This window comes from Scyliorhinus torazame, unplaced genomic scaffold, assembly GCF_047496885.1.
Source record: "Scyliorhinus torazame isolate Kashiwa2021f unplaced genomic scaffold, sScyTor2.1 scaffold_248, whole genome shotgun sequence".
Taxonomy (NCBI): domain Eukaryota; kingdom Metazoa; phylum Chordata; class Chondrichthyes; order Carcharhiniformes; family Scyliorhinidae; genus Scyliorhinus; species Scyliorhinus torazame.
The window spans coordinates 121,070-265,248 of NW_027307975.1; positions in this window are offsets into that span (position 1 = coordinate 121,070).

Below are 144,179 nucleotides of genomic sequence, written 5' to 3' on the forward strand. Positions count from 1 at the left end.
ACATCCTCACTGTAATATACCCCACATCCTCACTCTGATATACCCCACACCCTCCCTGTAATATACCCCACACCCTCCCTGTAATATACCCCACATCCTCACTGTAATATACCCCACACCCTCACTCTAATATACCCCACACCCTCACTGTAATATTCCCCACATCCTCACTGTAATATACCCCACATCCTCACTGTAATATACCTCACACTCTCACTGTAATATACCCCACACCCTCACTGTAATATTCCCCACATCCTCACTGTAATATACCCAACATCCTCACTGTAATATACCCCACACTCTCACTGTAATATACCCCACATCCTCACTGTAATATACCCCACACCCTCACTGTAATATACCTCACATCCTCACTGTGATATACCCCACACTCTCACTGTAATATACCCCACACCCTCACTGTAATATTCCCCACATCCTCACTGTAATATACCCCACATCCTCACTGTAATATACCCAACATCCTCACTGTAATATACCCCACACTCTCACTGTAATATACCCCACATCCTCACTGTAATATACCCCACACCCTCACTGTAATATACCTCACATCCTCACTGTGATATACCCCACACTCTCACTGTAATATACCCCACACCCTCACTGTAATATACCCCATATTCTCACTGTAATATACCCCACACTCTCACTGTAATATACCCCACATCCTCCCTGTAATATACCCCACACCCTCCCTGTAATATACCTCACATCCTCCCTGTAATATACCTGTGGTAGTATGTATTGGGGGTCATGTGGGACTGGAAGCCCTAATGTCATTGGCTGACAGATCCCGGGTCCTGGTTGGCCGTTGACCTCATACTCCGCCCTGAAGGCGAAGTATAAGAAGCCGGTGCCTTCCGCCGCATGCCAGTTTACTATCGGGCTGCTGGGGAACAGACACGCTTAATAAAGCCTCATCGACTTCACTCTGTTTGTCTCACGGAGTCTTTGTGCGCCACAATACCCCACACCCTCCCTGTAATATACCCCACATCCTCACTAATATACCCCACACCCTCACTCTAATATACCCCACACCCTCCCTGTAATATACCCCACACCTTCCCTGTAATATACCTCACATCCTCACTAATATACCCCACATCCTCACTAATATACCCCACACCCTCCCTGTAATATACATCACATACTCACTAATATACCCCACACCCTCCCTGTAATATACCCCACATCCTCACTAATATACCCCACACCCTCCCTGTAATATACCCCACACCCTCCCTGTAATATACCCCACACCCTCACTGTAATATACCTCACATCCTCACTAATATACCCCACACCCTCCCTGTAATATACCCCACATCCTCACTGTAATATACCCCACACCCTCACTGTAATATACCCCACATCCTCACTGTAATATACCAACATCCTCACTGTAATATACCACACACTCTCACTGTAATATACCCCACACCCTCTCCGTAATATACCCCACATCCTCACTGTAATATACCCCACATTCTCACTGTAATATACCCCACACCCTCACTGTAATATACCTCACATCCTCACTGTAATATACCCCACACCCTCACTGTAATATACCTCACATCCTCACTGTAATATACCCCACACCCTCACTGTAATATACCTCACATCCTCACTGTAATATATCCGACATCCTCACTGTAATATACCCCACATCCTCACTGTAATATACCTCACATCCTCACTGTAATATACCCCACACCCTCACTGTGATATACCCCACATCCTCACTGTAATATACCTCACATCCTCACTGTAATATACCTCACATCCTCCCTGTAATATACCCCACCCCCTCACTATGATATACCCCACACGCTCACTGTAATATACCCCACACCCTCACTGTAATATACCCCACACCCTCACTGTGATATACCCCACATTCTCACTGCAATATACCCCACACCCTCACTGTAATATACCCAACATCCTCATGGTAATATACCCCACACCCTCACCGTAATATACCTCTCATCCTCTCTGTAATATACCTCACATCCTCACTGTAATATACCCCACACACTCACTGTAATATACCCCACATCCTCACTGTCATATACCCCACACCATCACCGTAATAAACCTCTCATCCTCTCTGTAATATACCTCACATCCTCACTGTAATATACCCCACACCCTCACTGTAATATACCTCACATCCTCACTGTAATATACCCCACACCCTCACCGTAATATACCTCTCATCCTCTCTGTAATATACCTCACATCCTCACTGTAATATACCCCACATCCGCACTGTAATATAGCCCATACCCTCACTGTAATATACCCCACTCCCTCACTGTAATATACCTCACACCCTCACTGTAATATCCCTCATATCCTCACTGTAATATACCTCACATCCTCATTGTAATATACCTCACATCCTCACTGTAATATACCCCACCACCTCACTGTAGTATACCCCATACCCTCACTGTAATAGACCCCACTCCCTCACTGTAATAATCCACACACCATCACTGTAATAGACCCCACACCCTCACTGTAATTTACCCCACACCCTCACTGTAGTATACCCCATACCCTCACTCTAAGATACTCACATCCTCACTGTAATATACCCCACACCCTCACTGTAATATACCCCACATCCTCACTGTAGTATACCCCATACCCTCACTCTAATGTACCCCACATCCTCACTGTAATGTACCCCACACCCTCACTGTAATATACCCCACACCCTCACTGTAATATACCCCACACCCTCGCTGTAATATACCCCACACCCTCACTGTAATATACCCCACATCCTCACTGTAATATACCCCACACCCTCACTGTAATATACCTCACATCCTCACTGTAATATACCTCACATCCTCACTGTAATATACCTCACATCCTCCCTGTTATATACCCCACCCCCTCACTGTGATATACCCCACACCCTCACTGTAATATACCCCACACCCTCACTGTAATATACCCCACACCCTCACTGTGATATACCCCACATTCTCACTGCAATATACCCCACACCCTCACTGTAATATACCCCACATCCTCACTGTAATATACCCCACATCCTCACTGTAATATACCCCACTCCCTCACTGTAATATACCCCACACCCTCACTGTAATATACCCCACACCCTCACTAATATACCCCACTCCCTGACTAAAATACCCCACACCCTCACTGTAATATACCTCACATCCTCCCTGTGATATACCCCACATCCTCAGTGTAATATACCCCACACCCTCACTGTAATATACCTCACATCCTCACTGTAATATACCCAACATCCTCACGGTAATATACCCCACACCCTCACCGTAATATACCTCTCATCCTCTCTGTAATATACCTCACATCCTCACAGTAATATACCCCACACACTCACTGTAATATACCCCACATCCTCACTGTAATGTACCCCACATCCTCACTGTAATGTACCCCACACCCTCACTGTAATATACCCCACACCCTCACTGTAATATACCCCACACCCTCACTGTAATATACCCCACACCCTCACTGTAATATACCCCACATTCTCACAGTAATATACCCCACACCCTCACTGTAATATACCCCACACCCTCACTGTAATATACCTCACATCCTCACTGTAATATACCCCACACCCTCACTGTAATATACCCCACATCCTCACTGTAATATACCCAACATCCTCACTGTAATATACCCCACACTCTCACTGTAATATACCCCACACCCTCACTGTAATATACCCCACACCCTCTCCGTAATATACCCCACATCCTCACTGTAATATACCCCACATTCTCACTGTAATATACCCCACACCCTCACTGTAATATACCTCACATCCTCACTGTAATATACCCCACACCCTCACTGTAATATACCTCACATCCTCACTGTAATATACCCCACACCCTCACTGTAATATACCTCACATCCTCACTGTAATATATCCGACATCCTCACTGTAATATACCCCACATCCTCACTGTAATATACCTCACATCCTCACTGTAATATACCCCACACCCTCACTGTGATATACCCCACATCCTCACTGTAATATACCTCACATCCTCACTGTAATATACCTCACATCCTCCCTGTAATATACCCCACCCCCTCACTGTGATATACCCCACACCCTCACTGTAATATACCCCACACCCTCACTGTGATATACCCCACATCCTCACTGCAGTATAACCCACACCCTCACTGTAATATATCCGACATCCTCACTGTAATATACCCCACATCCTCACTGTAATATACCCCACATCCTCAGTGTAATATACCCCACACCCTCACTGTAATATACCCCACACCCTCTCTGTATTATACCCCACACCCTCCCTGTAATATACCTCACACCCTCACTGTAATATACCCCACACCCTCACCGTACTAAACCTCTCATCCTCTCTGTAATATACCTCACATCCTCACTGTAATATACCCAACATCCTCACGGTAATATACCCCACACCCTCACCGTAATATACCGCTCATCCTCTCTGTAATATACATCACATCCTCACTGTAATATACCCCACACACTCACTGTAATATACCCCACATCCTCACTGTCATATACCCCACACCATCACCGTAATAAACCTCTCATCCTCTCTGTAATATACCTGACATCCTCACTGTAATAGACCCCACACCCTCACTGTAATATACCCCATATCCTCACTGTAATATACCCCATACCCTCACTCTAAGATACTCACATCCTCACTGTAATATACCCCACACCCTCACTGTAATATACCCCACATCCTCACTGTAGTATACCCCATACCCTCACTGTAATATACCCCACATCCTCACCATAATATACCCCACACCCTCACTCTAATATACCCCACACCCTCACTGTAATATACCCCATATCCTCACTGTAATATACCCCACACCCTTACTGTAATATACCCCACATCCTCACTGTAATATACCCCACACCCTCACTGTAATATACCTCACATTCTCACTGTAATATTCCCCACTCCCTCACTGTAATATACCCCACACCCTCACCATAATATACCCCACACCATCACTGTAATATACCCCACACCCTCACTCTAATATACCCCACATCCTCACTGTAATATACCCCACATCCTCCCTGTAATACACCCCACACCCTCACTCTAATATACCCCACATCCTCACTGTAATATATCTCACATCCTCACTGTAATATACCCCACATCCTGACTGTAATATACCTCACATCCTCACTGTAATATACCCCACATCCTCACTGTAATATACCCCACATCCTCCCTGTAATATACCCCACACCCTCACTAATATACCCCACACCCTCACTGTAATATACCCCACACCCTTACTGTAATATACCCAACATCCTCACTGTAATATACCCCACACCCTCACTGTAATATACCCCACATCCTCACTGTAATATACCCCACACCCTCACTAATATACCCCACACCCTCACTAATATACCCCACACCCTCACTGTAATATACCCCACACCCTCATTGTAATATACCCCACACCCTCACTGTAATATACCCCATACCCTCAGTCTAAGATACTCACATCCTCACTGTAATATACCCCACACCCTCACTGTAATATACCCCACATCCTCACTGTAGTATACCTCATACCCTCACTGTAATATACCCCACATCCTCACCATAATATACCCCACACCCTCACTCTAATATACCCCACACCCTCACTGTAATATTCCCCACATCCTCACTGTAATATACCCCACATCCTCACTGTAATATACCTCACACTCTCACTGTAATATACCCCACACCCTCACTGTAATATTCCCCACATCCTCACTGTAATATACCCAACATCCTCACTGTAATATACCCCACACTCTCACTGTAATATACCCCACATCCTCACTGTAATATACCCCACACCCTCACTGTAATATACCTCACATCCTCACTGTGATATACCCCACACTCTCACTGTAATATACCCCACACCCTCACTGTAATATTCCCCACATCCTCACTGTAATATACCCCACATCCTCACTGTAATATACCCAACATCCTCACTGTAATATACCCCACACTCTCACTGTAATATACCCCACATCCTCACTGTAATATACCCCACACCCTCACTGTAATATACCTCACATCCTCACTGTGATATACCCCACACTCTCACTGTAATATACCCCACACCCTCACTGTAATATACCCCATATTCTCACTGTAATATACCCCACACTCTCACTGTAATATACCCCACATCCTCACTGTAATATACGCCACACCCTCACTGTAATATACCTCACATCCTCCCTGTAATATACCCCACACCCTCCCTGTAATATACCTCACATCCTCCCTGTAATATACCTGTGGTAGTATGTATTGGGGGTCATGTGGGACTGGAAGCCCTAATGTCATTGGCTGACAGATCCCGGGTCCTGGTTGGCCGTTGACCTCATACTCCGCCCTGAAGGCGAAGTATAAGAAGCCGGTGCCTTCCGCCGCATGCCAGTTTACTATCGGGCTGCTGGGGAACAGACACGCTTAATAAAGCCTCATCGACTTCACTCTGTTTGTCTCACGGAGTCTTTGTGCGCCACAATACCCCACACCCTCCCTGTAATATACCCCACATCCTCACTAATATACCCCACACCCTCACTCTAATATACCCCACACCCTCCCTGTAATATACCCCACACCTTCCCTGTAATATACCTCACATCCTCACTAATATACCCCACATCCTCACTAATATACCCCACACCCTCCCTGTAATATACATCACATACTCACTAATATACCCCACACCCTCCCTGTAATATACCCCACATCCTCACTAATATACCCCACACCCTCCCTGTAATATACCCCACACCCTCCCTGTAATATACCCCACACCCTCACTGTAATATACCTCACATCCTCACTAATATACCCCACACCCTCCCTGTAATATACCCCACATCCTCACTGTAATATACCCCACACCCTCACTGTAATATACCCCACATCCTCACTGTAATATACCAACATCCTCACTGTAATATACCACACACTCTCACTGTAATATACCCCACACCCTCTCCGTAATATACCCCACATCCTCACTGTAATATACCCCACATTCTCACTGTAATATACCCCACACCCTCACTGTAATATACCTCACATCCTCACTGTAATATACCCCACACCCTCACTGTAATATACCTCACATCCTCACTGTAATATACCCCACACCCTCACTGTAATATACCTCACATCCTCACTGTAATATATCCGACATCCTCACTGTAATATACCCCACATCCTCACTGTAATATACCTCACATCCTCACTGTAATATACCCCACACCCTCACTGTGATATACCCCACATCCTCACTGTAATATACCTCACATCCTCACTGTAATATACCTCACATCCTCCCTGTAATATACCCCACCCCCTCACTATGATATACCCCACACGCTCACTGTAATATACCCCACACCCTCACTGTAATATACCCCACACCCTCACTGTGATATACCCCACATTCTCACTGCAATATACCCCACACCCTCACTGTAATATACCCAACATCCTCATGGTAATATACCCCACACCCTCACCGTAATATACCTCTCATCCTCTCTGTAATATACCTCACATCCTCACTGTAATATACCCCACACACTCACTGTAATATACCCCACATCCTCACTGTCATATACCCCACACCATCACCGTAATAAACCTCTCATCCTCTCTGTAATATACCTCACATCCTCACTGTAATATACCCCACACCCTCACTGTAATATACCTCACATCCTCACTGTAATATACCCCACACCCTCACCGTAATATACCTCTCATCCTCTCTGTAATATACCTCACATCCTCACTGTAATATACCCCACATCCGCACTGTAATATAGCCCATACCCTCACTGTAATATACCCCACTCCCTCACTGTAATATACCTCACACCCTCACTGTAATATCCCTCATATCCTCACTGTAATATACCTCACATCCTCATTGTAATATACCTCACATCCTCACTGTAATATACCCCACCACCTCACTGTAGTATACCCCATACCCTCACTGTAATAGACCCCACTCCCTCACTGTAATAATCCACACACCATCACTGTAATAGACCCCACACCCTCACTGTAATTTACCCCACACCCTCACTGTAGTATACCCCATACCCTCACTCTAAGATACTCACATCCTCACTGTAATATACCCCACACCCTCACTGTAATATACCCCACATCCTCACTGTAGTATACCCCATACCCTCACTCTAATGTACCCCACATCCTCACTGTAATGTACCCCACACCCTCACTGTAATATACCCCACACCCTCACTGTAATATACCCCACACCCTCGCTGTAATATACCCCACACCCTCACTGTAATATACCCCACATCCTCACTGTAATATACCCCACACCCTCACTGTAATATACCTCACATCCTCACTGTAATATACCTCACATCCTCACTGTAATATACCTCACATCCTCCCTGTTATATACCCCACCCCCTCACTGTGATATACCCCACACCCTCACTGTAATATACCCCACACCCTCACTGTAATATACCCCACACCCTCACTGTGATATACCCCACATTCTCACTGCAATATACCCCACACCCTCACTGTAATATACCCCACATCCTCACTGTAATATACCCCACATCCTCACTGTAATATACCCCACTCCCTCACTGTAATATACCCCACACCCTCACTGTAATATACCCCACACCCTCACTAATATACCCCACTCCCTGACTAAAATACCCCACACCCTCACTGTAATATACCTCACATCCTCCCTGTGATATACCCCACATCCTCAGTGTAATATACCCCACACCCTCACTGTAATATACCTCACATCCTCACTGTAATATACCCAACATCCTCACGGTAATATACCCCACACCCTCACCGTAATATACCTCTCATCCTCTCTGTAATATACCTCACATCCTCACAGTAATATACCCCACACACTCACTGTAATATACCCCACATCCTCACTGTAATGTACCCCACATCCTCACTGTAATGTACCCCACACCCTCACTGTAATATACCCCACACCCTCACTGTAATATACCCCACACCCTCACTGTAATATACCCCACACCCTCACTGTAATATACCCCACATTCTCACAGTAATATACCCCACACCCTCACTGTAATATACCCCACACCCTCACTGTAATATACCTCACATCCTCACTGTAATATACCCCACACCCTCACTGTAATATACCCCACATCCTCACTGTAATATACCCAACATCCTCACTGTAATATACCCCACACTCTCACTGTAATATACCCCACACCCTCACTGTAATATACCCCACACCCTCTCCGTAATATACCCCACATCCTCACTGTAATATACCCCACATTCTCACTGTAATATACCCCACACCCTCACTGTAATATACCTCACATCCTCACTGTAATATACCCCACACCCTCACTGTAATATACCTCACATCCTCACTGTAATATACCCCACACCCTCACTGTAATATACCTCACATCCTCACTGTAATATATCCGACATCCTCACTGTAATATACCCCACATCCTCACTGTAATATACCTCACATCCTCACTGTAATATACCCCACACCCTCACTGTGATATACCCCACATCCTCACTGTAATATACCTCACATCCTCACTGTAATATACCTCACATCCTCCCTGTAATATACCCCACCCCCTCACTGTGATATACCCCACACCCTCACTGTAATATACCCCACACCCTCACTGTGATATACCCCACATCCTCACTGCAGTATAACCCACACCCTCACTGTAATATATCCGACATCCTCACTGTAATATACCCCACATCCTCACTGTAATATACCCCACATCCTCAGTGTAATATACCCCACACCCTCACTGTAATATACCCCACACCCTCTCTGTATTATACCCCACACCCTCCCTGTAATATACCTCACACCCTCACTGTAATATACCCCACACCCTCACCGTACTAAACCTCTCATCCTCTCTGTAATATACCTCACATCCTCACTGTAATATACCCAACATCCTCACGGTAATATACCCCACACCCTCACCGTAATATACCGCTCATCCTCTCTGTAATATACATCACATCCTCACTGTAATATACCCCACACACTCACTGTAATATACCCCACATCCTCACTGTCATATACCCCACACCATCACCGTAATAAACCTCTCATCCTCTCTGTAATATACCTCACATCCTCACTGTAATAGACCCCACACCCTCACTGTAATATACCCCATATCCTCACTGTAATATACCCCATACCCTCACTCTAAGATACTCACATCCTCACTGTAATATACCCCACACCCTCACTGTAATATACCCCACATCCTCACTGTAGTATACCCCATACCCTCACTGTAATATACCCCACATCCTCACCATAATATACCCCACACCCTCACTCTAATATACCCCACACCCTCACTGTAATATACCCCATATCCTCACTGTAATATACCCCACACCCTTACTGTAATATACCCCACATCCTCACTGTAATATACCCCACACCCTCACTGTAATATACCTCACATTCTCACTGTAATATTCCCCACTCCCTCACTGTAATATACCCCACACCCTCACCATAATATACCCCACACCATCACTGTAATATACCCCACACCCTCACTCTAATATACCCCACATCCTCACTGTAATATACCCCACATCCTCCCTGTAATACACCCCACACCCTCACTCTAATATACCCCACATCCTCACTGTAATATATCTCACATCCTCACTGTAATATACCCCACATCCTGACTGTAATATACCTCACATCCTCACTGTAATATACCCCACATCCTCACTGTAATATACCCCACATCCTCCCTGTAATATACCCCACACCCTCACTAATATACCCCACACCCTCACTGTAATATACCCCACACCCTTACTGTAATATACCCAACATCCTCACTGTAATATACCCCACACCCTCACTGTAATATACCCCACATCCTCACTGTAATATACCCCACACCCTCACTAATATACCCCACACCCTCACTAATATACCCCACACCCTCACTGTAATATACCCCACACCCTCATTGTAATATACCCCACACCCTCACTGTAATATACCCCATACCCTCAGTCTAAGATACTCACATCCTCACTGTAATATACCCCACACCCTCACTGTAATATACCCCACATCCTCACTGTAGTATACCCCATACCCTCACTGTAATATACCCCACATCCTCACCATAATATACCCCACACCCTCACTCTAATATACCCCACACCCTCACTGTAATATACCCCACATCCTCACTGTAATATACCCCACACCCTTACTGTAATATACCCCACATCCTCACTGTAATATACCCCACACCCTCACTGTAATATACCTCACATTCGCACTGTAATATTCCCCACTCCCTCACTGTAATATACCCCACACCCTCACCATAATATACCCCACACCATCACTGTAATATACCCCACACCCTCACTCTAATATACCCCACATCCTCACTGTAATATACCCCACATCCTCCCTGTAATACACCCCACACCCTCACTCTAATATACCCCACATCCTCACTGTAATATACCCCACACCCTCACTGTAATATACCTCACATTCGCACTGTAATATTCCCCACTCCCTCACTGTAATATACCCCACACCCTCACCATAATATACCCCACACCATCACTGTAATATACCCCACACCCTCACTCTAATATACCCCACATCCTCACTGTAATATACCCCACACCCTCACTGTAATATACCCCACATCCTCATTGTAATATACCCCACACCCTCACTAATATACCCCACATCCTCACTAATATACCCCACACCCTCACTGTAATATACCCCACATCCTCACTGTAATATACCCCACACACTCACTGTAATATACCCCACATCCTCACTGTTATATACCCCACACCCTCACTGTAATATACCCCACATCCTCACTGTAATATACCCCACACCCTCACTGTAATATACTCCACATCCTCACTGTAATATACCCCACACACTCACTGTAATATACCCCACATCCTCACTGTAATATACCCCACACCCTTACTGTAATATACCCCACATCCTCACTGTAATATACCCCACACCCTCACTGTAATATACCCCACATCCTCACTGTAATATACCCCACACCCTCACTGTAATATACCCCACATCCTCACTGTAATATACCCTACACCCTTACTGTAATATACCCCACATCCTCACTGTAATATACCCCACACCCTCACTGCAATATACCCCATATCCTCACTGTAATATACCCCCACACACTCACTGTAATATACCCCACATCCTCACTGTAATATACCCCACACCCTCACTCTAATATTCCCCACATCCTCACTGTAATATACCCCACATCCTCACTGTAATATACCCCACACCCTCACTGTAATATACCCCACACCCCCACTAATATACCCCACACCCTCACTGTAATATACTCCACACCCTCACTGTAATATACCCCACATCCTCACTGTAATATACCCCACATCCTCACTGTAATATACCCCACATCCTCACTGTAATATACCCCACATCCTCACTGTAATATACCCCACATCCTCACTGTAATATATCCCACATCCTCACTGTAATATACCCCACACCCTCACTGTAATATACCCCACAACCTCACTGTAATATAGCCCACACCCTCACTGTGATATACCCCACATTCTCACTGCAATATACCCCACACCCTCACTGTAATATACCCCACATCCTCACTCTAATATACCCCACATCCTCACTGTAATATAGCCCACTCCCTCACTGTAATATACCCCACACCCTCACTGTAATATACCCCACACCCTCACTAATATACCCCACTCCCTCACTAATATACCCCACACCCTCACTGTAATATACCTCACATCCTCCCTGTGATATACCCCACATCCTCAGTGTAATATACCCCACACCCTCACTGTAATATACCTCACATCCTCACTATAATATACCTCACACCCTCACTGTAATATACCCCACACCCTCACCGTAATAAACCTCTCATCCTCTCTGTAACATACCTCACATCCTCACTGTAATATATCCCACATCCTCACTGTAATATACCCCACACCCTCACTGTAATATACCCCACACCCTTACTGTAATATACCCCACATCCTCACTGTAATATACCCCACACCCTCACTGTAATATACCCCACATCCTCACTGTAATATACCCCACACCCTCACTAATATACCCCACACCCTCACTAATATACCCCACACCCTCACTGTAATATACCCCACACCCTCATTGTAATATACCCCACACCCTCACTGTAATATACCCCATACCCTCAGTCTAAGATACTCACATCCTCACTGTAATATACCCCACACCCTCACTGTAATATACCCCACATCCTCACTGTAGTATACCCCATACCCTCACTGTAATATACCCCACATCCTCACCATAATATACCCGACACCCTCACTCTAATATACCCCACACCCTCACTGTAATATACCCCACATCCTCACTGTAATATACCCCACACCCTTACTGTAATATACCCCACACCCTCACTGTAATATACCCCACATCCTCACTGTAGTATACCCCATACCCTCACTGTAATATACCCCACACCCTCACTCTAATATACCCCACACCCTCACTGTAATATACCCCACATCCTCACTGTAATATACCCCACACCCTTACTGTAATATACCCCACATCCTCACTGTAATATACCCCACACCCTCACTGTAATATACCTCACATTCGCACTGTAATATTCCCCACTCCCTCACTGTAATATACCCCACACCCTCACCATAATATACCCCACACCATCACTGTAATATACCCCACACCCTCACTCTAATATACCCCACATCCTCACTGTAATATACCCCACATCCTCCCTGTAATACACCCCACACCCTCACTCTAATATACCCCACATCCTCACTGTAATATACCCCACACCCTCACTGTAATATACCTCACATTCGCACTGTAATATTCCCCACTCCCTCACTGTAATATACCCCACACCCTCACCATAATATACCCCACACCATCACTGTAATATACCCCACACCCTCACTCTAATATACCCCACATCCTCACTGTAATATACCCCACACCCTCACTGTAATATACCCCACATCCTCATTGTAATATACCCCACACCCTCACTAATATACCCCACATCCTCACTAATATACCCCACACCCTCACTGTAATATACCCCACATCCTCACTGTAATATACCCCACACACTCACTGTAATATACCCCACATCCTCACTGTTATATACCCCACACCCTCACTGTAATATACCCCACATCCTCACTGTAATATACCCCACACCCTCACTGTAATATACTCCACATCCTCACTGTAATATACCCCACACACTCACTGTAATATACCCCACATCCTCACTGTAATATACCCCACACCCTTACTGTAATATACCCCACATCCTCACTGTAATATACCCCACACCCTCACTGTAATATACCCCACATCCTCACTGTAATATACCCCACACCCTCACTGTAATATACCCCACATCCTCACTGTAATATACCCTACACCCTTACTGTAATATACCCCACATCCTCACTGTAATATACCCCACACCCTCACTGCAATATACCCCATATCCTCACTGTAATATACCCCCACACCCTCACTGTAATATACCCCACATCCTCACTGTAATATACCCCACACCCTCACTCTAATATTCCCCACATCCTCACTGTAATATACCCCACATCCTCACTGTAATATACCCCACACCCTCACTGTAATATACTCCACACCCCCACTAATATACCCCACACCCTCACTGTAATATACTCCACACCCTCACTGTAATATACCCCACATCCTCACTGTAATATACCCCACATCCTCACTGTAATATACCCCACATCCTCACTGTAATATACCCCACATCCTCACTGTAATATACCCCACATCCTCACTGTAATATATCCCACATCCTCACTGTAATATACCCCACACCCTCACTGTAATATACCCCACAACCTCACTGTAATATAGCCCACACCCTCACTGTGATATACCCCACATTCTCACTGCAATATACCCCACACCCTCACTGTAATATACCCCACATCCTCACTGTAATATACCCCACATCCTCACTGTAATATAGCCCACTCCCTCACTGTAATATACCCCACACCCTCACTGTAATATACCCCACACCCTCACTAATATACCCCACTCCCTCACTAATATACCCCACACCCTCACTGTAATATACCTCACATCCTCCCTGTGATATACCCCACATCCTCAGTGTAATATACCCCACACCCTCACTGTAATATACCTCACATCCTCACTATAATATACCTCACACCCTCACTGTAATATACCCCACACCCTCACCGTAATAAACCTCTCATCCTCTCTGTAATATACCTCACATCCTCACTGTAATATATCCCACATCCTCACTGTAATATACCCCACACCCTCACTGTAATATACCCCACACCCTTACTGTAATATACCCCACATCCTCACTGTAATATACCCCACACCCTCACTGTAATATACCCCACATCCTCACTGTAATATACCCCACACCCTCACTAATATACCCCACACCCTCACTAATATACCCCACACCCTCACTGTAATATACCCCACACCCTCATTGTAATATACCCCACACCCTCACTGTAATATACCCCATACCCTCAGTCTAAGATACTCACATCCTCACTGTAATATACCCCACACCCTCACTGTAATATACCCCACATCCTCACTGTAGTATACCCCATACCCTCACTGTAATATACCCCACATCCTCACCATAATATACCCCACACCCTCACTCTAATATACCCCACACCCTCACTGTAATATACCCCACATCCTCACTGTAATATACCCCACACCCTTACTGTAATATACCCCACATCCTCACTGTAATATACCCCACACCCTCACTGTAATATACCTCACATTTGCACTGTAATATTCCCCACTCCCTCACTGTAATATACCCCACACCCTCACCATAATATACCCCACACCATCACTGTAATATACCCCACACCCTCACTCTAATATACCCCACATCCTCACTGTAATATACCCCACATCCTCCCTGTAATACACCCCACACCCTCACTCTAATATACCCCACATCCTCACTGTAATATACCCCACACCCTCACTGTAATATACCTCACATTCGCACTGTAATATTCCCCACTCCCTCACTGTAATATACCCCACACCCTCACCATAATATACCCCACACCATCACTGTAATATACCCCACACCCTCACTCTAATATACCCCACATCCTCACTGTAATATACCCCACACCCTCACTGTAATATACCCCACATCCTCATTGTAATATACCCCACACCCTCACTAATATACCCCACATCCTCACTAATATACCCCACACCCTCACTGTAATATACCCCACATCCTCACTGTAATATACCCCACACACTCACTGTAATATACCCCACATCCTCACTGTTATATACCCCACACCCTCACTGTAATATACCCCACATCCTCACTGTAATATACCCCACACCCTCACTGTAATATACTCCACATCCTCACTGTAATCTACCCCACACACTCACTGTAATATACCCCACATCCTCACTGTAATATACCCCACACCCTTACTGTAATATACCCCACATCCTCACTGTAATATACCCCACACCCTCACTGTAATATACCCCACATCCTCACTGTAATATACCCCACACCCTCACTGTAATATACCCCACATCCTCACTGTAATATACCCTACACCCTTACTGTAATATACCCCACATCCTCACTGTAATATACCCCACACCCTCACTGCAATATACCCCATATCCTCACTGTAATATACCCCCACACCCTCACTGTAATATACCCCACATCCTCACTGTAATATACCCCACACCCTCACTCTAATATTCCCCACATCCTCACTGTAATATACCCCACATCCTCACTGTAATATACCCCACACCCTCACTGTAATATACCCCACACCCCCACTAATATACCCCACACCCTCACTGTAATATACCCCATACCCTCACTGTAATATACCCCACATCCTCACTGTAATATACCCCACATCCTCACTGTAATATACCCCACATCCTCACTGTAATATACCCCACATCCTCACTGTAATATACCCCACATCCTCACTGTAACATACCCCACAACCTCACTGTAATATAGCCCACACCCTCACTGTGATATACCCCACATTCTCACTGCAATATACCCCACACCCTCACTGTAATATACCCCACATCCTCACTGTAATATACCCCACATCCTCACTGTAATATAGCCCACTCCCTCACTGTAATATACCCCACACCCTCACTGTAATATACCCCACACCCTCACTAATATACCCCACTCCCTCACTAATATACCCCACACCCTCACTGTAATATACCTCACATCCTCCCTGTGATATACCCCACATCCTCAGTGTAATATACCCCACACCCTCACTGTAATATACCTCACATCCTCACTATAATATACCTCACACCCTCACTGTAATATACCCCACACCCTCACCGTAATAAACCTCTCATCCTCTCTGTAATATACCTCACATCCTCACTGTAATATACCCAACATCCTCACGGTAATATACCCCACACCCTCACCGTAATATACCTCTCATCCTCTCTGTAATATACCTCACATCCTCACAGTAATATACCCCACACACTCACTGTAATATACCCCACATCCTCACTGTAATATACCCCACACCCTCACTGTAATATACCCCACACCCTCACTGTAATATACCTCACATCCTCACTGTAATATACCCCACACCCTCACTGTAATATACCCCACATCCTCACTGTAATATACCCAACATCCTCACTGTAATATACCCCACACTCTCACTGTAATATACCCCACACCCTCACTGTAATATACCCCACACCCTCTCCGTAATATACCCCACATCCTCACTGTAATATACCTCACATCCTCACTGTAATATACCCCCCACCCTCACTGTAATATACCTCACATCCTCACTGTAATATACCCCACACCCTCACTGTAATATACCTCACATCCTCACTGTAATATATCCGACATCCTCACTGTAATATACCCCACATCCTCACTGTAATATACCTCACATCCTCACTGTAATATACCCCACACCCTCACTGTGATATACCCCACATCCTCACTGTAATATACCTCACATCCTCACTGTAATATACCTCACATCCTCCCTGTAATATACCCCACCCCTCACTGTGATATACCCCACACCCTCACTGTAATATACCCCACACCCTCACGGTAATATACCCCACACCCTCACTGTGATATACCCCACATTCTCACTGCAATATACCCCACACCCTCACTGTAATATATCCGACATCCTCACTGTAATATACCCCACATCCTCACTGTAATATACCTCACATCCTCACTGTAATATACCTCACATCCTCCCTGTGATATACCCCACATCCTCAGTGTAATATACCCCACACCCTCACTGTAATATACCCCACACCCTCTCTGTATTATACCCCACACCCTCCCTGTAATATAGCTCACACCCTCACTGTAATATACCCCACACCCTCACCGTACTAAACCTCTCATCCTCTCTGTAATATACCTCACGTCCTCACTGTCATATACCCCACACCATCACCGTAATAAACCTCTCATCCTCTCTGTAATATACCTCACATCCTCACTGTAATAGACCCCACACGCTCACTGTAATATACCCCATATCCTCATTGTAATATACCCCATACCCTCACTCTAAGATACTCACATCCTCACTGTAATATACCCCACACCCTCACTGTAATATACCCCACATCCTCACTGTAGTATACCCCATACCCTCACTGTAATATACCCCACATCCTCACCATAATATACCCCACACCCTCACTCTAATATACCCCACACCCTCACTGTAATATACCCCATATCCTCACTGTAATATACCCCACACCTTTACTGTAATATACCCCACATCCTCACTGTAATATACCCCACACCCTCACTGTAATATACCTCACATTCTCACTGTAATATTCCCCACTCCCTCATTGTAATATACCCCACACCCTCACCATAATATACCCCACACCATCACTGTAATATACCCCACAACCTCACTCTAATATACCCCACATCCTCACTGTAATATACCCCACATCCTCCCTGTAATACACCCCACACCCTCACTCTAATATACCCCACATCCTCACTGTAATATACCTCACATCCTCACTGTAATATACCCCACATCCTCACTGTAATATACCTCACATCCTCACTGTAATATACCCCACATCCTCACTGTAATATACCCCACATCCTCCCTGTAATATACCCCACACCCTCACTAATATACCCCACACCCTCACTGTAATATACCCCACACCCTTACTGTAATATACCCCACATCCTCACTGTAATATACCCCACACCCTCACTGTAATATACCCCACATCCTCACTGTAATATACCCCACACCCTCACTAATATACCCCACACCCTCACTAATATACCCCACACCCTCACTGTAATATACCCCACACCCTCACTGTAATATACCCCACACCCTCACTGTAATATACCTCACATCCGCCCTGTTATATACCCCACCCCCTCACTGTGATATACCCCACACCCTCACTGTAATATACCCCACACCCTCACTGTAATATACCCCACACCCTCACTGTGATATACCCCACATTCTCACTGCAATATACCCCACACCCTCACTGTAATATACCCCACATCCTCACTGTAATATAGCCCACTCCCTCACTGTAATATACCCCACACCCTCACTGTAATATACCCCACACCCTCACTAATATACCCCACTCCCTCACTAATATACCCCACACCCTCACTGTAATATACCTCACATCCTCCCTGTGATATACCCCACATCCTCAGTGTAATATACCCCACACCCTCACTGTAATCTACCTCACATCCTCACTATAATATACCTCACACCCTCACTGTAATATACCCCACACCCTCACCGTAATAAACCTCTCATCCTCTCTGTAATATACCTCACATCCTCACTGTAATATACCCAACATCCTCACGGTAATATACCCCACACCCTCACCGTAATATACCTCTCATCCTCTCTGTAATATACCTCACATCCTCACAGTAATATACCCCACACACTCACTGTAATATACCCCACATCCTCACTGTAATGTACCCCACATCCTCACTATAATGTACCCCACACCCTCACTGTAATATACCCCACACCCTCACTGTAATATACCCCACACCCTCACTGTAATATACCCCACACCCTCACTGTAATATACCCCACATCCTCACTGTAATATATCCCACACCCTCACTGTAATATACCCCACACCCTCACTGTAATATACCTCACATCCTCACTGTAATATACCCCACACCCTCACTGTAATATACCCCACATCCTCACTGTAATATACCCAACATCCTCACTGTAATATACCCCACACTCTCACTGTAATATACCCCACACCCTCACTGTAATATACCCCACACCCTCTCCGTAATATACCCCACATCCTCACTGTAATATACCTCACATCCTCACTGTAATATACCCCCCACCCTCACTGTAATATACCTCACATCCTCACTGTAATATACCCCACACCCTCACTGTAATATACCTCACATCCTCACTGTAATATATCCGACATCCTCACTGTAATATACCCCACATCCTCACTGTAATATACGTCACATCCTCAATGTAATATACCCCACACCCTCACTGTGATATACCCCACATCCTCACTGTAATATACCTCACATCCTCACTGTAATATACCTCACATCCTCCCTGTAATATACCCCACCCCTCACTGTGATATACCCCACACCCTCACTGTAATATACCCCACACCCTCACGGTAATATACCCCACACCCTCACTGAGATATACCCCACATTCTCACTGCAATATACCCCACACCCTCACTGTAATATATCCGACATCCTCACTGTAATATACCCCACATCCTCACTGTAATATACCTCACATCCTCACTGTAATATACCTCACATCCTCCCTGTGATATACCCCACATCCTCAGTGTAATATACCCCACACCCTCACTGTAATATACCCCACACCCTCTCTGTATTATACCCCACACCCTCCCTGTAATATTGCTCACACCCTCACTGTAATATACCCCACACCCTCACCGTACTAAACCTCTCATCCTCTCTGTAATATACCTCACATCCTCACTGTAATATACCCAACATCCTCACGGTAATATACCCCACACCCTCACCGTAATATACCGCTCATCCTCTCTGTAATATACATCACATCCTCACTGTAATATACCCCACACACTCACTGTAATATACCCCATATCCTCATTGTAATATACCCCATACCCTCACTCTAAGATACTCACATCCTCACTGTAATATACCCCACACCCTCACTGTAATATACCCCACATCCTCACTGTAGTTTACCCCATACCCTCACTGTAATATACCCCATATCCTCACAGTAATATACCCCACACCCTTACTGTAATATACCCCACATCCTCACTGTAATATACCCCACACCCTCACTGTAATATACCTCACATTCTCACTGTAATATTCCCCACTCCCTCATTGTAATATACCCCACACCCTCACCATAATATACCCCACACCATCACTGTAATATACCCCACAACCTCACTCTAATATACCCCACATCCTCACTGTAATATACCCCACATCCTCCCTGTAATACACCCCACACCCTCACTCTTATATACCCCACATCCTCACTGTAATATACCTCACATCCTCACTGTAATATACCCCACATCCTCACTGTAATATACCTCACATCCTCACTGTAATATACCCCACATCCTCACTGTAATATACCCCACATCCTCACTGTAATATACCCCACACCCTCACTAATATACCCCACACCCTCACTGTAATATACCCCACACCCTTACTGTAATATACCCCACATCATCACTGTAATATACCCCACACCCTCACTGTAATATACCCCACATCCTCACTGTAATATACCCCACACCCTCACTAATATACCCCACACCCTCACTAATATACCCCACAGCCTCACTGTAATATACCCCACACCCTCACTGTAATATACCCCACACCCTCACTGTAATATACCCCATACCCTCACTCTAAGATACTCACATCCTCACTGTAACATACCCCACACCCTCACTGTAATATACCCCACATCCTCACTGTAGTATACCCCATACCCTCACTGTAATATACCCCACATCCTCACCATAATATACCCCACACCCTCACTCTAATATACCCCACACCCTCACTGTAATATACCCCACATCCTCACTGTAATATACCCCACAGCCTTACTGTAATATACCCCACATCCTCACTGTAATATACCCCACACCCTCACTGTAATATACCTCACATTCTCACTGTAATATTCCCCACTCCCTCACAGTAATATACCCCACACCCTCACCATAATATACCCCACACCATCACTGTAATATACCCCACACCCTCACTCTAATATACCCCACATCCTCACTGTAATAGACCCCACATCCTCCCTGTAATACACCCCACACCCTCACTCTAATATACCCCACATCCTCACTGTAATATACCTCACATCCTCACTGTAATATACCCCACATCCTCACTGTAATATACCTCACATCCTCACTGTAATATACCCCACATCCTCACTGTAATATACCCCACATCCTCCCTGTAATATACCCCACACCCTCACTAATATACCCCACACCCTCACTGTAATATACCCCACACCCTTACTGTAATATACCCCACATCCTCACTGCAATATACCCCACACCATCACTGTAATATACCCCACATCCTCATTGTAATATACCCCACACCCTCACTAATATACCCCACATCCTCACTAATATACCCCACACCCTCCCTGTAATATACCCCACATCCTCACTGTAATATACCCCACACACTCACTGTAATATACCCCACATCCTCACTGTTATATACCCCACACCCTCACTGTAATATACCCCACATCCTCACTGTAATATACCCCACACACTCACTGTAATATACCCCACATCCTCACTGTAATATACCCCACACCCTTACTGTAATATACCCCACATCCTCACTGTAATATACCCCACACCCTCACTGTAATATACCCCACATCCTCACTGTAATATACCCCACTCCCTGACTGTAATATACCCCACACCCTCACCATAATATACCCCACACCATCACTGTAATATACCCCACACCCTCACTCTAATATACCCCACATCCTCACTGTAATATACCCCACATCCTCCCTGTAATACACCCCACACCCTCACTCTAATATACCCCACATCCTCACTGTAATATACCTCACATCCTCACTGTAATATACCCCACATCCTCACTGTAATATACCTCACATCCTCACTGTAATATACCCCACATCCTCACTGTAATATACCCCACATCCTCCCTGTAATATACCCCACACCCTCACTAATATACCCCACACCCTCACTGTAATACACCCCACACCCTTACTGTAATATACCCCACATCCTCACTGTAATATACCCCACACCCTCACTGTAATATACCCCACATCCTCATTGTAATATACCCCACACCCTCACTAATATACCCCACATCCTCACTAATATACCCCACACCCTCACTGTAATGTACCCCACATCCTCACTGTAATATACCCCACACACTCACTGTAATATACCCCACATCCTCACTGTTATATACCCCACACCCTCACTGTAATATACCCCACATCCTCACTGTAATATACCCCACACCCTCACTGTAATATACTCCACATCCTCACTGTAATATTCCCCACACACTCACTGTAATATACCCCACATCCTCACTGTAATATACCCCACACCCTTACTGTAATATACCCCACATCCTCACTGTAATATACCACACACCCTCACTGTAATATACCCCACATCCTCACTGTAATATACCCCACACCCTCACTGTAATATACCCCACACCCTCACTCTAATATTCCCCACATCCTCACTGTAATATACCCCACATCCTCACTGTAATATACCCCACACCTCACTGTAATATACCCCACACCCCCACTAATATACCCCACACCCTCACTGTAATATACCCCACACCCTCACTGTAATATACCCCACATCCTCACTGTAATATACCCCACATCCTCACTGTAATATACCCCACATCCTCACTGTAATATATCCCACATCCTCACTGTAATATACCCCACACCCTCACTGTAATATACCCCACACCCTCACTGTAATATACCCCACACCCTCACTGTAATATACCCCACATCCTCACTGTAATATACCCCACACCCTCACTGTAATATACCCCACATCCTCACTGTAATATACCCCACACCCTCACTGTAATATACCTCACATCCTCACTGTGATATACCTCACATCCTCACTGTAATATACCCCACACCCTCACTGTAATATACCCCACACCCTCACTGTAATATACCCCACATCCTCACTGTAATATACGCCACACCCTCTCTGTAATATACCCCACACCCTCACTGTAATATACCCCACATCCTCAGTGTAATATACCCCACACCCTCACTGTAATATACCCCACACCCTCTCTGTATTATACCCCACACCCTCCCTGTAATATACCTCACACCCTCACTGTAATATACCCCACACCCTCACCGTACTAAACCTCTCATCCTCTCTGTAATATACCTCACATCCTCACTGTAATATACCCAACATCCTCACGGTAATATACCCCACACCCTCACCGTAATATACCGCTCATCCTCTCTGTAATATACATCACATCCTCACTGTAATATACCCCACACACTCACTGTAATATACCCCACATCCTCACTGTCATATACCCCACACCATCACCGTAATAAACCTCTCATCCTCTCTGTAATATACCTCACATCCTCACTGTAATAGACCCCACACCCTCACTGTAATATACCCCATATCCTCAATGTAATATACCCCATACCCTCACTCTAAGATACTCACATCCTCACTGTAATATACCCCACACCCTCACTGTAATATACCCCACATCCTCACTGTAGTATACCCCATACCCTCACTGTAATATACCCCACATCCTCACCATAATATACCCCACACCCTCACTCTAATATACCCCACACCCTCACTGTAATATACCCCATATCCTCACTGTAATATACCCCACACCCTTACTGTAATATACCCCACATCCTCACTGTAATATACCCCACACCCTCACTGTAATATACCTCACATTCTCACTGTAATATTCCCCACTCCCTCATTGTAATATACCCCACACCCTCACCATAATATACCCCACACCATCACTGTAATATACCCCACATCCTCACTGTAATATACGCCACACCCTCGCTGTAATATACCCCACACCCTCACTGTAATATACCCCACATCCTCAGTGTAATATACCCCACACCCTCACTGTAATATATGCCACACCCTCTCTGTATTATACCCCACACCCTCCCTGTAATATACCTCACACCCTCACTGTAATATACCCCACACCCTCACCGTACTAAACCTCTCATCCTCTCTGTAATATACCTCACATCCTCACTGTAATATACCCAACATGCTCACGGTAATATACCCCACACCCTCACCGTAATATACCGCTCATCCTCTCTGTAATATACATCACATCCTCACTGTAATATACCCCACACACTCACTGTAATATACCCCACATCCTCACTGTCATATACCCCACACCATCACCGTAATAAACCTCTCATCCTCTCTGTAATATACCTCACATCCTCACTGTAATAGACCCCACACCCTCACTGTAATATACCCCATATCCTCATTGTAATATACCCCATACCCTCACTCTAAGATACTCACATCCTCACTGTAATATACCCCACACCCTCACTGTAATATACCCCACATCCTCACTGTAGTATACCCCATACCCTCACTGTAATATACCCCACATCCTCACCATAATATACCCCACACCCTCACTCTAATATACCCCACACCCTCACTGTAATATACCCCATATCCTCACTGTAATATACCCCACACCCTTACTGTAATATACCCCACATCCTCACTGTAATATACCCCACACCCTCACTGTAATATACCTCACATTCTCACTGTAATATTCCCCACTCCCTCATTGTAATATACCCCACACCCTCACCATAATATACCCCACACCATCACTGTAATATACCCCACAACCTCACTCTAATATACCCCACATCCTCACTGTAATATACCCCACATCCTCCCTGTAATACACCCCACACCCTCACTCTAATATACCCCACATCCTCACTGTAATATACCCCACATCCTCACTGTAATATACCCCACACACTCACTGTAATATACCTCACATCCTCACTGTAATATACCCCACATCCTCACTGTAATATACCCCACATCCTCCCTGTAATATACCCCACACCCTCACTAATATACCCCACACCCTCACTAATATACCCCACACCCTCACTAATATACCCCACACCCTCACTGTAATATACCCCACACCCTCACTGTAATATACCCCACACCCTCACTGTAATATACCCCATACCCTCACTCTAAGATACTCACATCCTCACTGTAATATACCCCACACCCTCACTGTAATATACCCCACATCCTCACTGTAGTATACCCCATACCCTCACTGTAATATACCCCACATCCTCACCATAATATACACCACACCCTAACTCTAATATACCTCACATCCTCACTGTAATATACCCCACATCCTCACTGTAATATACCTCACATCCTCACTGTAATATACCCCACATCCTCACTGTAATATACCCCACATCCTCCCTGTAATATACCCCACACCCTCACTAATATACCCCATACCCTCACTGTAATATACCCCACACCCTTACTGTAATATACCCCACATCCTCACTGTAATATACCCCACACCCTCACTGTAATATACCCCACATCCTCATTGTAATATACCCCACACCCTCACTAATATACCCCACATCCTCACTAATATACCCCACACCCTCACTGTAATATACCCCACATCCTCACTGTAATATACCCCACACACTCACTGTAATATACCCCACATCCTCACTGTTATATACCCCACACCCTCACTGTAATATACCCCACATCCTCACTGTAATATATCCCACACCCTCACTGTAATATACTCCACATCCTCACTGTAATATTCCCCACACACTCACTGTAATATACCCCACATCCTCACTGTAATATACCCCACACCCTTACTGTAATATACCCCACATCCTCACTGTAATATACCCTACACCCTTACTGTGATATACCCCACATCCTCACTGTAATATACCCCACACCCTTACTGTAATATACCCCACATCCTCACTGTAATATACCCCACACCCTCACTGTAATATACCTCACATCCTCACTGTAATATATCCGACATCCTCACTGTAATATACCCCACATCCTCACTGTAATATACGTCACATCCTCACTGTAATATACCCCACACCCTCACTGTGATATACCCCACATCCTCACTGTAATATACCTCACATCCTCACTGTAATATACCTCACATCCTCCCTGTAATATACCCCACCCCTCACTGTGATATACCCCACACCCTCACTGTAATATACCCCACACCCTCACGGTAATATACCCCACACCCTCACGGTAATATACCCCACACCCTCACTGAGATATACCCCACATTCTCACTGCAATATACCCCACACCCTCACTGTAATATATCCGACATCCTCACTGTAATATACCCCACATCCTCACTGTAATATACCTCACATCCTCACTGTAATATACCTCACATCCTCCCTGTGATATACCCCACATCCTCAGTGTAATATACCCCACACCCTCACTGTAATATACCCCACACCCTCTCTGTATTATACCCCACACCCTCCCTGTAATATAGCTCACACCCTCACTGTAATATACCCCACACCCTCACCGTACTAAACCTCTCATCCTCTCTGTAATATACCTCACATCCTCACTGTAATATACCCAACATCCTCACGGTAATATACCCCACACCCTCACCGTAATATACCGCTCATCCTCTCTGTAATATACATCACATCCTCACTGTAATATACCCCACACACTCACTGTAATATACCCCATATCCTCATTGTAATATACCCCATACCCTCACTCTAAGATACTCACATCCTCACTGTAATATACCCCACACCCTCACTGTAATATACCCCACATCCTCACTGTAGTTTACCCCATACCCTCACTGTAATATACCCCACATCCTCACCATAATATACCCCACACTCTCACTCTAATATACCCCACACCCTCACTGTAATATACCCCATATCCTCACAGTAATATACCCCACACCCTTACTGTAATATACCCCACATCCTCACTGTAATATACCCCACACCCTCACTGTAGTATACCTCACATTCTCACTGTAATATTCCCCACTCCCTCATTGTAATATACCCCACACCCTCACCATAATATACCCCACACCATCACTGTAATATACCCCACAACCTCACTCTAATATACCCCACATCCTCACTGTAATATACCCCACATCCTCCCTGTAATACACCCCACACCCTCACTCTTATATACCCCACATCCTCACTGTAATATACCTCACATCCTCACTGTAATATACCCCACATCCTCACTGTAATGTACCTCACATCCTCACTGTAATATACCCCACATCCTCACTGTAATATACCCCACATCCTCCCTGTAATATACCCCACACCCTCACTAATATACCCCACACCCTCACTGTAATATACCCCACACCCTTACTGTAATATACCCCACATCATCACTGTAATATACCCCACACCCTCACTGTAATATACCCCACATCCTCACTGTAATATACCCCACACCCTCACTAATATACCCCACACCCTCACTAATATACCCCACACCCTCACTGTAATATACCCCACACCCTCACTGTAATATACCCCACACCCTCACTGTAATATACCCCATACCCTCACTCTAAGATACTCACATCCTCACTGTAACATACCCCACACCCTCACTGTAATATACCCCACATCCTCACTGTAGTATACCCCATACCCTCACTGTAATATACCCCACATCCTCACCATAATATACCCCACACCCTCACTCTAATATACCCCACACCCTCACTGTAATATACCCCACATCCTCACTGTAATATACCCCACAGCCTTACTGTAATATACCCCACATCCTCACTGTAATATACCCCACACCCTCACTGTAATATACCTCACATTCTCACTGTAATATTCCCCACTCCCTCACAGTAATATACCCCACACCCTCACCATAATATACCCCACACCATCACTGTAATATACCCCACACCCTCACTCTAATATACCCCACATCCTCACTGTAATAGACCCCACATCCTCCCTGTAATACACTCAACACCCTCACTCTAATATACCCCACATCCTCACTGTAATATACCTCACATCCTCACTGTAATATACCCCACATCCTCACTGTAATATACCTCACATCCTCACTGTAATATACCCCACATCCTCACTGTAATATACCCCACATCCTCCCTGTAATATACCCCACACCCTCACTAATATACCCCACACCCTCACTGTAATATACCCCACACCCTTACTGTAATATACCCCACATCCTCACTGCAATATACCCCACACCATCACTGTAATATACCCCACATCCTCATTGAAATATACCCCACACCCTCACTAATATACCCCACATCCTCACTAATATACCCCACACCCTCCCTGTAATATACCCCACATCCTCACTGTAATATACCCCACACACTCACTGTAATATACCCCACATCCTCACTGTTATATACCCCACACCCTCAATGTAATATACCCCACATCCTCACTGTAATATACCCCACACCCTCACTGTAATATACTCCACACCCTCACTGTAATATTCCCCACACACTCACTGTAATATACCCCACATCCTCACTGTAATATACCCCACACCCTTACTGTAATATACCCCACATCCTCACTGTAATATACCCCACACCCTCACTGTAATATACCCCACATCCTCACTGTAATATACCCCACACCCTCACTGTAATATACCCCACATCCTCACTGTAATATACCCTACACCCTTACTGTAATATACCCCACATCCTCACTGTAATATACCCCACACCCTTACTGTAATATACCCCATATCCTCACTGTAATATACCCCACACCCTCACTGTAATATACCTCACATTCTCACTGTAATATTCCCCACTCCCTCACTGTAATATACCCCACACCCTCACCATAATATACCCCACACCATCACTGTAATATACCCCACACCCTCACTCTAATATACCCCACATCCTCACTGTAATATACCCCACATCCTCCCTGAAATACACCCCACACCCTCACTCTAATATACCCCACATCCTCACTGTAATATACCTCACATCCTCACTGTAATATACCTCACATCCTCACTGTAATATACCCCACATCCTCACTGTAATATACCCCACATCCTCCCTGTAATATACCCCACACCCTCACTAATATACCCCACACCCTCACTGTAATACACCCCACACCCTTACTGTAATATACCCCACATCCTCACTGTAATATACCCCACACCCTCACTGTAATATACCCCACATCCTCATTGTAATATACCCCACACCCTCACTAATATACCCCACATCCTCACTAATATACCCCACACCCTCACTGTAATATACCCCACACCCTCACTGTAATATACCCCACACCCTCACTGTAATATACCCCACACACTCACTGTAATATACCCCACATCCTCACTGTTATATACCCCACACCCTCACTGTAATATACCCCACATCCTCACTGTAATATACCCCACACCCTCACTGTAATATACTCCACATCCTCACTGTAATATTCCCCACACACTCACTGTAATATACCCCACATCCTCACTGTAATATACCCCACACCCTTACTGTAATATACCCCACATCCTCACTGTAATATACCCCACACCCTCACTGTAATATACCCCACATCCTCACTGTAATATACCCCACACCCTCACTGTAATATACCCCACACCCTCACTCTAATATTCCCCACATCCTCACTGTAATATACCCCACATCCTCACTGTAATATACCCCACACCTCACTGTAATATACCCCACACCCCCACTAATATACCCCACACCCTCACTGTAATATACCCCACACCCTCACTGTAATATACCCCACATCCTCACTGTAATATACCCCACACCCTCACTGTAATATACCCCACATCCTCACTGTAATATACCCCACACCCTCACTGTAATATACCTCACATCCTCACTGTGATATACCTCACATCCTCACTGTAATATACCCCACACCCTCACTGTAATATACCCCACACCCTCACTGTAATATACCCCACATCCTCACTGTAATATACCCCATATCCTCACTGTAATATACCCCACACCCTCACTGTAATATACCTCACATTCTCACTGTAATATTCCCCACTCCCTCATTGTAATATACCCCACACCCTCACCATAATATACCCCACACCATCACTGTAATATACCCCACATCCTCACTGTAATATACACCACACCCTCGCTGTAATATACCCCACACCCTCACTGTAATATACCCCACATCCTCAGTGTAATATACCCCACACCCTCACTGTAATATACCCCACACCCTCTCTGTATTATACCCCACACCCTCCCTGTAATATACCTCACACCCTCACTGTAATATACCCCACACCCTCACCGTACTAAACCTCTCATCCTCTCTGTAATATACCTCACATCCTCACTGTAATATACCCAACATGCTCACGGTAATATACCCCACACCCTCACCGTAATATACCGCTCATCCTCTCTGTAATATACATCACATCCTCACTGTAATATACCCCACACACTCACTGTAATATACCCCACATCCTCACTGTCATATACCCCACACCATCACCGTAATAAACCTCTCATCCTCTCTGTAATATACCTCACATCCTCACTGTAATAGACCCCACACCCTCACTGTAATATACCCCATATCCTCATTGTAATATACCCCATACCCTCACTCTAAGATACTCACATCCTCACTGTAATATACCCCACACCCTCACTGTAATATACCCCACATCCTCACTGTAGTATACCCCATACCCTCACTGTAATATACCCCACATCCTCACCATAATATACCCCACACCCTCACTCTAATATACCCCACACCCTCACTGTAATATACCCCATATCCTCACTGTAATATACCCCACACCCTTACTGTAATATACCCCACATCCTCACTGTAATATACCCCACACCCTCACTGTAATATACCTCACATTCTCACTGTAATATTCCCCACTCCCTCATTGTAATATACCCCACACCCTCACCATAATATACCCCACACCATCACTGTAATATACCCCACAACCTCACTCTAATATACCCCACATCCTCACTGTAATATACCCCACATCCTCCCTGTAATACACCCCACACCCTCACTCTAATATACCCCACATCCTCACTGTAATATACCCCACATCCTCACTGTAATATACCCCACACACTCACTGTAATATACCTCACATCCTCACTGTAATATACCCCACATCCTCACTGTAATATACCCCACATCCTCCCTGTAATATACCCCACACCCTCACTAATATACCCCACACCCTCACTGTAATATACCCCACACCCTTACTGTAATATACCCCACATCCTCACTGTAATATACCCCACACCCTCACTGTAATATACCCCACATCCTCACTGTAATATACCCCACACCCTCACTAATATACCCCACACCCTCACTAATATACCCCACACCCTCACTGTAATATACCCCACACCCTCACTGTAATATACCCCACACCCTCACTGTAATATACCCCATACCCTCACTCTAAGATACTCACATCCTCACTGTAATATACCCCACACCCTCACTGTAATATACCCCACATCCTCACTGTAGTATACCCCATACCCTCACTGTAATATACCCCACATCCTCACCATAATATACACCACACCCTCACTCTAATATACCTCACATCCTCACTGTAATATACCCCACATCCTCACTGTAATATACCTCACATCCTCACTGTAATATACCCCACATCCTCACTGTAATATACCCCACATCCTCCCTGTAATATACCCCACACCCTCACTAATATACCCCACACCCTCACTGTAATATACCCCACACCCTTACTGTAATATACCCCACATCCTCACTGTAATATACCCCACACCCTCACTGTAATATACCCCACATCCTCATTGTAATATACCCCACACCCTCACTAATATACCCCACATCCTCACTAATATACCCCACACCCTCACTGTAATATACCCCACATCCTCACTGTAATATACCCCACACACTCACTGTAATATACCCCACATCCTCACTGTTATATACCCCACACCCTCACTGTAATATACCCCACATCCTCACTGTAATATATCCCACACCCTCACTGTAATATACTCCACATCCTCACTGTAATATTCCCCACACACTCACTGTAATATACCCCACATCCTCACTGTAATATACCCCACACCCTTACTGTAATATACCCCACATCCTCACTGTAATATACCCCACACCCTCACTGTAATATACCCCACATCCTCACTGTAATATACCCCACACCCTCACTGTAATATACCCCACATCCTCACTGTAATATACCCTACACCCTTACTGTAATATACCCCACATCCTCACTGTAATATACCCCACACCCTTACTGTAATATACCCCACATCCTCACTGTAATATACCCCACACCCTCACTGTAATATACCTCACATTCTCACTGTAATATTCCCCACTCCCTCACTGTAATATACCCCACACCCTCACCATAATATACCCCACACCATCACTGTAATATACCCCACACCCTCACTCTAATATACCCCACATCCTCACTGTAATATACCCCACATCCTCCCTGTAATACACCCCACACCCTCACTCTAATATACCCCACATCCTCACTGTAATATACCTCACATCCTCACTGTAATATACCCCACATCCTCACTGTAATATACCTCACATCCTCACTGTAATATACCCCACATCCTCACTGTAATATACCCCACATCCTCCCTGTAATATACCCCACACCCTCACTAATATACCCCACACCCTCACTGTAATATACCCCACACCCTTACTGTAATATACCCCACATCCTCACTGTAATATACCCCACACCCTCACTGTAATATACCCCACATCCTCATTGTAATATACCCCACACCCTCACTAATATACCCCACATCCTCACTAATATACCCCACACCCTCACTGTAATATACCCCACATCCTCACTGTAATATACCCCACACCCTCACTGTAATATACCCCACACCCTCACTGTAATATACCCCACATCCTCACTGTAATATACCCCACACCCTCACTGTCATATACCCCACATCCTCACTGTAATATACCCCACACCCTCACTGTAATATACCTCACATCCTCACTGTGATATACCTCACATCCTCACTGTAATATACCCCACACCCTCACTGTAATATACCCCACACCCTCACTGTAATATACCCCACATCCTCACTGTAATATACGCCACACCCTCGCTGTAATATACCCCACACCCTCACTGTAATATACCCCACATCCTCACTGTAATATACCCCACATCCTCACTGTAATATACCCCACATCCTCACTCTTCTATACCCCACACCCTCACTGTAATGTACCCCACATTCTCACTGTAATATACCCCACACCCTCACTGTAATATACCGCACTCCCTCACTGTAATATACCCCACACCATCACTGTAATATACCTCACATCCTCACTGTAATATACCCCACACCCTCACTGTTATATACCTCCCATCCTCACTGTAATATACCCGACACCCTCACTGTAATATACCTCACATCCTAACTGTAATATATCCGACATCCTCACTGTAATATACCCCACATCCTCACTGTAATATACCTCACATCCTCACTGTAATATACCTCACATCCTCCCTGTGATATACCCCACATCCTCAGTGTAATATACCCCACACCCTCACTGTAATATACCCCACACACTCTCTGTATTATACCCCACACCCTCCCTGTAATATACCTCACACCCTCACTGTAATATACCCCACACCCTCACCGTACTAAACCTCTCATCCTCTCTGTAATATACCTCACATCCTCACTGTAATATACCCAACATCCTCACGGTAATATACCCCACACCCTCACCGTAATATACCGCTCATCCTCTCTGTAATATACCTCACATCCTCACTGTAATATACCCCACACACTCACTGTAATATACCCCACATCCTCACTGTCATATACCGCACACCATCACCGTAATAAACCTCTCATCCTCTCTGTAATATACCTCACATCCTCACTGTAATAGCCCCCACACCCTCACTGTAATATACCCCATATCCTCACTGTAATATACCCCATACCCTCACTCTAAGATACTCACATCCTCACTGTAATATACCCCACACCCTCACTGTAATATACCCCACATCCTCACTGTAGTATACCCCATACCCTCACTGTAATATACCCCACATCCTCACCATAATATACCCCACATCCTCACTCTAATATACCCCACACCCTCACTGTAATATACCCCATATCCTCACTGTAATATACCCCACACACTTACTGTAATATACCCCACATCCTCACTGTAATATACCCCACACCCTCACTGTAATACACCTCACATTCTCACTGTAATATTCCCCACTCCCTCACTGTAATATACCCCACACCCTAACCATAATATACCCCACACCATCACTGTAATATACCCCACACCCTCACTCTAATATACCCCACATCCTCACTGTAATATACCCCACATCCTCCCTGTAATACACCCCACACCCTCACTCTAATATACCCCACATCCTCACTGTAATATACCTCACATCCTCACTGTAATATACCCCACATCCTCACTGTAATATACCTCACATCCTCACTGTAATATACCCCACATCCTCACTGTAATATACCCCACATCCTCCCTGTAATATACCCCACACCCTCACTAATATACCCCACACCCTCACTGTAATATACCCCACACCCTCCCTGTAATATACCCCACATCCTCACTGTAATATACCCCACACCCTCACTGTAATATACCCCACATCCTCACTGTAATATACCCCACACCCTCACTAATATACCCCACACCCTCACTAATATACCCCACACCCTCACTGTAATATACCCCACACCCTCACTGTAATATACCCCACACCCTCACTGTAATATACCCCATACCCTCACTCTAAGATACTCACATCCTCACTGTAATATACCCCACACCCTCACTGTAATATACCCCACATCCTCACTGTAGTATACCCCATACCCTCACTGTAATATACCCCACATCCTCACCATAATATACACCACACCCTCACTCTAATATACCCCACACCCTCACTGTAATATACCCCACATCCTCACTGTAATATACCCCACATCCTCACTGTAATATACCCCACATCCTCACTGTAATATACCCCACACCCTCACTGTAATATACCTCACATTCTCACTGTAATATTCCCCACTCCCTCACTGTAATATACCCCACACCCTCACCATAATATACCCCACACCATCACTGTAATATACCCCACACCCTCACTCTAATATACCCCACATCCTCACTGTAATATACCCCACATCCTCCCTGTAATACACCCCACACCCTCACTCTAATATACCCCACATCCTCACTGTAATATACCTCACATCCTCACTGTAATATACCCCACATCCTCACTGTAATATACCTCACATCCTCACTGTAATATACCCCACATCCTCACTGTAATATACCCCACATCCTCCCTGTAATATACCCCACACCCTCACTAATATACCCCACACCCTCACTAATATACCCCACACCCTCACTGTAATATACCCCACACCCTCACTGTAATATACGCCACACCCTCACTGTAATATACCCCATACCCTCACTCTAAGATACTCACATCCTCACTGTAATATACCCCACACCCTCACTGTAATATACCCCACATCCTCACTGTAGTATACCCCATACCCTCACTGTAATATACCCCACATCCTCACCATAATATACCCCACACGCTCACTCTAATATACCCCACACCCTCACTGTAATATACCCCACATCCTCACTGTAATATACCCCACACCCTTACTGTAATATACCCCACATCCTCACTGTAATATACCCCACACCCTCACTCTAATATTCCCCACATCCTCACTGTAATATACCCCACATCCTCACTGTAATATACCCCACACCCTCACTGTAATATACCCCACACCCCCACTAATATACCCCACACCCTCACTGTAATATACCCCACACCCTCACTGTAATATACCCCACATCCTCACTGTAATATACCCCACATCCTCACTGTAATATATCCCACATCCTCACTGTAATATACCCCACATCCTCACTGTAATATATCCCACATCCTCACTGTAATATACCCCACACCCTCACTGTAATATACCCCACACCCTCACTGTAATATACCCCACACCCTCACTGTAATATACCCCACATCCTCACTGTAATATACCCCACACCCTCACTGTCATATACCCCACATCCTCACTGTAATATACCCCACACCCTCACTGTAATATACCTCACATCCTCACTGTGATATACCTCACATCCTCACTGTAATATACCCCACACCCTCACTGTAATATACCCCACACCCTCACTGTAATATACCCCACATCCTCACTGTAATATACGCCACACCCTCGCTGTAATATACCCCACACCCTCACTGTAATATACCCCACATCCTCACTGTAATATACCCCACATCCTCACTGTAATATACCCCACATCCTCACTCTTCTATACCCCACACCCTCACTGTAATGTACCCCACATTCTCACTGTAATATACCCCACACCCTCACTGTAATATACCGCACTCCCTCACTGTAATATACCCCACACCATCACTGTAATATACCTCACATCCTCACTGTAATATACCCCACACCCTCAATGTTATATACCTCCCATCCTCACTGTAATATACCCGACACCCTCACTGTAATATACCTCACATCCTAACTGTAATATATCCGACATCCTCACTGTAATATACCCCACATCCTCACTGTAATATACCTCACATCCTCACTGTAATATACCTGACATCCTCCCTGTGATATACCCCACATCCTCAGTGTAATATACCCCACACCCTCACTGTAATATACCCCACACCCTCTCTGTATTATACCCCACACCCTCCCTGTAATATACCTCACACCCTCACTGTAATATACCCCACACCCTCACCGTACTAAACCTCTCATCCTCTCTGTAATATACCTCACATCCTCACTGTAATATACCCCACACACTCACTGTAATATACCCCACATCCTCACTGTCATATACCGCACACCATCACCGTAATAAACCTCTCATCCTCTCTGTAATATACCTCACATCCTCACTGTAATAGCCCCCACACCCTCACTGTAATATACCCCATATCCTCACTGTAATATACCCCATACCCTCACTCTAAGATACTCACATCCTCACTGTAATATACCCCACACCCTCACTGTAATATACCCCACATCCTCACTGTAGTATACCCCATACCCTCACTGTAATATACCCCACATCCTCACCATAATATACCCCACACCCTCACTCTAATATACCCCACACCCTCACTGTAATATACCCCATATCCTCACTGTAATATACCCCACACACTTACTGTAATATACCCCACATCCTCACTGTAATATACCCCACACCCTCACTGAAATACACCTCACATTCTCACTGTAATATTCCCCACTCCCTCACTGTAATATACCCCACACCCTAACCATAATATACCCCACACCATCACTGTAATATACCCCACACCCTCACTCTAATATACCCCACATCCTCACTGTAATATACCCCACATCCTCCCTGTAATACACCCCACACCCTCACTCTAATATACCCCACATCCTCACTGTAATATACCTCACATCCTCACTGTAATATACCCCACATCCTCACTGTAATATACCTCACATCCTCACTGTAATATACCCCACATCCTCACTGTAATATACCCCACATCCTCCCTGTAATATACCCCACACCCTCACTAATATACCCCACACCCTCACTGTAATATACCCCACACCCTTACTGTAATATACCCCACATCCTCACTGTAATATACCCCACACCCTCACTGTAATATACCCCACATCCTCACTGTAATATACCCCACACCCTCACTAATATACCCCACACCCTCACTAATATACCCCACACCCTCACTGTAATATACCCCACACCCTCACTGTAATATACCCCACACCCTCACTGTAATATACCCCATACCCTCACTCTAAGATACTCACATCCTCACTGTAATATACCCCACACCCTCACTGTAATATACCCCACATCCTCACTGTAGTATACCCCATACCCTCACTGTAATATACCCCACATCCTCACCATAATATACACCACACCCTCACTCTAATATACCCCACACCCTCACTGTAATATACCCCACATCCTCACTGTAATATACCCCACACCCTTACTGTAATATACCCCACATCCTCACTGTAATATACCCCACACCCTCACTGTAATATACCTCACATTCTCACTGTAATATTCCCCACTCCCTCACTGTAATATACCCCACACCCTCACCTTAATATACCCCACACCATCACTGTAATATACCCCACACCCTCACTCTAATATACCCCACATCCTCACTGTAATATACCCCACATCCTCCCTGTAATACACCCCACACCCTCACTCTAATATACCCCACATCCTCACTGTAATATACCTCACATCCTCACTGTAATATACCCCACATCCTCACTGTAATATACCTCACATCCTCACTGTAATATACCCCACATCCTCACTGTAATATACCCCACATCCTCCCTGTAATATACCCCACACCCTCACTAATATACCCCACACCCTCACTAATATACCCCACACCCTCACTGTAATATACCCCACACCCTCACTGTAATATACCCCACACCCTCACTGTAATATACCCCATACCCTCACTCTAAGATACTCACATCCTCACTGTAATATACCCCACACCCTCACTGTAATATACCCCACATCCTCACTGTAGTATACCCCATACCCTCACTGTAATATACCCCACATCCTCACCATAATATACCCCACACGCTCACTCTAATATACCCCACACCCTCACTGTAATATACCCCACATCCTCACTGTAATATACCCCACACCCTTACTGTAATATACCCCACATCCTCACTGTAATATACCCCACACCCTCACTGTAATATACCTCACATTCTCACTGTAATATTCCCCACTCCCTCACTGTAATATACCCCACACCCTCACCATAATATACCCCACACCATCACTGTAATATACCCCACACCCTCACTCTAATATACCCCACATCCTCACTGTAATATACCCCACATCCTCCCTGTAATACACCCCACACCCTCACTCTAATATACCCCACATCCTCACTGTAATATACCTCACATCCTCACTGTAATATACCCCACATCCTCACTGTAATATACCTCACATCCTCACTGTAATATACCCCACATCCTCACTGTAATATACCCCACATCCTCCCTGTAATATACCCCACACCCTCACTAATATATCCCACACCCTCACTGTAATATACCCCACACCCTTACTGTAATATACCCCAGATCCTCACTGTAATAAACCCCACACCCTCACTGCAATATACCCCACATCCTCACTGTAATATACCCCACACACTCACTGTAATATACCCCACATCCTCACTGTAATATTCCCCACACCCTCACTCTAATATTGCCCACATCCTCACTGTAATGTACCCCACATCCTCACTGTAATATACCCCACACCCTCACTGTAATATACCCCACACCCCCACTAATATACCCCACACCCTCACTGTAAATTACCCCACACCCTCACTGCTATACCCCACATCCTCACTGTAATATACCCCACATCCTCACTGTAATATACCCCACATCCTCACTGTAATATATCCCACATCCTCACTGTAATATACCCCACACCCTCACTGTAATATACCCCACATCCTCACTGTAATATACCCCACACCCTCACTGTAATATACCCCACATCCTCACTGTAATATACCCCACACCCTCACTGTAATATACCCCACATCCTCACTGTAATATACCCCACACCCTCACTGTAATATACCCCACACCCTCCCTGTAATATACCCCACACCCTCACGGTAATATACCCCACATCCTGACTGTAATATACCCCACACCCTCACTGTAATATACCCCACATCCTCACTGTAATACACCCCACATCCTCAGTGTAATATACCCCACACCCTCACTGTAATATACCTCACATCCTCACTGTGATATACCTCACATCCTCACTGTAATATACCCCACACCCTCACTGTAATATACCCCACACCCTCACTGTAAGATACCCCACATCCTCACTGTAATATACCCCACATCCTCACTGTTCTATACCCCACATCCTCAGTGTAATATACCCCACACCCTCACTGTAATATACCCCACATCCTCACTGTAATATACCCCACACCCTCACTGTTATATACCCCACACCCTCCCTGTAATATACCCCACACCCTCACTGTAATATACCCCACATCCTCACTGTAATATACCCCACACCCTCACTGTAATATACCCCACATCCTCACTGTAATATACCACACACCCTCACTGTAATATACCTCACATCCTCACTGTGATATACCTCACATCCTCACTGTAATATACCCCACACCCTCACTGTAATATACCCCACACCCTCACTGTAATATACCCCACATCCTCACTGTAATATACGCCACACCCTCGCTGTCATATACCCCACACCCTCACTGTAATATACCCCACATCCTCACTGTAATATACCCCACATCCTCACTGTAATATACCCCACATCCTCACTCTTCTATACCCCACACCCTCACTGTAATGTACCCCACATCCTCACTGTAATATACCCCACATCCTCACTGTAATATACCTCACATCCTCACTGTAATATACCCCACATTCTCACTGTAATATACCCCACACCCTCACTGTAATATACCGCACTCCATCACTGTAATATACCCCACACCATCACTGTACTATACCCCACACCCTCACCGTGATATACCCCACACCCTCACTGTAATATACCCCACACCCTCACTGTAATATACCCCACATCCTCACTGTAATATACCCCACACCCTCACTGTAATATACCCCACACCCTCACTGTAATATACCTCACATCCTCACTGTAATATACCCCACACCCTCACTGTAATATACCCCACATCCTCACTGTAATATACCCAACATCCTCACTGTAATATACCCCACACTCTCACTGTAATATACCCCACACCCTCTCCGTAATATACCCCACATCCTCACTGTAATATACCCCACATTCTCACTGTAATATACCCCACACCCTCTCTGTAATATACCTCACATCCTCACTGTAATATACCCAACATCCTCACGGTAATATACCCCACACCCTCACCGTAATATACCGCTCATCCTCTCTGTAATATACCTCACATCCTCACTGTAATATACCCCACACACTCACTGTAATATACCCCACATCCTCACTGTCATATACCCCACACCATCACCGTAATAAACCTCTCATCCTCTCTGTAATATACCTCACATCCTCACTGTAATAGACCCCACACCCTCACTGTAATATACCCCATATCCTCACTGTAATATACCCCATACCCTCACTCTAAGATACTCACATCCTCACTGTAATATACCCCACACCCTCACTGTAATATACCCCACATCCTCACTGTAGTATACCCCATACCCTCATTGTAATATACCCCACATCCTCACCATAATATACCCCACACCCTCACTCTAATATACCCCACACCCTCACTGTAATATACCCCATATCCTCACTGTAATATACCCCACACCCTGACTGTAATATACCCCACATCCTCACTGTAATATACCCCACACCCTCACTGTAATATACCTCACATTCTCACTGTAATATTCCCCACTCCCTCACTGTAATATACCCCACACCCTCACCATAATATACCCCACACCATCACTGTAATATACCCCACACCCTCACTCTAATATACCCCACACCCTCACTAATATACCCCACACCGTCACTGTAATATACCCCACACCCTCACTGTAATATACCCCACACCCTCACTGTAATATACCCCATACCCTCACTCTAAGATACTCACATCCTCACTGTAATATACCCCACACCCTCACTGTAATATACCCCACATCCTCACTGTAGTATACCCCATACCCTCACTGTAATATACCCCACATCCTCACCATAATATACCCCACACGCTCACTCTAATATACCCCACACCCTCACTGTAATATACCCCACATCCTCACTGTAATATACCCCACACTCTTACTGTAATATACCCCACATCCTCACTGTAATATACCCCACACCCTCACTGTAATATACCTCACATTCTCACTGTAATATTCCCCACTCCCTCACTGTAATATACCCCACACCCTCACCATAATATACCCCACACCATCACTGTAATATACCCCACACCCTCACTCTAATATACCCCACATCCTCACTGTAATATACCCCACATCCTGCCTGTAATACACCCCACACCCTCACTCTAATATACCCCACATCCTCACTGTAATATACCTCACATCCTCACTGTAATATACCCCACATCCTCACTGTAATATACCTCACATCCTCACTGTAATATACCCCACATCCTCACTGTAATATACCCCACATCCTCCCTGTAATATACCCCACAACCTCACTAATATACCCCACACCCTCACTGTAATATACCCCACACCCTTACTGTAATATACCCCACATCCTCACTGTAATATACCCCACACCCTCACTGTAATATACCCCACATCCTCACTGTAATATACCCCACACCCTCACTAATATACCCCACACCCTCACTAATATACCCCACACCCTCACTGTAATATATCCCACATCCTCACTGTAATATACCCCACACCCTCACTGTAATATACCCCACATCCTCACTGTAATATACCCCACATCCTCACTGTAATATACCCCACATCCTCACTGTAATATACCCCACACCCTTACTGTAATATACCCCAGATCCTCACTGTAATAAACCCCACACCCTCACTGCAATATACCCCACATCCTCACTGTAATATACCCCACACCCTCACTGTAATATACCCCACATCCTCACTGTAATATACCCCACACCCTCACTCTAATATTGCCCACATCCTCACTGTAATGTACCCCACATCCTCACTGTAATATACCCCACACCCTCACTGTAATATACCCCACACCCCCACTAATATACCCCACACCCTCACTGTAAATTACCCCACACCCTCACTGCTATACCCCACATCCTCACTGTAATATACCCCACATCCTCACTGTAATATACCCCACATTCTCACTGTAATATATCCCACATCCTCACTGTAATATACCCCACACCCTCACTGTAATATACCCCACATCCTCACTGTAATATACCCCACACCCTCACTGTAATATACCCCACATCCTCACTGTAATATACCCCACACCCTCACTGTAATATACCCCACATCCTGACTGTAATATACCCCACACCCTCACTGTAATATACCCCACATCCTCACTGTAATACACCCCACATCCTCACTGTAATATACCCCACACCCTCACTGTAATATACCTCACATCCTCACTGTGATATACCTCACATCCTCACTGTAATATACCCCACACCCTCACTGTAATATACCCCACACCCTCACTGTAATATACCCCACATCCTCACTGTAATATACGCCACACCCTCGCTGTAATATACCCCACACCCTCACAGTAATATACCCCACATCCTCACTGTAATATACCCCACATCCTCACTGTAATATACCCCACATCCTCACTGTTCTATACCCCACATTCTCAGTGTAATATACCCCACACCCTCACTGTAATATACCCCACACCCTCTCTGTATTATACCCCACACCCTCCCTGTAATATACCTCACACCCTCACTGTAATATACCCCACACCCTCACCGTAATAAACCTCTCATGTTCTCTGTAATATACCTCACATCCTCACTGTAATATACCCAACATCCTCACGGTAATATACCCCACACCCTCACCGTAATATACCTCTCATCCTCTCTGTAATATACCTCACATCCTCACTGTAATATACCCCACACACTCACTGTAATATACCCCACATCCTCACTGTCATATACCCTACACCATCACCGTAATAAACCTCTCATCCTCTCTGTAATATACCTGACATCCTCACTGTAATATACCCCACACCCTGACTGTAATATACCTCACATCCTCACTGTAATAGACCCCACACCCTCACCGTAATATACCTCTCATCCTCTCTGTAATATACCTCACATCCTCACTGTAATATACCCCACATCCTCACTGTAATATACCCCATACCCTCACTGTAATATACCCCACTCCCTCACTGTAATATACCTCACACCCTCACTGTAATATCCCTCACATCCTCACTGTAATATACCTCACATCCTCACTGTAATATACCCCACACCCTCACCGTAATATACCTCTCATCCTCTCTGTAATATACCTCACATCCTCACTGTAATATACCCCACATCCTCACTGTAATATACCTCACATCCTCACTGTAATATACCCCACTCCCTCACTGTAATATACCCCACTCCCTCACTGTAATATACCTCACACCCTCACTGTAATATCCCTCACATCCTCATTGTAATATACCTCACATCCTCACTGTAATATACCCCACATCCTCACTGTAATATACCCCATACCCTCACTGTAATAGACCCCACTCCCTCACTGTAATAATCCCCACACCATCACTGTAATAGACCCCACACCCTCACTGTAATATACCCCACACCCTCACTGTAATATACCCCACATCCTCACTGTAATATACCCCATACCCTCACTGTAATATACCTCACATCCTCACTGTAGTATACCCCATACCCTCACTGTAATATACCCCATACCCTCACTCTAAGATACTCACATCCTCACTGTAATATACCCCACACCCTCACTGTAATATACCCCACATCCTCACTGTAGTATACCACATACCCTCACTGTAATATACCCCACATCCTCACCATAATATACCCCACACCCTCACTCTAATATACCCCACACCCTCACTGTAATATACCCCACATCCTCACTGTAATATACCCCACACCCTTACTGTAATATACCCCACATCCTCACTGTAATGTACCCCGCACCCTCACTGAAATATACCTCACATTCTCACTGTAATATTCCCCACTCCCTCACTGTAATATACCCCACACCCTCACCGTAATATAGCCCACACCATCACTGTAATATACCCCACACCCTCACTCTAATATACCCCACATCCTCACTGTAATATACCCCACATCCTCCCTGTAATACACCCCACACCCTCACTCTAATATACCCCACATCCTCACTGTAATATACCTCACATCCTCACTGTAATATACCCCACATCCTCACTGTAATATACCTCACATCCTCACTGTAATATACCACACATCCTCACTGTAATATACCCCACACCCTCACTAATATACCCCACACCCTCACTGTAATATACCCCACACCCTCACTGTAATATACCTCACATCCTCACTGTGATATACCTCACATCCTCACTGTAATATACCCCACACCCTCACTGTAATATACCCCACACCCTCACTGTAATATACCCCACATCCTCACTGTACTTTACGCCACACCCTCGCTGTAATATACCCCACACCCTCACTGTAATTTACCCCACATCCTCACTGTAATATACCCCACATCCTCACTGTAATATACCCCACATCCTCACTGTTCTATACCCCACATCCTCAGTGTAATATACCCCACACCCTCACTGTAATATACCCCACACCCTCTCTGTATTATACCCCACACCCTCCCTGTAATATACCTCACACCCTCACTGAAATATACCCCACACCCTCACCGTAATAAACCTCTCATCCTCTCTGTAATATACCTCACATCCTCACTGTAATATACCCCACACCCTCACTGTAATATACCCCAATCCCTCACTGTACTATACCCCACATCCTCACTGTAATATACCTCACACCCTCACTGTAATATACCCAACATCCTCACGGTAATATACCCCACATCCTCACTGTTCTATACCCCACATCCTCAGTGTAATATACCCCACACCCTCACTGTAATATACCCCACACCCTCTCTGTATTATACCCCACACCCTCCCTGTAATATACCTCACACCCTCACTGTAATATACCCCACACCCTCACCGTAATAAACCTCTCATCCTCTCTGTAATATACCTCACATCCTCACTGTAATATACCCCACACCCTCACTGTAATATACCCCAATCCCTCACTGTACGATACCCCACATCCTCACTGTAATATACCTCTCATCCTCACTGTAATATACCCCACACCCTCACTGTAATATACCCAACATCCTCACGGTAATATACCCCACACCCTCACCGTAATATACCTCTCATCCTCTCTGTAATATACCTCACATCCTCACTGTAATATACCCCACACACTCACTGTAATATACCCCACATCCTCACTGTCATATACCCCACACCATCACCGTAAGAAACCTCTCATCCTCTCTGTAATATACCTCACATCCTCACGGTAATATACCCCACACCCTCACTGTAATATACCTCACATCCTCACTGTAATATACCCCACACCCTCACCGTAATATACCTCTCATCCTCTCTGTAATATACCTCACATCCTCACTGTAATATACCCCACGTCCTCACTGAGATATACCCCACATCCTCCCTGTAATATACCTCTCATCCTCTCTGTAATATACCTCACATACTCACTGTAATATACCCCACATCCTCACTGTAATATACCCCATACCCTCACTGTAATATACCCCACTCCCTCACTGTAATATACCTCACACCCTCACTGTAATATCCCTCACATCCTCACGGTAATATACCCCACATCCTCACTGTAATATACCTCACATCCTCACTGTAATATACCCCACATCCTCACTGTAATATACCCCACATCCTCACTGTAATATACCCCACATCCTCACTGTAATATACCCCACACCCTTACTGTAATATACCCCAGATCCTCACTGTAATAAACCCCACACCCTCACTGCAATATACCCCACATCCTCACTGTAATATACCCCACACACTCACTGTAATATACCCCACATCCTCACTGTAATATTCCCCACACCCTCACTCTAATATTGCCCACATCCTCACTGTAATGTACCCCACATCCTCACTGTAATATACCCCACACCCTCACTGTAATATACCCCACACCCCCACTAATATACCCCACACCCTCACTGTAAATTACCCCACACCCTAACGATAATATACCCCACACCATCACTGTAATATACCCCACACCCTCACTCTAATATACCCCACATCCTCACTGTAATATACCCCACATCCTCCCTGTAATACACCCCACACCCTCACTCTAATATACCCCACATCCTCACTGTAATATACCTCACATCCTCACTGTAATATACCCCACATCCTCACTGTAATATACCTCACATCCTCACTGTAATATACCCCACATCCTCACTGTAATATACCCCACATCCTCCCTGTAATATACCCCACACCCTCACTAATATACCCCACACCCTCACTGTAATATACCCCACACCCTCCCTGTAATATACCCCACATCCTCACTGTAATATACCCCACACCCTCACTGTAATATACCCCACATCCTCACTGTAATATACCCCACACCCTCACTAATATACCCCACACCCTCACTAATATACCCCACACCCTCACTGTAATATACCCCACACCCTCACTGTAATATACCCCACACCCTCACTGTAATATACCCCATACCCTCACTCTAAGATACTCACATCCTCACTGTAATATACCCCACACCCTCACTGTAATATACCCCACATCCTCACTGTAGTATACCCCATACCCTCACTGTAATATACCCCACATCCTCACCATAATATACACCACACCCTCACTCTAATATACCCCACACCCTCACTGTAATATACCCCACATCCTCACTGTAATATACCCCACACCCTTACTGTAATATACCCCACATCCTCACTGTAATATACCCCACACCCTCACTGTAATATACCTCACATTCTCACTGTAATATTCCCCACTCCCTCACTGTAATATACCCCACACCCTCACCATAATATACCCCACACCATCACTGTAATATACCCCACACCCTCACTCTAATATACCCCACATCCTCACTGTAATATACCCCACATCCTCCCTGTAATACACCCCACACCCTCACTCTAATATACCCCACATCCTCACTGTAATATACCTCACATCCTCACTGTAATATACCCCACATCCTCACTGTAATATACCCCACACCCTCACTAATATACCCCACACCCTCACTGTAATATACCCCACACCCTCCCTGTAATATACCCCACATCCTCACTGTAATATACCCCACACCCTCACTGTAATATACCCCACATCCTCACTGTAATATACCCCACACCCTCACTAATATACCCCACACCCTCACTAATATACCCCACACCCTCACTGTAATATACCCCACACCCTCACTGTAATATACCCCACACCCTCACTGTAATATACCCCATACCCTCACTCTAAGATACTCACATCCTCACTGTAATATACCCCACACCCTCACTGTAATATACCCCACATCCTCACTGTAGTATACCCCATACCCTCACTGTAATATACCCCACATCCTCACCATAATATACACCACACCCTCACTCTAATATACCCCACACCCTCACTGTAATATACCCCACATCCTCACTGTAATATACCCCACACCCTTACTGTAATATACCCCACATCCTCACTGTAATATACCCCACACCCTCACTGTAATATACCTCACATTCTCACTGTAATATTCCCCACTCCCTCACTGTAATATACCCCACACCCTCACCATAATATACCCCACACCATCACTGTAATATACCCCACACCCTCACTCTAATATACCCCACATCCTCACTGTAATATACCCCACATCCTCCCTGTAATACACCCCACACCCTCACTCTAATATACCCCACATCCTCACTGTAATATACCTCACATCCTCACTGTAATATACCCCACATCCTCACTGTAATATACCTCACATCCTCACTGTAATATACCCCACATCCTCACTGTAATATACCCCACATCCTCCCTGTAATATACCCCACACCCTCACTAATATACCCCACACCCTCACTAATATACCCCACACCCTCACTGTAATATACCCCACACCCTCACTGTAATATACGCCACACCCTCACTGTAATATACCCCATACCCTCACTCTAAGATACTCACATCCTCACTGTAATATACCCCACACCCTCACTGTAATATACCCCACATCCTCACTGTAGTATACCCCATACCCTCACTGTAATATACCCCACATCCTCACCATAATATACCCCACACGCTCACTCTAATATACCCCACACCCTCACTGTAATATACCCCACATCCTCACTGTAATATACCCCACACCCTTACTGTAATATACCCCACATCCTCACTGTAATATACCCCACACCCTCACTCTAATATTCCCCACATCCTCACTGTAATATACCCCACATCCTCACTGTAATATACCCCACACCCTCACTGTAATATACCCCACACCCCCACTAATATACCCCACACCCTCACTGTAATATACCCCACACCCTCACTGTAATATACCCCACATCCTCACTGTAATATACCCCACATCCTCACTGTAATATATCCCACATCCTCACTGTAATATACCCCACATCCTCACTGTAATATATCCCACATCCTCACTGTAATATACCCCACACCCTCACTGTAATATACCCCACACCCTCACTGTAATATACCCCACACCCTCACTGTAATATACCCCACATCCTCACTGTAATATACCCCACACCCTCACTGTCATATACCCCACATCCTCACTGTAATATACCCCACACCCTCACTGTAATATACCTCACATCCTCACTGTGATATACCTCACATCCTCACTGTAATATACCCCACACCCTCACTGTAATATACCCCACACCCTCACTGTAATATACCCCACATCCTCACTGTAATATACGCCACACCCTCGCTGTAATATACCCCACACCCTCACTGTAATATACCCCACATCCTCACTGTAATATACCCCACATCCTCACTGTAATATACCCCACATCCTTACTCTTCTATACCCCACACCCTCACTGTAATGTACCCCACATTCTCACTGTAATATACCCCACACCCTCACTGTAATATACCGCACTCCCTCACTGTAATATACCCCACACCATCACTGTAATATACCTCACATCCTCACTGTAATATACCCCACACCCTCACTGTTATATACCTCCCATCCTCACTGTAATATACCCGACACCCTCACTGTAATATACCTCACATCCTAACTGTAATATATCCGACATCCTCACTGTAATATACCCCACATCCTCACTGTAATATACCTCACATCCTCACTGTAATATACCTCACATCCTCCCTGTGATATACCCCACATCCTCAGTGTAATATACCCCACACCCTCACTGTAATATACCCCACACCCTCTCTGTATTATACCCCACACCCTCCCTGTAATATACCTCACACCCTCACTGTAATATACCCCACACCCTCACCGTACTAAACCTCTCATCCTCTCTGTAATATACCTCACATCCTCACTGTAATATACCCCACACACTCACTGTAATATACCCCACATCCTCACTGTCATATACCGCACACCATCACCGTAATAAACCTCTCATCCTCTCTGTAATATACCTCACATCCTCACTGTAATAGCCCCCACACCCTCACTGTAATATACCCCATACCCTCACTGTAATATACCCCACATCCTCACCATAATATACCCCACACCCTCACTCTAATATACCCCACACCCTCACTGTAATATACCCCACATCCTCACTGTAATATACCCCACACAGTTACTGTAATATACCCCACATCCTCACTGTAATATACCCCACACCCTCACTGTAATACACCTCACATTCTCACTGTAATATTCCCCACTCCCTCACTGTAATATACCCCACACCCTAACCATAATATACCCCACACCATCACTGTAATATACCCCACACCCTCACTCTAATATACCCCACATCCTCACTGTAATATACCCCACATCCTCCCTGTAATACACCCCACACCCTCACTCTAATATACCCCACATCCTCACTGTAATATACCTCACATCCTCACTGTAATATACCCCACATCCTCACTGTAATATACCTCACATCCTCACTGTAATATACCCCACATCCTCACTGTAATATACCCCACATCCTCCCTGTAATATACCCCACACCCTCACTAATATACCCCACACCCTCACTGTAATATACCCCACACCCTTACTGTAATATACCCCACATCCTCACTGTAATATACCCCACACCCTCACTGTAATATACCCCACATCCTCACTGTAATATACCCCACACCCTCACTAATATACCCCACACCCTCACTGTAATATACCCCACACCCTCACTGTAATATACCCCACACCCTCACTGTAATATACCCCATACCCTCACTCTAAGATACTCACATCCTCACTGTAATATACCCCACACCCTCACTGTAATATACCCCACATCCTCACTGTAGTATACCCCATACCCTTACTGTAATATACCCCACATCCTCACCATAATATACACCACACCCTCACTCTAATATACCCCACACCCTCACTGTAATATACCCCACATCCTCACTGTAATATACCCCACACCCTTACTGTAATATACCCCACATCCTCACTGTAATATACCCCACACCCTCACTGTAATATACCTCACATTCTCACTGTAATATTCCCCACTCCCTCACTGTAATATACCCCACACCCTCACCATAATATACCCCACACCATCACTGTAATATACCCCACACCCTCACTCTAATATACCCCACATCCTCACTGTAATATACCCCACATCCTCCCTGTAATACACCCCACACCCTCACTCTAATATACCCCACATCCTCACTGTAATATACCTCACATCCTCACTGTAATATACCCCACATCCTCACTGTAATATACCTCACATCCTCACTGTAATATACCCCACATCCTCACTGTAATATACCCCACATCCTCCCTGTAATATACCCCACACCCTCACTAATATACCCCACACCCTCACTAATATACCCCACACCCTCACTGTAATATACCCCACACCCTCACTGTAATATACCCCACACCCTCACTGTAATATACCCCATACCCTCACTCTAAGATACTCACATCCTCACTGTAATATACCCCACACCCTCACTGTAATATACCCCACATCCTCACTGTAGTATACCCCATACCCTCACTGTAATATACCCCACATCCTCACCATAATATACCCCACACGCTCACTCTAATATACCCCACACCCTCACTGTAATATACCCCACATCCTCACTGTAATATACCCCACACCCTGACTGTAATATACCCCACATCCTCACTGTAATATACCCCACACCCTCACTGTAATATACCTCACATTCTCACTGTAATATTCCCCACTCCCTCACTGTAATATACCCCACACCCTCACCATAATATACCCCACACCATCACTGTAATATACCCCACACCCTCACTCTAATATACCCCACATCCTCACTGTAATATACCCCACATCCTCCCTGTAATACACCCCACACCCTCACTCTAATATACCCCACATCCTCACTGTAATATACCTCACATCCTCACTGTAATATACCCCACATCCTCACTGTAATATACCTCACATCCTCACTGTAATATACCCCACATCCTCACTGTAATATACCCCACATCCTCCCTGTAATATACCCCACACCCTCACTAATATACCCCACACCCTCACTGTAATATACCCCACACCCTTACTGTAATATACCCCAGATCCTCACTGTAATAAACCCCACACCCTCACTGCAATATACCCCACATCCTCACTGTAATATACCCCACACACTCACTGTAATATACCCCACATCCTCACTGTAATATTCCCCACACCCTCACTCTAATATTGCCCACATCCTCACTGTAATGTACCCCACATCCTCACTGTAATATACCCCACACCCTCACTGTAATATACCCCACACCCCCACTAATATACCCCACACCCTCACTGTAAATTACCCCACACCCTCACTGCTATACCCCACATCCTCACTGTAATATACCCCACATCCTCACTGTAATATACCCCACATCCTCACTGTAATATATCCCACATCCTCACTGTAATATACCCCACACCCTCACTGTAATATACCCCACATCCTCACTGTAATATACCCCACACCCTCACTGTAATATACCCCACATCCTCACTGTAATATACCCCACACCCTCACTGTAATATACCCCACATCCTCACTGTAATATACCCCACACCCTCACTGTAATATACCCCACACCCTCCCTGTAATATACCCCACACCCTCACGGTAATATACCCCACATCCTGACTGTAATATACCCCACACCCTCACTGTAATATACCCCACATCCTCACTGTAATACACCCCACATCCTCAGTGTAATATACCCCACACCCTCACTGTAATATACCTCACATCCTCACTGTGATATACCTCACATCCTCACTGTAATATACCCCACACCCTCACTGTAATATACCCCACACCCTCACTGTAAGATACCCCACATCCTCACTGTAATATACCCCACATCCTCACTGTTCTATACCCCACATCCTCAGTGTAATATACCCCACACCCTCACTGTAATATACCCCACATCCTCACTGTAATATACCCCACACCCTCACTGTTATATACCCCACACCCTCCCTGTAATATACCCCACACCCTCACTGTAATATACCCCACACCCTCACTGTAATATACCCCACATCCTCACTGTAATATACCCCACACCCTCACTGTAATATACCCCACATCCTCACTGTAATATACCACACACCCTCACTGTAATATACCTCACATCCTCACTGTGATATACCTCACATCCTCACTGTAATATACCCCACACCCTCACTGTAATATACCCCACACCCTCACTGTAATATACCCCACATCCTCACTGTAATATACGCCACACCCTCGCTGTCATATACCCCACACCCTCACTGTAATATACCCCACATCCTCACTGTAATATACCCCACATCCTCACTGTAATATACCCCACATCCTCACTCTTCTATACCCCACACCCTCACTGTAATGTACCCCACATCCTCACTGTAATATACCCCACATCCTCACTGTAATATACCTCACATCCTCACTGTAATATACCCCACATTCTCACTGTAATATACCCCACACCCTCACTGTAATATACCGCACTCCATCACTGTAATATACCCCACACCATCACTGTACTATACCCCACACCCTCACCGTGATATACCCCACACCCTCACTGTAATATACCCCACACCCTCACTGTAATATACCCCACACCCTCACTGTAATATACCCCACACCCTCACTGTAATATACCTCACATCCTCACTGTAATATACCCCACACCCTCACTGTAATATACCCCACATCCTCACTGTAATATACCCAACATCCTCACTGTAATATACCCCACACTCTCACTGTAATATACCCCACACCCTCACTGTAATATACCCCACACCCTCTCCGTAATATACCCCACATCCTCACTGTAATATACCCCACATTCTCACTGTAATATACCCCACACCCTCTCTGTAATATACCTCACATCCTCACTGTAATATACCCAACATCCTCACGGTAATATACCCCACACCCTCACCGTAATATACCGCTCATCCTCTCTGTAATATACCTCACATCCTCACTGTAATATACCCCACACACTCACTGTAATATACCCCACATCCTCACTGTCATATACCCCACACCATCACCGTAATAAACCTCTCATCCTCTCTGTAATATACCTCACATCCTCACTGTAATAGACCCCACACCCTCACTGTAATATACCCCATATCCTCACTGTAATATACCCCATACCCTCACTCTAAGATACTCACATCCTCACTGTAATATACCCCACACCCTCACTGTAATATACCCCACATCCTCACTGTAGTATACCCCATACCCTCATTGTAATATACCCCACATCCTCACCATAATATACCCCACACCCTCACTCTAATATACCCCACACCCTCACTGTAATATACCCCATATCCTCACTGTAATATACCCCACACCCTGACTGTAATATACCCCACATCCTCACTGTAATATACCCCACACCCTCACTGTAATATACCTCACATTCTCACTGTAATATTCCCCACTCCCTCACTGTAATATACCCCACACCCTCACCATAATATACCCCACACCATCACTGTAATATACCCCACACCCTCACTCTAATATACCCCACACCCTCACTAATATACCCCACACCGTCACTGTAATATACCCCACACCCTCACTGTAATATACCCCACACCCTCACTGTAATATACCCCATACCCTCACTCTAAGATACTCACATCCTCACTGTAATATACCCCACACCCTCACTGTAATATACCCCACATCCTCACTGTAGTATACCCCATACCCTCACTGTAATATACCCCACATCCTCACCATAATATACCCCACACGCTCACTCTAATATACCCCACACCCTCACTGTAATATACCCCACATCCTCACTGTAATATACCCCACACTCTTACTGTAATATACCCCACATCCTCACTGTAATATACCCCACACCCTCACTGTAATATACCTCACATTCTCACTGTAATATTCCCCACTCCCTCACTGTAATATACCCCACACCCTCACCATAATATACCCCACACCATCACTGTAATATACCCCACACCCTCACTCTAATATACCCCACATCCTCACTGTAATATACCCCACATCCTGCCTGTAATACACCCCACACCCTCACTCTAATATACCCCACATCCTCACTGTAATATACCTCACATCCTCACTGTAATATACCCCACATCCTCACTGTAATATACCTCACATCCTCACTGTAATATACCCCACATCCTCACTGTAATATACCCCACATCCTCCCTGTAATATACCCCACAACCTCACTAATATACCCCACACCCTCACTGTAATATACCCCACACCCTTACTGTAATATACCCCACATCCTCACTGTAATATACCCCACACCCTCACTGTAATATACCCCACATCCTCACTGTAATATACCCCACACCCTCACTAATATACCCCACACCCTCACTAATATACCCCACACCCTCACTGTAATATATCCCACATCCTCACTGTAATATACCCCACACCCTCACTGTAATATACCCCACATCCTCACTGTAATATACCCCACATCCTCACTGTAATATACCCCACATCCTCACTGTAATATACCCCACACCCTTACTGTAATATACCCCAGATCCTCACTGTAATAAACCCCACACCCTCACTGCAATATACCCCACATCCTCACTGTAATATACCCCACACCCTCACTGTAATATACCCCACATCCTCACTGTAATATACCCCACACCCTCACTCTAATATTGCCCACATTCTCACTGTAATGTACCCCACATCCTCACTGTAATATACCCCACACCCTCACTGTAATATACCCCACACCCCCACTAATATACCCCACACCCTCACTGTAAATTACCCCACACCCTCACTGCTATACCCCACATCCTCACTGTAATATACCCCACATCCTCACTGTAATATACCCCACATCCTCACTGTAATATATCCCACATCCTCACTGTAATATACCCCACACCCTCACTGTAATATACCCCACATCCTCACTGTAATATACCCCACACCCTCACTGTAATATACCCCACATCCTCACTGTAATATACCCCACACCCTCACTGTAATATACCCCACATCCTGACTGTAATATACCCCACACCCTCACTGTAATATACCCCACATCCTCACTGTAATACACCCCACATCCTCACTGTAATATACCCCACACCCTCACTGTAATATACCTCACATCCTCACTGTGATATACCTCACATCCTCACTGTAATATACCCCACACCCTCACTGTAATATACCCCACACCCTCACTGTAATATACCCCACATCCTCACTGTAATATACGCCACACCCTCGCTGTAATATACCCCACACCCTCACAGTAATATACCCCACATCCTCACTGTAATATACCCCACATCCTCACTGTAATATACCCCACATCCTCACTGTTCTATACCCCACATTCTCAGTGTAATATACCCCACACCCTCACTGTAATATACCCCACACCCTCTCTGTATTATACCCCACACCCTCCCTGTAATATACCTCACACCCTCACTGTAATATACCCCACACCCTCACCGTAATAAACCTCTCATGTTCTCTGTAATATACCTCACATCCTCACTGTAATATACCCAACATCCTCACGGTAATATACCCCACACCCTCACCGTAATATACCTCTCATCCTCTCTGTAATATACCTCACATCCTCACTGTAATATACCCCACACACTCACTGTAATATACCCCACATCCTCACTGTCATATACCCTACACCATCACCGTAATAAACCTCTCATCCTCTCTGTAATATACCTGACATCCTCACTGTAATATACCCCACACCCTGACTGTAATATACCTCACATCCTCACTGTAATAGACCCCACACCCTCACCGCAATATACCTCTCATCCTCTCTGTGATATACCTCACATCCTCACTGTAATATACCCCACATCCTCACTGTAATATACCCCATACCCTCACTGTAATATACCCCACTCCCTCACTGTAATATACCTCACACCCTCACTGTAATATCCCTCACATCCTCACTGTAATATACCTCACATCCTCACTGTAATATACCCCACACCCTCACCGTAATATACCTCTCATCCTCTCTGTAATATACCTCACATCCTCACTGTAATATACCCCACATCCTCACTGTAATATACCTCACATCCTCACTGTAATATACCCCACTCCCTCACTGTAATATACCCCACTCCCTCACTGTAATATACCTCACACCCTCACTGTAATATCCCTCACATCCTCATTGTAATATACCTCACATCCTCACTGTAATATACCCCACATCCTCACTGTAATATACCCCATACCCTCACTGTAATAGACCCCACTCCCTCACTGTAATAATCCCCACACCATCACTGTAATAGACCCCACACCCTCACTGTAATATACCCCACACCCTCACTGTAATATACCCCACATCCTCACTGTAATATACCCCATACCCTCACTGTAATATACCTCACATCCTCACTGTAGTATACCCCATACCCTCACTGTAATATACCCCATACCCTCACTCTAAGATACTCACATCCTCACTGTAATATACCCCACACCCTCACTGTAATATACCCCACATCCTCACTGTAGTATACCACATACCCTCACTGTAATATACCCCACATCCTCACCATAATATACCCCACACCCTCACTCTAATATACCCCACACCCTCACTGTAATATACCCCACATCCTCACTGTAATATACCCCACACCCTTACTGTAATATACCCCACATCCTCACTGTAATGTACCCCGCACCCTCACTGAAATATACCTCACATTCTCACTGTAATATTCCCCACTCCCTCACTGTAATATACCCCACACCCTCACCGTAATATACCCCACACCATCACTGTAATATACCCCACACCCTCACTCTAATATACCCCACATCCTCACTGTAATATACCCCACATCCTCCCTGTAATACACCCCACACCCTCACTCTAATATACCCCACATCCTCACTGTAATATACCTCACATCCTCACTGTAATATACCCCACATCCTCACTGTAATATACCTCACATCCTCACTGTAATATACCCCACATCCTCACTGTAATATACCCCACACCCTCACTAATATACCACACACCCTCACTGTAATATACCCCACACCCTCACTGTAATATACCTCACATCCTCACTGTGATATACCTCACATCCTCACTGTAATATACCCCACACCCTCACTGTAATATACCCCACACCCTCACTGTAATATACCCCACATCCTCACTGTACTTTACGCCACACCCTCGCTGTAATATACCCCACACCCTCACTGTAATATACCCCACATCCTCACTGTAATATACCCCACATCCTCACTGTAATATACCCCACATCCTCACTGTTCTATACCCCACATCCTCAGTGTAATATACCCCACACCCTCACTGTAATATACCCCACACCCTCTCTGTATTATACCCCACACCCTCTCTGTATTATACCCCACACCCTCCCTGTAATATACCTCACACCCTCACTGAAATATACCCCACACCCTCACCGTAATAAACCTCTCATCCTCTCTGTAATATACCTCACATCCTCACTGTAATATACCCCACACCCTCACTGTAATATACCCCAATCCCTCACTGTACTATACCCCACATCCTCACTGTAATATACCTCACACCCTCACTGTAATATACCCAACATCCTCACGGTAATATACCCCACATCCTCACTGTTCTATACCCCACATCCTCAGTGTAATATACCCCACACCCTCACTGTAATATACCCCACACCCTCTCTGTATTATACCCCACACCCTCCCTGTAATATACCTCACATCCTCACTGTAATATACCCCACACCCTCACTGTAATATACCCCAATCCCTCACTGTACGATACCCCACATCCTCACTGTAATATACCTCTCATCCTCACTGTAATATACCCCACACCCTCACTGTAATATACCCAACATCCTCACGGTAATATACCCCACACCCTCACCGTAATATACCTCTCATCCTCTCTGTAATATACCTCACATCCTCACTGTAATATACCCCACACACTCACTGTAATATACCCCACATCCTCACTGTCATATACCCCACACCATCACCGTAAGAAACCTCTCATCCTCTCTGTAATATACCTCACATCCTCACGGTAATATACCCCACACCTTCACTGTAATATACCTCACATCCTCACTGTAATATACCCCACACCCTCACCGTAATATACCTCTCATCCTCTCTGTAATATACCTCACATCCTCACTGTAATATACCCCACGTCCTCACTGAGATATACCCCACATCCTCCCTGTAATATACCTCTCATCCTCTCTGTAATATACCTCACATACTCACTGTAATATACCCCACATCCTCACTGTAATATACCCCATACCCTCACTGTAATATACCCCACTCCCTCACTGTAATATACCTCACACCCTCACTGTAATATCCCTCACATCCTCACGGTAATATACCCCACATCCTCACTGTAATATACCTCACATCCTCACTGTAATATACCCCACATCCTCACTGTAATATACCCCACATCCTCACTGTAATATACCCCACATCCTCACTGTAATATACCCCACACCCTTACTGTAATATACCCCAGATCCTCACTGTAATAAACCCCACACCCTCACTGCAATATACCCCACATCCTCACTGTAATATACCCCACACACTCACTGTAATATACCCCACATCCTCACTGTAATATTCCCCACACCCTCACTCTAATATTGCCCACATCCTCACTGTAATGTACCCCACATCCTCACTGTAATATACCCCACACCCTCACTGTAATATACCCCACACCCCCACTAATATACCCCACACCCTCACTGTAAATTACCCCACACCCTCACTGCTATACCCCACATCCTCACTGTAATATACCCCACATCCTCACTGTAATATACCCCACATCCTCACTGTAATATATCCCACATCCTCACTGTAATATACCCCACACCCTCACTGTAATATACCCCACATCCTCACTGTAATATACCCCACACCCTCACTGTAATATACCCCACATCCTCACTGTAATATACCCCACACCCTCACTGTAATATACCCCACATCCTCACTGTAATATACCCCACACCCTCACTGTAATATACCCCACACCCTCCCTGTAATATACCCCACACCCTCACGGTAATATACCCCACATCCTGACTGTAATATACCCCACACCCTCACTGTAATATACCCCACATCCTCACTGTAATACACCCCACATCCTCAGTGTAATATACCCCACACCCTCACTGTAATATACCTCACATCCTCACTGTGATATACCTCACATCCTCACTGTAATATACCCCACACCCTCACTGTAATATACCCCACACCCTCACTGTAAGATACCCCACATCCTCACTGTAATATACCCCACATCCTCACTGTTCTATTCCCCACATCCTCAGTGTAATATACCCCACACCCTCACTGTAATATACCCCACATCCTCACTGTAATATACCCCACACCCTCACTGTTATATACCCCACACCCTCCCTGTAATATACCCCACACCCTCACTGTAATATACCCCACACCCTCACTGTAATATACCCCACATCCTCACTGTAATATACCCCACACCCTCACTGTAATATACCCCACATCCTCACTGTAATATACCACACACCCTCACTGTAATATACCTCACATCCTCACTGTGATATACCTCACATCCTCACTGTAATATACCCCACACCCTCACTGTAATATACCCCACACCCTCACTGTAATATACCCCACATCCTCACTGTAATATACGCCACACCCTCGCTGTCATATACCCCACACCCTCACTGTAATATACCCCACATCCTCACTGTAATATACCCCACATCCTCACTGTAATATACCCCACATCCTCACTCTTCTATACCCCACACCCTCACTGTAATGTACCCCACATCCTCACTGTAATATACCCCACATCCTCACTGTAATATACCTCACATCCTCACTGTAATATACCCCACATTCTCACTGTAATATACCCCACACCCTCACCGTAATATACCGCACTCCATCACTGTAATATACCCCACACCATCACTGTAATATACCCCACATCCTCACTGTAATATACCCCACACCCTCACTGTAATATACCCCACACCCTCACTGTAATATACCTCACATCCTCACTGTAATATACCCCACACCCTCACTGTAATATACCCCACATCCTCACTGTAATATACCCAACATCCTCACTGTAATATACCCCACACTCTCACTGTAATATACCCCACACCCTCACTGTAATATACCCCACACCCTCTCCGTAATATACCCCACATCCTCACTGTAATATACCCCACATTCTCACTGTAATATACCCCACACCCTCTCTGTAATATACCTCACATCCTCACTGTAATATACCCAACATCCTCACGGTAATATACCCCACACCCTCACCGTAATATACCGCTCATCCTCTCTGTAATATACCTCACATCCTCACTGTAATATAGCCCACACACTCACTGTAATATACCCCACATCCTCACTGTCATATACCCCACACCATCACCGTAATAAACCTCTCATCCTCTCTGTAATATACCTCACATCCTCACTGTAATAGACCCCACACCCTCACTGTAATATACCCCATATCCTCACTGTAATATACCCCATACCCTCACTCTAAGATACTCACATCCTCACTGTAATATACCCCACACCCTCACTGTAATATACCCCACATCCTCACTGTAGTATACCCCATACCCTCATTGTAATATACCCCACATCCTCACCATAATATACCCCACACCCTCACTCTAATATACCCCACACCCTCACTGTAATATACCCCATATCCTCACTGTAATATACCCCACACCCTGACTGTAATATACCCCACATCCTCACTGTAATATACCCCACACCCTCACTGTAATATACCTCACATTCTCACTGTAATATTCCCCACTCCCTCACTGTAATATACCCCACACCCTCACCATAATATACCCCACACCATCACTGTAATATACCCCACACCCTCACTCTAATATACCCCACACCCTCACTAATATACCCCACACCGTCACTGTAATATACCCCACACCCTCACTGTAATATACCCCACACCCTCACTGTAATATACCCCATACCCTCACTCTAAGATACTCACATCCTCACTGTAATATACCCCACACCCTCACTGTAATATACCCCACATCCTCACTGTAGTATACCCCATACCCTCACTGTAATATACCCCACATCCTCACCATAATATACCCCACACGCTCACTCTAATATACCCCACACCCTCACTGTAATATACCCCACATCCTCACTGTAATATACCCCACACTCTTACTGTAATATACCCCACATCCTCACTGTAATATACCCCACACCCTCACTGTAATATACCTCACATTCTCACTGTAATATTCCCCACTACCTCACTGTAATATACCCCACACCCTCACCATAATATACCCCACACCATCACTGTAATATACCCCACACACTCACTCTAATATACCCCACATCCTCACTGTAATATACCCCACATCCTGCCTGTAATACACCCCACACCCTCACTCTAATATACCCCACATCCTCACTGTAATATACCTCACATCCTCACTGTAATATACCCCACATCCTCACTGTAATATACCTCACATCCTCACTGTAATATACCCCACATCCTCACTGTAATATACCCCACATCCTCCCTGTAATATACCCCACACCCTCACTAATATACCCCACACCCTCACTGTAATATACCCCACACCCTTACTGTAATATACCCCACATCCTCACTGTAATATACCCCACATCCTCACTGTAATATACCCCACATCCTCACTGTAATATACCCCACACCCTTACTGTAATATACCCCAGATCCTCACTGTAATAAACCCCACACCCTCACTGCAATATACCCCACATCCTCACTGTAATATACCCCACACCCTCACTGTAATATACCCCACATCCTCACTGTAATATACCCCACACCCTCACTCTAATATTGCCCACATCCTCACTGTAATGTACCCCACATCCTCACTGTAATATACCCCACACCCTCACTGTAATATACCCCACACCCCCACTAATATACCCCACACCCTCACTGTAAATTACCCCACACCCTCACTGCTATACCCCACATCCTCACTGTAATATACCCCACATCCTCACTGTAATATACCCCACATCCTCACTGTAATATATCCCACATCCTCACTGTAATATACCCCACACCCTCACTGTAATATACCCCACATCCTCACTGTAATATACCCCACACCCTCACTGTAATATACCCCACATCCTCACTGTAATATACCCCACACCCTCACTGTAATATACCCCACATCCTGACTGTAATATACCCCACACCCTCACTGTAATATACCCCACATCCTCACTGTAATACACCCCACATCCTCACTGTAATATACCCCACACCCTCACTGTAATATACCTCACATCCTCACTGTGATATACCTCACATCCTCACTGTAATATACCCCACACCCTCACTGTAATATACCCCACACCCTCACTGTAATATACCCCACATCCTCACTGTAATATACGCCACACCCTCGCTGTAATATACCCCACACCCTCACAGTAACATACCCCACATCCTCACTGTAATATACCCCACATCCTCACTGTAATATACCCCACATCCTCACTGTTCTATACCCCACATTCTCAGTGTAATATACCCCACACCCTCACTGTAATATACCCCACACCCTCTCTGTATTATACCCCACACCCTCCCTGTAATATACCTCACACCCTCACTGTAATATACCCCACACCCTCACCGTAATAAACCTCTCATGTTCTCTGTAATATACCTCACATCCTCACTGTAATATACCCAACATCCTCACGGTAATATACCCCACACCCTCACCGTAATATACCTCTCATCCTCTCTGTAATATACCTCACATCCTCACTGTAATATACCCCACACACTCACTGTAATATACCCCACATCCTCACTGTCATATACCCTACACCATCACCGTAATAAACCTCTCATCCTCTCTGTAATATACCTGACATCCTCACTGTAATATACCCCACACCCTGACTGTAATATACCTCACATCCTCACTGTAATAGACCCCACACCCTCACCGTAATATACCTCTCATCCTCTCTGTAATATACCTCACATCCTCACTGTAATATACCCCACATCCTCACTGTAATATACCCCATACCCTCCCTGTAATATACCCCACTCCCTCACTGTAATATACCTCACACCCTCACTGTAATATCCCTCACATCCTCACTGTAATATACCTCACATCCTCACTGTAATATACCCCACACCCTCACCGTAATATACCTCTCATCCTCTCTGTAATATACCTCAGATCCTCACTGTAATATACCCCACATCCTCACTGTAATATACCCCACATCCTCACTGTAATATACCTCACATCCTCACTGTAATATACCCCACTCCCTCACTGTAATATACCCCACTCCCTCACTGTAATATACCTCACACCCTCACTGTAATATCCCTCACATCCTCATTGTAATATACCTCACATCCTCACTGTAATATACCCCACATCCTCACTGTAATATACCCCATACCCTCACTGTAATAGACCCCACTCCCTCACTGTAATAATCCCCACACCATCACTGTAATAGACCCCACACCCTCACTGTAATATACCCCACACCCTCACTGTAATATACCCCACATCCTCACTGTAATATACCCCATACCCTCACTGTAATATACCTCACATCCTCACTGTAGTATACCCCATACCCTCACTGTAATATACCCCATACCCTCACTCTAAGATACTCACATCCTCACTGTAATATACCCCACACCCTCACTGTAATATACCCCACATCCTCACTGTAGTATACCACATACCCTCACTGTAATATACCCCACATCCTCACCATAATATACCCCACACCCTCACTCTAATATACCCCACACCCTCACTCTAATATACCCCACATCCTCACTGTAATATACCTCACATCCTCACTGTAATATACCCCACATCCTCACTGTAATATACCTCACATCCTCACTGTAATATACCCCACATCCTCACTGTAATATACCCCACACCCTCACTAATATACCCCACACCCTCACTGTAATATACCCCACACCCTCACTGTAATATACCTCACATCCTCACTGTGATATACCTCACATCCTCACTGTAATATACCCCACACCCTCACTGTAATATACCCCACACCCTCACTGTAATATACCCCACATCCTCACTGTACTTTACGCCACACCCTCGCTGTAATATATCCCACACCCTCACTGTAATATACCCCACATCCTCACTGTAATATACCCCACATCCTCACTGTAATATACCCCACATCCTCACTGTTCTATACCCCACATCCTCAGTGTAATATACCCCACACCCTCACTGTAATATACCCCACACCCTCTCTGTATTATACCCCACACCCTCCCTGTAATATACCTCACACCCTCACTGAAATATACCCCACACCCTCACCGTAATAAACCTCTCATCCTCTCTGTAATATACCTCACATCCTCACTGTAATATACCCCACACCCTCACTGTAATATACCCCAATCCCTCACTGTACTATACCCCACATCCTCACTGTAATATACCTCACACCCTCACTGTAATATACCCAACATCCTCACGGTAATATACCCCACATCCTCACTGTTCTATACCCCACATCCTCAGTGTAATATACCCCACACCCTCACTGTAATATACCCCACACCCTCTCTGTATTATACCCCACACCCTCCCTGTAATATACCTCACACCCTCACTGTAATATACCCCACACCCTCACCGTAATAAACCTCTCATCCTCTCTGTAATATACCTCACATCCTCACTGTAATATACCCCACACCCTCACTGTAATATACCCCAATCCCTCACTGTACGATACCCCACATCCTCACTGTAATATACCTCTCATCCTCACTGTAATATACCCCACACCCTCACTGTAATATACCCAACATCCTCACGGTAATATACCCCACACCCTCACCGTAATATACCTCTCATCCTCTCTGTAATATACCTCACATCCTCACTGTAATATACCCCACACACTCACTGTAATATACCCCACATCCTCACTGTCATATACCCCACACCATCACCGTAAGAAACCTCTCATCCTCTCTGTAATATACCTCACATCCTCACGGTAATATACCCCACACCCTCACTGTAATATACCTCACATCCTCACTGTAATATACCCCACACCCTCACCGTAATATACCTCTCATCCTCTCTGTAATATACCTCACATCCTCACTGTAATATACCCCACGTCCTCACTGAGATATACCCCACATCCTCCCTGTAATATACCTCTCATCCTCTCTGTAATATACCTCACATACTCACTGTAATATACCCCACATCCTCACTGTAATATACCCCATACCCTCACTGTAATATACCCCACTCCCTCACTGTAATATACCTCACACCCTCACTGTAATATCCCTCACATCCTCACGGTAATATACCCCACATCCTCACTGTAATATACCTCACATCCTCACTGTAATATACCCCACATCCTCACTGTAATATACCCCACATCCTCACTGTAATATACCCCACATCCTCACTGTAATATACCCCACATCCTCACTGTAATATACCCCATACCCTCACTGTAATATACCCCACTCCCTCACTGTAATATACCTCACACCCTCACTGTAATATCCCTCACATCCTCACTGTAATATACCTCACATCCTCATTGTAATATACCTCACATCCTCACTGTAATATACCCCACATCCTCACTGTAATATACCCCATACCCTCACTGTAATAGACCCCACTCCCTCACTGTAATAATCCCCACACCATCACTGTAATAGACCCCACACCCTCACTGTAATATACCCCACACCCTCACTGTAATATACCCCATACCCTCACTCTAAGATACTCACACCCTCACTGTAATATACCCCACACCCTCACTGTAATATACCCCACATCCTCACTGTAGTATACCCCATACCCTCACTGTAATATACCCCACATCCTCACCATAATATACCCCACACCCTCACTCTAATATACCCCACACCCTCACTGTAATATACCCCACATCCTCACTGTAATATACCCCACACCCTTACTGTAATATACCCCACATCCTCACTGTAATGTACCCCACACCCTCACTGTAATATACCTCACATTCTCACTGTAATATTCCCCACTCCCTCACTGTAATATACCCCACACCCTCACCGTAATATACTCCACACCATCACTGTAATATACCCCACACCCTCAATCAAATATACCCCACATCCTCACTGTAATATACCCCACATCCTCCCTGTAATACACCCCACACCCTCACTCTAATATACCCCACATCCTCACTGTAATATACCCCACATCCTCACTGTAATATACCTCACATCCTCACTGTAATATACCCCACATCCTCACTGTAATATACCCCACACCCTCACTAATATACCCCACACCCTCACTGTAATATACCCCACACCCTTACTGTAATATACCCCACATCCTCACTGTAATATACCCCACACCCTCACTGTAATATACCCCACATCCTCACTGTAATATACCCCACACCCTCACTAATATACCCCACACCCTCACTAATATACCCCACACCCTCACTGTAATATACTCCACATCCTCACTGTAATATACCCCACACACTCACTGTAATATACCCCACATCCTCACTGTAATATACCCCACACCCTTACTGTAATATACCCCACATCCTCACTGTAATATACCCCACACCCTCACTGTAATATACCCCACATCCTCACTGTAATATATCCCACACCCTCACTGTAATATACCCCACATCCTCACTGTAATATACCCTACACCCTTACTGTAATATACCCCACATGCTCACTGTAATATACCCCACACCCTCACTGCAATATACCCCATATCCTCACTGTAATATACCCCCACAACCTCACTGTAATATACCCCACATCCTCACTGTAATATACCCCACACCCTCACTCTAATATTCCCCACATCCTCACTGTAATATACCCCACATCCTCACTGTAATATACCCCACACCCTCACTGTAATATACCCCACACCCCCACTAATATACCCCACACCCTCACTGTAATATACCCCACACCCTCACTGTAATATACCCCACATCCTCACTGTAATATACCCCACATCCTCACTGTAATATACCCCACATCCTCACTGTAATATACCCCACATCCTCACTGTAATATACCCCACATCCTCACTGTAATATATCCCACATCCTCACTGTAATATACCCCACACCCTCACTGTAATATACCCCACACCCTCACTGTAATATACCCCACACCCTCACTGTAATATACCCCACATCCTCACTGTAATATACCCCACACCCTCACTGTAATATACCCCACACCCTCACTGTAATGTACCCCACACCCTCCCTGTAATATACCCCACACCCTCCCTGTAATATACCCCACACCCTCACTGTAATATACCCCACACCCTCACTGTAATATACCCCACACCCTCACTGTAATATACCCCAAATCCTCACTGTAATATACCCCACACCCTCACTGTAATATACCCCACATCCTCACTGTAATATACCCCACACCCTCACTGTAATATACCTCACATCCTCACTGTGATATACCTCACATCCTCACTGTAATATACCCCACACCCTCACTGTAATATACCCCACACCCTCACTGTAATATACCCCACATCCTCACTGTAATATACGCCACACCCTCGCTGTAATATACCCCGCACCCTCACTGTAATATACCCCACATCCTCACTGTAATATACCCCACATCCTCACTGTAAAATACCCCACATCCTCACTCTTCTATACCCCACACCCTCACTGTAATGTACCCCACATCCTCACTGTAATATACCCCACATCCTCACTGTAATATACCTCACATCCTCACTGTAATATACCCCACATTCTCACTGTAATATACCCCACACCCTCACTGTAATATACCGCACTCCCTCACTGTAATATACCCCACACCATCACTGTACTATACCCCACACCCTCACCGTAATATACCCCACACCCTCACTGTAATATACCCCACACCCTCACTGTAATATACCCCACATCCTCACTGTAATATACCCCACACCCTCACTGTAATATACCCCACACCCTCACTGTAATATACCTCACATCCTCACTGTAATATACCCCACACCCTCACTGTAATATACCCCACAACCTCACTGTAATATACCCAACATCCTCACTGTAATATACCCCACACTCTCACTGTAATATACCCCACCCCCTCACTGTAATATACCCCACACCCTCTCCGTAATATACCCCACATCCTCACTGTAATATACCCCACATTCTCACTGTAATATACCCCACACCCTCACTGTAATATACCTCACATCCTCACTGTAATATACCCCACACCCTCACTGTAATATACCTGACATCCTCACTGTAATATACCCCACACCCTCACTGTAATATACCTCACATCCTCACTGTAATATACCCCACACCCTCATTGTATATACCCAACACCCTCACTGTAATATACCTCACACCCTCACTGTAATATACCCCACACCCTCACTGTAATATACCCCATATCCTCACTGTAATATACCCCACATCCTCACTGTAATATACCGAAAACCCTCACTCTAATATACCCCACACCATCACCGTAAGATACCTCACATCCTCACTGTAATATACCCAAAACCCTCACTCTAATATACCCCACATCCTCACTGTAATATACCTCACATCCTCACTGTTATATTCCCCACATTTTCACTGTAATATACCCCACACCCTCACTGTAATATACCCCACACCCTCCCTGTAATATACCCCACACCCTCACTGTAATATACCTCACATCCTCACTGTAATATACCCACATCCTCACTGTAATATACCCCACACCCTCACTGTAATATACCCCACATCCTCACTGTAATATACCTCACATCCTCACTGTAATATACCCCACACCCTCTCTGTAATGTACCCCAAATCCTCACTGTAATATACCCCACACCCTCACTGTAATATACCCCACAGCCTCACTTTTAATATACCTCACATCCTCACTGTAATATACCTCACATCCTCACTGTAATATACCCCACACCCTCACTGTAATATACCCCACACCCTCACTGTAATATACCTCACACCCTCACTGTAATATACCCCACAACCTCACTGTAATATACCCCACACCCTCACTGTAATATACCTCACATCCTCACTGTAATATACCCCACAACCTCACTCTAATATACCCCACACCCTCCCTGTAATATACCCCACACCCTCACTGTAATATACCCCACACCATCACTGCAATATACCCCACATCCTCACTCCAATATACCCCACTTCCTCACTGTAATATACCCCACATCCTCACTGTAATATACCCCACATCCTCACTGTAATATACCCCACATCCTCACTGTAATATACCTCACACCCTCCCTGTAATATACCACACACCCTCACTCTAATATACCCCACACACTCACTGTAATATACCCCACACCCTCACTGTAATATACCCCACATCCTCACTGTAATATACCCCACATCCTCACTGTAATATACCCCACACCCTCACTGTAATATACCCCACATCCTCACTGTAATATACCCCACATCCTCATTGTATATACCTCACACCCTCCCTGTAATATACCCCACATCCTCACTGTAATATACCCCACTCCCTCACTGTAATATACCCCACATCCTCACCATAATATACCCCACACGCTCACTCTAATATACCCCACACCCTCACTGTAATATACCCCACATCCTCACTGTAATATACCCCACACCCTTACTGTAATATACCCCACATCCTCACTGTAATATACCCCACACCCTCACTGTAATATACCTCACATTCTCACTGTAATATTCCCCACTCCCTCACTGTAATATACCCCACACCCTCACCATAATATACCCCACACCATCACTGTAATATACCCCACACCCTCACTCTAATATACCCCACATCCTCACTGTAATATACCCCACATCCTCCCTGTAATACACCCCACACCCTCACTCTAATATACCCCACATCCTCACTGTAATATACCTCACATCCTCACTGTAATATACCCCACATCCTCACTGTAATATACCTCACGTCCTCACTGTAATATACCCCACATCCTCACTGTAATATACCCCACATCCTCCCTGTAATATACCCCACACCCTCACTAATATACCCCACACCCTCACTGTAATATACCCCACACCCTCACTGTAATATACCCCACATCCTCACTGTAATATACCTCACATCCTCACTGTAATATACCCCACACCCTCTCTGTAATGTACCCCAAATCCTCACTGTAATATACCCCACACCCTCACTGTAATATACCCCACAGCCTCACTTTTAATATACCTCACATCCTCACTGTAATATACCTCACATCCTCACTGTAATATACCCCACACCCTCACTGTAATATACCCCACACCCTCACTGTAATATACCTCACACCCTCACTGTAATATACCCCACAACCTCACTGTAATATACCCCACACCCTCACTGTAATATACCTCACATCCTCACTGTAATATACCCCACAACCTCACTCTAATATACCCCACACCCTCCCTGTAATATACCCCACACCCTCACTGTAATATACCCCACACCATCACTGCAATATACCCCACATCCTCACTCCAATATACCCCACTTCCTCACTGTAATATACCCCACATCCTCACTGTAATATACCCCACATCCTCACTGTAATATACCCCACATCCTCACTGTAATATACCTCACACCCTCCCTGTAATATACCACACACCCTCACTCTAATATACCCCACACACTCACTGTAATATACCCCACACCCTCACTGTAATATACCCCACATCCTCACTGTAATATACCCCACATCCTCACTGTAATATACCCCACACCCTCACTGTAATATACCCCACATCCTCACTGTAATATACCCCACATCCTCATTGTATATACCTCACACCCTCCCTGTAATATACCCCACATCCTCACTGTAATATACCCCACTCCCTCACTGTAATATACCCCACATCCTCACCATAATATACCCCACACGCTCACTCTAATATACCCCACACCCTCACTGTAATATACCCCACATCCTCACTGTAATATACCCCACACCCTTCCTGTAATATACCCCACATCCTCACTGTAATATACCCCACACCCTCACTGTAATATACCTCACATTCTCACTGTAATATTCCCCACTCCCTCACTGTAATATACCCCACACCCTCACCATAATATACCCCACACCATCACTGTAATATACCCCACACCCTCACTCTAATATACCCCACATCCTCACTGTAATATACCCCACATCCTCCCTGTAATACACCCCACACCCTCACTCTAATATACCCCACATCCTCACTGTAATATACCTCACATCCTCACTGTAATATACCCCACATCCTCACTGTAATATACCTCACATCCTCACTGTAATATACCCCACATCCTCACTGTAATATACCCCACATCCTCCCTGTAATATACCCCACACCCTCACTAATATACCCCACACCCTCACTGTAATATACCCCACACCCTTACTGTAATATACCCCACATCCTCACTGTAATATACCCCACACCCTCACTGTAATATACCCCACATCCTCACTGTAATATACCCCACACCCTCACTAATATACCCCACACCCTCACTAATATACCCCACACCCTCACTGTAATATATCCCACATCCTCACTGTAATATACCCCACACCCTCACTGTAATATACCCCACATCCTCACTGTAATATACCCCACACCCTCACTGTAATATACCCCACATCCTCACTGTAATATACCCCACACCCTTACTGTAATATACCCCAGATCCTCACTGTAATAAACCCCACACCCTCACTGCAATATACCCCACACCCTCACTGTAATATACCCCACACACTCACTGTAATATACCCCACATCCTCACTGTAATATTCCCCACACCCTCACTCTAATATTGCCCACATCCTCACTGTAATGTACCCCACATCCTCACTGTAATATACCCCACACCCTCACTGTAATATACCCCACACCCCCACTAATATACCCCACACCCTCACTGTAAATTACCCCACACCCTCACTGCTATACCCCACATCCTCACTGTAATATACCCCACATCCTCACTGTAATATACCCCACATCCTCACTGTAATATATCCCACATCCTCACTGTAATATACCCCACACCCTCACTGTAATATACCCCACATCCTCACTGTAATATACCCCACACCCTCACTGTAATATACCACACATCCTCACTGTAATATACCCCACACCCTCACTGTAATATACCCCACATCCTCACTGTAATATACCCCACACCCTCACTGTAATATACCCCACACCCTCCCTGTAATATACCCCACACCCTCACGGTAATATACCCCACATCCTGACTGTAATATACCCCACACCCTCACTGTAATATACCCCACATCCTCACTGTAATACACCCCACATCCTCAGTGTAATATACCCCACACCCTCACTGTAATATACCTCACATCCTCACTGTGATATACCTCACATCCTCACTGTAATATACCCCACACCCTCACTGTAATATACCCCACACCCTCACTGTAAGATACCCCACATCCTCACTGTAATATACCCCACATCCTCACTGTTCTATACCCCACATCCTCAGTGTAATATACCCCACACCCTCACTGTAATATACCCCACATCCTCACTGTAATATACCCCACACCCTCACTGTTATATACCCCACACCCTCCCTGTAATATACCCCACACCCTCACTGTAATATACCCCACACCCTCACTGTAATATACCCCACATCCTCACTGTAATATACCCCACACCCTCACTGTAATATACCCCACATCCTCACTGTAATATACCACACACCCTCACTGTAATATACCTCACATCCTCACTGTGATATACCTCACATCCTCACTGTAATATACCCCACACCCTCACTGTAATATACCCCACACCCTCACTGTAATATACCCCACATCCTCACTGTAATATACGCCACACCCTCGCTGTCATATACCCCACACCCTCACTGTAATATACCCCACATCCTCACTGTAATATACCCCACATCCTCACTGTAATATACCCCACATCCTCACTCTTCTATACCCCACACCCTCACTGTAATGTACCCCACATCCTCACTGTAATATACCCCACATCCTCACTGTAATATACCTCACATCCTCACTGTAATATACCCCACATTCTCACTGTAATATACCCCACACCCTCACTGTAATATACCGCACTCCATCACTGTAATATACCCCACACCATCACTGTACTATACCCCACACCCTCACCGTGATATACCCCACACCCTCACTGTAATATACCCCACACCCTCACTGTAATATACCCCACATCCTCACTGTAATATACCCCACATCCTCACTGTAATATACCCCACACCCTCACTGTAATATACCCCACACCCTCACTGTAATATACCTCACATCCTCACTGTAATATACCCCACACCCTCACTGTAATATACCCCACATCCTCACTGTAATATACCCAACATCCTCACTGTAATATACCCCACACTCTCACTGTAATATACCCCACACCCTCACTGTAATATACCCCACACCCTCTCCGTAATATACCCCACATCCTCACTGTAATATACCCCACATTCTCACTGTAATATACCCCACACCCTCTCTGTAATATACCTCACATCCTCACTGTAATATACCCAACATCCTCACGGTAATATACCCCACACCCTCACCGTAATATACCGCTCATCCTCTCTGTAATATACCTCACATCCTCACTGTAATATACCCCACACACTCACTGTAATATACCCCACATCCTCACTGTCATATACCCCACACCATCACCGTAATAAACCTCTCATCCTCTCTGTAATATACCTCACATCCTCACTGTAATAGACCCCACACCCTCACTGTAATATACCCCATATCCTCACTGTAATATACCCCATACCCTCACTCTAAGATACTCACATCCTCACTGTAATATACCCCACACCCTCACTGTAATATACCCCACATCCTCACTGTAGTATACCCCATACCCTCATTGTAATATACCCCACATCCTCACCATAATATACCCCACACCCTCACTCTAATATACCCCACACCCTCACTGTAATATACCCCATATCCTCACTGTAATATACCCCACACCCTGACTGTAATATACCCCACATCCTCACTGTAATATACCCCACACCCTCACTGTAATATACCTCACATTCTCACTGTAATATTCCCCACTCCCTCACTGTAATATACCCCACACCCTCACCATAATATACCCCACACCATCACTGTAATATACCCCACACCCTCACTCTAATATACCCCACACCCTCACTAATATACCCCACACCGTCACTGTAATATACCCCACACCCTCACTGTAATATACCCCACACCCTCACTGTAATATACCCCATACCCTCACTCTAAGATACTCACATCCTCACTGTAATATACCCCACACCCTCACTGTAATATACCCCACATCCTCACTGTAGTATACCCCATACCCTCACTGTAATATACCCCACATCCTCACCATAATATACCCCACACGCTCACTCTAATATACCCCACACCCTCACTGTAATATACCCCACATCCTCACTGTAATATACCCCACACTCTTACTGTAATATACCCCACATCCTCACTGTAATATACCCCACACCCTCACTGTAATATACCTCACATTCTCACTGTAATATTCCCCACTCCCTCACTGTAATATACCCCACACCCTCACCATAATATACCCCACACCATCACTGTAATATACCCCACACCCTCACTCTAATATACCCCACATCCTCACTGTAATATACCCCACATCCTGCCTGTAATACACCCCACACCCTCACTCTAATATACCCCACATCCTCACTGTAATATACCTCACATCCTCACTGTAATATACCCCACATCCTCACTGTAATATACCTCACATCCTCACTGTAATATACCCCACATCCTCACTGTAATATACCCCACATCCTCCCTGTAATATACCCCACAACCTCACTAATATACCCCACACCCTCACTGTAATATACCCCACACCCTTACTGTAATATACCCCACATCCTCACTGTAATATACCCCACACCCTCACTGTAATATACCCCACATCCTCACTGTAATATACCCCACACCCTCACTAATATACCCCACACCCTCACTAATATACCCCACACCCTCACTGTAATATATCCCACATCCTCACTGTAATATACCCCACACCCTCACTGTAATATACCCCACATCCTCACTGTAATATACCCCACATCCTCACTGTAATATACCCCACATCCTCACTGTAATATACCCCACACCCTTACTGTAATATACCCCAGATCCTCACTGTAATAAACCCCACACCCTCACTGCAATATACCCCACATCCTCACTGTAATATACCCCACACCCTCACTGTAATATACCCCACATCCTCACTGTAATATACCCCACACCCTCACTCTAATATTGCCCACATCCTCACTGTAATGTACCCCACATCGTCACTGTAATATACCCCACACCCTCACTGTAATATACCCCACACCCCCACTAATATACCCCACACCCTCACTGTAAATTACCCCACACCCTCACTGCTATACCCCACATCCTCACTGTAATATACCCCACATCCTCACTGTAATATACCCCACATCCTCACTGTAATATATCCCACATCCTCACTGTAATATACCCCACACCCTCACTGTAATATACCCCACATCCTCACTGTAATATACCCCACACCCTCACTGTAATATACCCCACATCCTCACTGTAATATACCCCACACCCTCACTGTAATATACCCCACATCCTGACTGTAATATACCCCACACCCTCACTGTAATATACCCCACATCCTCACTGTAATACACCCCACATCCTCACTGTAATATACCCCACACCCTCACTGTAATATACCTCACATCCTCACTGTGATATACCTCACATCCTCACTGTAATATACCCCACACCCTCACTGTAATATACCCCACACCCTCACTGTAATATACCCCACATCCTCACTGTAATATACGCCACACCCTCGCTGTAATATACCCCACACCCTCACAGTAATATACCCCACATCCTCACTGTAATATAGCCCACATCCTCACTGTAATATACCCCACATCCTCACTGTTCTATACCCCACATTCTCAGTGTAATATACCCCACACCCTCACTGTAATATACCCCACACCCTCTCTGTATTATACCCCACACCCTCCCTGTAATATACCTCACATCCTCACTGTAATATACCCCACACACTCACTGTAATATACCCCACATCCTCACTGTCATATACCCCACACCATCACCGTAATAAACCTCTCATCCTCTCTGTAATATACCTCACATCCTCACTGTAATAGACCCCACACCCTCACTGTAATATACCCCATATCCTCACTGTAATATACCCCATACCCTCACTCTAAGATACTCACATCCTCACTGTAATATACCCCACACCCTCACTGTAATATACCCCACATCCTCACTGTAGTATACCCCATACCCTCATTGTAATATACCCCACATCCTCACCATAATATACCCCACACCCTCACTCTAATATACCCCACACCCTCACTGTAATATACCCCATATCCTCGCTGTAATATACCCCACACCCTGACTGTAATATACCCCACATCCTCACTGTAATATACCCCACACCCTCACTGTAATATACCTCACATTCTCACTGTAATATTCCCCACTCCCTCACTGTAATATACCCCACACCCTCACCATAATATACCCCACACCATCACTGTAATATACCCCACACCCTCACTCTAATATACCCCACACCCTCACTAATATACCCCACACCGTCACTGTAATATACCCCACACCCTCACTGTAATATACCCCACACCCTCACTGTAATATACCCCATACCCTCACTCTAAGATACTCACATCCTCACTGTAATATACCCCACACCCTCACTGTAATATACCCCACATCCTCACTGTAGTATACCCCATACCCTCACTGTAATATACCCCACATCCTCACCATAATATACCCCACACGCTCACTCTAATATACCCCACACCCTCACTGTAATATACCCCACATCCTCACTGTAATATACCCCACACTCTTACTGTAATATACCCCACATCCTCACTGTAATATACCCCACACCCTCACTGTAATATACCTCACATTCTCACTGTAATATTCCCCACTCCCTCACTGTAATATACCCCACACCCTCACCATAATATACCCCACACCATCACTGTAATATACCCCACACCCTCACTCTAATATACCCCACATCCTCACTGTAATATACCCCACATCCTGCCTGTAATACACCCCACACCCTCACTCTAATATACCCCACATCCTCACTGTAATATACCTCACATCCTCACTGTAATATACCCCACATCCTCACTGTAATATACCTCACATCCTCACTGTAATATACCCCACATCCTCACTGTAATATACCCCACATCCTCCCTGTAATATACCCCACAACCTCACTAATATACCCCACACCCTCACTGTAATATACCCCACACCCTTACTGTAATATACCCCACATCCTCACTGTAATATACCCCACACCCTCACTGTAATATACCCCACATCCTCACTGTAATATACCCCACACCCTCACTAATATACCCCACACCCTCACTAATATACCCCACACCCTCACTGTAATATATCCCACATCCTCACTGTAATATACCCCACACCCTCACTGTAATATACCCCACATCCTCACTGTAATATACCCCACATCCTCACTGTAATATACCCCACATCCTCACTGTAATATACCCCACACCCTTACTGTAATATACCCCAGATCCTCACTGTAATAAACCCCACACCCTCACTGCAATATACCCCACATCCTCACTGTAATATACCCCACACCCTCACTGTAATATACCCCACATCCTCACTGTAATATACCCCACACCCTCACTCTAATATTGCCCACATCCTCACTGTAATGTACCCCACATCCTCACTGTAATATACCCCACACCCTCACTGTAATATACCCCACACCCCCACTAATATACCCCACACCCTCACTGTAAATTACCCCACACCCTCACTGCTATACCCCACATCCTCACTGTAATATACCCCACATCCTCACTGTAATATACCCCACATCCTCACTGTAATATATCCCACATCCTCACTGTAATATACCCCACACCCTCACTGTAATATACCCCACATCCTCACTGTAATATACCCCACACCCTCACTGTAATATACCCCACATCCTCACTGTAATATACCCCACACCCTCACTGTAATATACCCCACATCCTGACTGTAATATACCCCACACCCTCACTGTAATATACCCCACATCCTCACTGTAATACACCCCACATCCTCACTGTAATATACCCCACACCCTCACTGTAATATACCTCACATCCTCACTGTGATATACCTCACATCCTCACTGTAATATACCCCACACCCTCACTGTAATATACCCCACACCCTCACTGTAATATACCCCACATCCTCACTGTAATATACGCCACACCCTCGCTGTAATATACCCCACACCCTCACAGTAATATACCCCACATCCTCACTGTAATATACCCCACATCCTCACTGTAATATACCCCACATCCTCACTGTTCTATACCCCACATTCTCAGTGTAATATACCCCACACCCTCACTGTAATATACCCCACACCCTCTCTGTATTATACCCCACACCCTCCCTGTAATATACCTCACACCCTCACTGTAATATACCCCACACCCTCACCGTAATAAACCTCTCATGTTCTCTGTAATATACCTCACATCCTCACTGTAATATACCCAACATCCTCACGGTAATATACCCCACACCCTCACCGTAATATACCTCTCATCCTCTCTGTAATATACCTCACATCCTCACTGTAATATACCCCACACACTCACTGTAATATACCCCACATCCTCACTGTCATATACCCTACACCATCACCGTAATAAACCTCTCATCCTCTCTGTAATATACCTGACATCCTCACTGTAATATACCCCACACCCTGACTGTAATATACCTCACATCCTCACTGTAATAGACCCCACACCCTCACCGTAATATACCTCTCATCCTCTCTGTAATATACCTCACATCCTCACTGTAATATACCCCACATCCTCACTGTAATATACCCCATACCCTCACTGTAATATACCCCACTCCCTCACTGTAATATACCTCACACCCTCACTGTAATATCCCTCACATCCTCACTGTAATATACCTCACATCCTCACTGTAATATACCCCACACCCTCACCGTAATATACCTCTCATCCTCTCTGTAATATACCTCACATCCTCACTGTAATATACCCCACATCCTCACTGTAATATACCTCACATCCTCACTGTAATATACCCCACTCCCTCACTGTAATATACCCCACTCCCTCACTGTAATATACCTCACACCCTCACTGTAATATCCCTCACATCCTCATTGTAATATACCTCACATCCTCACTGTAATATACCCCACATCCTCACTGTAATATACCCCATACCCTCACTGTAATAGACCCCACTCCCTCACTGTAATAATCCCCACACCATCACTGTAATAGACCCCACACCCTCACTGTAATATACCCCACACCCTCACTGTAATATACCCCACATCCTCACTGTAATATACCCCATACCCTCACTGTAATATACCTCACATCCTCACTGTAGTATACCCCATACCCTCACTGTAATATACCCCATACCCTCACTCTAAGATACTCACATCCTCACTGTAATATACCCCACACCCTCACTGTAATATACCCCACATCCTCACTGTAGTATACCACATACCCTCACTGTAATATACCCCACATCCTCACCATAATATACCCCACACCCTCACTCTAATATACCCCACACCCTCACTGTAATATACCCCACATCCTCACTGTAATATACCCCACACCCTTACTGTAATATACCCCACATCCTCACTGTAATGTACCCCGCACCCTCACTGAAATATACCTCACATTCTCACTGTAATATTCCCCACTCCCTCACTGTAATATACCCCACACCCTCACCGTAATATACCCCACATCCTCACTGTAATATACCCCACATCCTCCCTGTAATACACCCCACACCCTCACTCTAATATACCCCACATCCTCACTGTAATATACCTCACATCCTCACTGTAATATACCCCACATCCTCACTGTAATATACCTCACATCCTCACTGTAATATACCCCACATCCTCACTGTAATATACCCCACACCCTCACTAATATACCCCACACCCTCACTGTAATATACCCCACACCCTCACTGTAATATACCTCACATCCTCACTGTGATATACCTCACATCCTCACTGTAATATACCCCACACCCTCACTGTAATATACCCCACACCCTCACTGTAATATACCCCACATCCTGACTGTACTTTACGCCACACCCTCGCTGTAATATACCCCACACCCTCACTGTAATATACCCCACATCCTCACTGTAATATACCCCACATCCTCACTGTAATATACCCCACATCCTCACTGTTCTATACCCCACATCCTCAGTGTAATATACCCCACACCCTCACTGTAATATACCCCACACCCTCTCTGTATTATACCCCACACCCTCCCTGTAATATACCTCACACCCTCACTGAAATATACCCCACACCCTCACCGTAATAAACCTCTCATCCTCTCTGTAATATACCTCACATCCTCACTGTAATATACCCCACACCCTCACTGTAATATACCCCAATCCCTCACTGTACTATACCCCACATCCTCACTGTAATATACCTCACACCCTCACTGTAATATACCCAACATCCTCACGGTAATATACCCCACATCCTCACTGTTCTATACCCCACATCCTCAGTGTAATATACCCCACACCCTCACTGTAATATACCCCACACCCTCTCTGTATTATACCCCACACCCTCCCTGTAATATACCTCACACCCTCACTGTAATATACCCCACACCCTCACCGTAATAAACCTCTCATCCTCTCTGTAATATACCTCACATCCTCACTGTAATATACCCCACACCCTCACTGTAATATACCCCAATCCCTCACTGTACGATACCCCACATCCTCACTGTAATATACCTCTCATCCTCACTGTAATATACCCCACACCCTCACTGTAATATACCCAACATCCTCACGGTAATATACCCCACACCCTCACCGTAATATACCTCTCATCCTCTCTGTAATATACCTCACATCCTCACTGTAATATACCCCACACACTCACTGTAATATACCCCACATCCTCACTGTCATATACCCCACACCATCACCGTAAGAAACCTCTCATCCTCTCTGTAATATACCTCACATCCTCACGGTAATATACCCCACACCCTCACTGTAATATACCTCACATCCTCACTGTAATATACCCCACACCCTCACCGTAATATACCTCTCATCCTCTCTGTAATATACCTCACATCCTCACTGTAATATACCCCACGTCCTCACTGAGATATACCCCACATCCTCCCTGTAATATACCTCTCATCCTCTCTGTAATATACCTCACATACTCACTGTAATATACCCCACATCCTCACTGTAATATACCCCATACCCTCACTGTAATATACCCCACTCCCTCACTGTAATATACCTCACACCCTCACTGTAATATCCCTCACATCCTCACGGTAATATACCCCACATCCTCACTGTAATATACCTCACATCCTCACTGTAATATACCCCACATCCTCACTGTAATATACCCCACATCCTCACTGTAATATACCCCACATCCTCACTGTAATATACCCCACACCCTTACTGTAATATACCCCAGATCCTCACTGTAATAAACCCCACACCCTCACTGCAATATACCCCACATCCTCACTGTAATATACCCCACACACTCACTGTAATATACCCCACATCCTCACTGTAATATTCCCCACACCCTCACTCTAATATTGCCCACATCCTCACTGTAATGTACCCCACATCCTCACTGTAATATACCCCACACCCTCACTGTAATATACCCCACACCCCCACTAATATACCCCACACCCTCACTGTAAATTACCCCACACCCTCACTGCTATACCCCACATCCTCACTGTAATATACCCCACATCCTCACTGTAATATACCCCACATCCTCACTGTAATATATCCCACATCCTCACTGTAATATACCCCACACCCTCACTGTAATATACCCCACATCCTCACTGTAATATACCCCACACCCTCACTGTAATATACCCCACATCCTCACTGTAATATACCCCACACCCTCACTGTAATATACCCCACATCCTCACTGTAATATACCCCACACCCTCACTGTAATATACCCCACACCCTCCCTGTAATATACCCCACACCCTCACGGTAATATACCCCACATCCTGACTGTAATATACCCCAGACCCTCACTGTAATATACCCCACATCCTCACTGTAATACACCCCACATCCTCAGTGTAATATACCCCACACCCTCACTGTAATATACCTCACATCCTCACTGTGATATACCTCACATCCTCACTGTAATATACCCCACACCCTCACTGTAATATACCCCACACCCTCACTGTAAGATACCCCACATCCTCACTGTAATATACCCCACATCCTCACTGTTCTATACCCCACATCCTCAGTGTAATATACCCCACACCCTCACTGTAATATACCCCACATCCTCACTGTAATATACCCCACACCCTCACTGTTATATACCCCACACCCTCCCTGTAATATACCCCACACCCTCACTGTAATATACCCCACACCCTCACTGTAATATACCCCACATCCTCACTGTAATATACCCCACACCCTCACTGTAATATACCCCACATCCTCACTGTAATATACCTCACATCCTCACTGTGATATACCTCACATCCTCACTGTGATATACCTCACATCCTCACTGTAATATACCCCACACCCTCACTGTAATATACCCCACACCCTCACTGTAATATACCCCACATCCTCACTGTAATATACGCCACACCCTCGCTGTCATATACCCCACACCCTCACTGTAATATACCCCACATCCTCACTGTAATATACCCCACATCCTCACTGTAATATACCCCACATCCTCACTCTTCTATACCCCACACCTTCACTGTAATGTACCCCACATCCTCACTGTAATATACCCCACATCCTCACTGTAATATACCTCACATCCTCACTGTAATATACCCCACATTCTCACTGTAATATACCCCACACCCTCACTGTAATATACCGCACTCCATCACTGTAATATACCCCACACCATCACTGTACTATACCCCACACCCTCACCGTGATATACCCCACACCCTCACTGTAATATACCCCACACCCTCACTGTAATATACCCCACATCCTCACTGTAATATACCCCACACCCTCACTGTAATATACCCCACACCCTCACTGTAATATACCTCACATCCTCACTGTAATATACCCCACACCCTCACTGTAATATACCCCACATCCTCACTGTAATATACCCAACATCCTCACTGTAATATACCCCACACTCTCACTGTAATATACCCCACACCCTCACTGTAATATACCCCACACCCTCTCCGTAATATACCCCACATCCTCACTGTAATATACCCCACATTCTCACTGTAATATACCCCACACCCTCTCTGTAATATACCTCACATCCTCACTGTAATATACCCAACATCCTCACGGTAATATACCCCACACCCTCACCGTAATATACCGCTCATCCTCTCTGTAATATACCTCACATCCTCACTGTAATATACCCCACACACTCACTGTAATATACCCCACATCCTCACTGTCATATACCCCACACCATCACCGTAATAAACCTCTCATCCTCTCTGTAATATACCTCACATCCTCACTGTAATAGACCCCACACCCTCACTGTAATATACCCCATATCCTCACTGTAATATACCCCATACCCTCACTCTAAGATACTCACATCCTCACTGTAATATACCCCACACCCTCACTGTAATATACCCCACATCCTCACTGTAGTATACCCCATACCCTCATTGTAATATACCCCACATCCTCACCATAATATACCCCACACCCTCACTCTAATATACCCCACACCCTCACTGTAATATACCCCATATCCTCACTGTAATATACCCCACACCCTGACTGTAATATACCCCACATCCTCACTGTAATATACCCCACACCCTCACTGTAATATACCTCACATTCTCACTGTAATATTCCCCACTCCCTCACTGTAATATACCCCACACCCTCACCATAATATACCCCACACCATCACTGTAATATACCCCACACCCTCACTCTAATATACCCCACACCCTCACTAATATACCCCACACCGTCACTGTAATATACCCCACACCCTCACTGTAATATACCCCACACCCTCACTGTAATATACCCCATACCCTCACTCTAAGATACTCACATCCTCACTGTAATATACCCCACACCCTCACTGTAATATACCCCACATCCTCACTGTAGTATACCCCATACCCTCACTGTAATATACCCCACATCCTCACCATAATATACCCCACACGCTCACTCTAATATACCCCACACCCTCACTGTAATATACCCCACATCCTCACTGTAATATACCCCACACTCTTACTGTAATATACCCCACATCCTCACTGTAATATACCCCACACCCTCACTGTAATATACCTCACATTCTCACTGTAATATTCCCCACTCCCTCACTGTAATATACCCCACACCCTCACCATAATATACCCCACACCATCACTGTAATATACCCCACACCCTCACTCTAATATACCCCACATCCTCACTGTAATATACCCCACATCCTGCCTGTAATACACCCCACACCCTCACTCTAATATACCCCACATCCTCACTGTAATATACCTCACATCCTCACTGTAATATACCCCACATCCTCACTGTAATATACCTCACATCCTCACTGTAATATACCCCACATCCTCACTGTAATATACCCCACATCCTCCCTGTAATATACCCCACACCCTCACTAATATACCCCACACCCTCACTGTAATATACCCCACACCCTTACTGTAATATACCCCACATCCTCAGTGTAATATACCCCACACCCTCACTGTAATATACCCCACATCCTCACTGTAATATACCCCACACCCTCACTAATATACCCCACACCCTCACTAATATACCCCACACCCTCACTGTAATATATCCCACATCCTCACTGTAATATACCCCACACCCTCACTGTAATATACCCCACATCCTCACTGTAATATACCCCACATCCTCACTGTAATATACCCCACATCCTCACTGTAATATACCCCACACCCTTACTGTAATATACCCCAGATCCTCACTGTAATAAACCCCACACCCTCACTGCAATATACCCCACATCCTCACTGTAATATACCCCACACCCTCACTGTAATATACCCCACATCCTCACTGTAATATACCCCACACCCTCACTCTAATATTGCCCACATCCTCACTGTAATGTACCCCACATCCTCACTGTAATATACCCCACACCCTCACTGTAATATACCCCACACCCCCACTAATATACCCCACACCCTCACTGTAAATTACCCCACACCCTCACTGCTATACCCCACATCCTCACTGTAATATACCCCACATCCTCACTGTAATATACCCCACATCCTCACTGTAATATATCCCACATCCTCACTGTAATATACCCCACACCCTCACTGTAATATACCCCACATCCTCACTGTAATATACCCCACACCCTCACTGTAATATACCCCACATCCTCACTGTAATATACCCCACACCCTCACTGTAATATACCCCACATCCTGACTGTAATATACCCCACACCCTCACTGTAATATACCCCACATCCTCACTGTAATACACCCCACATCCTCACTGTAATATACCCCACACCCTCACTGTAATATACCTCACATCCTCACTGTGATATACCTCACATCCTCACTGTAATATACCCCACACCCTCACTGTAATATACCCCACACCCTCACTGTAATATACCCCACATCCTCACTGTAATATACGCCACACCCTCGCTGTAATATACCCCACACCCTCACAGTAATATACCCCACATCCTCACTGTAATATACCCCACATCCTCACTGTAATATACCCCACATCCTCACTGTTCTATACCCCACATTCTCAGTGTAATATACCCCACACCCTCACTGTAATATACCCCACACCCTCTCTGTATTATACCCCACACCCTCCCTGTAATATACCTCACACCCTCACTGTAATATACCCCACACCCTCACCGTAATAAACCTCTCATGTTCTCTGTAATATACCTCACATCCTCACTGTAATATACCCAACACCCTCACGGTAATATACCCCACACCCTCACCGTAATATACCTCTCATCCTCTCTGTAATATACCTCACATCCTCACTGTAATATACCCCACACACTCACTGTAATATACCCCACATCCTCACTGTCATATACCCTACACCATCACCGTAATAAACCTCTCATCCTCTCTGTAATATACCTGACATCCTCACTGTAATATACCCCACACCCTGACTGTAATATACCTCACATCCTCACTGTAATAGACCCCACACCCTCACCGTAATATACCTCTCATCCTCTCTGTAATATACCTCACATCCTCACTGTAATATACCCCACATCCTCACTGTAATATACCCCATACCCTCACTGTAATATACCCCACTCCCTCACTGTAATATACCTCACACCCTCACTGTAATATCCCTCACATCCTCACTGTAATATACCTCACATCCTCACTGTAATATACCCCACACCCTCACCGTAATATACCTCTCATCCTCTCTGTAATATACCTCACATCCTCACTGTAATATACCCCACATCCTCACTGTAATATACCCCACATCCTCACTGTAATATACCTCACATCCTCACTGTAATATACCCCACTCCCTCACTGTAATATACCCCACTCCCTCACTGTAATATACCTCACACCCTCACTGTAATATCCCTCACATCCTCATTGTAATATACCTCACATCCTCACTGTAATATACCCCACATCCTCACTGTAATATACCCCATACCCTCACTGTAATAGACCCCACTCCCTCACTGTAATAATCCCCACACCATCACTGTAATAGACCCCACACCCTCACTGTAATATACCCCACACCCTCACTGTAATATACCCCACATCCTCACTGTAATATACCCCATACCCTCACTGTAATATACCTCACATCCTCACTGTAGTATACCCCATACCCTCACTGTAATATACCCCATACCCTCACTCTAAGATACTCACATCCTCACTGTAATATACCCCACACCCTCACTGTAATATACCCCACATCCTCACTGTAGTATACCACATACCCTCACTGTAATATACCCCACATCCTCACCATAATATACCCCACACCCTCACTCTAATATACCCCACACCCTCACTGTAATATACCCCACATCCTCACTGTAATATACCCCACACCCTTACTGTAATATACCCCACATCCTCACTGTAATGTACCCCGCACCCTCACTGAAATATACCTCACATTCTCACTGTAATATTCCCCACTCCCTCACTGTAATATACCCCACACCCTCACCGTAATATACCCCACACCATCACTGTAATATACCCCACACCCTCACTCTAATATACCCCACATCCTCACTGTAATATACCCCACATCCTCCCTGTAATACACCCCACACCCTCACTCTAATATACCCCACATCCTCACTGTAATATACCTCACATCCTCACTGTAATATACCCCACATCCTCACTGTAATATACCTCACATCCTCACTGTAATATACCCCACATCCTCACTGTAATATACCCCACACCCTCACTAATATACCCCACACCCTCACTGTAATATACCCCACACCCTCACTGTAATATACCTCACATCCTCACTGTGATATACCTCACATCCTCACTGTAATATACCCCACACCCTCACTGTAATATACCCCACACCCTCACTGTAATATACCCCACATCCTCACTGTACTTTACGCCACACCCTCGCTGTAATATATCCCACACCCTCACTGTAATATACCCCACATCCTCACTGTAATATACCCCACATCCTCACTGTAATATACCCCACATCCTCACTGTTCTATACCCCACATCCTCAGTGTAATATACCCCACACCCTCACTGTAATATACCCCACACCCTCTCTGTATTATACCCCACACCCTCCCTGTAATATACCTCACACCCTCACTGAAATATACCCCACACCCTCACCGTAATAAACCTCTCATCCTCTCTGTAATATACCTCACATCCTCACTGTAATATACCCCACACCCTCACTGTAATATACCCCAATCCCTCACTGTACTATACCCCACATCCTCACTGTAATATACCTCACACCCTCACTGTAATATACCCAACATCCTCACGGTAATATACCCCACATCCTCACTGTTCTATACCCCACACCCTCTCTGTATTATACCCCACACCCTCCCTGTAATATACCTCACACCCTCACTGTAATATACCCCACACCCTCACCGTAATAAACCTCTCATCCTCTCTGTAATATACCTCACATCCTCACTGTAATATACCCCACACCCTCACTGTAATATACCCCAATCCCTCACTGTACGATACCCCACATCCTCACTGTAATATACCTCTCATCCTCACTGTAATATACCCCACACCCTCACTGTAATATACCCAACATCCTCACGGTAATATACCCCACACCCTCACCGTAATATACCTCTCATCCTCTCTGTAATATACCTCACATCCTCACTGTAATATACCCCACACACTCACTGTAATATACCCCACATCCTCACTGTCATATACCCCACACCATCACCGTAAGAAACCTCTCATCCTCTCTGTAATATACCTCACATCCTCACGGTAATATACCCCACACCCTCACTGTAATATACCTCACATCCTCACTGTAATATACCCCACACCCTCACCGTAATATACCTCTCATCCTCTCTGTAATATACCTCACATCCTCACTGTAATATACCCCACGTCCTCACTGAGATATACCCCACATCCTCCCTGTAATATACCTCTCATCCTCTCTGTAATATACCTCACATACTCACTGTAATATACCCCACATCCTCACTGTAATATACCCCATACCCTCACTGTAATATACCCCACTCCCTCACTGTAATATACCTCACACCCTCACTGTAATATCCCTCACATCCTCACGGTAATATACCCCACATCCTCACTGTAATATACCTCACATCCTCACTGTAATATACCCCACATCCTCACTGTAATATACCCCACATCCTCACTGTAATATACCCCACATCCTCACTGTAATATACCCCACATCCTCACTGTAATATACCCCATACCCTCACTGTAATATACCCCACTCCCTCACTGTAATATACCTCACACCCTCACTGTAATATCCCTCACATCCTCACTGTAATATACCTCACATCCTCATTGTAATATACCTCACATCCTCACTGTAATATACCCCACATCCTCACTGTAATATACCCCATACCCTCACTGTAATAGACCCCACTCCCTCACTGTAATAATCCCCACACCATCACTGTAATAGACCCCACACCCTCACTGTAATATACCCCACACCCTCACTGTAATATACCCCATACCCTCACTCTAAGATACTCACACCCTCACTGTAATATACCCCACACCCTCACTGTAATATACCCCACATCCTCACTGTAGTATACCCCATACCCTCACTGTAATATACCCCACATCCTCACCATAATATACCCCACACCCTCACTCTAATATACCCCACACCCTCACTGTAATATACCCCACATCCTCACTGTAATATACCCCACACCCTTACTGTAATATACCCCACATCCTCACTGTAATGTACCCCACACCCTCACTGTAATATACCTCACATTCTCACTGTAATATTCCCCACTCCCTCACTGTAATATACCCCACACCCTCACCGTAATATACTCCACACCATCACTGTAATATACCCCACACCCTCAATCAAATATACCCCACATCCTCACTGTAATATACCCCACATCCTCCCTGTAATACACCCCACACCCTCACTCTAATATACCCCACATCCTCACTGTAATATACCCCACATCCTCACTGTAATATACCTCACATCCTCACTGTAATATACCCCACATCCTCACTGTAATATACCCCACACCCTCACTAATATACCCCACACCCTCACTGTAATATACCCCACACCCTTACTGTAATATACCCCACATCCTCACTGTAATATACCCCACACCCTCACTGTAATATACCCCACATCCTCACTGTAATATACCCCACACCCTCACTAATATACCCCACACCCTCACTAATATACCCCACACCCTCACTGTAATATACTCCACATCCTCACTGTAATATACCCCACACACTCACTGTAATATACCCCACATCCTCACTGTAATATACCCCACACCCTTACTGTAATATACCCCACATCCTCACTGTAATATACCCCACACCCTCACTGTAATATACCCCACATCCTCACTGTAATATATCCCACACCCTCACTGTAATATACCCCACATCCTCACTGTAATATACCCTACACCCTTACTGTAATATACCCCACATGCTCACTGTAATATACCCCACACCCTCACTGCAATATACCCCATATCCTCACTGTAATATACCCCCACAACCTCACTGTAATATACCCCACATCCTCACTGTAATATACCCCACACCCTCACTCTAATATTCCCCACATCCTCACTGTAATATACCCCACATCCTCACTGTAATATACCCCACACCCTCACTGTAATATACCCCACACCCCCACTAATATACCCCACACCCTCACTGTAATATACCCCACACCCTCACTGTAATATACCCCACATCCTCACTGTAATATACCCCACATCCTCACTGTAATATACCCCACATCCTCACTGTAATATACCCCACATCCTCACTGTAATATACCCCACATCCTCACTGTAATATATCCCACATCCTCACTGTAATATACCCCACACCCTCACTGTAATATACCCCACACCCTCACTGTAATATACCCCACACCCTCACTGTAATATACCCCACATCCTCACTGTAATATACCCCACACCCTCACTGTAATATACCCCACACCCTCACTGTAATGTACCCCACACCCTCCCTGTAATATACCCCACACCCTCCCTGTAATATACCCCACACCCTCACTGTAATATACCCCACACCCTCACTGTAATATACCCCACACCCTCACTGTAATATACCCCAAATCCTCACTGTAATATACCCCACACCCTCACTGTAATATACCCCACATCCTCACTGTAATATACCCCACACCCTCACTGTAATATACCTCACATCCTCACTGTGATATACCTCACATCCTCACTGTAATATACCCCACACCCTCACTGTAATATACCCCACACCCTCACTGTAATATACCCCACATCCTCACTGTAATATACGCCACACCCTCGCTGTAATATACCCCGCACCCTCACTGTAATATACCCCACATCCTCACTGTAATATACCCCACATCCTCACTGTAATATACCCCACATCCTCACTCTTCTATACCCCACACCCTCACTGTAATGTACCCCACATCCTCACTGTAATATACCCCACATCCTCACTGTAATATACCTCACATCCTCACTGTAATATACCCCACATTCTCACTGTAATATACCCCACACCCTCACTGTAATATACCGCACTCCCTCACTGTAATATACCCCACACCATCACTGTACTATACCCCACACCCTCACCGTAATATACCCCACACCCTCACTGTAATATACCCCACACCCTCACTGTAATATACCCCACATCCTCACTGTAATATACCCCACACCCTCACTGTAATATACCCCACACCCTCACTGTAATATACCTCACATCCTCACTGTAATATACCCCACACCCTCACTGTAATATACCCCACAACCTCACTGTAATATACCCAACATCCTCACTGTAATATACCCCACACTCTCACTGTAATATACCCCACCCCCTCACTGTAATATACCCCACACCCTCTCCGTAATATACCCCACATCCTCACTGTAATATACCCCACATTCTCACTGTAATATACCCCACACCCTCACTGTAATATACCTCACATCCTCACTGTAATATACCCCACACCCTCACTGTAATATACCTGACATCCTCACTGTAATATACCCCACACCCTCACTGTAATATACCTCACATCCTCACTGTAATATACCCCACACCCTCATTGTATATACCCAACACCCTCACTGTAATATACCTCACACCCTCACTGTAATATACCCCACACCCTCACTGTAATATACCCCATATCCTCACTGTAATATACCCCACATCCTCACTGTAATATACCGAAAACCCTCACTCTAATATACCCCACACCATCACCGTAAGATACCTCACATCCTCACTGTAATATACCCAAAACCCTCACTCTAATATACCCCACATCCTCACTGTAATATACCTCACATCCTCACTGTTATATTCCCCACATTTTCACTGTAATATACCCCACACCCTCACTGTAATATACCCCACATCCTCACTGTAATATACCTCACATCCTCACTGTAATATACCCCACACCCTCTCTGTAATGTACCCCAAATCCTCACTGTAATATACCCCACACCCTCACTGTAATATACCCCACAGCCTCACTTTTAATATACCTCACATCCTCACTGTAATATACCTCACATCCTCACTGTAATATACCCCACACCCTCACTGTAATATACCCCACACCCTCACTGTAATATACCTCACACCCTCACTGTAATATACCCCACAACCTCACTGTAATATACCCCACACCCTCACTGTAATATACCTCACATCCTCACTGTAATATACCCCACAACCTCACTCTAATATACCCCACACCCTCCCTGTAATATACCCCACACCCTCACTGTAATATACCCCACACCATCACTGCAATATACCCCACATCCTCACTCCAATATACCCCACTTCCTCACTGTAATATACCCCACATCCTCACTGTAATATACCCCACATCCTCACTGTAATATACCCCACATCCTCACTGTAATATACCTCACACCCTCCCTGTAATATACCACACACCCTCACTCTAATATACCCCACACACTCACTGTAATATACCCCACACCCTCACTGTAATATACCCCACATCCTCACTGTAATATACCCCACATCCTCACTGTAATATACCCCACACCCTCACTGTAATATACCCCACATCCTCACTGTAATATACCCCACATCCTCATTGTATATACCTCACACCCTCCCTGTAATATACCCCACATCCTCACTGTAATATACCCCACTCCCTCACTGTAATATACCCCACACCCTCACTGTAATATACCCCACACCCTCCCTGTAATATACCCCACACCCTCACTGTAATATACCCCACACCGTCCCTGTAATATACCCCACATCCTCACTAATATACCCCACACCCTCACTGTAATATACCCCACACCCTCCCTGTAATATACCCCACACCCTCCCTGTAATATACCCCACACCCTCACTGTAATATACCCCACACCGTCCCTGTAATATACCCGACATCCTCATTAATATACCCCACACCCTCACTGTAATATACCCCACACCCTCCCTGTAATGTACCCCACACCCTCCCTGTAATATACCCCACATCCTCACTAATATACCCCACACCCTCACTCTAATATACCCCACACCCTCCCTGTAATATACCCCACACCCTCCCTGTAATATACCTCACATCCTCACTAATATAACCCACATCCTCACTGTAACATACCCCACACCCTCACTCTAATATACCCCACATCCTCCCTGTAATATACCCCACATCCTCACTAATATATCCCACACCCTCACTCTAATATACCCCACACCCTCACTGTAATATACCCCACATCCTCACTAATATACCCCACACCCTCCCTGTAATATACCCCACACCCTCCCTGTAATATACCCCACACCCTCACTGTAATATACCGCACATCCTCACTAATATACCCCACACCCTCCCTGTAATATACCCCACACCCTCCCTGTAATATACCCCACACCCTCACTGTAATATACCTCACATCCTCACTAATATACCCCACACCCTCCCTGTAATATACCCCACACCCTCCCTGTAATATACCCCACACCCTCACTGTAATATACCTCACACCCTCCCTGTAATATACCCCACACCCTCCCTGTAATATACCCCACACCCTCACTGTAATATACCCCACACCCTCACTGTAATATACCACACACCCTCACTGTAATATACCTCACACCCTCACTGTAATATACCCCACAACCTCACTGTAATATACCCCACACCCTCACAGTAATATACCTCACATCCTCACTGTAATATACCCCACAACCTCACTCTAATATACCCCACACCCTCCCTGTAATATACCCCACACCCTCACTGTAATATACCCCACACCATCACTGCAATATACCCCACATCCTCACTCCAATATACCCCACTTCCTCACTGTAATATACCCCACATCCTCACTGTAATATACCCCACATCCTCACTGTAATATACCCCACATCCTCACTGTAATATACCTCACACCCTCCCTGTAATATACCACACATCCTCACTCTAATATACCCCACACACTCACTGTAATATACCCCACACCCTCACTGTAATATACCCCACACCCTCACTGTAATATACCTCACATCCTCACTGTAATATACCCCACATCCTCACTGTAATATACCCCACATCCTCACTGTAATATACCCCACACCCTCACTGTAATATACCCCACATCCTCACTGTAATATACCCCACACCCTCACTATAATATACCCCACACCCTCACTGTAATATACCCCACATCCTCACTGTAATATACCCCACATCCTCATTGTATATACCTCACACCCTCCCTGTAATATACCCCACATCCTCACTGTAATATACCCCACTCCCTCACTGTAATATACCCCACACCCTCACTGTAATATACCCCACACCCTCCCTGTAATATACCCCACATCCTCACTGTAATATACCCCACATCCTCACTAATATACCCCACCCCCCCCTGTAATATACCCCACATCCTCACTGTAATATACTCCACATCCTCACTGTAATATACCCCACACCATCACTGCAATATACCCCACATCCTCACTCCAATATACCCCACAACCTCACTGTAATATACCTCACATCCTCACTCTAATATACCCCACACCCTCCCTGTAATATACCCCACACCCTCACTGTAATATACCCCACATCCTCACTAATATACCCCACACCCTCCCTGTAATATACCCCACACCCTCACTGGAATATACCCCACACCCTCACTGTAATATACGCCACACCCTCACTGTAATATACCTCACATCCTCCCTGTAATATACCCCACACCCTCCCTGTAATATACCTCACATCCTCCCTGTAATATACCCCACACCCTCCCTGTAATATACCCTCCATCCTCACTAATATACCCCACACCCTCACTCTAATATACCCCACACCCTCCCTGTAATATACCCCACACCATCCCTGTAATATACATCACATCCTCACTAATATACCCCACACCCTCCCCGTAATATACCCCACATCCTCACTAATATACCCCACATCCTCACTGTAATATACCCCACATCCTCACTGTAATATACTCCACATCCTCACTAATATACCCCACACCCTCCCTGTAATATACCCCACACCCTCCCTGTAATATACCCCACACTCTCACTGTAATATACCTCACATCCTCACTAATATACCCCACACCCTCCCTGTAATATACCCCACACCCTCCCTGTAATATACCCCACACCCTCACTGTAATATACCTCACATCCTCACTAATATACCTCACACCCTCCCTGTAATATACCCCACACCCTCCCTGTAATATACCCCACACCCTCACTGTAATATACCCCACAGCCTGACTGTAATATACCCCACACACTCACTGTAATATACCTCACACCCTCACTGTAATATACCCCACACCCTCACTGTAATATACCACACACCCTCCCTGTAATATACCCCACACCCTCACTGTAATATAACTCACATCCTCACTAATATACCTCACACTCTCCCTGTAATATACCCCACACCCTCCCTGTAATATACCCCACACCCTCACTGTAATATACCCCACATCCTCACTGTAATATACCCCACACCCTCCCTGTAATATACCCCACATCCTCACTGTAATGTACCGCACATCCTCACTGTAATATACCCCACATCCTCACTGTAATATACCCCACACCCTCCCTGTAATATACCCCACACCCTCACTGTAATATACCCCACATCCTCACTGTAATATACCCCACACCCTCCCTGTAATACACCCCACATCCTCACTGTAATATACCGCACATCCTCACTGTAATATACCCCACAGCCTCACTGTAATATACCCCACACACTCACTGTAATATACCTCACACCCTCACTGTAATATACCCCACACCCTCACTGTAATATACCCCACACCCTCCCTGTAATATACCCCACACCCTCACTGTAATATACCTCACATCCTCACTAATATACCTCACTCCCTCCCTGTAATATACCCCACACCCTCCCTGTAATATACCCGACACCCCCCCTGTAATATACCCCACATCCTCACTGTAATATACCCCACATCCTCACTGTAATATACCCCACATCCTCACTGTAATATACTCCACATCCTCACTGTAATATACCCCACACCATCACTGCAATATACCCCACATCCTCACTCCAATATACCCCACATCCTCACTGTAATATACCCCACATCCTCACTGTAATATACCTCACATCGTCACTGTAATATACCCCACATCCTCACTGTAATATACCTCACATCCTCACTGTAATATACCCCACACCCTCACTGTAATATACCTCACATCCTCACTGTAATATACCCCACACCATCACTGCAATATACCCCACATCCTCACTCCAATATACCCCACATCCTCACTGTAATATACCCCACATCCTCACTGTAATATACCTCACATCCTCACTAATATACCCCACATCCTCACTGTAATATACCCCACACCCTCACTGTAATATACCCCACACCATCACTGCAATATACCCCACATCCTCACTCCAATATACCCCACTTCCTCACTGTAATATACCCCACATCCTCACTGTAATGTACCCCACATCCTCACTGTAATATACCCCACATCCTCACTCTGATATACCCCACACCCTCCCTGTAATATACCCCACATCCTCACTGTAATATACCCCACACCCTCACTCTAATATACCCCACACCCTCACTGTAATATTCCCCACATCCTCACTGTAATATACCCCACATCCTCACTGTAATATACCTCACACTCTCACTGTAATATACCCCACACCCTCACTGTAATATTCCCCACATCCTCACTGTAATATACCCAACATCCTCACTGTAATATACCCCACACTCTCACTGTAATATACCCCACATCCTCACTGTAATATACCCCACACCCACACTGTAATATACCTCACATCCTCACTGTGATATACCCCACACTCTCACTGTAATATACCCCACACCCTCACTGTAATATTCCCCACATCCTCACTGTAATATACCCCACATCCTCACTGTAATATACCCAACATCCTCACTGTAATATACCCCACACTCTCACTGTAATATACCCCACATCCTCACTGTAATATACCCCACACCCTCACTGTAATATACCTCACATCCTCACTGTGATATACCCCACACTCTCACTGTAATATACCCCACACCCTCACTGTAATATACCCCATATTCTCACTGTAATATACCCCACACTCTCACTGTAATATACCCCACATCCTCACTGTAATATACGCCACACCCTCACTGTAATATACCTCACATCCTCCCTGTAATATACCCCACCTCACATCCTCCCTGTAATATACCCCACACCCTCCCTGTAATATACCTCACATCCTCCCTGTAATATACCCCACACCCTCCCTGTAATATACCCCACATCCTCACTAATATACCCCACACCCTCACTCTAATATACCCCACACCCTCCCTGTAATATACCCCACACCTTCCCTGTAATATACCTCACATCCTCACTAATATACCCCACATCCTCACTGTAATATACCCCACACCCTCACTGTAATATACCTCACATCCTCCCTGTAATATACCCCACACCCTCCCTGTAATATACCCCACATCCTCACTAATATACCCCACACCCTCCCTGTAATATACATCACATACTCACTAATATACCCCACACCCTCCCTGTAATATACCCCACATCCTCACTAATATACCCCACACCCTCACTCTAATATACCCCACATCCTCACTGTAATATACCCCACATCCTCACTGTAATATACCCCACATCCTCACTAATATACCCCACACCCTCCCTGTAATATACCCCACACCCTCCCTGTAATATACCCCACACCCTCACTGTAATATACCTCACATCCTCACTAATATACCCCACACCCTCCCTGTAATATACCCCACACCCTCCCTGTAATATACCCCACACCCTCACTGTAATATACCTCACATCCTCAGTAATATACCTCACATCCTCACTGTAATATACCCCACACCCTCACTGTAATATACCCCACATCCTCACTGTAATATACCCCACATCCTCACTGTAATATACCTCACACCCTCCCTGTAATATACCACACATCCTCACTCTAATATACCCCACACACTCACTGTAATATACCCCACACCCTCACTGTAATATACCCCACACCCTCACTGTAATATACCTCACATCCTCACTGTAATATACCCCACATCCTCACTGTAATATACCCCACATCCTCACTGTAATATACCCCACACCCTCACTGTAATATACCCCACATCCTCACTGTAATATACCCCACATCCTCACTGTAATATACCCCACACCCTCACTGTAATATACCCCACATCCTCACTGTAATATACCCCACATCCTCATTGTATCTACCTCACACCCTCCCTGTAATATACCCCACACCCTCACTGTAATATACCCCACACCCTCCCTGTAATATACCCCACACCCTCCCTGTAATATACCTCACATCCTCACTAATATACCTCACACCCTCCCTGTAATATACCCCACACTCTCCCTGTAATATACCCCACTCCCTCACTGTAATATACCCCACAGCCTCACTGTAATATACCCCACACACTCACTGTAATATACCTCACACCCTCACTGTAATATACCCCACACCCTCACTGTAATATACCACACACCCTCCCTGTAATATACCCCACACCCTCACTGTAATATACCTCACATCCTCACTAATATACCTCACACTCTCCCTGTAATATACCCCACACCCTCCCTGTAATATACCCCACACCCTCACTGTAATATACCCCACATCCTCACTGTAATATACCCCACACCCTCCCTGTAATATACCCCACATCCTCACTGTAATGTACCGCACATCCTCACTGTAATATACCCCACATCCTCACTGTAATATACCCCACACCCTCCCTGTAATATACCCCACACCCTCACTGTGATATACCCCACATCCTCACTGTAATATACCCCACACCCTCCCTGTAATATACCCCACACCCTCACTGTAATATACCGCACATCCTCACTGTAATATACCCCTCAGCCTCACTGTAATATACCCCACACACTCACTGTAATATACCTCACACCCTCACTGTAATATACCCCACACCCTCACTGTAATATACCCCACACCCTCCCTGTAATATACCCCACACCCTCACTGTAATATACCTCACATCCTCACTAATATACCTCACTCCCTCCCTGTAATATACCCCACACCATCACTGCAATATACCCCACATCCTCACTCCAATATACCCCACATCCTCACTGTAATATACCCCACATCCTCACTGTAATATACCTCACATCCTCACTGTAATATACCCCACATCCTCACTGTAATATACCTCACATCCTCACTGTAATATACCCCACACCCTCACTGTAATATACCTCACATCCTCACTAATATATCCCACACCCTCACTCTAATATACCCCACACCCTCACTGTAATATACCCCACATCCTCACTAATATACCCCACACCCTCCCTGTAATATACCCCACACCCTCACTGTAATATACCCCACACCGTCCCTGTAATATACCCGACATCCTCATTAATATACCCCACACCCTCACTGTAATATACCCCACACCCTCCCTGTAATGTACCCCACACCCTCCCTGTAATATACCCCACATCCTCACTAATATACCCCACACCCTCACTCTAATATACCCCACACCCTCCCTGTAATATACCCCACACCCTCCCTGTAATATACCTCACATCCTCACTAATATAACCCACATCCTCACTGTAACATACCCCACACCCTCACTCTAATATACCCCACATCCTCCCTGTAATATACCCCACATCCTCACTAATATATCCCACACCCTCACTCTAATATACCCCACACCCTCACTGTAATATACCCCACATCCTCACTAATATACCCCACACCCTCCCTGTAATATACCCCACACCCTCCCTGTAATATACCCCACACCCTCACTGTAATATACCGCACATCCTCACTAATATACCCCACACCCTCCCTGTAATATACCCCACACCCTCCCTGTAATATACCCCACACCCTCACTGTAATATACCTCACATCCTCACTAATATACCCCACACCCTCCCTGTAATATACCCCACACCCTCCCTGTAATATACCCCACACCCTCACTGTAATATACCTCACACCCTCCCTGTAATATACCCCACACCCTCCCTGTAATATACCCCACACCCTCACTGTAATATACCCCACACCCTCACTGTAATATACCCCACACCCTCACTGTAATATACCTCACACCCTCACTGTAATATACCCCACAACCTCACTGTAATATACCCCACACCCTCACAGTAATATACCTCACATCCTCACTGTAATATACCCCACAACCTCACTCTAATATACCCCACACCCTCCCTGTAATATACCCCACACCCTCACTGTAATATACCCCACACCATCACTGCAATATACCCCACATCCTCACTCCAATATACCCCACTTCCTCACTGTAATATACCCCACATCCTCACTGTAATATACCCCACATCCTCACTGTAATATACCCCACATCCTCACTGTAATATACCTCACACCCTCCCTGTAATATACCACACATCCTCACTCTAATATACCCCACACACTCACTGTAATATACCCCACACCCTCACTGTAATATACCCCACACCCTCACTGTAATATACCTCACATCCTCACTGTAATATACCCCACATCCTCACTGTAATATACCCCACATCCTCACTGTAATATACCCCACACCCTCACTGTAATATACCCCACATCCTCACTGTAATATACCCCACATCCTCACTGTAATATACCCCACACCCTCACTGTAATATACCCCACATCCTCACTGTAATATACCCCACATCCTCATTGTATATACCTCACACCCTCCCTGTAATATACCCCACATCCTCACTGTAATATACCCCACTCCCTCACTGTAATATACCCCACACCCTCACTGTAATATACCCCACACCCTCCCTGTAATATACCCCACATCCTCACTGTAATATACCCCACATCCTCACTAATATACCCCACCCCCCCCTGTAATATACCCCACATCCTCACTGTAATATACTCCACATCCTCACTGTAATATACCCCACACCATCACTGCAATATACCCCACATCCTCACTCCAATATACCCCACAACCTCACTGTAATATACCTCACATCCTCACTCTAATATACCCCACACCCTCCCTGTAATATACCCCACACCCTCACTGTAATATACCCCACATCCTCACTAATATACCCCACACCCTCCCTGTAATATACCCCACACCCTCACTGGAATATACCCCACACCCTCACTGTAATATACGCCACACCCTCACTGTAATATACCTCACATCCTCCCTGTAATATACCCCACACCCTCCCTGTAATATACCTCACATCCTCCCTGTAATATACCCCACACCCTCCCTGTAATATACCCTCCATCCTCACTAATATACCCCACACCCTCACTCTAATATACCCCACACCCTCCCTGTAATATACCCCACACCATCCCTGTAATATACATCACATCCTCACTAATATACCCCACACCCTCCCCGTAATATACCCCACATCCTCACTAATATACCCCACATCCTCACTGTAATATACCCCACATCCTCACTGTAATATACTCCACATCCTCACTAATATACCCCACACCCTCCCTGTAATATACCCCACACCCTCCCTGTAATATACCCCACACTCTCACTGTAATATACCTCACATCCTCACTAATATACCCCACACCCTCCCTGTAATATACCCCACACCCTCCCTGTAATATACCCCACACCCTCACTGTAATATACCTCACATCCTCACTAATATACCTCACACCCTCCCTGTAATATACCCCACACCCTCCCTGTAATATACCCCACACCCTCACTGTAATATACCCCACAGCCTGACTGTAATATACCCCACACACTCACTGTAATATACCTCACACCCTCACTGTAATATACCCCACACCCTCACTGTAATATACCACACACCCTCCCTGTAATATACCCCACACCCTCACTGTAATATAACTCACATCCTCACTAATATACCTCACACTCTCCCTGTAATATACCCCACACCCTCCCTGTAATATACCCCACACCCTCACTGTAATATACCCCACACCCTCCCTGTAATATACCCCACACCCTCCCTGTAATATACCCCACATCCTCACTGTAATGTACCGCACATCCTCACTGTAATATACCCCACATCCTCACTGTAATATACCCCACACCCTCCCTGTAATATACCCCACACCCTCACTGTAATATACCCCACATCCTCACTGTAATATACCCCACACCCTCCCTGTAATACACCCCACATCCTCACTGTAATATACCGCACATCCTCACTGTAATATACCCCACAGCCTCACTGTAATATACCCCACACACTCACTGTAATATACCTCACACCCTCACTGTAATATACCCCACACCCTCACTGTAATATACCCCACACCCTCCCTGTAATATACCCCACACCCTCACTGTAATATACCTCACATCCTCACTAATATACCTCACTCCCTCCCTGTAATATACCCCACACCCTCCCTGTAATATACCCGACACCCCCCCTGTAATATACCCCACATCCTCACTGTAATATACCCCACATCCTCACTGTAATATACCCCACATCCTCACTGTAATATACTCCACATCCTCACTGTAATATACCCCACACCATCACTGCAATATACCCCACATCCTCACTCCAATATACCCCACATCCTCACTGTAATATACCCCACATCCTCACTGTAATATACCTCACATCGTCACTGTAATATACCCCACATCCTCACTGTAATATACCTCACATCCTCACTGTAATATACCCCACACCCTCACTGTAATATACCTCACATCCTCACTGTAATATACCCCACACCATCACTGCAATATACCCCACATCCTCACTCCAATATACCCCACATCCTCACTGTAATATACCCCACATCCTCACTGTAATATACCTCACATCCTCACTAATATACCCCACATCCTCACTGTAATATACCCCACACCCTCACTGTAATATACCCCACACCATCACTGCAATATACCCCACATCCTCACTCCAATATACCCCACTTCCTCACTGTAATATACCCCACATCCTCACTGTAATGTACCCCACATCCTCACTGTAATATACCCCACATCCTCACTCTGATATACCCCACACCCTCCCTGTAATATACCCCACATCCTCACTGTAATATACCCCACACCCTCACTCTAATATACCCCACACCCTCACTGTAATATTCCCCACATCCTCACTGTAATATACCCCACATCCTCACTGTAATATACCTCACACTCTCACTGTAATATACCCCACACCCTCACTGTAATATTCCCCACATCCTCACTGTAATATACCCAACATCCTCACTGTAATATACCCCACACTCTCACTGTAATATACCCCACATCCTCACTGTAATATACCCCACACCCACACTGTAATATACCTCACATCCTCACTGTGATATACCCCACACTCTCACTGTAATATACCCCACACCCTCACTGTAATATTCCCCACATCCTCACTGTAATATACCCCACATCCTCACTGTAATATACCCAACATCCTCACTGTAATATACCCCACACTCTCACTGTAATATACCCCACATCCTCACTGTAATATACCCCACACCCTCACTGTAATATACCTCACATCCTCACTGTGATATACCCCACACTCTCACTGTAATATACCCCACACCCTCACTGTAATATACCCCATATTCTCACTGTAATATACCCCACACTCTCACTGTAATATACCCCACATCCTCACTGTAATATACGCCACACCCTCACTGTAATATACCTCACATCCTCCCTGTAATATACCCCACCTCACATCCTCCCTGTAATATACCCCACACCCTCCCTGTAATATACCTCACATCCTCCCTGTAATATACCCCACACCCTCCCTGTAATATACCCCACATCCTCACTAATATACCCCACACCCTCACTCTAATATACCCCACACCCTCCCTGTAATATAGCCCACACCTTCCCTGTAATATACCTCACATCCTCACTAATATACCCCACATCCTCACTGTAATATACCCCACACCCTCACTGTAATATACCTCACATCCTCCCTGTAATATACCCCACACCCTCCCTGTAATATACCCCACATCCTCACTAATATACCCCACACCCTCCCTGTAATATACATCACATACTCACTAATATACCCCACACCCTCCCTGTAATATACCCCACATCCTCACTAATATACCCCACACCCTCACTCTAATATACCCCACATCCTCACTGTAATATACCCCACATCCTCACTGTAATATACCCCACATCCTCACTACTATACCCCACACCCTCCCTGTAATATACCCCACACCCTCCCTGTAATATACCCCACACCCTCACTGTAATATACCTCACATCCTCACTAATATACCCCACACCCTCCCTGTAATATACCCCACACCCTCCCTGTAATATACCCCACACCCTCACTGTAATATACCTCACATCCTCAGTAATATACCTCACATCCTCACTGTAATATACCCCACACCCTCACTGTAATATACCCCACATCCTCACTGTAATATACCCCACATCCTCACTGTAATATACCTCACACCCTCCCTGTAATATACCACACATCCTCACTCTAATATACCCCACACACTCACTGTAATATACCCCACACCCTCACTGTAATATACCCCACACCCTCACTGTAATATACCTCACATCCTCACTGTAATATACCCCACATCCTCACTGTAATATACCCCACATCCTCACTGTAATATACCCCACACGCTCACTGTAATATACCCCACATCCTCACTGTAATATACCCCACATCCTCACTGTAATATACCCCACACCCTCACTGTAATATACCCCACATCCTCACTGTAATATACCCCACATCCTCATTGTATCTACCTCACACCCTCCCTGTAATATACCCCACACCCTCACTGTAATATACCCCACACCCTCCCTGTAATATACCCCACATCCTCACTGTAATATACCCCACATCCTCACTAATATACCCCACCCCCCCCCTGTAATATACCCCACATCCTCACTGTAATATACTCCACATCCTCACTGTAATATACCCCACACCATCACTGCAATATACCCCACATCCTCACTCCAATATACCCCACAACCTCACTGTAATATACCTCACATCCTCACTCTAATATACCCCAAAACCTCCCTGTAATATACCCCACACCCTCACTGTAATATACCCCACATCCTCACTAATATACCCCACACCCTCCCTGTAATATACCCCACACCCTCACTGGAATATACCCCACACCCTCACTGGAATATACCCCACACCCTCACTGTAATATACGCCACACCCTCACTGTAATATACCTCACATCCTCCCTGTAATATACCCCACACCCTCCCTGTAATATACCTCACATCCTCCCTGTAATATACCCCACACCCTCCCTGTAATATACCCTACATCCTCACTAATATACCCCACACCCTCACTCTAATATACCCCACACCCTCCCTGTAATATACCCCACACCCTCCCTGTAATATACATCACATCCTCACTAATATACCCCACACCCTCCCTGTAATATACCCCACATCCTCACTAATATACCCCACATCCTCACTGTAATATACCCCACATCCTCACTGTAATATACTCCACATCCTCACTAATATACCCCACACCCACCCTGTAATATACCCCACACCCTCCCTGTAATATACCCCACATTCTCACTGTAATATACCTCACATCCTCACTAATATACCCCACACCCTCCCTGTAATATACCCCACACCCTCCCTGTAATATACCCCACACCCTCACTGTAATATACCTCACATCCTCACTAATATACCTCACACCCTCCCTGTAATATACCCCACACTCTCCCTGTAATATACCCCACACCCTCACTGTAATATACCCCACAGCCTCACTGTAATATACCCCACACACTCACTGTAATATACCTCACACCCTCACTGTAATATACCCCACACCCTCACTGTAATATACCACACACCCTCCCTGTAATATACCCCACACCCTCACTGTAATATACCTCACATCCTCACTAATATACCTCACACTCTCCCTGTAATATACCCCACACCCTCCCTGTAATATACCCCACACCCTCACTGTAATATACCCCACATCCTCACTGTAATATACCCCACACCCTCCCTGTAATATACCCCACATCCTCACTGTAATGTACCGCACATCCTCACTGTAATATACCCCACATCCTCACTGTAATATACCCCACACCCTCCCTGTAATATACCCCACACCCTCACTGTAATATACCCCACATCCTCACTGTAATATACCCCACACCCTCCCTGTAATATACCCCACACCCTCACTGTAATATACCGCACATCCTCACTGTAATATACCCCTCAGCCTCACTGTAATATACCCCACACACTCACTGTAATATACCTCACACCCTCACTGTAATATACCCCACACCCTCACTGTAATATACCCCACACCCTCCCTGTAATATACCCCACACCCTCACTGTAATATACCTCACATCCTCACTAATATACCTCACTCCCTCCCTGTAATATACCCCACACCATCACTGCAATATACCCCACATCCTCACTCCAATATACCCCACATCCTCACTGTAATATACCCCACATCCTCACTGTAATATACCTCACATCCTCACTGTAATATACCCCACATCCTCACTGTAATATACCTCACATCCTCACTGTAATATACCCCACACCCTCACTGTAATATACCTCACATCCTCACTGTAATATACCCCACACCATCACTGCAATATACCCCACATCCTCACTCCAATATACCCCACATCCTCACTGTAATATACCCCACATCCTCACTGTAATATACCTCACATCCTCACTGTAATATACCCCACATCCTCACTGTAATATACCCCACACCCTCACTGTAATATACCCCACACCATCACTGCAATATACCCCACATCCTCACTCCAATATACCCCACTTCCTCACTGTAATATACCCCACATCCTCACTGTAATGTACCCCACATCCTCACTGTAATATACCCCACATCCTCACTCTGATATACCCCACACCCTCCCTGTAATATACCCCACACCCTCCCTGTAATATACCCCACATCCTCACTGTAATATACCCCACACCCTCACTCTAATATACCCCACACCCTCACTGTAATATTCCCCACATCCTCACTGTAATATACCCCACATCCTCACTGTAATATACCTCACACTCTCACTGTAATATACCCCACACCCTCACTGTAATATTCCCCACATCCTCACTGTAATATACCCAACATCCTCACTGTAATATACCCCACACTCTCACTGTAATATACCCCACATCCTCACTGTAATATACCCCACACCCTCACTGTAATATACCTCACATCCTCACTGTGATATACCCCACACTCTCACTGTAATATACCCCACACCCTCACTGTAATATTCCCCACATCCTCACTGTAATATACCCCACATCCTCACTGTAATATACCCAACATCCTCACTGTAATATACCCCACACTCTCACTGTAATATACCCCACATCCTCACTGTAATATACCCCACACCCTCACTGTAATATACCTCACATCCTCACTGTGATATACCCCACACTCTCACTGTAATATACCCCACACCCTCACTGTAATATACCCCATATTCTCACTGTAATATACCCCACACTCTCACTGTAATATACCCCACATCCTCACTGTAATATACGCCACACCCTCACTGTAATATACCTCACATCCTCCCTGTAATATACCCCACACCCTCCCTGTAATATACCTCACATCCTCCCTGTAATATACCTGTGGTAGTATGTATTGGGGGTCATGTGGGACTGGAAGCCCTAATGTCATTGGCTGACAGATCCCGGGTCCTGGTTGGCCGTTGACCTCATACTCCGCCCTGAAGGCGAAGTATAAGAAGCCGGTGCCTTCCGCCGCATGCCAGTTTACTATCGGGCTGCTGGGGAACAGACACGCTTAATAAAGCCTCATCGACTTCACTCTGTTTGTCTCACGGAGTCTTTGTGCGCCACAATACCCCACACCCTCCCTGTAATATACCCCACATCCTCACTAATATACCCCACACCCTCACTCTAATATACCCCACACCCTCCCTGTAATATACCCCACACCTTCCCTGTAATATACCTCACATCCTCACTAATATACCCCACATCCTCACTAATATACCCCACACCCTCCCTGTAATATACATCACATACTCACTAATATACCCCACACCCTCCCTGTAATATACCCCACATCCTCACTAATATACCCCACACCCTCCCTGTAATATACCCCACACCCTCCCTGTAATATACCCCACACCCTCACTGTAATATACCTCACATCCTCACTAATATACCCCACACCCTCCCTGTAATATACCCCACATCCTCACTGTAATATACCCCACACCCTCACTGTAATATACCCCACATCCTCACTGTAATATACCCAACATCCTCACTGTAATATACCACACACTCTCACTGTAATATACCCCACACCCTCACTGTAATATACCCCACACCCTCTCCGTAATATACCCCACATCCTCACTGTAATATACCCCACATTCTCACTGTAATATACCCCACACCCTCACTGTAATATACCTCACATCCTCACTGTAATATACCCCACACCCTCACTGTAATATACCTCACATCCTCACTGTAATATACCCCACACCCTCACTGTAATATACCTCACATCCTCACTGTAATATACCCCACACCCTCACTGTGATATACCCCACATCCTCACTGTAATATACCTCACATCCTCACTGTAATATACCTCACATCCTCCCTGTAATATACCCCACCCCCTCACTATGATATACCCCACACGCTCACTGTAATATACCCCACACCCTCACTGTAATATACCCCACACCCTCACTGTGATATACCCCACATTCTCACTGCAATATACCCCACACCCTCACTGTAATATACCCAACATCCTCACGGTAATATACCCCACACCCTCACCGTAATATACCTCTCATCCTCTCTGTAATATACCTCACATCCTCACTGTAATATACCCCGCACACTCACTGTAATATACCCCACATCCTCACTGTCATATACCCCACACCATCACCGTAATAAACCTCTCATCCTCTCTGTAATATACCTCACATCCTCACTGTAATATACCCCACACCCTCACTGTAATATACCTCACATCCTCACTGTAATATACCCCACACCCTCACCGTAATATACCTCTCATCCTCTCTGTAATATACCTCACATCCTCACTGTAATATACCCCACATCCGCACTGTAATATACCCCATACCCTCACTGTAATATACCCCACTCCCTCACTGTAATATACCTCACACCCTCACTGTAATATCCCTCATATCCTCACTGTAATATACCTCACATCCTCATTGTAATATACCTCACATCCTCACTGTAATATACCCCACCACCTCACTGTAGTATACCCCATACCCTCACTGTAATAGACCCCACTCCCTCACTGTAATAATCCACACACCATCACTGTAATAGACCCCACACCCTCACTGTAATTTACCCCACACCCTCACTGTAGTATACCCCATACCCTCACTCTAAGATACTCACATCCTCACTGTAATATACCCCACACCCTCACTGTAATATACCCCACATCCTCACTGTAGTGTACCCCATACCCTCACTCTAATGTACCCCACATCCTCACTGTAATGTACCCCACACCCTCACTGTAATATACCCCACACCCTCACTGTAATATACCCCACACCCTCGCTGTAATATACCCCACACCCTCACTGTAATATACCCCACATCCTCACTGTAATATACCCCACACCCTCACTGTAATATACCTCACATCCTCACTGTAATATACCTCACATCCTCACTGTAATATACCTCACATCCTCCCTGTTATATACCCCACCCCCTCACTGTGATATACCCCACACCCTCACTGTAATATACCCCACACCCTCACTGTAATATACCCCACACCCTCACTGTGATATACCCCACATTCTCACTGCAATATACCCCACACCCTCACTGTAATATACCCCACATCCTCACTGTAATATACCCCACATCCTCACTGTAATATACCCCACTCCCTCACTGTAATATACCCCACACCCTCACTGTAATATACCCCACACCCTCACTAATATACCCCACTCCCTGACTAAAATACCCCACACCCTCACTGTAATATACTTCACATCCTCCCTGTGATATACCCCACATCCTCAGTGTAATATACCCCACACCCTCACTGTAATATACCTCACATCCTCACTATAATATACCTCACACCCTCACTGTAATATACCCCACACCCTCACCGTAATAAACCTCTCATCCTCTCTGTAATATACCTCACATCCTCACTGTAATATACCCAACATCCTCACGGTAATATACCCCACACCCTCACCGTAATATACCTCTCATCCTCTCTGTAATATACCTCACATCCTCACAGTAATATACCCCACACACTCACTGTAATATACCCCACATCCTCACTGTAATGTACCCCACATCCTCACTGTAATGTACCCCACACCCTCACTGTAATATACCCCACACCCTCACTGTAATATACCCCACACCCTCACTGTAATATACCCCACACCCTCACTGTAATATACCCCACATTCTCACAGTAATATACCCCACACCCTCACTGTAATATACCCCACACCCTCAGTGTAATATACCTCACATCCTCACTGTAATATACCCCACACCCTCACTGTAATATACCCCACATCCTCACTGTAATATACCCAACATCCTCACTGTAATATACCCCACACTCTCACTGTAATATACCCCACACCCTCACTGTAATATACCCCACACCCTCTCCGTAATATACCCCACATCCTCACTGTAATATACCCCACATTCTCACTGTAATATACCCCACACCCTCACTGTAATATACCTCACATCCTCACTGTAATATACCCCACACCCTCACTGTAATATACCTCACATCCTCACTGTAATATACCCCACACCCTCACTGTAATATACCTCACATCCTCACTGTAATATATCCGACATCCTCACTGTAATATACCCCACATCCTCACTGTAATATACCTCACATCCTCACTGTAATATACCCCACACCCTCACTGTGATATACCCCACATCCTCACTGTAATATACCTCACATCCTCACTGTAATATACCTCACATCCTCCCTGTAATATACCCCACCCCCTCACTGTGATATACCCCACACCCTCACTGTAATATACCCCACACCCTCACTGTGATATACCCCACATTCTCACTGCAGTATAAGCCACACCCTCACTGTAATATATCCGACATCCTCACTGTAATATACCCCACATCCTCACTGTAATATACCCCACATCCTCAGTGTAATATACCCCACACCCTCACTGTAATATACCCCACACCCTCTCTGTATTATACCCCACACCCTCCCTGTAATATACCTCACACCCTCACTGTAATATACCCCACACCCTCACCGTACTAAACCTCTCATCCTCTCTGTAATATACCTCACATCCTCACTGTAATATACCCAACATCCTCACGGTAATATACCCCACACCCTCACCGTAATATACCGCTCATCCTCTCTGTAATATACATCACATCCTCACTGTAATATACCCCACACACTCACTGTAATATACCCCACATCCTCACTGTCATATACCCCACACCATCACCGTAATAAACCTCTCATCCTCTCTGTAATATACCTCACATCCTCACTGTAATAGACCCCACACCCTCACTGTAATATACCCCATATCCTCACTGTAATATACCCCATACCCTCACTCTAAGATACTCACATCCTCACTGTAATATACCCCACACCCTCACTGTAATATACCCCACATCCTCACTGTAGTATACCCCATACCCTCACTGTAATATACCCCACATCCTCACCATAATATACCCCACACCCTCACTCTAATATACCCCACACCCTCACTGTAATATACCCCATATCCTCACTGTAATATACCCCACACCCTTACTGTAATATACCCCACATCCTCACTGTAATATACCCCACACCCTCACTGTAATATACCTCACATTCTCACTGTAATATTCCCCACTCCCTCACTGTAATATACCCCACACCCTCACCATAATATACCCCACACCATCACTGTAATATACCCCACACCCTCACTCTAATATACCCCACATCCTCACTGTAATATACCCCACATCCTCCCTGTAATACACCCCACACCCTCACTCTAATATACCCCACATCCTCACTGTAATATATCTCACATCCTCACTGTAATATACCCCACATCCTGACTGTAATATACCTCACATCCTCACTGTAATATACCCCACATCCTCACTGTAATATACCCCACATCCTCCCTGTAATATACCCCACACCCTCACTAATATACCCCACACCCTCACTGTAATATACCCCACACCCTTACTGTAATATACCCCACATCCTCACTGTAATATACCCCACACCCTCACTGTAATATACCCCACATCCTCACTGTAATATACCCCACACCCTCACTAATATACCCCACACCCTCACTAATATACCCCACACCCTCACTGTAATATACCCCACACCCTCATTGTAATATACCCCACACCCTCACTGTAATATACCCCATACCCTCAGTCTAAGATACTCACATCCTCACTGTAATATACCCCACACCCTCACTGTAATATACCCCACATCCTCACTGTAGTATACCCCATACCCTCAGTGTAATATACCCCACATCCTCACCATAATATACCCCACACCCTCACTCTAATATACCCCACACCCTCACTGTAATATACCCCACATCCTCACTGTAATATACCCCACACCCTTACTGTAATATACCCCACATCCTCACTGTAATATACCCCACACCCTCACTGTAATATACCTCACATTCGCACTGTAATATTCCCCACTCCCTCACTGTAATATACCCCACACCCTCACCATAATATACCCCACACCATCACTGTAATATACCCCACACCCTCACTCTAATATACCCCACATCCTCACTGTAATATACCCCACATCCTCCCTGTAATACACCCCACACCCTCACTCTAATATACCCCACATCCTCACTGTAATATACCCCACACCCTCACTGTAATATACCTCACATTCGCACTGTAATATTCCCCACTCCCTCACTGTAATATACCCCACACCCTCACCATAATATACCCCACACCATCACTGTAATATACCCCACACCCTCACTCTAATATACCCCACATCCTCACTGTAATATACCCCACACCCTCACTGTAATATACCCCACATCCTCATTGTAATATACCCCACACCCTCACTAATATACCCCACATCCTCACTAATATACCCCACACCCTCACTGTAATATACCCCACATCCTCACTGTAATATACCCCACACACTCACTGTAATATACCCCACATCCTCACTGTTATATACCCCACACCCTCACTGTAATATACCCCACATCCTCACTGTAATATACCCCACACCCTCACTGTAATATACTCCACATCCTCACTGTAATATACCCCACACACTCACTGTAATATACCCCACATCCTCACTGTAATATACCCCACACCCTTACTGTAATATACCCCACATCCTCACTGTAATATACCCCACACCCTCACTGTAATATACCCCACATCCTCACTGTAATATACCCCACACCCTCACTGTAATATACCCCACATCCTCACTGTAATATACCCTACACCCTTACTGTAATATACCCCACATCCTCACTGTAATATACCCCACACCCTCACTGCAATATACCCCATATCCTCACTGTAATATACCCCAACACCCTCACTGTAATATACCCCACATCCTCACTGTAATATACCCCACACCCTCACTCTAATATTCCCCACATCCTCACTGTAATATACCCCACATCCTCACTGTAATATACCCCACACCCTCACTGTAATATACCCCACACCCCCACTAATATACCCCACACCCTCACTGTAATATACTCCACACCCTCACTGTAATATACCCCACATCCTCACTGTAATATACCCCACATCCTCACTGTAATATACCCCACATCCTCACTGTAATATACCCCACATCCTCACTGTAATATACCCCACATCCTCACTGTAATATATCCCACATCCTCACTGTAATATACCCCACACCCTCACTGTAATATACCCCACAACCTCACTGTAATATAGCCCACACCCTCACTGTGATATACCCCACATTCTCACTGCATTATACCCCACACCCTCACTGTAATATACCCCACATCCTCACTGTAATATACCCCACATCCTCACTGTAATATAGCCCACTCCCTCACTGTAATATACCCCACACCCTCACTGTAATATACCCCACACCATCACTAATATACCCCACTCCCTCACTAATATACCCCACACCCTCACTGTAATATACCTCACATCCTCCCTGTGATATACCCCACATCCTCAGTGTAATATACCCCACACCCTCACTGTAATATACCTCACATCCTCACTATAATATACCTCACACCCTCACGGTAATATACCCCACACCCTCACCGTAATAAACCTCTCATCCTCTCTGTAATATACCTCACATCCTCACTGTAATATATCCCACATCCTCACTGTAATATACCCCACACCCTCACTGTAATATACCCCACACCCTTACTGTAATATACCCCACATCCTCACTGTAATATACCCCACACCCTCACTGTAATATACCCCACATCCTCACTGTAATATACCCCACACCCTCACTAATATACCCCACACCCTCACTAATATACCCCACACCCTCACTGTAATATACCCCACACCCTCATTGTAATATACCCCACACCCTCACTGTAAAATACCCCATACCCTCAGTCTAAGATACTCACATCCTCACTGTAATATACCCCACACCCTCACTGTAATATACCCCACATCCTCACTGTAGTATACCCCATACCCTCACTGTAATATACCCCACATCCTCACCATAATATACCCCACACCCTCACTCTAATATACCCCACACCCTCACTGTAATATACCCCACATCCTCACTGTAATATACCCCACACCCTTACTGTAATATACCCCACACCCTCACTGTAATATACCCCACATCCTCACTGTAGTATACCCCATACCCTCACTGTAATATACCCCACACCCTCACTCTAATATACCCCACGCCCTCACTGTAATATACCCCACATCCTCACTGTAATATACCCCACACTCTTACTGTAATATACCCCACATCCTCACTGTAATATACCCCGCACCCTCACTGTAATATACCTCACATTCGCACTGTAATATTCCCCACTCCCTCACTGTAATATACCCCACACCCTCACCATAATATACCCCACACCATCACTGTAATATACCCCACACCCTCACTCTAATATACCCCACATCCTCACTGTAATATACCCCACATCCTCCCTGTAATACACCCCACACCCTCACTCTAATATACCACACATCCTCACTGTAATATACCCCACACCCTCACTGTAATATACCTCACATTCGCACTGTAATATTCCCCACTCCCTCACTGTAATATACCCCACACCCTCACCATAATATACCCCACACCATCACTGTAATATACCCCACACCATCACTCTAATATACCCCACATCCTCACTGTAATATACCCCACACCCTCACTGTAATATACCCCACATCTTCATTGTAATATACCCCACACCCTCACTAATATACCCCACATCCTCACTAATATACCCCACACCCTCACTGTAATATACCCCACATCCTCACTGTAATATACCCCACACACTCACTGTAATATACCCCACATCCTCACTGTTATATACCCCACACCCTCACTGTAATATACCCCACATCCTCACTGTAATATACCCCACACCCTCACTGTAATATACTCCACATCCTCACTGTAATATACCCCACACACTCACTGTAATATACCCCACATCCTCACTGTAATATACCCCACACCCTTACTGTAATATACCCCACATCCTCACTGTAATATACCCCACACCCTCACTGTAATATACCCCACATCCTCACTGTAATATACCCCACACCCTCACTGTAATATACCCCACATCCTCACTGTAATATACCCTACACCCTTACTGTAATATACCCCACATCCTCACTGTAATATACCCCACACCCTCACTGCAATATACCCCATATCCTCACTGTAATATACCCCCACACCCTCACTGTAATATACCCCACATCCTCACTGTAATATACCCCACACCCTCACTCTAATATTCCCCACATCCTCACTGTAATATACCCCACATCCTCACTGTAATATACCCCACACCCTCACTGTAATATACCCCACACCCCCACTAATATACCCCACACCCTCACTGTAATATACTCCACACCCTCACTGTAATATACCCCACATCCTCACTGTAATATACCCCACATCCTCACTGTAATATACCCCACATCCTCACTGTAATATACCCCACATCCTCACTGTAATATAGCCCACATCCTCACTGTAATATATCCCACATCCTCACTGTAATATACCCCACACCCTCACTGTAATATACCCCACAACCTCACTGTAATATAGCCCACACCCTCACTGTGATATACCCCACATTCTCACTGCAATATACCCCACACCCTCACTGTAATATACCCCACATCCTCACTGTAATATACCCCACATCCTCACTGTAATATAGCCCACTCCCTCACTGTAATATACCCCACACCCTCACTGTAATATACCCCACACCCTCACTAATATACCCCACTCCCTCACTAATATACCCCACACCCTCACTGTAATATACCTCACATCCTCCCTGTGATATACCCCACATCCTCAGTGTAATATACCCCACACCCTCACTGTAATATACCTCACATCCTCACTATAATATACCTCACACCCTCACTGTAATATACCCCACACCCTCACCGTAATAAACCTCTCATCCTCTCTGTAATATACCTCACATCCTCACTGTAATATATCCCACATCCTCACTGTAATATACCCCACACCCTCACTGTAATATACCCCACACCCTCACTGTAATATACCCCACACCCTTACTGTAATATACCCCACATCCTCACTGTAATATACCCCACACCCTCACTGTAATATACCCCACATCCTCACTGTAATATACCCCACACCCTCACTAATATACCCCACACCCTCACTAATATACCCCACACCCTCACTGTAATATACCCCACACCCTCATTGTAATATACCACACACCCTCACTGTAATATACCCCATACCCTCAGTCTAAGATACTCACATCCTCACTGTAATATACCCCACACCCTCACTGTAATATACCCCACATCCTCACTGTAGTATACCCCATACCCTCACTGTAATATACCCCACATCCTCACCATAATATACCCCACACCCTCACTCTAATATACCCCCACCCTCACTGTAATATACCCCACATCCTCACTGTAATATACCCCACACCCTTACTGTAATATACCCCACATCCTAACTGTAATATACCCCACACCCTCACTGTAATATACCTCACATTCGCACTGTAATATTCCCCACTCCCTCACTGTAATATACCCCACACCCTCACCATAATATACCCCACACCATCACTGTAATATACCCCACACCCTCACTCTAATATACCCCACATCCTCACTGTAATATACCCCACATCCTCCCTGTAATACACCCCACACCCTCACCCTAATATACCCCACATCCTCACTGTAATATACCCCACACCCTCACTGTAATATACCTCACATTCGCACTGTAATATTCCCCACTCCCTCACTGTAATGTACCCCACACCCTCACCATAATATACCCCACACCATCACTGTAATATACCCCACACCCTCACTCTAATATACCCCACATCCTCACTGTAATATACCCCACACCCTCACTGTAATATACCCCACATCCTCATTGTAATATACCCCACACCCTCACTAATATACCCCACATCCTCACTAATATACCCCACACCCTCACTGTAATATACCCCACATCCTCACTGTAATATACCCCACACACTCACTGTAATATACCCCACATCCTCACTGTTATATACCCCACACCCTCACTGTAATATACCCCACATCCTCACTGTAATATACCCCACACCCTCACTGTAATATACTCCACATCCTCACTGTAATCTACCCCACACACTCACTGTAATATACCCCACATCCTCACTGTAATATACCCCACACCCTTACTGTAATATACCCCACATCCTCACTGTAATATACCCCACACCCTCACTGTAATATACCCCACATCCTCACTGTAATATACCCCACACCCTCACTGTAATATACCCCACATCCTCACTGTAATATACCCTACACCCTCACTGTAATATACCCCACATCCTCACTGTAATATACCCCACACCCTCACTGCAATATACCCCATATCCTCACTGTAATATACCCCCACACCCTCACTGTAATATACCCCACATCCTCACTGTAATATACCCCACACCCTCACTCTAATATTCCCCACATCCTCACTGTAATATACCCCACATCCTCACTGTAATATACCCCACACCCTCACTGTAATATACCCCACACCCCCACTAATATACCCCACACCCTCACTGTAATATACCCCACACCCTCACTGTAATATACCCCACATCCTCACTGTAATATACCCCACATCCTCACTGTAATATACCCCACATCCTCACTGTAATATACCCCACATCCTCACTGTAATATACCCCACATCCTCACTGTAATATATCCCACATCCTCACTGTAATATACCCCACACCCTCACTGTAATATACCCCACATCCTCACTGTAATATAGCCCACTCCCTCACTGTAATATACCCCACACCCTCACTGTAATATACCCCACACCCTCACTAATATACCCCACTCCCTCACTAATATACCCCACACCCTCACTGTAATATACCTCACATCCTCCCTGTGATATACCCCACATCCTCAGTGTAATATACCCCACACCCTCACTGTAATATACCTCACATCCTCACTATAATATACCTCACACCCTCACTGTAATATACCCCACACCCTCACCGTAATAAACCTCTCATCCTCTCTGTAATATACCTCACATCCTCACTGTAATATACCCAACATCCTCACGGTAATATACCCCACACCCTCACCGTAATATACCTCTCATCCTCTCTGTAATATACCTCACATCCTCACAGTAATATACCCCACACACTCACTGTAATATACCCCACATCCTCACTGTAATATACCCCACACCCTCACTGTAATATACCCCACACCCTCACTGTAATATACCTCACATCCTCACTGTAATATACCCCACACCCTCACTGTAATATACCCCACATCCTCACTGTAATATACCCAACATCCTCACTGTAATATACCCCACACTCTCACTGTAATATACCCCACACCCTCACTGTAATATACCCCACACCCTCTCCGTAATATACCCCACATCCTCACTGTAATATACCTCACATCCTCACTGTAATATACCCCCCACCCTCACTGTAATATACCTCACATCCTCACTGTAATATACCCCACACCCTCACTGTAATATACCTCACATCCTCACTGTAATATATCCGACATCCTCACTGTAATATACCCCACATCCTCACTGTAATATACCTCACATCCTCACTGTAATATACCCCACACCCTCACTGTGATATACCCCACATCCTCACTGTAATATACCTCACATCCTCACTGTAATATACCTCACATCCTCCCTGTAATATACCCCACCCCTCACTGTGATATACCCCACACCCTCACTGTAATATACCCCACACCCTCACGGTAATATACCCCACACCCTCACTGTGATATACCCCACATTCTCACTGCAATATACCCCACACCCTCACTGTAATATATCCGACATCCTCACTGTAATATACCCCACATCCTCACTGTAATATACCTCACATCCTCACTGTAATATACCTCACATCCTCCCTGTGATATACCCCACATCCTCAGTGTAATATACCCCACACCCTCACTGTAATATACCCCACACCCTCTCTGTATTATACCCCACACCCTCCCTGTAATATAGCTCACACCCTCACTGTAATATACCCCACACCCTCACCGTACTAAACCTCTCATCCTCTCTGTAATATACCTCACATCCTCACTGTAATATACCCAACATCCTCACGGTAATATACCCCACACCCTCCCTGTAATATAGCTCACACCCTCACTGTAATATACCCCACACCCTCACCGTACTAAACCGCTCATCCTCTCTGTAATATACATCACATCCTCACTGTAATATACCCCACACACTCACTGTAATATACCCCACGTCCTCACTGTCATATACCCCACACCATCACCGTAATAAACCTCTCATCCTCTCTGTAATATACCTCACATCCTCACTGTAATAGACCCCACACCCTCACTGTAATATACCCCATATCCTCATTGTAATATACCCCATACCCTCACTCTAAGATACTCACATCCTCACTGTAATATACCCCACACCCTCACTGTAATATACCCCACATCCTCACTGTAGTATACCCCATACCCTCACTGTAATATACCCCACATCCTCACCATAATATACCCCACACCCTCACTCTAATATACCCCACACCCTCACTGTAATATACCCCATATCCTCACTGTAATATACCCCACACCTTTACTGTAATATACCCCACATCCTCACTGTAATATACCCCACACCCTCACTGTAATATACCTCACATTCTCACTGTAATATTCCCCACTCCCTCATTGTAATATACCCCACACCCTCACCATAATATACCCCACACCATCACTGTAATATACCCCACAACCTCACTCTAATATACCCCACATCCTCACTGTAATATACCCCACATCCTCCCTGTAATACACCCCACACCCTCACTCTAATATACCCCACATCCTCACTGTAATATACCTCACATCCTCACTGTAATATACCCCACATCCTCACTGTAATATACCTCACATCCTCACTGTAATATACCCCACATCCTCACTGTAATATACCCCACATCCTCCCTGTAATATACCCCACATCCTCACTAATATACCCCACACCCTCACTGTAATATACCCCACACCCTTACTGTAATATACCCCACATCCTCACTGTAATATACCCCACACCCTCACTGTAATATACCCCACATCCTCACTGTAATATACCCCACACCCTCACTAATATACCCCACACCCTCACTAATATACCCCACACCCTCACTGTAATATACCCCACACCCTCACTGTAATATACCCCACACCCTCACTGTAATATACCTCACATCCGCCCTGTTATATACCCCACCCCCTCACTGTGATATACCCCACACCCTCACTGTAATATACCCCACACCCTCACTGTAATATACCCCACACCCTCACTGTGATATACCCCACATTCTCACTGCAATATACCCCACACCCTCACTGTAATATACCCCACATCCTCACTGTAATATAGCCCACTCCCTCACTGTAATATACCCCACACCCTCACTGTAATATACCCCACACCCTCACTAATATACCCCACTCCCTCACTAATATACCCCACACCCTCACTGTAATATACCTCACATCCTCCCTGTGATATACCCCACATCCTCAGTGTAATATACCCCACACCCTCACTGTAATCTACCTCACATCCTCACTATAATATACCTCACACTCTCACTGTAATATACCCCACACCCTCACCGTAATAAACCTCTCATCCTCTCTGTAATATACCTCACATCCTCACTGTAATATACCCAACATCCTCACGGTAATATACCCCACACCCTCACCGTAATATACCTCTCATCCTCTCTGTAATATACCTCACATCCTCACAGTAATATACCCCACACACTCACTGTAATATACCCCACATCCTCACTGTAATGTACCCCACATCCTCACTATAATGTACCCCACACCCTCACTGTAATATACCCCACACCCTCACTGTAATATACCCCACACCCTCACTGTAATATACCCCACACCCTCACTGTAATATACCCCACATCCTCACTGTAATATATCCCACACCCTCACTGTAATATACCCCACACCCTCACTGTAATATACCTCACATCCTCACTGTAATATACCCCACACCCTCACTGTAATATACCCCACATCCTCACTGTAATATGAACAAAGAACAAAGAACAAAGAAATGTACAGCACAGGAACAGGCCCTTCGGCCCTCCAAGCCCGTGCCGACCATACTGCCCGACTAAACTACAATCTTCTACACTTCCTGGGTCCGTATCCTTCTATTCCCATCCTATTCATATATTTGTCAAGATGCCCCTTAAATGTCCCTATCGTCCCTGCCTCCACTACCTCCTCCGGTAGTGAGTTCCAGGCACCCACTACCCTCTGCGTAAAAAACTTGCCTCGTACATCTACTCTAAACTTTGCCCCTCTCACCTTAAACCTATGCCCCCTAGTAATTGACCCCTCTACCCTGGGGAAAAGCCTCTGACTATCCACTCTGTCTATGCCCCTCATAATTTTGTATACCTCTATCAGGTCGCCCCTCAACCTCCTTCGTTCCAGTGAGAACAAACCGAGTTTATTCAATCGCTCCTCATAGCTTATGCCCTCCATACCAGGCAACATTCTGGTAAATCTCTTCTGCACCCTCTCTAAAGCCTCCACATCCTTCTGGTAGTGTGGCGACCAGAATTGAACACTATACTCCAAGTGTGGCCTAACTAAGGTTCTATACAGCTGCAACATGACTTGCCAATTCTTATACTCAATGCCCCGGCCAATGAAGGCAAGCATGCCGTATGCCTTCTTGACTACCTTCTCCACCTGTGTAGCCCCTTTCAGTGATCTGTGGACCTGTACTCCTAGATCTCTTTGACTTTCAATACTCTTGAGGGTTCTACCATTCACTGTATATTCCCTATCTGCATTAGCCCTTCCAAAATGCATTACCTCACATTTGTCCAGGTTAAACTCCATCTGCCATCTCTCCGCCCAAGTCTCCAGACAATCTAAATCCTGCTGTATCCTCCGACAGTCCTCATCGCTATCCGCAATTCCACCAACCTTTGTGTCGTCTGCAAACTTACTAATCAGACCAGTTACATTTTCCTCCAAATCATTTATATATACTACAAAGAGCAAAGGTCCCAGCACTGATCCCTGTGGAACACCACTGGTCACAGCCCTCCAATTAGAAAAGCATCCCTCCATTGCTACCCTCTGCCTTCTATGGCCTAGCCAGTTCTGTATCCACCTTGCCAGTTCACCCCTGATCCCGTGTGACTTCACCTTTTGTACTAGTCTACCATGAGGGACCTTGTCAAAGGCCTTACTGAAGTCCATATAGACAACATCTACTGCCCTACCTGCATCAATCATCTTAGTGACCTCCTCGAAAAACTCTATCAAGTTAGTACTTATACCCAACACCCTCACTGTAATATACCCCACACTCTCACTGTAATATACCCCACACCCTCACTGTAATATACCCCACACCCTCTCCGCAATATACCCCACATCCTCACTGTAATATACCTCACATCCTCACTGTAATATACCCCCCACCCTCACTGTAATATACCTCACATCCTCACTGTAATATACCCCACACCCTCACTGTAATATACCTCACATCCTCACTGTAATATATCCGACATCCTCACTGTAATATACCCCACATCCTCACTGTAATATACCTCACACCCTCACTGTAATATACCCCACACCCTCACTGTAATATACCCCACATCCTCACTGTAGTTTACCCCATACCCTCACTGTAATATACCCCACATCCTCACCATAATATACCCCACACTCTCACTCTAATATACCCCACACCCTCACTGTAATATACCCCATATCCTCACAGTAATATACCCCACACCCTTACTGTAATATACCCCACATCCTCACTGTAATATACCCCACACCCTCACTGTAATATACCTCACATTCTCACTGTAATATTCCCCACTCCCTCATTGTAATATACCCCACACCCTCACCATAATATACCCCACACCATCACTGTAATATACCCCACAACCTCACTCTAATATACCCCACATCCTCCCTGTAATACACCCCACACCCTCACTCTTATATACCCCACATCCTCACTGTAATATACCTCACATCCTCACTGTAATATACCCCACATCCTCACTGTAATATACCTCACATCCTCACTGTAATATACCCCACATCCTCACTGTAATATACCCCACATCCTCCCTGTAATATACCCCACACCCTCACTAATATACCCCACACCCTCACTGTAATATACCCCACACCCTTACTGTAATATACCCCACATCATCACTGTAATATACCCCACACCCTCACTGTAATATACCCCACATCCTCACTGTAATATACCCCACACCCTCACTAATATACCCCACACCCTCACTAATATACCCCACACCCTCACTGTAATATACCCCACACCCTCACTGTAATATACCCCACACCCTCACTGTAATATACCCCATACCCTCACTCTAAGATACTCACATCCTCACTGTAACATACCCCACACCCTCACTGTAATATACCCCACATCCTCACTGTAGTATACCCCATACCCTCACTGTAATATACCCCACATCCTCACCATAATATACCCCACACCCTCACTCTAATATACCCCACACCCTCACTGTAATATACCCCACATCCTCACTGTAATATACCCCACAGCCTTACTGTAATATACCCCACATCCTCACTGTAATATACCCCACACCCTCACTGTAATATACCTCACATTCTCACTGTAATATTCCCCACTCCCTCACAGTAATATACCCCACACCCTCACCATAATATACCCCACACCATCACTGTAATATACCCCACACCCTCACTCTAATATACCCCACATCCTCACTGTAATATACCCCACATCCTCCCTGTAATACACCCCACACCCTCACTCTAATATACCCCACATCCTCACTGTAATATACCTCACATCCTCACTGTAATATACCCCACATCCTCACTGTAATATACCTCACATCCTCACTGTAATATACCCCACATCCTCACTGTAATATACCCCACATCCTCCCTGTAATATACCCCACACCCTCACTAATATACCCCACACCCTCACTGTAATATACCCCACACCCTTACTGTAATATACCCCACATCCTCACTGCAATATACCCCACACCATCACTGTAATATACCCCACATCCTCATTGTAATATACCCCACACCCTCACTAATATACCCCACATCCTCACTAATATACCCCACACCCTCCCTGTAATATACCCCACATCCTCACTGTAATATACCCCACACACTCACTGTAATATACCCCACATCCTCACTGTTATATACCCCACACCCTCACTGTAATATACCCCACATCCTCACTGTAATATACCCCACACCCTCACTGTAATATACTCCACATCCTCACTGTAATATTCCCCACACACTCACTGTAATATCCCCACATCCTCACTGTAATATACCCCACACCCTTACTGTAATATACCCCACACCTCACTGTAATATACCCCACACCCTCACTGTAATATACCCCACATCCTCACTGTAATATACCCCACACCCTCACTGTAATATACCCCACATCCTCACTGTAATATACCCTACACCCTTACTGTAATATACCCCACATCCTCACTGTAATATACCCCACACCCTTACTGTAATATACCCCACATCCTCACTGTAATATACCCCACACCCTCACTGTAATATACCTCACATTCTCACTGTAATATTCCCCACTCCCTCACTGTAATATACCCCACACCCTCACCATAATATACCCCACACCATCACTGTAATATACCCCACACCCTCACTCTAATATACCCCACATCCTCACTGTAATATACCCCACATCCTCCCTGTAATACACCCCACACCCTCACTCTAATATACCCCACATCCTCACTGTAATATACCTCACATCCTCACTGTAATATACCCCACATCCTCACTGTAATATACCTCACATCCTCACTGTAATATACCCCACATCCTCACTGTAATATACCCCACATCCTCCCTGTAATATACCCCACACCCTCACTAATATACCCCACACCCTCACTGTAATACACCCCACACCCTTACTGTAATATACCCCACATCCTCACTGTAATATACCCCACACCCTCACTGTAATATACCCCACATCCTCATTGTAATATACCCCACACCCTCACTAATATACCCCACATCCTCACTAATATACCCCACACCCTCACTGTAATATACCCCCATCCTCACTGTAATATACCCCACACACTCACTGTAATATACCCCACATCCTCACTGTTATATACCCCACACCCTCACTGTAATATACCCCACATCCTCACTGTAATATACCCCACACCCTCACTGTAATATACTCCACATCCTCACTGTAATATTCCCCACACACTCACTGTAATATACCCCACATCCTCACTGTAATATACCCCACACCCTTACTGTAATATACCCCACATCCTCACTGTAATATACCCCACACCCTCACTGTAATATACCCCATATCCTCACTGTAATATACCCCACACCCTCACTGTAATATACCCCACACCCTCACTCTAATATTCCCCACATCCTCACTGTAATATACCCCACATCCTCACTGTAATATACCCCACACCTCACTGTAATATACCCCACACCCCCACTAATATACCCCACACCCTCACTGTAATATACCCCACACCCTCACTGTAATATACCTAACATCCTCACTGTAATATACCCCACATCCTCACTGTAATATACCCCACATCCTCACTGTAATATATCCCACATCCTCACTGTAATATACCCCACACCCTCACTGTAATATACCCCACACCCTCACTGTAATATACCCCACACCCTCACTGTAATATACCCCACATCCTCACTGTAATATACCCCACACCCTCACTGTAATATACCCCACATCCTCACTGTAATATACCCCACACCCTCACTGTAATATACCTCACATCCTCACTGTGATATACCTCACATCCTCACTGTAATATACCCCACACCCTCACTGTAATATACCCCACACCCTCACTGTAATATACCCCACATCCTCACTGTAATATACGCCACACCCTCGCTGTAATATACCCCACACCCTCACTGTAATATACCCCACATCCTCAGTGTAATATACCCCACACCCTCACTGTAATATACCCCACACCCTCTCTGTATTATACCCCACACCCTCCCTGTAATATACCTCACACCCTCACTGTAATATACCCCACACCCTCACCGTACTAAACCTCTCATCCTCTCTGTAATATACCTCACATCCTCACTGTAATATACCCAACATCCTCACGGTAATATACCCCACACCCTCACCGTAATATACCGCTCATCCTCTCTGTAATATACATCACATCCTCACTGTAATATACCCCACACACTCACTGTAATATACCCCACATCCTCACTGTCATATACCCCACACCATCACCGTAATAAACCTCTCATCCTCTCTGTAATATACCTCACATCCTCACTGTAATAGACCCCACACCCTCACTGTAATATACCCCATATCCTCAATGTAATATACCCCATACCCTCACTCTAAGATACTCACATCCTCACTGTAATATACCCCACACCCTCACTGTAATATACCCCACATCCTCACTGTAGTATACCCCATACCCTCACTGTAATATACCCCACATCCTCACCATAATATACCCCACACCCTCACTCTAATATACCCCACACCCTCACTGTAATATACCCCATATCCTCACTGTAATATACCCCACACCCTTACTGTAATATACCCCACATCCTCACTGTAATATACCCCACACCCTCACTGTAATATACCTCACATTCTCACTGTAATATTCCCCACTCCCTCATTGTAATATACCCCACACCCTTACCATAATATACCCCACACCATCACTGTAATATACCCCACATCCTCACTGTAATATACGCCACACCCTCGCTGTAATATACCCCACACCCTCACTGTAATATACCCCACATCCTCAGTGTAATATACCCCACACCCTCACTGTAATATACCCCACACCCTCTCTGTATTATACCCCACACCCTCCCTGTAATATACCTCACACCCTCACTGTAATATACCCCACACCCTCACCGTACTAAACCTCTCATCCTCTCTGTAATATACCTCACATCCTCACTGTAATATACCCAACATGCTCACGGTAATATACCCCACACCCTCACCGTAATATACCGCTCATCCTCTCTGTAATATACATCACATCCTCACTGTAATATACCCCACACACTCACTGTAATATACCCCACATCCTCACTGTCATATACCCCACACCATCACCGTAATAAACCTCTCATCCTCTCTGTAATATACCTCACATCCTCACTGTAATAGACCCCACACCCTCACTGTAATATACCCCATATCCTCATTGTAATATACCCCATACCCTCACTCTAAGATACTCACATCCTCACTGTAATATACCCCACACCCTCACTGTAATATACCCCACATCCTCACTGTAGTATACCCCATACCCTCACTGTAATATACCCCACATCCTCACCATAATATACCCCACAGCCTCACTCTAATATACCCCACACCCTCACTGTAATATACCCCATATCCTCACTGTAATATACCCCACACCCTTACTGTAATATACCCCACATCCTCACTGTAATATACCCCACACCCTCACTGTAATATACCTCACATTCTCACTGTAATATTCCCCACTCCCTCATTGTAATATACCCCACACCCTCACCATAATATACCCCACACCATCACTGTAATATACCCCACAACCTCACTCTAATATACCCCACATCCTCACTGTAATATACCCCACATCCTCCCTGTAATACACCCCACACCCTCACTCTAATATACCCCACATCCTCACTGTAATATACCCCACATCCTCACTGTAATATACCCCACACACTCACTGTAATATACCTCACATCCTCACTGTAATATACCCCACATCCTCACTGTAATATACCCCACATCCTCCCTGTAATATACCCCACACCCTCACTAATATACCCCACACCCTCACTGTAATATACCCCACACCCTTACTGTAATATACCCCACATCCTCACTGTAATATACCCCACACCCTCACTGTAATATACCCCACATCCTCACTGTAATATACCCCACACCCTCACTAATATACCCCACACCCTCACTAATATACCCCACACCCTCACTGTAATATACCCCACACCCTCACTGTAATATACCCCACACCCTCACTGTAATATACCCCATACCCTCACTCTAAGATACTCACATCCTCACTGTAATATACCCCACACCCTCACTGTAATATACCCCACATCCTCACTGTAGTATACCCCATACCCTCACTGTAATATACCCCACATCCTCACCATAATATACACCACACCCTCACTCTAATATACCCCACACCCTCACTGTAATATACCCCACATCCTCACTGTAATATACCCCACACCCTTACTGTAATATACCCCACATCCTCACTGTAATATACCCCACACCCTCACTGTAATATACCTCACATTCTCACTGTAATATTCCCCACTCCCTCACTGTAATATACCCCACACCCTCACCATAATATACCCCACACCATCACTGTAATATACCCCACACCCTCACTCTAATATACCCCACATCCTCACTGTAATATACCCCACATCCTCCCTGTAATACACCCCACACCCTCACTCTAATATACCCCACATCCTCACTGTAATATACCTCACATCCTCACTGTAATATACCCCACATCCTCACTGTAATATACCTCACATCCTCACTGTAATATACCCCACATCCTCACTGTAATATACCCCACATCCTCCCTGTAATATACCCCACACCCTCACTAATATACCCCACACCCTCACTGTAATATACCCCACACCCTTACTGTAATATACCCCACATCCACACTAATATACCCCACACCCTCACTGTAATATACCCCACATCCTCATTGTAATATACCCCACACCCTCACTAATATACCCCACATCCTCACTAATATACCCCACATCCTCACTGTAATATACCCCACACACTCACTGTAATATACCCCACATCCTCACTGTTATATACCCCACACCCTCACTGTAATATACCCCACATCCTCACTGTAATATATCCCACACCCTCACTGTAATATACTCCACATCCTCACTGTAATATTCCCCACACACTCACTGTAATATACCCCACATCCTCACTGTAATATACCCCACACCCTTACTGTAATATACCCCACATCCTCACTGTAATATACCCCACACCCTCACTGTAATATACCCCACATCCTCACTGTAATATACCCCACACCCTCACTGTAATATACCCCACATCCTCACTGTAATATACCCTACACCCTTACTGTAATATACCCCACATCCTCACTGTAATATACCCCACACCCTTACTGTAATATACCCCACATCCTCACTGTAATATACCCCACACCCTCACTGTAATATACCTCACATTCTCACTGTAATATTCCCCACTCCCTCACTGTAATATACCCCACACCCTCACCATAATATACCCCACACCATCACTGTAATATACCCCACACCCTCACTCTAATATACCCCACATCCTCACTGTAATATACCCCACATCCTCCCTGTAATACACCCCACACCCTCACTCTAATATACCCCACATCCTCACTGTAATATACCTCACATCCTCACTGTAATATACCCCACATCCTCACTGTAATATACCTCACATCCTCACTGTAATATACCCCACATCCTCACTGTAATATACCCCACATCCTCCCTGTAATATACCCCACACCCTCACTAATATACCCCACACCCTCACTGTAATATACCCCACACCCTTACTGTAATATACCCCACATCCTCACTGTAATATACCCCACACCCTCACTGTAATATACCCCACATCCTCATTGTAATATACCCCACACCCTCACTAATATACCCCACATCCTCACTAATATACCCCACACCCTCACTGTAATATACCCCACATCCTCACTGTAATATACCCCACACACTCACTGTAATATACCCCACATCCTCACTGTTATATACCCCACACCCTCACTGTAATATACCCCACGTCCTCACTGTAATAGACCCCACACCCTCACTGTAATATACTCCAAATCCTCACTGTAATATTCCCCACACACTCACTGTAATATACCCCACATCCTCACTGTAATATACCCCACACCCTTACTGTAATATACCCCACATCCTCACTGTAATATACCCCACACCCTCACTGTAATATACCCCACATCCTCACTGTAATATACCCCACACCCTCACTGTAATATACCCCACATCCTCACTGTAATATACCCTACACCCTTACTGTAATATACCCCACATCCTCACTGTAATATACCCCACACCCTCACTGCAATATACCCCATATCCTCACTGTAATATACCCCCACACCCTCACTGTAATATACCCCACATCCTCACTGTAATATACCCCACACCCTCACTCTAATATTCCCCACATCCTCACTGTAATATACCCCACATCCTCACTGTAATATACCCCACACCCTCACTGTAATATACCCCACACCCCCACTAATATACCCCACATCCTCACTGTTATATACCCCACACCCTCACTGTAATATACCCCACATCCTCACTGTAATATACCCCACATCCTCACTGTAATATATCCCACATCCTCACTGTAATATACCCCACATCCTCACTGTAATATATCCCACATCCTCACTGTAATATACCCCACACCCTCACTGTAATATACCCCACACCCTCACTGTAATATACCCCACACCCTCACTGTAATATACCCCACATCCTCACTGTAATATCCCCCACACCCTCACTGTCATATACCCCACATCCTCACTGTAATATACCCCACACCCTCACTGTAATATACCTCACATCCTCACTGTGATATACCTCACATCCTCACTGTAATATACCCCACACCCTCACTGTAATATACCCCACACCCTCACTGTAATATACCCCACATCCTCACTGTAATATACGCCACACCCTCGCTGTAATATACCCCACACCCTCACTGTAATATACCCCACATCCTCACTGTAATATACCCCACATCCTCACTGTAATATACCCCACATCCTCACTCTTCTATACCCCACACCCTCACTGTAATGTACCCCACATTCTCACTGTAATATACCCCACACCCTCACTGTAATATACCGCACTCCCTCACTGTAATATACCCCACACCATCACTGTAATATACCTCACATCCTCACTGTAATATACCCCACACCCTCACTGTTATATACCTCCCATCCTCACTGTAATATACCCGACACCCTCACTGTAATATACCTCACATCCTAACTGTAATATATCCGACATCCTCACTGTAATATACCCCACATCCTCACTGTAATATACCTCACATCCTCACTGTAATATACCTCACATCCTCCCTGTGATATACCCCACATCCTCAGTGTAATATACCCCACACCCTCACTGTAATATACCCCACACCCTCTCTGTATTATACCCCACACCCTCCCTGTAATATACCTCACACCCTCACTGTAATATACCCCACACCCTCACCGTACTAAACCTCTCATCCTCTCTGTAATATACCTCACATCCTCACTGTAATATACCCAACATCCTCACGGTAATATACCCCACACCCTCACCGTAATATACCGCTCATCCTCTCTGTAATATACCTCACATCCTCACTGTAATATACCCCACACACTCACTGTAATATACCCCACATCCTCACTGTCATATACCGCACACCATCACCGTAATAAACCTCTCATCCTCTCTGTAATATACCTCACATCCTCACTGTAATAGCCCCCACACCCTCACTGTAATATACCCCATATCCTCACTGTAATATACCCCATACCCTCACTCTAAGATACTCACATCCTCACTGTAATATACCCCACACCCTCACTGTAATATACCCCACATCCTGACTGTAGTATACCCCATACCCTCACTGTAATATACCCCACATCCTCACCATAATATACCCCACACCCTCACTCTAATATACCCCACACCCTCACTGTAATATACCCCATATCCTCACTGTAATATACCCCACACACTTACTGTAATATACCCCACATCCTCACTGTAATATACCCCACACCCTCACTGTAATACACCTCACATTCTCACTGTAATATTCCCCACTCCCTCACTGTAATATACCCCACACCCTAACCATAATATACCCCACACCATCACTGTAATATACCCCACACCCTCACTCTAATATACCCCACATCCTCACTGTAATATACCCCACATCCTCCCTGTAATACACCCCACACCCTCACTCTAATATACCCCACATCCTCACTGTAATATACCTCACATCCTCACTGTAATATACCCCACATCCTCACTGTAATATACCTCACATCCTCACTGTAATATACCCCACATCCTCACTGTAATATACCCCACATCCTCCCTGTAATATACCCCACACCCTCACTAATATACCCCACACCCTCACTGTAATATACCCCACACCCTTACTGTAATATACCCCACATCCTCACTGTAATATACCCCACACCCTCACTGTAATATACCCCACATCCTCACTGTAATATACCCCACACGTTCACTAATATACCCCACACCCTCACTAATATACCCCACACCCTCACTGTAATATACCCCACACCCTCACTGTAATATACCCCACACCCTCACTGTAATATACCCCATACCCTCACTCTAAGATACTCACATCCTCACTGTAATATACCCCACACCCTCACTGTAATATACCCCACATCCTCACTGTAGTATACCCCATACCCTCACTGTAATATACCCCACATCCTCACCATAATATACACCACACCCTCACTCTAATATACCCCACACCCTCACTGTAATATACCCCACATCCTCACTGTAATATACCCCACACCCTTACTGTAATATACCCCACATCCTCACTGTAATATACCCCACACCCTCACTGTAATATACCTCACATTCTCACTGTAATATTCCCCACTCCCTCACTGTAATATACCCCACACCCTCACCATAATATACCCCACACCATCACTGTAATATACCCCACACCCTCACTCTAATATACCCCACATCCTCACTGTAATATACCCCACATCCTCCCTGTAATACACCCCACACCCTCACTCTAATATACCCCACATCCTCACTGTAATATACCTCACATCCTCACTGTAATATACCCCACATCCTCACTGTAATATACCTCACATCCTCACTGTAATATACCCCACATCCTCACTGTAATATACCCCACATCCTCCCTGTAATATACCCCACACCCTCACTAATATACCCCACACCCTCACTAATATACCCCACACCCTCACTGTAATATACCCCACACCCTCACTGTAATATACCCCACACCCTCACTGTAATATACCCCATACCCTCACTCTAAGATACTCACATCCTCACTGTAATATACCCCACACCCTCACTGTAATATACCCCACATCCTCACTGTAGTATACCCCATACCCTCACTGTAATATACCCCACATCCTCACCATAATATACCCCACACGCTCACTCTAATATACCCCACACCCTCACTGTAATATACCCCACATCCTCACTGTAATATACCCCACACCCTTACTGTAATATACCCCACATCCTCACTGTAATATACCCCACACCCTCACTGTAATATACCTCACATTCTCACTGTAATATTCCCCACTCCCTCACTGTAATATACCCCACACCCTCACCATAATATACCCCACACCATCACTGTAATATACCCCACACCCTCACTCTAATATACCCCACATCCTCACTGTAATATACCCCACATCCTCCCTGTAATACACCCCACACCCTCACTCTAATATACCCCACATCCTCACTGTAGTATACCTCACATCCTCACTGTAATATACCCCACATCCTCACTGTAATATACCTCACATCCTCACTGTAATATACCCCACATCCTCACTGTAATTTACCCCACATCCTCCCTGTAATATACCCCACACCCTCACTAATATACCCCACACCCTCACTGTAATATACCCCACACCCTTACTGTAATATACCCCACATCCTCACTGTAATATACCCCACACCCTCACTGTAATATACCCCACATCCTCACTGTAATATACCCCACACCCTCACTAATATACCCCACACCCTCACTAATATACCCCACACCCTCACTGTAATATATCCCACATCCTCACTGTAATATACCCCACACCCTCACTGTAATATACCCCACATCCTCACTGTAATATACCCCACATCCTCACTGTAATATACCCCACATCCTCACTGTAATATACCCCACACCCTTACTGTAATATACCCCAGATCCTCACTGTAATAAACCCCACACCCTCACTGCAATATACCCCACATCCTCACTGTAATATACCCCACACCCTCACTGTAATATACCCCACATCCTCACTGTAATATACCCCACACCCTCACTCTAATATTGCCCACATCCTCACTGTAATGTACCCCACATCCTCACTGTAATATACCCCACACCCTCACTGTAATATACCCCACACCCCCACTAATATACCCCACACCCTCACTGTAAATTACCCCACACCCTCACTGCTATACCCCACATCCTCACTGTAATATACCCCACATCCTCACTGTAATATACCCCACATCCTCACTGTAATATATCCCACATCCTCACTGTAATATACCCCACACCCTCACTGTAATATACCCCACATCCTCACTGTAATATACCCCACACCCTCACTGTAATATACCCCACATCCTCACTGTAATATACCCCACACCCTCACTGTAATATACCCCACATCCTGACTGTAATATACCCCACACCCTCACTGTAATATACCCCACATCCTCACTGTAATACACCCCACATCCTCACTGTAATATACCCCACACCCTCACTGTAATATACCTCACATCCTCACTGTGATATACCTCACATCCTCACTGTAATATACCCCACACCCTCACTGTAATATACCCCACACCCTCACTGTAATATACCCCACATCCTCACTGTAATATACGCCACACCCTCGCTGTAATATACCCCACACCCTCACAGTAATATACCCCACATCCTCACTGTAATATACCCCACATCCTCACTGTAATATACCCCACATCCTCACTGTTCTATACCCCACATTCTCAGTGTAATATACCCCACACCCTCACTGTAATATACCCCACACCCTCTCTGTATTATACCCCACACCCTCCCTGTAATATACCTCACACCCTCACTGTAATATACCCCACACCCTCACCGTAATAAACCTCTCATGTTCTCTGTAATATACCTCACATCCTCACTGTAATATACCCAACATCCTCACGGTAATATACCCCACACCCTCACCGTAATATACCTCTCATCCTCTCTGTAATATACCTCACATCCTCACTGTAATATACCCCACACACTCACTGTAATATACCCCACATCCTCACTGTCATATACCCTACACCATCACCGTAATAAACCTCTCATCCTCTCTGTAATATACCTGACATCCTCACTGTAATATACCCCACACCCTGACTGTAATATACCTCACATCCTCACTGTAATAGACCCCACACCCTCACCGTAATATACCTCTCATCCTCTCTGTAATATACCTCACATCCTCACTGTAATATACCCCACATCCTCACTGTAATATACCCCATACCCTCACTGTAATATACCCCACTCCCTCACTGTAATATACCTCACACCCTCACTGTAATATCCCTCACATCCTCACTGTAATATACCTCACATCCTCACTGTAATATACCCCACACCCTCACCGTAATATACCTCTCATCCTCTCTGTAATATACCTCACATCCTCACTGTAATATACCCCACATCCTCACTGTAATATACCCCACATCCTCACTGTAATATACCTCACATCCTCACTGTAATATACCCCACTCCCTCACTGTAATATACCCCACTCCCTCATTGTAATATACCTCACACCCTCACTGTAATATCCCTCACATCCTCATTGTAATATACCTCACATCCTCACTGTAATATACCCCACATCCTCACTGTAATATACCCCATACCCTCACTGTAATAGACCCCACTCCCTCACTGTAATAATCCCCACACCATCACTGTAATAGACCCCACACCCTCACTGTAATATACCCCACACCCTCACTGTAATATACCCCACATCCTCACTGTAATATACCCCATACCCTCACTGTAATATACCTCACATCCTCACTGTAGTATACCCCATACCCTCACTGTAATATACCCCATACCCTCACTCTAAGATACTCACATCCTCACTGTAATATACCCCACACCCTCACTGTAATATACCCCACATCCTCACTGTAGTATACCACATACCCTCACTGTAATATACCCCACATCCTCACCATAATATACCCCACACCCTCACTCTAATATACCCCACACCCTCACTGTAATATACCCCACATCCTCACTGTAATATACCCCACACCCTTACTGTAATATACCCCACATCCTCACTGTAATGTACCCCGCACCCTCACTGAAATATACCTCACATTCTCACTGTAATATTCCCCACTCCCTCACTGTAATATACCCCACACCCTCACCGTAATATACCCCACACCATCACTGTAATATACCCCACACCCTCACTCTAATATACCCCACATCCTCACTGTAATATACCCCACATCCTCCCTGTAATACACCCCACACCCTCACTCTAATATACCCCACATCCTCACTGTAATATACCTCACATCCTCACTGTAATATACCCCACATCCTCACTGTAATATACCTCACATCCTCACTGTAATATACCCCACATCCTCACTGTAATATACCCCACACCCTCACTAATATACCCCACACCCTCACTGTAATATACCCCACACCCTCACTGTAATATACCTCACATCCTCACTGTGATATACCTCACATCCTCACTGTAATATACCCCACACCCTCACTGTAATATACCCCACACCCTCACTGTAATATACCCCACATCCTCACTGTACTTTACGCCACACCCTCGCTGTAATATACCCCACACCCTCACTGTAATATACCCCACATCCTCACTGTAATATACCCCACATCCTCACTGTAATATACCCCACATCCTCACTGTTCTATACCCCACATCCTCAGTGTAATATACCCCACACCCTCACTGTAATATACCCCACACCCTCTCTGTATTATACCCCACACCCTCCCTGTAATATACCTCACACCCTCACTGAAATATACCCCACACCCTCACCGTAATAAACCTCTCATCCTCTCTGTAATATACCTCACATCCTCACTGTAATATACCCCACACCCTCACTGTAATATACCCCAATCCCTCACTGTACTATACCCCACATCCTCACTGTAATATACCTCACACCCTCACTGTAATATACCCAACATCCTCACGGTAATATACCCCACATCCTCACTGTTCTATACCCCACATCCTCAGTGTAATATACCCCACACCCTCACTGTAATATACCCCACACCCTCTCTGTATTATACCCCACACCCTCCCTGTAATATACCTCACACCCTCACTGTAATATACCCCACACCCTCACCGTAATAAACCTCTCATCCTCTCTGTAATATACCTCACATCCTCACTGTAATATACCCCACACCCTCACTGTAATATACCCCAATCCCTCACTGTACTATACCCCACATCCTCACTGTAATATACCTCTCATCCTCACTGTAATATACCCCACACCCTCACTGTAATA